The following is a 144,179-nucleotide window of genomic DNA, read 5'->3' as shown; positions in this document are numbered from 1 at the left end:
AGAGTAAGTTGTTGTTTTCGTTTGTGTACCACTGGTGACTACTAGGCTCTAACAGATAGTCACACTTCTGGTGTGGGTTAAACTAAATGTGTAACAAAACCAAGCCAAAAGTCATGAATTGGGTAAGGAGACTGCAGAGAGGGGGCTGATATGAATGGGAAGAAGATAGTGAGGGTTTTGGAGATAGTCATCAGAACACATTGTATACACATATCATTATACTAAAGAACAAAAATAGTCATTTTAAAAAGTTAAAAACATTTTAAAAAAGTGAAGAGTGTCTAAGCAGAACACCTTAAGTCAACCTCTGGCCTTCATATGCATGTACACTTATGAACGCATGTACACACACACACACACACACACACACACACACACACACACAATGAAAGGCAAAGCTGGGCATAGCAATATATGCCTGTAATCCTAGTACTTAGTTCAAAGCCAGCCTGGGCTACATAGTGAGTTGTAAGTGATTTTTTCAAACCAATACGACCACCTTTATTGTGGACTCATGAAAGATTCAATCATGTTGTCACACAATGACATTTGGACTGTCTATAGAACAGTGGTTCCATAGTTATTTTATTGCCTACTGACAATCATAGCCATCCTTGTTTATGTGAAGGCACTCTACAGTGTTCACACAATGGCAAAATTATTTGCTGATGCACTTCTCAGGGCATATAGCTGTTAAGAGACATGTGGCTGCATTAATGATCTATTGTGCTATCAGTCCAGAAAGAGTCTTTTTATGTACCAGCTTGACTGGTCTATGGGATATCCATATATCAGATTTAACACTTATTCTGGGTGTTTCTAAGAGTGTTTTCAGAAGAAGTTAGAACCTGAACCCATTGACTAAAGAAAGCAGATGGCCTTCTGCAATGTTCTTCTAATCTGCCGAAGACTGGGGAGGAGTGCTGTTTTCTACCCTCTCTCTGCCTGTCTGCTTAAGCTGCGGGTGGGTCTCCTGCCTTCACTTGTTCCTGCATATCTGACCTTCAGACTCAGTCTGGTGTCTACACCACCAGCTCACCAGCCCTGAGCTGCATTGTGAGTGTCCAGCTTACAGGCCATAGATATTGGACTTTTAAAATGTGTACCAATAAATCATACACAGACACTCCCAATTCTTTATTTTTTTTTCTCTGAGAAATCTGACTAATGTAGAACCTGGACTTTCCAGGCAGTCTTCAGGGAAGCCATTGGCAGGGGTTATTTAGAGACTGTACATGGGATGAAAGCACTACTCCATGGTTGACTCAAAATGAATCTTATTTTACAATGAAAGAAACTGTGCAGAGAAATTATGAGATGATTGAAATATGGTTCTCTATTCAGTGTGGATCACAGCACCTTACTTCCTGTCTTAAAATGACCTAGACCAACAGCTCCTGGACTGTAAATTATGATTTTTTCCACCATAATTGGTAACCTAATTTTCCTTATACCTTTTAACTGCTTCTCAAGCTATACAGATGCATGGAGTCTGCCATCCTGCTAATGTGACTTATAACACCACATAGACTAAAAGCTGCTCAGTAGCTTTTAGGCTCATCTGTTAGCTCATATAAAGCAGAATTTACATTAAATGAGATTTAAAAAACATCATCATGGACCAAATTGAACATCATTTGGTGAAGGAAAAAGCATATGTTGGCAATTTTGCTTTTGATTCTTGGCTTGAGGCCATTTGAGTTCTGGAGGAGAGACTGTATTATATGGCTGCAATAGTGATACTCCTAACATCTCCAGCTTTTGAAAGCAGCTCCATCAGAGGGTTGAGTTGCTGAGACTCTGCTTCCCTTAGACTAGACATTTCAACTTCCCACTCAAAACTATTGTTTTAAAAAGAGCACCTCTACAGCATCAGCCACAGTTCAGCTGGTACAATATCAATTTTTGCTTTATTTTCTTTTTTTAAAGCTTCTGCAGCTTGGGAAATAATTGGCAACATTCTCTAGGTAAGGGCTCAAAGAACAGGAATGAACATTCAAAATCTGGAAAAGCACAAGAAAACAGAGCCAAGATCAGCATTTAGTGTGTGGTTGCTTCTAAGGAAAATGGTCCTTTAGATACTAGGGGTGTGGATGGGGGTTTGAAGTAGAGAGAGCTACAATCTACAATCACAGGCCTGTGTGGTGTGTAATACTCCACAGATATCTCACATGACCCTCTAAATCACCAAGGATGAGGAAACTTGTTTTACTAAGTCAGGTAGAAAAAGGCAGGTTAAAAAATCTTCCACCGTTGATGTCTAATTAAGGAAAATATTCCATGAGTTATCCATGATAACCGATGATGCTTTTTTTCTTCTTGATGGGAGCTCTTCCCAGGAGAAATCCTGTAAATAAATTATATAGTTCCATGCACCAAAGGAAAAATTGTGGGAAGATTCTCACATAATACAAGATATAGGAACACACAAAGTGAACTGGAAAGGGATATCTTAAATGGTATCATTTCCACCAAACTCCTGCTAGTCAGAATTTTGTCAACTTTCCATGCATTAAATACATTTTGACTGTATTATGTAGAATGATTTAGATGACTGTCATAATTAGCTTTAGTTGTCAGTTTGGCACACGTGGGAAGAGGGAATCTCAGTTGAGGAATTACCTCTATCTTATGGACCTATGGGCAAGTCTGTGGGGGCATTTTCTTAAGGCTAATTGATGAAAGAGAGTACAATGTAATAAGGATACCATCTCTGGACTTGGTTTGCATAAGGAAGGTAGCTGAGGAAGCCAGAAGAAGCAAGCTGGTGAGCAGTGTTCCTCTTTTGCTTTGTGCTTCAAGCTCCTGACCAGACTTCCTTCAGCAATGAACTGTTTACCTGGAAGAGTAAGATGAAATAAGCCTGTATGCCCTACACAAGTTGCTTTTGGTTAAAGGCTGTATCATAGCAACAGAGAAGCAAACTAGGATAGTGACCATACTCAGTGCACCACCACATTTAAGATCACACACACCACACCATTTTTAATGCTCTTTACTTGGGGTGGGATGGAGGTAGATATCATTTCCATTGGATAGATTTAGAAGCATATGTAAAAAGCTGCATAATTCCCATTCCTAGGAAACAAGTGTAACAGGCCCACAGACCCTAACACAACAAATACCTTGTTAGAATCACTATTCTGACCTTAAAACTCAGCATGTAGGCCCCATCATCTGCCCAAATGGGAACAAAGACCTAATCCATCAAAGACGTAGTCCATAGTTCCAGGAAAGTCCCTAAATGTACTGCTTTTTGGCTTCTGTAGTTCTGCTTCTTGCTAAATGAAGTGTGACAACTAGGATGTGGCTTTTGTGCACAAAAGACAAAGATCGGGGCTGCATGATTTGTTCAAGCTCCCCATGCAGCCATTGGCTGGCAATAAAGACTTCCTTTTTGGCTTAACAGTGTCTGTGTGGTAGTCCCTGGTGGGTTTACCTTAAAACAGAAGTGGGATACAGTCTCAGTGCTAATTCTCCAGCATGATTTCTGTGACATCCTCTGGTGTGGCACTCCTGAGTATCTCATTTTTGATTGTCTCCCTTTCTTCAGGGGAATGTTGTTATCAATGTAGTCTTTTCTTTGCTCCCTGCTGACTTTTGTTTTTGAATATCCATAGTCCTAATACTCCATTTTGGTTTGGATTTCAATCAATTGAAACATAATCCCCAATATTATTAGCTGAAAGAAAGAGCATCAAATATAATCCTTCTGAGAGAGTGTATTTTTGCAGGTGGCTCTGGAAGGGCAAAGGCTTTCATAGTCAGAAAAATTCTCTCTAATAATGGAAGCTAAGGCAGGCTGATAGGAAAGAGAGTTTTGGAAGAGGGGAGAGGCCAATTCAGAAATTCAGAAAAAGTGGAGCCAAAGTGGTTCATGAGCGAGTATAACTTGGAAGCACATTGGAAATGCAGAATCTCAGACCTATGGTCTGCTGGCAATTTGGCAATGTGCATCAATCTGTAGTTTGCAAGTGATGTGAGTTACACCAAATGCATCAAATGCACCTCAAATGGTTTCATCCATTCTCTGAGTTCATTTTGTTGAACTCATGCTGTCGCTGAGCTCAGTAATAGAACAGAGGGTCAAATCTCTGCAGTGACCAGGTGAGAGGCAAGACTGGGGTCCGAGTAACCAGATCCGGCCATATAACAGTTTGGCAGCTGTTGGGAAATAAGTGGACTGACTCAAACTGAGTAAATGAGCCAAGCTCAATGCAGAGTTGCTGAGTTAGCAAAAACTACCAGGCCAAATCAAATCCAAAGTGTTTTAGCTTTACACAAGCAGTATCTAAGCTCTTACCCATGAGGGCAAATATAAAGTAGCTGAATACTTATATTACCAGTGGGTATTTCCAAATCCAGGAGCCTGAGTGGTTCTTCCTCCCCTCATAGCTCAGTTCACGAATTAACTATTTCCTCTGTAGTTGAAATGGAAGAGTTTCCCTGAGCAGAAATAAGCAATCTTGTTCCCCTCTTGTTAGTTAGTTAGTTAGTTAGTTAGTTAGTTTTATTTTTTCTAAGTGCAGGTTAGCTTGAAGCTTGGTGATGCCCTGCTCAGCGGAGATCCTCCCAGCTGACATGCTCCTCTCAACAATGTCACCTTACAGATGAATTGGAGTCTGTGAATCAGGGGATAAAAGAGTCCTAGAGCTTGGCATTTTCTCATCTTATCATACTGAGTTTTTGGCAAGTCCCTCAAACTGCAAGTGTTTCCAATTTTCCCTAATAGAATTTACCTCGTCGTCATGTCCTCCAGGGGTGGTGAGTGAAGGTTAATGAGACAGTGCACCTGCTTTGGTGTCCTGGCGAGGATAAGAAGCATATAAATATATCAAGCACAATGGTGAAATAGAGATAGCATTTAAAGAGGGAAGGATCTGTCATGAACACAGTGATATATGTGCATTGACCATGCTGTTACTAGGTCCATCCTATTATAGGCCTGGCCTTAGGAGGCATTCTAATGAGTCTGCAACAAGAGGGAGATTGTTCTATCCACCTCACTCATAGCTATTTCCAGTATCCTGTTGCAGGCCTCATAATGCATTGCTCCATGAATGAATTATATGTCAAAATTTCAAGTTTTATATTGTGATCTCTGTTTCCTACTGCAAGTTCGCCTTATCGCCTCCTGTCTTTTCTCTGCTGTAAGGCTTTCTTTCTTTTGTTCTTAAGCTTTTCTTTTCTTTTTTCTATGAAGAATTTTTTTTTCATTTGTTTACACACTAATCAAAGATCCTATGGTCCTTAAGGTTTTCTAACATGCCAGGTTCTCTTCTTTCAGGGAACTTTCCTGTACTTTACTTATTATTCTTTTTACCTGTAATCCTCATCTCCCATTTCTCCAACATTATTACTTGACTAGTTCTCATGACCTGTCAGGTTTCTGTTGAAATAAGCCTTCCCTGAGAAACTTTGTGGCCTCTTAAGCTGTAGCAGGCAGGGCTCCATGTTGGTCCATTTCACCATGCACTGTTCCTTTCTGAGTGATTTCCCTGGATAAGTGGCTCTCAGTTTCAACTGCACACTAGTATCACCTGGTGCATGCATGTGCTTGAGCATGTGTGAGCACACACACACACCACACACACACACACACACACACACACACACACACGTTTAAAGAATAGCATATTTTTTTGTGGCACTCTCTAGGTGAATCCAGGGCACAGGTCAATTTCAGAACCATTGTACTTGGCCTTGAATTCCTAAGAGTGGGAACAGCCACACCCTTTATAAACAGAAAGCATGTGTGGTATTGACATGTAAACACTGGCATGCAATCCTTATACTCTTTAGGTAAATGCATGTGACCTTATAAATTTTCACATCCTCAAGTTTGGTTGTCTGTTCACTATTGGAGAATTAGGTCTTTAACTAATATAAGGTGAGTGCAGTACATACCAGCACCTTGGGAGGTGGAGCAAGAGGATCATATATTTGAGTTTCCCATAGAATTGCACTGGCAGACCCTGTCTTAAAGCAAAGCAAAACAAACCAAACCAAGTAAACAAGACTAATTAATATATTTTCAGGAAATTAAACCATGCTGACTAAATATTTTTTCTATTTTTCATTTCCTAGTTCTCACACACTGGCTCATTCTTATTCACTAAGGAAGCTTATTTATAAAGCCAAATTAAGATTAGATTAAAAAAAAAAAAAGGGAAATGACTTGAAGGCCTTTTGGGATGTTTTTTGCCTGGATATGATGACTGTTGAGTATAAACTTTCTATTGTATGAACCCTCAATAGGGCAATCCTGACATTTGACATAGTTTGTTGAAAGGATTAGAAATCATAGAACAGAATCTCACGGAGTACCACTTATTCCCCCAGAGAGTCCTGCCAGGCCTTTATGATTGCATTGGACAGTAGCAGTACAAGGCAAGGACAGTGAGTGTCTGTCTTGCAACTCAGGAAGGGGAGCTATGCATCTGCTTCCCTCAGACTCTGACATTGCAATGGTATGATGCATGCTGTTCATTTCCACCTCTCCAAGACCTGACCCAAGTTCTGGCACACGGTCATTGCATCAGTGATTAATTGATGCAGTAATTAAATTATAGGATATTGGTAAGTTATTCTCCAACTTCATTGTAGTAGAAAATGGCTTGAGCCTGTTGAAGCAAAACAAAGTTTACCAGAGGAATTAACGTAGTTCATAGAAGAAAAATCAACACAGGAAAATGAAGCCAATTTACCAACCCAGCCCAAGAGCAGAACCCTGGGGAGGTTGTTACTATGGCTCTTTGAGAACCCCCAATGCTCTTCAGCACACTTGGTCTCACCTACCTTTGCTTCTCTTGTTTGTGTTGTGTTCATTCTCTCTTTCATAGGTGAGCTGGAGACGTGAAGTGGGCACAGGGGTGGCTGGTGCACTGTACCTGTGACTTTCAACTCTTACCTCTAGAGAAGACAGGCCTGCATCTTCCAAGCCTAAGCTATACAACTCCAAAGGAAGAAGTCTGATTGTCCCAGGATGAAAAGGTTGTCAACTCATAATCAGCTACAGAGGCTGACTACAAGGCTTGTCCTTTCTGCAGTGGTACCACTGGGTACTATGCCATTGTTCCCGGAGACCTCCTGACTCCATCAGGGAAGATGGGAAAATAGACTATTGGGGAAATACAATGAGATCTAAATGTCCAGTAAATAGATGAAATTACAATAATGAAGGAGAACACTTGGTTTTGGTAAATCATAGACTAAAGACTAACATTTAGAAATCCATACCTGCTTTTAATTCTACCAATGTTATGATGACATTCATTCCAGCATGTCCAAACCTGGTAATGTAAGTTTCTGATAGTAAAGTTTGGCCCTAATGAAGCAGTCAGAAGGTGGAGGTAGCTGTTTAACCCTGGGATCAGTTGTACTGATCGCTCATATAGCTTTGGTGGTTTTGCCCACACACACTGGTCTGTGCAATTCAGGGATCAGATGGCCCTGTGGCTGATGACCCTGCTTTAGCCAGGGTGAGTGTGCAGTTGTTTGAGTACTTCTTGAAGCTTCATGTAATGGGGTATGGGGAATTTAGACTTTTGGATAAATTTCTTTCTCTTATTATCATGAAGCTTTCATTATATTGCAAATGGAAGGCTCTAAGGCAATCTTGCTCAGAATGAGAGGCCTTGGGGTGGTTTTAGACCGTTATTGTTTTGGTAGCTTTCTCTGGTAATCCAAATTTCCAAAAGCAGGGCAGAGAGATAGGAGGCATTGGCCTTCTCCGGGGTAGAATGTTGAAATTATCCTAACTGCAAGAAGCACCCTGTGATAGCTGTGTGGAGGGAAAAATGTCATGGGCAGGAGCAAGTGGCAGAAATGATACAAGTGACAAACCCTGCTCATATCATAGAGAGCACTGGGAACAATGCATAGAAAGCAGAAGTTCCTGGAAGAAGGAGCCCCAAGGGGTCCTGGATCCTGGCAGAGAAAAGAGCAAAGTAGTGTTTTTCAGGGGCTTAAGATCCAGGTCCAAAAATGCTGAATAGAGCTGTCAGCTGGAGGACTGAGGGAAGAATGCCAATGAGGCTGGGTAGATAACAGGGTCTGGGAAGTGGGGTGGAGGTAGACTTCTTTGCATCTTCTCAATTGTCCGTTTTCAGGCCAGACACCCAGGGAAATGCAGCAAGAGTAGCATTCTTCTAACTTGTTTTCAGTAGGACTGCTTTCCTGTGGCAGGCTTGGCAGACAGTTTCCATACAAATTGCCCCTGTGTGCCTGTCACATTTTAAATAGGGCTCTTTTGGTGAAGCTGCAGTTTGGAGTAGCAAGAATTTTAAAAATTGCTTTAAAACAAGCACGTCAACTGTGCTTCTGCCCTCTGCCAGCATAATTGCTCTCAAGGGGCAAATGAATTTTCACTTAACCAAATGAATTAATAGATATGTAGCAGCTATTGGGACAGCCTCCCCTAACATACGCACAGATCCGTGATTTAGAGGCAGAGGGCAGACTGCAGAGAGAACTGGATGGCTCTGCATAAGGAACTGAGTTGAATTCAGAATGCATGGGGCAGGGGGAAGGAGAGGAGAGGGAGCCAACTGAGCCGAGCAGTGGGTCAGAGGCTGGGTCTTGAGAAGAAATGACCAGTGAAAGACAAACAAGGGGCCTGGATCTTCTCCTGCGGGGGCCAGCAGGGACTTCTAAAAGCCACAGTGCCACTGCCTTCCCGTTCTTTTCTCTGAACTAAGTGCTGAACTATGCCATTCCTTTAAAAACCACAAGGGCAAACTGAGTTTTAGTAACTTTAGATTTCAAAACACACGAATGTGTTAAATCTAGAATTTCTAGATTTAACCATTGTTAGAATAAAAATATTTTGGAAAAAAATGTGTTTATATGGACTATTTACAATGCAAATTTTTCTCTTGGCATTATTGCCTACACAGATTAGTATAGCAGCTATTTATGGAACACTTATGTTGTATTTAGTTTTATAAGTGAGAGATTATTTAAAGGACATGGGAAGGTATGTGTAGGTTACATGTAAATACTACACCATTTTATCTACAAATCTTGGACATCCATGGAACCTTGGTATCCACAGGGGCCTGGACAAAGCTCCTGCAGACAACTGAGGGATGACTGCATTCAGTTTTCATTTCTCCTTTAGAGATATGCAAGAGAAAGCTACTCCAAACCTTTGCTGAGGGACGGTAGTCAACTTCCCCGAGGTTGAGTGTTTGTGTGAATGGAGGAAGAAGCCACTCTATTCCATGTTTGGGTTAATGCTGGGTGGAGGGAAGGTGGCATGGGCAAACACACCAGGCGAAGATGCAGACGCGGAGGCTCTGTGCACTGCTGAGGACTGCAAACAAGAGCACAGGCAGCAGCAGACAGGAGGAACAGGTGCAACAAGCCCCGCCATCTTTAGGAAAGGGACTGCATTTGCTCTTTTCTGCCTCTTTATTTTACAGTTTTTAAATTCCAAGTTTAACAACATCACTTGCAATTTTAATTGACATAATAATTGCATGTATTTATGCAATTATTTTTGTAAGAGAAAAGTTCAAGCATCCTGAAATACTGAGAGAATAGAACTCTATGCCCAATGTGTAGTCAAGAATTATTAATATTGTGTGATATTTGTTTCATTTCTCTCTCTCAGTATATGTTTTTAAATTTTTATTACTCACTGTATTTTTATTGTTTTATGGAAACACTTGAAAATGAGTTGCAGAATATTGTGCTGCTTGAGTACTGTAGACATAGACATTTATTTCATAAGTGCGAGCCACAATCACTTAAAGGGTCAGTAACAAAGGTTGAGGCACTCAGTGGCTGATGCCATACTTACAGGGAGGAAAGGAAAAGGCCTCCCAGCTCTTCAGATGCACAGTGTAGGTGAAGTACAGCCCATGTGCATGCTGCTTCCATCAGCATTACTCCAGAATGAGAAAATGGCCTTCTAGATCTAGCTAGAGTTTTCCTGCCTTGCCCCAGTCAGGACAAATCTCTGTCACCCGCCAGTCCCACAGCTGCTCAGACCCAACCAAGTAAACACAGAGACTTATATTGCTTACAAACTGTATGGCCGTGGCAGGCTTCTTGCTAACTGTTCTTATAGCTTAAATTAATCCATTTCCATAAATCTATACCTTACCACGTGGCTCGTGGCTTACCAGTGTCTTCACATGCTGCGTGTCATGGCTGTGGCTGGCAGTGACTCCTCCCACCTTCCTGTTTTGTCTTTTCTCCTCTCTGTTAGTCCTGCTATACTTCTGCTGGCCACTGGCCAATCAGTGTTTTTATTTATTGACCAATCAGAGCATTTGACATACAGACCAGACATCCACAGCACCTAGAGATAGCCATTCTGAAAACAGCGTCATCATCCTTGCATTTTTTAATCCCCATTCCTTTCCCCAGATATTTCTCCCACTTTATTTTTTCTGGAATCTGGCTGTTACTCTTACTGTGAGAAGCACCTCCTCATTGCTCTCATGCCATGTTGGGTCCCTCTAAGAGGGGAGAGAAGGAGAAAGGGGGATATAGTAGCAGAGTAAGCAAGTGATAGTCTGAAGAAGAAATGCTCTTAGATACCATTTAGCCCAGTGGAGCCCCAGTTCAGGCATGGATAGAGGCAGTTTCCTGCCAGCTCTATGTCTTTCTGCCAATCTGCTCTGCCAGGTGGTGCACAATCTTCTGTGTATAGTTTTGTTTCTCTCTAGAAACTTCAGGCTCCATATAACTCATTTTTGTCTTTCTTTCTGGTCCTCCATGTCTTTCTAGCCTACTTTCTTTCTTTGCTAGTTTTCATCCATCATGTTCAAATGATGTGGGACTTTAAGAAGCTTTTTAGGCAGGAATAGAACCCAGTACTCAGTATCTACTCTTTTGTTGTGGTCTATTGTGTTCAGAGAAGCAATTTGGGGCATTTTAAAGAATGGCAGTACATGGCTCTGAAGAATAATGTTGGCAATAAGGATAACGAAAAGGACATAAATCTCCTAGTAATTTGTTTATTTTCAGATGGGTATAGTACATGTAGAATAAATAAGATACTTTATATACCAAATCCTTCTTTCACTTCCATATGGACTTCTTGGGAGGATGGAATCATCTCTGTACCAATGAAGGCATCAGGAAGAGGCTTCTGTATATATAGAGTTCTGCTAAACACATTTATCACCCTGAAGTCTGTGTGAAGAAGACCTTGGCTGAGAAACTGGAAACCCCATATGTGTCCCCCAGTTTCTATAATGTGCCCATCAAGCTCACAACTCACCTCAGGTACAGAATCTGACTAGAACACAGACACCACAGATGAGTGCTGGGGGATGAAGTGAGGTCATGGGCATTTCCTGATGTGTATCATTTTACCTCCTAGATAGGCATAGGCACCAGCATTACAGGAGCAACTTGGAAGACCATGCTGGCTCTGTAGCCTTAAGTCATTCTGATGGGACTTTTCTGTTTGTTAGGAGAAACTTTTCAAGGCCAGTCTAAGTTGTGGCTCACAGGCTGCATGCAACCAAGGGTAGATACGAATGCTGTAAAATAAATCAAAAGGTTAAATGCTTTATACATTGTTGGCTGGGACTGTAGCTTAGTGGTACAGCTTGCCTGGAATGTACAAGGCATTAAAGTTCATACCCAGGACTTCAAAAAGAAAAAAAAAACCAAAATCTTTCTAATGTATTTTCTTAATTCCACTGTAATTTTCAACAGTCAACTTTATAGATAACAATGTCTTGTTACAATGCCAGTAAGCTGGAATGCCTCTGAGAGGGAGCACTTGGTATTGCAAATTCTTTTTAAAACTCTGTGCTAAGGATTGAACCCATGGCCTCATTCATGCCAAGGAATAAAAAATCTACCACTGAGCCACGCACCGTAGAGGGAGTACTTTGTCAAGGCAAGTTACTTAGGTCTACTGTAGATAATGCCAAAGCCATATCGTCTTTAAATTCTTGGTGATTGGAGTCTGTTAGCAGCTGACTATGTCCCCTCACTATCTAGGTTTATATGGGACACAAGAATGGCATATGCTGAGATAGGCATGGAAACAAAGGCATGCAGGTGGAGTGAGAACAATTGGGAGCTGCAAGATATACTAGTGCATTGGTGGCACAAAGCTTATGGTAGTAACCAACAATATCTAATTCGACTTAAGGCCTACTCCATGAGATGGAGCCCATACCTGACACAGCTTGGGTGACCAAGAACATGAGACATCTAGTCCAGAGACCTAGGGGAAAACCAAATATTACTGCTCTTAAACACAACAGCAGCAACAAGAGAGCAAAAGTGACTGCTAATAGTATTCTGCTGGATTCATAGATCAGAGACTTGCTCAGCCATCATCAGAGATACTTCTTCTTGCAGCAGATGGAAACAAATCCGGAAAGCCACAGCCAGACAACATGCAGAGTGTGAGAGACCTTGGAACACTCTGTCCTAAATGAGATGTCTCCCTCAAATCCCTCCCTCAGGGCTCAGGAGGAAGAGGAGATGGACAGTGTATAAGAGCTGGAGAGGATAAAGGACACCACGGAAACAAGGCCCTCTAAATCAACAAGGTTGACACACAGACTGAAGTAGCAATCACAGGCCCTGCACCAGTCTGTACCAGGTAGGCTCCTAGACCTGAAAGAAGTAGACCCATGCCCCATCCCTAACCAGAAGCAATCTCCAATTGATATCTACTTACAAATGAAAATTTAGTTTTCTCCAAGGGAGTCTTACTGGGAAACAAACTACTCTTCAGGGTAGACTGCATGCCCAGCAGTAGATGCCAAAAAAATGAAGTCAATGGCGTCTTTGGAGGTTCCTTGTCTCATAATGTTGTGTCAGGGATTTAAAAATATCTTATTTAGACAGGCAGTGGTGGTACATGCCTTTAATCCCAGCACTTGGGAGGCAGAGGGAGGTGGATCTCCGTGAGTTCAAGACCAGCCTGGTCTACAAAACGAGTACCAGGACAGACTCCAAAGCTACACAGAGAAACCTTGTTTCAAAACAACAACAACAAAATCTTGTTTAAAAAATTATATACATATATGTATGTACATATATAATATATATATTCTTTTTTTTTACCCTATAGGTTCTTTGTGTATATATTGTGGCTTCCAGGTTAGTGTTTTTAGGGGATTCCCCAGTGTATGAGAGAGTGGGCCTCTTCGTCTATATGTGTTTCTTGTGCCTTTTCTTGGGCTCTTTTCCTTTTGTTTGTTCATTTTACCCTGTTTTGATGTGTTAGATTTTGTTTAATCTTATTATATTATATTATGTTATGTTATATTATTATCCCTTAGAAGCCTGCTTGTTTTCTAATGAGAGACAGAAGGGGGTGGTATAGTGCACCTGGATGGGAGGAGATGTGGGGAGGAACTGGGGAGGGAGGGAAAACCATAATCAGAATATATTATGTGAGATAAAAAAAATTTATTTTAAATAAAAAGAAAAAATAAGTGAACTAAATATAAACAAGTTGTAGGAAGGAAAATGGAAAGAAAAAATAAATCTTATCTGTCATATGGTTTGTTTATATGTGTTTCATGTTTATATGTATATATTTCAGTTATGGATCTTGTGTATAATGTATGATGTTCAAAGCGTATCAAAAACATGAAAAAAGAATCAGAAGAAGTAAAAAAAAAAGAAGAATATGACAAAGAGAAAGTTTGAGATTGGACTGGCTATCCAGCAGGACTTTGTCTTTAAAAAATTGTGACCGTGTGGTTAGAGACAGGCTCAGTTTTGAAACTGTCCATACAGAAGGAAATCAACAGCCCTGTGGATCACACTGCTCACTTTCTTTCCCTCTCCCATTATTCTCCCTTTTTCTTTCTTCACCTCTTCCCCACAATGTCTAGGACATAGGAATCTTAGCCTCAGCACGATAAAAGGCACGTTCCAATGAAATGGCTGGCTGTTGAAGCCGAATCACTTCCCCAGCTTCTGCATCTGTCCATGCTGGGCACCAACGCAGATTATCAGACTCAGCACTTGGCTGGTTCCCTGCTAAGAACCTATTAATAGGAAAGCATTGGAGGATGATTCAGACATTACTGAAGAGTCCTAGTGGGCAGAGTGAGATGTTTATACCATATACACCAAAGAAAATAACTTTAAGCCTTCCCGTTAGACAGTTCTGTTCTTTAAAGTCACTGGACACCAGCTCCGCTTCCCCCTACATAATATCCACGTGCTCTCAGCTTCCCCTCATTGCTTCCTTCCATTAGGAGAGTTTCCTCTCAACTTTACCACAGCCCCTAGCTGTGATTTGTGTACCTGGGCACTGTACTAGGTGACTCCAGGTCTAGTAGTAGCTTTTGTCATCTGAATATGCAGTGGCAGCTATGAAATAATTCCTTCATGGGGAGGTAACCTCCAGAACTTTATGAAAGTAATTAGATTTGTAGAGCTTGAGTCTGGCATCTTATACCACTCCGGCATCTCGACACTCTCAGGTTTGTAAATAAACAACCAACCTTACCCAAGGGCAAGAACTAAGCACAGATTGATTATTCTATCCAATCAGCTCCAAAGATCACGTAAGAGGTTTTTCTTTTAAATTTTATTTAAGAAGTTTTCTTATTCATTTTACATACCAATCACAGACTCCCCTCTCATCCCTCTCTCCCACTCTTCCCAAGCTCCCCCCACCCCACACCCTGCCCTCCCCCATGGGGAGTCATCAAAGCCTGGTTCATTCAGTTGAGGCAAGACCAAGTCCCTCCCCCATGCATCAAGGCTGAGCAAGGTGTCTGTCCCACCTTAGGTAATGGGCTCCAAAAAAGGCCAGCTCATGCACCAGGGATAGATTCCTAATCCCACTGCCAGGGGCCCCTCAAACAGACCAAGCTACACAACTGTCTCATCCATGAAGATGGCCCAGTTCAGTCCCATGCAGGCTCCACAGCTGCCCGCTCAAGGTTCATGAGTTCCCACTAGCTTGATTCAGTTATCTCTGTAGGTTTTCTATCATGGTCTTGATGCCCCCCCTGCTCATAGAATCCTTCTTCTCTCTCTTCGACTGGACTTCTGGAGCCCGGCTTGGTGCTTGGCCATGGCTCTCTGCATCTGTTTCCATCAATTACTGGATGAAGGCTTTATCCAGTAGGATAAAGCTAGGGCATCCACCAATCTGATCACCGGAGTAGGCCAGTTCAGGTACCCCATCCACAACTGCTAGAGAACTACTAGATTCTTGAACTTTCCATTCATAGCTAGCTATTGTTGGATTGCAGCCCGTAAGTCATTCCAATAAATTCCCATATACATATACACAGTTCTGACTAATAATACTCCCCAGGGGTTAATATCTATCTTGAGGCTGTACATTTATTAAAAATGCCTTTAAAAAAAAACTTATTCTAGCCGGGCGGTGGTGGCGCACGCCTTTAATCCCAGCACTTGGGAGGCAGAGCCAGGCGGATCTCTGTGAGTTCGAGGCCAGCCTGGGCTACCAAGTGAGCTTCAGGAAAGGCGCAAAGCTATGCAGAGAAACCCTGTCTCGAAAAACCAAAAAAACCAAACAAACAAAAAAAAACCAAACAACTTATTCTATTTCTTCTCTTACTTAAAACTTTTCCAAGATGACCCTGAGAACCTTGCTTTATCTGTCATTACCGAACGTTTCTGATAAAATGTGTACATTTTACATAAAAGGGTGTGTGTGTGTGTGTGTGTGTGTGTGTGTGTGTGTGTGTGTGTGAGCGCGCGCGCGCTCGCGTACAAAATGAAGTTGTGAGTCATAATAAACTGTGGCAGAGTTGTAGAGGAATACCTGCTCATTGCTGCTGAATTCCCAGACCTGTCCACGCCGCCTCACCTCTGTCCCTTTCCTCTCCTGATCTGAACTTGCCAACACTCTGGACCACAAGCTCCACATGAAGCACTGGCAGGGGAGGCAGCTGCTTCAGCAGGGATGCGGCATTTCATGTGTGCAGTTATGCTTCGTCTCAGTGCCAACAGCAGAAAGCAGAAGGCTTCCCGATTGCCTAGAGAACTGGATGTTTAAGGGCAGGCTGGGTTAGGTCTAGCATGTTTTTCATCTCAAGCATTAGCAGTGAAAATACCCGGATGTGTGTGGAGACATGGTAGAAGTCTCTCAGAGCGTCCAGATGCAATCTTAGGATTTGCTTCATTTAAGAAATGTATGATTTTTCCCTGTATGTGTGCACATAAGCGCACGTGTGCATGTGTCACCAAACACATGTGGAGTAAGAGGATAGATTTGTGGAGCCAGTTCCCCCTTCTCTCTTTATGTGGGGTCTGGGGGTCAAATTAGGCTTGCACACAGTGCCTCTACTCATTCAACCATCTTGCTCATCTAGTTTTAGGATTTGAAGGAGTCTGAGTAGAGCTAGTAGTGAGGTGTAGAGGAAGACCTGTTAACTCTGTTTCATCCTTAGGCCTCAGCTATTTCTCCTAGCCTGGAGAAGGTGATATGACTGTGTTCTTCCTGGACACTCAGCTCAGTTTGCAACGGTATACCCATTAATATAAAGTCATCAGATTTCGCCCACATCACCAGCCTAGTTAGATTGAGGACTATGTCTAGAACAGTGCTTGGTACTCAGAGACTTTTCATTGCAGAAGAAAAAGAAGAAATATGTGCTTACTAGTGTGTATTTAATAAGTTAGTGCCAACTGAATGCTAATAGAAGACAAATGAACCATTATCAGATGTCACTGAGGCTAAATATTACTAACAACTGTGTAGCATGCATTCATAAATTTCACAGTAAATACGAATTAACTTTTCTCATCTAATTTGTATTCTAAATAAAATCTGCTCATTTGGAGTTTGAGTTGTCACGGTGCCCCAGCAAGTGCCTGATGTGCAGCTGTAATTTGCATGTACAACTAGAAAATGGGCCGTGGAATGCACCATTGTTCAAAAACACAAAGTACAAGCCGACCCTTTAAAAAACAAGATAGTTAATTATTCTTTAGTATGTCTATCTTCTCAATGGTAGCACAGCTAAAGGCTTATTTTTGTAGGAGATGAAATAAATGAAACGTGGTGGCAGCATGAATGAACCACAAATCACTTGGCATTTGAAGAATATTCAAGGTAGGGAACAAAAGATGATTAGGGAAAGAAAAATCCTTCGGTTTTCCATTGATTCCCCACTGAATGAGAAAGCGAGTACTGGAGTCCTGACATAAATGACGTCTTGGTGACAAAGCCCAGGAGCTGCTGTGGTGGATGGAAAGGCAGGGTATGGAATCGAATACAATTCCCTTGTGCTGAAAAACAACCTTCAGTGGCAATATTTCATGGCATGGTTAATAGAAAATAAATCATTATTCGAACAGAGAAGAAAGCGTCCCTTATTAGAACACATCAATAATGCATTTTCTTGGAGCTCATCACAGCACATTCTCTAAAGGCCAAGCAACAGAGAGAAATCATTCTCTACATATATCTCTGTCTCCTTGCCGAGAGTTCAGCTGATTATTCCGTTTTTAGTTCAACTTTAAAAAACCCTCAAGGGTTTTAATGCAGATGAATCCAATCACTATATGTAGCCATCTGAAGCATTCAGAATATAAACGGAAAGATAAATAAACTATTCCTATTTCTTCTTTTTTTTTTAATTTTTGTCAATTATTTGACTATTTCATTCTTTCTAAAAACTGTAGATTTTTACTTGGTTTAGAACAACAAATCTGTTTTAGGAAACGCAAGTTCTTATTGAGATGAGAGTACAGACAAGGAATGCCTAAACACTAGAGGCATATGAAGTAATATAGGTAGTTTTGTGCCACCATTTTAGAATAGCTTTTATGGTTAAGATGGGACTATCGGCTGGGGCTTCAATGCTTCATGAAGAGCTACAAGCAACTGAGTAATCTGGGAGTGGGGGGGTGGCCTCTCCGGGAAGAGCTCACCAACTGGTTGTCAGGTGCCCAACAGTTAGCCCTGAAAACATACATTAAAATAAAACTACCCCTAATTTTTATTTCCACACCCATCCTCCTAGCAAGGTACCTTTGGTTTAATGACTCATATATCTAAGTCAAATCTTAACATAGTTTTCTCTTAAGAGAAATGGCCATTAAGCATGTACCACTTATATCAACAATGGTCTCAACAGATTTAGTAGTGCTTTCACGGTGCTTGACACTTAACTTGTACATTTGTATAGTGTGTGTGCGTGTGCGTGTGTGTGTGTGTGTGTGTGTGTGTGTGTGTGTTACTGAGGATTGAATACAGGGCTTCATGTATGCTTGACAAGTGCTCTGCTACTGGCTGCATTCCAGTCCAATGTCCATGCTTCTTTTCTGTAAACAATCTCATTATGTGTTGAGAGCAATCCAAATTTCTAAACTTTTTGCATCTTGATCTTTTTATAGAGACATGGAGAGTAATAATTGGTTAAGAGTCAATGGGATAAAGTTAAGAGTGATGTTCTAGGCATATGAGAGATGGGTTACATTCATTGTCTTCTTGATTATCTTGGTTAGGAATGATCTTCTTTATCATTATTGGATACCACACTATGGGAACATAGAGTTTAGGAACAGAGAATGATAAGCACAGAGAAAATAGAACAGGTTTTGATTAAAGTCACAATGTCTGTCCTGTGTTCAGAGTACCTGGCCCACTGAGCTGTCTGGTGAAAGATGAGACATTTTCAATAAAAGGAGAAGGGTCTGGAAGGGGTATGTGAGCTACAGAAACTCCTAAGAAGACAGTGAACATTGCTATTTTTTAAGCAACTGGACTATAGCAGAGGAAGCAACAAGAGGGTTGTGATGTGAACAAGATCCAGATAGTTATAAATTTTCTAATAAAGCTTGGATTCTATTGTATGAGCAGTAAATAGTATCTCAGTGTGGTCTTTAAGGTAGTGCTTTGTGCTTAGATTACAGAAGTTTTACCTTCTCAGCGTAGACACAGAAAACATGACAGGAAGTGAGATTTATTCATGCTCATTTCATCTAGAGGTAACTGCTGTTATTGGTGTAATTCCATTCATGATTGAAATAATTCATTATCATGGCCTTTGTAATTGCAAGCATAGCATATTCATTGTATAAAACCGGAAAGTGCAGATTACTGAAACCAAAATAAAACACCAAAATTTTAGACAATAACCCTATACAGCTGTAACATCAGGTAAGAAAACTGTGATCCTTTACCTAAAAAGGGAGAAGATGGAGCATTTGCTCTTATTCATAAGTTGGGAAAGTCTAAGCCTAACACCAGAAAGAATTTTTTTCTAAGGGTGGAAGAAAATAGAATGGAAAAGATAATATTGGAAGACAGACATTTTAGTATATCTCTTATTTAGTAGACTTAACTTTGGATTTATATATAATATTTACACAATTATAAGAAAATTAATATAAAAAAGAGGCAAAATAACATGAATATGCCTGACTCCAGAGAGAGTTGGAGACAAAAATGACTCAAGTGTTCTTAAAACAATGACTTACTAGAATATTCCTCTAGAAAGATAGATCCCAAGGACATCAATCACACTAAGGGCTTTAAAACTGTGCTTAGTAATCATAGTGTTAATAACATTGTCAGATTGAAATGATAATTTGATATGTATATATGTATTTGTGCTGTTCATACATGTATATATGCACATGCTTGTAGACATGTATGTGTTGGAGTAAAGGAAACTATGTTAGTCATGCTAATGTTAGGATCTAAATCAATGTTTTTAGTGTAAGAGAAGAGATTAAAATATGAAGTCAAAGAAATTTCCTGGCTGTGTGTGCTACTGAATTTGACTTTTAAATGCCACTGTGGACTCTATAAACACCCAGTGCATTTTTTAAAAGCTATACATTTCTCAGTTTTGTTTCTGAAAAAGTATAGGAACAGCTTGAAGAAAACGATTAACTCAAGTCCATAGTCCCTAAACCCTGATTCTCATAAAGGGAATCAAAACTCTTAAGAAATAACCATTGCATGTTTGTGGTGGCAGTTATGCAAAAATGAGCCTGGAACTTCAGTCTGGCTGGTTAGGAAGTCATTGGAAACCACCTAGGTCACATCTAAAGGACTTGAGAACCTACTTTCCTTAATAAAGGGATACCTGGGCTATTGATATGTATATTAATTTGATATGGATATTATTAATGATAACAACTCAAAACATATCAAATATATTTAAATCCATGAGTCCATAATGGTACTGTGAACTACAATAACTTAAACCTAATGAACACTACTGGGAGATGGGGAGGAATCACCCTAACATATGATAAACAAAAGGAAAACATTTATTCTGGCATTTGTATGCTAACTGTGAATTAGGGTACCAAATATATACCTGTACATACATACAAAAAATAACTCAGATTGACAATGACCCTTTCAAGGTGAATCTGATGACTGATGTTAATACAGAAAAAAAATCAAGAGATATCACGTATCTCTTAATGTGCCATGAAGTACGAGCTATGAAATGTTCTTTCCAGATGTCAACCCCAAATCTGTTCCAGCCTGCAAGTGCTCAGGGAATACCAGGGGCAGGAAAACAAGTGAAGCTGTGAGCTGTGCCACATCCAGGAAGCCTATTGTGTTCAAGGCTAGAGAACAAATGATCCACTTGCATCACAGGATGAATCACAAATAAAAATGCTGAGGAGTGTGTGTGTGGGGGGGAGAGTACGGGGAGGGGGGGGCTGCAGATAGAAGTATACCTTAATGCTGGGCTGTATCACCCAGGATAAAATGTGCACCTTGCTTGAATTTTGATTCAAACAAGTCAGCTGTAAAGGGGAACACAATGAAAAGCAACCACCAACCAAAACCTCTATGGAATATTTTGGAAAAGCTGAGTTCTAACGGGATATTTCAAGATGCTAAGAATACTAAAAGGTACTGTTCTTTTTTGAAAACAAAATGAAGAAGTGGATCTAGGGGAGAGGAGAGGTGGGAGGGGGTGCCTAGGAAGGTTGGAGGGAGGGAAAATTATGGTTGAGATGTATTGTATTAGAGAAGAATCTATTTTCAACAGAAAAATTTAAAAAGATACTAGGAAACTATGATTTTAGGTGTGAAAATAATATATTATGATAAAAAAGAATTCTTACATTTATGACAGACACATTTATGAATAAAGTGATATAATATATGTGATTTTCTTCAAAAATGTAATTCTAGAAGGAGAAATGATCGAGAGATAAATGAAACAAGATATGTCTCATATTTAAAATTATTGAAGCTTAAACAATGAATGCTTATAGTTCCTTATACTATTCTTCATATTCTTATACTTACTTATAATTTTCCATTGTGAACTCTCTTCCACTCTCTTAGGCTTTCATATGCTGAAGCCAGAGATCCCCTGGAGAGTGTTTGCTTTTAGAGGCCTCCCTGTAACAAGTTCTTGACCCATTGAAGACCAGAAAGTTTACTTTTGCATAGTGAGCTAACATGTTTCAGTAATTAACACGGGTTCCTGAATGTGTGTATTTCTGTCTGTGTGTGTGAGTGTGTTCATGAGTGCATTATGTGTTCAAGCCATGGTGCATATGTGGAGGCCATTGGACAATTTTTGGTGCTGTACATCACCTGCTACCTTGTTTTAAACAGGGGCTCTTATTGCTCACTGTCATATTAATGCCAAGATAGCTGGCCCGGATACATCAGAGATTTTGTCTCTACTCCCTTCTTACTGTAGAAGCGGTAGTAGTGCAGATTTGTGCTACCACACAGGACTTTCATGACTTCTAGGGATGCAAACTTGGGTCCTCATGCTTGCTTGGCAAGCATTTTCATTCACTGAGCCGTCTCTCCAGCCCCCAAACACCTTTGATTTCATCACGTTCCTGTTATTCCAGCTTTCAGCATTTGACTCTAGCCACTATTTTCTTTCTGAATCACATAAATATGAAAACGCATCCTTATAAATCTACAGTTGCCCATATGCCATGCATGCAGTAATTTGACAAGTGTTAATAAGTGGTCACAGAACTGCTTGCTGTGTGTTCTAGACTGGCAGATGCTTTAGGGGCTATGGATAAGTAGATACAGGAGCTTTTCTTTTCTGAAAGTGGAACATATAAAATGCTCAGAACATTAGAGCTGCTATAGAGACCAACATGCTTTCCTTGATGTGTACTTGTTCTTTAAAAGAGAAGGCTGTAGTCATTGTACAAAGAGAACCATTTATATTTTCCTAGGGGTTGAATGAATGTTAGCACCAGGCATAGTATGCAAAATGGGCTTTAAAGACATGGATTGATCAGGATTGAATCTAACAACCTAGACTTTTCCTAAGACCCTGGCTATCTTAGGTACTGATACAATGAAGACCCATTGTACTGGCACATACTCAGCATTATCCTAGGTAGTTGAGGTTAGGAGTATTTATTTAAATGATTTGTTTTGCTGAGTCATTAATGAAATTGTACTATTCAGCAAATGTGTGCGTGTGTGTGTGTGTGTGTGTGTGTGTGTGTGTGTGTGTGTGATGTATACCAGGCATGACATTCAAAGAAAGTGTCATACTGGAGAAATCAACATACTGTTTGAGCAGCCTAAATGATGGGCTGTGGAAAAGGTAGTTATTTGTGAAATGAGGACACATATATACACACAATTGCAACCTACAACACATGCTTTAAAATAACAGCACATTTCCTTGGGTGGGGTGGTGGTGGTGCTGTATGACAAGGAACCCAGTGATCCCGAGCAGCCTTACTAGGGTAGAGCTGTGCATTGGCCGAGAGCCGCCTGAGATATTTGACTGCAAAGGGTGCTCACTAGGATTTCCAGGTGCCTGTGTACCAGAAAAGAAAGAGGGCAGGGACACATGGCTAGGTGGTAGAAACAGGAAGCAGGGCCCTTATCCTGCCTGTGTTTTTCTGTACATGCATTGCTAGATGTCAGCTTTGGTGAAGGACTTTCCAGTCTGGTGTCTGCCTACCGACTTCTTCCCAAGCTGACTTCGTCTTTATTAGCACCCTTCTCCCCTATCCTGTAGGCATTGCTGGATTGGGTCTACAGGGCTGCAGCCGTTGTTCAAAAGCTGTGGAGGTGAGAAAGCAGCAGTGTAACCTTGGAGGCAGAGGAGGATTAGACTTGGTTCAGAGACACAGCTTCACACACCATAAGAGCAAAGAACAGGCTGATCTTTCAGGGAAGGAATCTGACTCAGACCTAGGGCAACAATGCAGAGTTGACGTTTAAACATCCTCAGAACAAGGCAATGCTGCGGGCTGGGCTGGTCAGGAAATATGGCTGCAGGAGACAATGGAGCAGCCAGACAGTGGGCACAGTCAGGGCAGCGCGGTTGGCCCTCCCTCGTTTGTGCGTGGGTGGGTGTCTGAGGCTCACAGGGTGGGCTGACCTCAGAAGCGCTTACCTTCTTCAGAGGAAGGGTACGGAGCTGATACAGGCGTTACCTGGCAATTCAAGTAGCAGACAACAGATGATTTCTTTAACCAACAGAGATGTGCTTTCAATGCAAAATAGCAAAAGGGATTCGGAGCTATTGGAGAGAAAAATCAAGTTGAGATAAGAAAGGAGAGAGCAGGGCAGAAAACCTTACACAGCTACCATTTATTAGACACCTGAATGAATGAATGCAAAAATAATGTGCTAAGTGTTTTATATAAACAGGGAATATATACTGTACAAATGTTATATTTTATGTATATACATACACATACTATTACATTAGTATACTATATGTGGCTTCTTTTGAGCATTTCACATATTAGTAATATATTTATGTAATTTCTCTCCTTCTCTCCTCTCCAACTTTTCCCATGTCCATCTGATCCTCAAATTCACGGTTTCTTATTTTATAGTTGTTGTTACATATATGATATGAGTCCATATATATTCGTACATACATCTTACGAATTCATTTAGTGTTATGCATATGTGTGTATGTTTAAGGTTGACCACTTGAGATTGGCTAACCTCTTGTTGGGCTTATCGTTGGAGAAGACCGATTCTTCCTCTTTTAGGAGCCCTTAGTTGTTTGTAGTTAATCATCTGGGGGTGGGGCCTTGTGAGATTTTTTTCCCCCATCCACGTTGGCATGCCAATTGATATCCTCATTATTCAGGTTTTGTTTAGGCAACCACATTGCTGAAACTTCTTGGTTGCGGCTTCCCTGTCGTGCATAGAAGACATTCTGATTCTCTGGCTCTTGCAATTTTTCCCTCCTCCTTTTCCAAGATGTCCCTGAGCCTCAGGTGTGGGGGTTGTGTTGTGAACACATTAACTGATGCCAGACACTCCGTGGCCAGGTTGGTCCCTGCATTTTGAGCAGTTGTGGGTTTCTGTAATAGTCTCTACATGCTGCCAGAAGAAGCTTCTTGATGAGGGGGGAGAGCTACACTTGCCTGTGGGAATAAGCTTAAGTATTTAGAATAAAGTTAGGAATTATACTGGTCTAGGGAAGTGGCAGTAGCAGGCTCTCCTCTAGGACCCCCAGCCTCACCAGCCGTGGTAGTGGGCTAGGTTTACACTGTCAAGCATAAATTTTCTCATGCTGAGCAAGCCTCAACTCGGAAGAGACGGCTGTTGCGTACCCTCTAGGATATAAAGCCTCTATTGAACCTTTCAGGGTATTTTGCCGTTCTGGCCAGTGCCGTTGTTTGCAGGCATTACAGATGGGTAGGACTATCGATTGCTTTTCTCCCATGGCAGCTGGCTTAGCTCCATCCAGTAGTATGAGAGCTAGTTCTCAGGGAGAAGGCTTCCACGTCAGTTCCAGCTCTATTCCCCCCAATCCCGTGTCTGAAGTGTGTGACGTCTTCTTCCCTGCAGTTTCAGGGAGGCAACCAGAGGCAATGGCTGTAGCCTATATTGTTTGGGGGACTTTTGGGTTCCTCTAAGCAACAATTTGAATGGAGGTTTCCCAAGCCTGGCATTGGAGTTTTTGTTAGATAGTCTCTGGCTTTGGGGGGGATCATTGTCATCCCAAATGGTGTAACTTCATTTAAATTGTCTGAATATATATGCACAGATATATAATAAGTATATTGTGTGTATATATTCATTCGTTATATATGTAATTGTAAGTGAACATAAAATTATATGATTCCCTATGGCTTTTACAAATATTAGTGTTATTTAACCTTCCTCCTCTCCCAGTTAAGTCTCCCTGCCCTGTGTGTTTTTTCCATTTCTCCTTTCCACCCCCTTCCAAGACAGGGTTTCTCTGTGTAGCTTTGAAGCCTTTCCTGGAACTCACTTTGTAGACTAGGCTGGCCTTGAACTCAGAGATCCACCTGCCTCTGCCTCCAAGTGCTGGGATTAAAGGCGTGCGCCTCTGCTGCCCGGCCCATTTCTCCCTTCTTATCACCTATGTTCTACTCGTCCCTTCTGTAGAGATGTGTATATTTTTAAAATTTTTAATTAATTAATTAATTTTTAATTTTTTTTATTCATGTTACATACCAACCATCTTCCCGATTCCCCCACCTTCCCCCTCCCCAGCCCACCCTTCATCCTCTCCTCTAAAAGGGTAAGTTCTCCCATTGAGGGGACAGCTAAGCCTGGTACATTCAGTTGAGGCAGGACCAAGCCCCTCCCCACTGCATGAAGGATGAGCAAGGTGTCCGACCATAGGTAATGGGATCCAGAAAGCCAGCTCATGCACCGGGGATAGATCCTGATCACACTGCCAGGGGGAGATGTATATATTTTTAAAATCACTTTGTCCCACTGTGAAAAGCACCACATATAATTCATGAGGAAGAAAGACTCACTTTGGCTCATGCCCTTCATTCTGCTGTCACTGAGCCCTGTTGCTTTGGCCCTCTGCTGGCACAGTGTGCCGTGGTGGAAATTCATGGGAGACGAAACCTGTTCACTTAGTGACAGCAAACAGCAGAGAGAAAGAGCCACTCAATATCCTCTCAAGGGCGCACCCCAATAGCATAACTTCCGGAGGTTAGGCACCACCTCTTAAATGTCCCACCACCGCCTAATAGCACCACAGAATGAACAAACCTTTAGCTTTTGGGCAGTTTGGAAAACATCCAAGTTCCAAGCTATAGTAGTGTGTGTGTGTGTGTGTGTGTGTGTGTGTGTGTGTGTACTATATTTGTATGTATCAAGTGCACACACATATTTTCTTCAAATCTGTCAGTAAGACTTGTAAGTTCCTTGTAGTCACTATTATTAATTTTTACCTTCACTTTATTAATCATTAAATATAAGTCATTCTAATGACCTGGGTCAATGTTTGTGCCATTTTACTAAGCCATACAGTAATAAGGATTATATGAATGTCCTTAGCTGTCCCACCTGCCTTGTCCATTTTGGTTGGTAGAGCTCAGTTCAGGGGATTGGTCCTGCCCTCTCCACTGTGAGCGCCCTTTTAACCCCTTCACAGTTACGAGCACCAGTGTTCTTCTTTGCCCAGGCTGGGTGAGCAGCCAGCCTTTGTCTTAATATCTTCATGCTATCTGTTGTGTGTGCAGAGTTTTGGATCAGGGAACTAGAATTTATCCAGATCCCACTTGTCAACCTCTCTTACGCCCCCCCTTGACTCTCACAGGTGTGTGCAGCACACACTGCATTTGAGTCCTTCATGGTGCATTTTTGTGAGGTTTTCATATCGTTGAAGAGTCCTCTAAGTTATAAACTGGAAAAAAAAGCTGACCTGTTTTTATAAGTAGCATAATATCCCTCAAAGTTATCTTTCATTAAAATTTTGGTTTTTTAACAAACGTAAACAAACAATCAAATATACAAAATCTTGAGAGGGAAAAGCTCCCACTACTGACACCATTGCAGACTTTTGCAGGAAGAAGCCACGTTCCCACCAAGTGGTCATCTCCTTGGTGGCCACTAGGAGACCAGCTGTGGATAAGGTCATACAAGATCAGCGGGCAGTGAAATAACAAGGCCTGATTCCAGCCTCTCACGGTCAGAAGCACTCCAGAGAAATAAGGTGACTCAGAGCCTGAAGCCATGATTTTGGCTTTACCATTGACTGTGTGAGAAGACTGCACAAGTCAACAAATTCTTGCAATTCATTTGCCTCTACTAGAAAATGTACATGTGTGTGCTGTGTATGGGACAGGCAGGGGTTGGGAACTGGCGTCTTTGATGTCTCTCCTCCACCTATGTGCTGAGGCTAAGCCTTCTTTTTTTATTTTTATTTTTGTTGTTGTTTTTGCTTTGTTTGTTTGTTTGTTTTTCGAGACAGGGTTTTGCTGTGGGATGGTCTGTATGTCAAATTGCTCTGTTTTGTCAATAAATAAAACACTGATTGGTCAGTGGCCAGGCAGGAAGTAGGTGGGAACTTGGTTGGGTCTGAGCGGCTGTGGGACTGGTGGGTGACAAAGATTTGTCCTGACTGTGGGCAAGGCAGGAAAATTCTAGCTACAAATGGTGCCCAACGTGTTGGCAAGAGTTTCTACCTAAAACCTGAGAAAAGATTCTAAAACGGAACTAAAAACAGCTTCCTAATTGTCTCTTTCAAATGAGCAGCAGCCTGCCAGTTTGAGCTACTGGCGGGTTCCTATCGTGTGAGCTCAGTCTGCAGTATGGTGGGAATGAGGCCTCTGCAAGTGGCACATTAAGCTGCATGGTGGATTTAGCCTTTGCTAGTACAAAACAAAAAGAGGTTTCTGGGCTACACACTGCTTGGATAAAAGCAAAGACCCAGGATGGCTCCCAGAGCTGGTGGAAAAGATACCACCGCCATGTTGGGAAGCTGAAGTGGGCAGAGCCAGCAGCCGCAGTGCCGTTTCAGTCTTAGAATGCTACAGTTTAAAGCAATAGGCTCAAGGTAGTATAAAAAAGAAGCCACGTAAAGATGGCTGCCACACAGAGAATCCAGATTATGTTCTCTTTGATATTTGTAACTGAAGAAAAACATTTGACTGCAAAAGCTGTTGAGTTATGCCAAAATGTGTATTTTAAAGGTACCTTGACTTCAAAATTTGGCTATAAGGATATGTTGCTTTGGAAAAGAGGCTCTGCTTTTGTTTCTACAGAAAGCCAGAGGCTATGGATTTGTTCCAGATTAAGATACATCAGGTTTGACCAGCCAAGACCACCTGAAAGGTCTGTGATGACACCATGGCCCAGATGATTCAACATCCAGAATTGTTTAAAGGCAACTGGCTCAGACGATACAGCCTCACGGACTACTCCATGATCCTTAAATTTTCTTTGTGTCCCCATAAGATACAGTGAACCCCCTCCAGCAGGAAGTAGTAACAGAAGCTACGCCCAAATCCCCAAATATACCAAACTGGCTTTGGAGATGTGTAAAAGTTAAAACCTTCCTTTTGAAAAAAAGAAAAGGGGAAGTGCTGTGGAATGGTCTGTATGTCAAATTGCTCTGTTTGGTCAATAAATAAAACACTGATTGGCCAGTGGCCAGGCAGGAAGTAGGTGGGACAAGGAGAGAGGAGAATTCTGGGAAGCGGAAGGCTGAGGCAGAGAGACACCGACAGCCGCCACCATGACCAGCAGCATGTGAAGACGCCGGTAAGCCACCAGCCACGTGGCAAGGTATATATGTATGGAAATGGATTAATTTAAGCTATAAGAACAGTTAGCAAGAAGCCTGCCACAGCCATACAGTTTGTATGCAATATAAGTCTCTGTGTTTACTTGGTTGGGTCTGAGCGGCTGTGGGACTGGTGGGTGACAAAGATTTGTCCTGACTGTGGGCAAGGCAGGAAAAGTCTAGCTACAGGGTTTCTCTGTGTAGTTTTGGTGCCTGTCCTGGATCTCGCTTTGTAGACTAGCCTGGCCTCAAACTCACAGAGATCTGCCTGGCTCTGCCTGCTGAGTGCTGAGATTAAAGGCATGAGCCACCACCGCCAGGCTGAGACTAAACCTTTTACTTGTGTCCAGAACTCACCAATTTGGCTAGTCTTCCCAGCTGTTCTGGGGCCCCTTGTCTTACCATGTAGTGGTGGGATTGTGGAGAAGCTGCCATGCCAATTCCGTGTTTTACGTGCCAAGAATCTGAACTCCTTCTTCACAATGTGTAGTAAGCATTCTTGAAGTTGTTTTTGTTTGTTTTAGAAGACCCTTCTCAGCCTTCCACTCCATCAGAGGCCAGGCCAGCTTCCTGAAATCCAGGTAAACCACCATTTCACCTCACTCCTGCCCTGCCTGCACCTCTCCAAGTGCCCCTCTTCTCCTTGTCAGCTTATCCTGGCCCACGCCTCTGGCAGAAGCCCCCTACTCCATCAGAGGTCAGGCCAGCATCCTGAAGCCCGGGTAAGACTGTCCCCCACCCTGTCCTCGCCTGCACAGTGTAACTTCAACTCCCTCTCCTCTCCTAATCACCACATCCTGATCCACACCTCTAGCAGAAGCCCTCTACCCCATCAAAGGCCAGACCAGCTCTCCGAGAACCAGGTAAGCCTCTCCTCTCCTCACCCTGCCTGTGCCCACCCAGCAAAACCCCAAGGGCCTCTCCTCTCTTCATCACCTTTTCCCCGGCCCACACCTCTGGTAGAAGCCTCCTACTACACCAGAGGCCAGGCCAGGATCCTGAACCCCAGAGGACCCCTGGTTAGATCAGAGGCCATGCACATAGCCAGGACTCCAACCCCAAACTTGGGCAGCAACCTGTTGCCAGACCAGAGGCCATCCAGGTTCCTCATATTCCATCCTATTCCTCATATTGGGTCACCTTGCCCAGCCTTAATACAAGGGGACGTTCTTAGTCTTATTGCCACTTGATATGCCATGTTTTGTTGATATCCACGGAGGCCTGCCCTTTTCTGAACAGAACTGGCAGGAGTGCATTGAGGGAGGGCCAGAGAGGAGGTTGGGGGAGGGACTGGGAGGAGAAGAGGGAGGACAAACTGCCACGGGGATGTAAAGTAGATAAACAAATTAAAAAAGGAAAAAGAAAACCCTGCTCTTCCTTTCCTATGCATTGATTACTAGAATTCTTAAATGTAAAGATCATTCTCTGAACATCAAATTTATAAGATCACTAAGAACCCCAAAAATTTTACCCTCATTAAACTTAAATATGTGAGCTTTCTGAGCCTCTTACATAAACTAATACTTAACTCATATGAGATTGTGTATTTGAAGCACAATATGAAATCCAAAAGTAAATACATCTACATCTTGTAAAGATTTCCTTTGTAATTGTTAACATAAGATAAATGTACTTTGTATAATTTAATAGCCACTGAGTATCCTCATCTTTCATTTTAGAGAAATAAGCCATTTTTATAATGAAGCATGATGTAATACTTTTTTAAAAGCCTACAATTTAGAGACAGATAAGCCTTGGTTAAAATTTCTACCCTGCTCACATAGGACTTTGGTATAGTAATAAACTTTGCTTTTTGGGTATTTTAAAAATGAGGACATAGTTTTGCTATGAGGAGTAAATTATGCAAAGTTCCAGATTGAGTATTTGATGCAGATGCAATATATAGTCAAGAAATGGTGGCTTCTGTCTCCTTGAACACCTGCCCATTATGTGTCTATCCCAAAGTGTAGTACACCATGCTTTGTGCTTCTTTGAGACTAAATAACTGGAAATATTGACCCTCTGCTTCTAAGGACATAACTCCTTTCCCAAGAAGGATATTAAAATGAGAATCTGCAGCAAAAAATGGCCCCATCCTGCCTGAAATGCTACTAGAGCAGGACAGAGGTCATGTGTTTGTATTGCCCTGGGGAGGAACCTATGGTAACGTCAGCAAGTAATTGTGAACATTTTCTCTCAGTTTCTTTACATTCTCTCAACTCTCTGCTGCCTCTCTGGGAGATTTATATTTCAGTACCAGTTTGGCCTAGAGTATTTGGGCATTATTATCTAACAGATACAAGCACAGAAGGGAAAACGAAGTTTTCCATGTCCTAGATTTGATAACAATTTATAGATTTGGGACCAAGAACTCTGATAAACACAAACTAACTGCTGACATTCTCTTCTCTAACCTATTTGATTGTAAAGGAAAAAATATGTAGAGTGATTTAATTTAAAGTGCTATTATCCAAGTGGGTAGGAGATCTCACTTCAGTCAGTAAAGCAAGTCTGAATATATCTGGAGTCTACTGAAATGTGTGATGTATATATGTATACACACACACACACATGCACACACACACACACACACACACACACACACACACACACTGCAGTCAGGTACATCAGATCTGATGCTGTTTCATTTTTTTTTTTTTAAATTTTCATTGAGTATATCTTGTAAGAACCTAATCTTTGCCTTTTAAAAAACTCTATTGTCAAATTTTCTTTTCTTTTTTTCTTATCTATAATTTGTTTAGCCCTCTTTCTGGTATTTTTTTTACAAGCTACATTAAGATTGTTTGTTGCAGCAAAAGCTCTATGGCTTGAGGATACCTGCTTTTTAGACCCTGGAAGTTCTAGATACACTGTGTAGAGCTTATTACATTAAAAACTCTTGCATTCTGTTACTGCTAAAGCACAAGGTTTTGAAAAAAGATTTATTTATTTATTTTATGTATATGAGTGTTCTATCTGCATGTATGCCTGCACGCCAGAAGAGGGCATGAGATACAACTATAGATGACTGTGAGCCACCATGTAGTTGCTGGGAATTGAACTCAGGACCTCTGGCGGAGCAGTCAGTTCCCTTAACCTCTCAGCCATTTCTCCAGCCCAAGCACAAGTATTAAAGAGAAAAAGACATTAGTTTTGATGTTCGTGTCGAGTTACAGGTATGAAACAGAACAAAGTGCTAGCTAGTATACTGCAGGGGAAGACCAGCTTTGACTGCAATGAATGTAAAGGACAGGGATGGGCACAACCAACGAAGATTTTTAAGAATCCTTATCAAATCAACTTTCAAGTCCCAGATTTTCCTTTACAAATACTATTTTCACCACCAGCTTAGCAAAACATTTTGTCTTTAGGCTATCTCATTCTGAACAGTCAGATGTTAAAATGATGTCCCATCAAATGAGTTCCAAATGAGATAATCTCAGGTACAGAAATCAGGTTCAGTAGATTATGTAAAGAAAATAATGATGAGAAAGTCATAAATTAAAACGATGAGTTTTACTGATGGAACTGAAGCTGACCTGCTTGCTTATAGATAAGCAATGTCAGTATATTTTTTCTTCTTTGCCATCTACATGGAAAATGTTAACCAAATAATTATTTGAAATACAGGCCTCCATTTATTAAATCCTTTAACATCATCTGTGAAATACAAGGTATTCTATTTGTTAGGAGGCATCATGAACACCCACATTGGTTTTCCTATCCTAAGTCCCTGACAAGGACTCTATTTAGGAGGGAGGTTTTGGAAGGTACAGCAAGACTTCTTGCCTCACAATAAAAACAATTAAATGAGATTTTCTGAACAGTTGCCAAGAGCAATCAAGAAAGATGTAGCTTTTTATGCAAAACATTCACTGAATACTTCAGCCTCTTAGTCAAAGCAGCCACTCTCATTATTTATTTAGATTTATCTGGCAGTTATTCTCTGAAGAGCTAATTAGAGTAAATTATTCCAATACCATGTTCATTTACAGACTGCTGGTATTTATCCCCATGCTTGTTTCCATATTTTGCAGGTTTTTCCACACTATGAATCTCTTGAATCTAGTCACATCTGTCTACTTACAACCCTTTCTGTCCCACCCAGGCACTCAGCATCCCTTTTCTTGGCTGAAGAAGCTGAGTGCGACCTGATCTCCTTCTCCATTCTTGTCTGCTGTACCTGTCCTCTGGACCACAGTTTCCCCGATGTTCCTCGCTTGTGAGTTTTGTTGAGATGTGATGTTTATACTAAACCACCCAGTAGCTTTCCTGTATAGTTCCAGTCACACAGCTATCACAATTGAATTACAGGACACTTTCATTATCCCTCAAATACATTTTTACATTTTAGTGCATTTGATGTTATGGTTAGGAAATATTGCCCTAAACCAAGATTCAACATCATTAAAAGGTTAAAATTCGCAAGCAACATGAAATGAATTCAGCAGGCTGTATTGATATATTTTTTCACCAAAGGGTGAAATGGAAACAGCCTACCTGTCTATCAACTGATGAGTAGATAAAGAAAACTTGATATATTTACATAATGAAATATCATTGGTCTGTTAATAAAAATGAAAATGCCCATGCCTTTTATCCCAGCACTTGGGAGGCAGAGGCAGGTAGATCTCTGTGAGTTCGAGGCCAGCCTGATCTACAAAATGTGTTCCAGGACAGCCAGGGTTGTTACACAGAGAACAACTTTTTTTTACTCAAAAAAAAAAAAAAAAAAAGAAAGAAAGAAAGAAAGAAAGAAAGAAAAGAAAAGAAATTATGAAGTTTGCAGGTAAATGGATTGAACTGGAAATAATTATTCTGAGTGAAGTAACTCAGACCTAGAAAGATAAATAAATGTTTTCTCTCATTTGGGGATGGTAGCTTCGAATCTTTAGATACATGTGTTCTGTTTGGGTTAACCATAAAGTTCAGGATGTTAGTCTGAGACCATGGGTGCGGGTTCAAGGGATGGGAGAGAATGCAGCTGTGTGAAGATTAAAGAGGAATAATGGTGCAGGAAGAGTTTAGTAGGTATGGGAGGACGGGGTCATTGAAGGAATACAGGAAGAGATAACTAATACTAAAGACATTTTTAAAAAATACGGAAACCTACTCCTGTAGAAGCTTTTGATGCTTGGCCCAGTTTTATAGTTTCAATTCTTATATTTTTTTATATTAATGTTTTGTGTATGGTAGGGGGATGAGGATCCATGTTTTCCCTGTTGTACAATGGTATCCATTACTCCATTAATTTATTCTATCATTTTCTTTTCCCACTGAGTGATCTTTACACTTTTGCAAATATCAATTGAGTGTAAATATAAGAGTTTAATTTTGGATTATTAATTCTGTTTTCTTGATCTTTTATCTCTTATCCTTATCTCATTACCATAGTAAGTTTTAAAATGGAGAAATTTCCCTTGTTACGATTTTGAGTATGAAATGGGAATTTTTCATTTTCATATAAATTTCAGGATGGCTTTCGATTTATAAAGAAGACAGTGAGTTTTTGTAAGCAAGATTTTATCAGTTTCATCATTGTAGTACTCATTTCTTGTGTGAAAACACATTAAATTTTGTAGGTTCATCTTAAGTCATTTATTTGGGATTTCTTAGAAGACCCTTCTGTATAAAGAGGACCATCTGTTGAAACCAAGGCTGTCTTTTCTTTTTTGAGACAGGGTGTCATCGGGTAGCCCCCAAACTCACTGTATAGACCAGGCTAGCCTTGAAATCACTGAGTGTTATGATTAAAGGAGTGTGCTACCACACCCAGTTCATACAATGATTTTATAGCTCTCTAGCTGTGTGTCTAGATAATAGAACATGAGATCAAGATTATGAAGAAAACTATAAAAATCATTGTGATTTCAAGGCTAGCCTCTATGGTTAATTTTGGTCAGCTAGTGGCTAGCTCTGCCATTTGACTCAAAGCAAGCTTTATTTTCAGAATGAAATAGAAATATCCCACCCCAGGTGAGTTCAACAGATCATATTTCATTTTACAGCATTTAGGGTCTGAGTTTGATCCTTGAGAGAACAGCATTGTTTCCCTGACTCCCCTTCCCAAGCATCATCACAAAGGGTTATAGCCAACTAAAATCATGTTTGTCCTTCTCAGACTACTGCATTAGGATTTAGGCTAATCTCACACGTAGCTCTTAGCCTCCACTGATACATAGCTGCTCATTATTTTGATAATAGCTTAGGCTGCCAATTGTTCACAGTCTGATTCAGTTAGAGTGAGGCCACATTGCAGGGGCTGTGTTTTACCCCTGAAGGGCCTTCTTTGTGAGTTTGCTCCTGGTTCTCAGTTAAACTTCTAGATGATTTGCCGTTCTTTTATTGCTGTCTGAGAGCCTTGATAACTCTGCTGCTTTTGTCCTGCCTGTCCTGCTTGAAAGTCCCCTGGATCCACTGTCAGCAAAGAGTTCTCTGTTTAAAATGTTATCACTTGTTGCTCTCCCCATTGGCTTCACTAATTTTTCTCTCTAGTATAAGCACTAATCTCACAATGAACAGCTATACCTCCAAAAAGAACAGAATTCACAGCTAGGATTCTGTTTTCACACACATCTGACCGTTTTAGAAAGCTTTCTAAGTCTGTAGGCTGGACTAATATAATGTCCTAAACAGAGAAGAAATAAATGGTAATTATGATGACAATAAACATAACAAAATGAAATAAATAAGTGATTCCTTGGGGAAGCTACAGTTGTGATTGTTTCCATAGCCCTGTGGGTTCCAAAATAAATGGGTGTTCAAGGCCGGCATATGAAATATCATAGTATTTGCATTTGACCTATACACATCCTACTACAAAGTTTAAATCGCATCTAAATTACTTGTATTGCCAAGTACCATGTCAATGACATGAAAATAGCATTATACTGTATTATTTAGAGAACAACAGGAAAAGTTAATACATGCCATTTTAAAAGGGCATTTTCAATCTGCATTTGATAGAATCCACAGCTGCCACAGAAACCATCACTACAGAGGGCCAGTTGTATTATTCAGTAGAACTTTTGGTGAATACAGAGATGTAAGCAGATAAACTTAGGTCAGAAACAAAACTAGCAAATGGCAACACTGGATTTCTAGAAGGACAATTAGACTTCAGAGCTACTTCATCAAGAAAGCTGTGGTATCCCTAAACATACTTCATATTAGAAATGCAAAAGATGGCCCAACTAAAGGAAATAAAGCCATAGTCAGAAGACTCCCATAGCTGGAGGTAAAAGTAAAATCATGATATTAGTTCTTAGATTATTTTTGGCTCTTTCCTTTAATTCTTAAAACATGGTTTCAGTCTGCTACGAAGTCTATTTTCTCCAGAAAATTATGAAGGAACCCTGTGAGGCATCTCATCCGTGCTCACAGTGTTAACAACTGCAGGCTAGAGCTGTAGGCACCGTGCGCAAAGATTCACTGGGTTCCCACCATCTCTTGCTGAGCTTCCAGGTTTCCATGGATATACGTCACTGCTATGTTGCACTAAATTATAGGGCTGGAGTCAGATTGTTAATATATTCTGAACAGAGATAGGAATATTGCCATGGTATATAGATAGATATGGTATTCTAGGCTAAACTTTATTTAATATGTGGGAATCTAAGCCACTCTGCTCCTATCCAAGTTGAGTTAAGAGTGTTTCTTGCAAAATGTTTTTCACTCTAATTTTGTTATTGTTGTTGTGTTTACTCTTATTGTGTGTGTGGTGTATGTGCATGGCTATGAGGATACTTGCCATGGAATGTGTGGAGGTCAGAGAATAACCTTCATAACCTTCACGAGTCGGTTTTTTCACTCCATTGTGGATGCAGGTATTGAACTTGCTCATCAGGCTTGTGTGACCATGTCATTCAACAGCTGGATTTTGTCTTACTCTTGGATGAAAGTTCAGACTAGGCTCAGTATTGGCAGACATTTAAATTCCATCAGCCCTGTTATGTCTTTATATAGACTTATAGACCTGCACATACATCTCTTTTGAATACAAGCAAAACTATGGTGCTAGCTGATTTACGGAAGCACATATGCTAATCATGATCAGATACCGGCCAATCCCAGTCCTGGAGCAGCTTCAGCTGTTGAGATGCTGCTGCTCCTGACACTGCGTCATCGTATTTTCACATCTAGTGACTCTGTCAAATGTATGTGTTGTTTGTAGGATGCAAGAAAGCAGTTAGAGAAAGGAGCGAAGCTGAGACTTGCAGTTTGCTCTGCTAAGTGTTCTAGACTCTAGGGCACTTGGCCAAGGAGGGAAGTTTCAATCAGTTATAGGATGCAGAGGTTATTACCTAGGGCTATCTCAGGCCAGATGGCAAGACTGTATAAGAATAGTTTCCTTAAATTGCACCCAGAGACAGTCACCCACCTGTGACAAAGAGGAATAAAATATTATCGCCAAACAATTGAGGTTCAATCTAGTTGCAACAAATCATTAAAAATACATAAAAGCCAACATGTATTTCCCTAATTAGTTGATAAGGTAGAGCACATATTTCCCTAATGAGTTGAAATTAAATAAAAAATTCTTGAAGCCTCAATAGAAATTCTTTGGAATTTTTAAGTATTTTCAAGATCTTAAAGTATCATTTTAAAGTTTAGAAAGCATAAAACATATACATAATAGTATGTTTATAATATGCATGGACACATATAGTTTTATCTCTGTGGGAGAGAGCACACTGGCAATAAAGCAAATCCATGTATCTCATCCAAGCGTTGTCTTCTGTTGACAAGAATAAGTGAACTCTTGGAATACCTCTTCTAGATGGAGGACACAGCACTTACATCTATTTCTTCTCCTGTCCCCAATTTCATCGGCAGAACTGGAAATTGGGTTTTAAAAGAAATCAATCCCAACAGTGATGGAAAAACAAAGGATGTTGCAGTCACGGGAGGAGAAATCACACTCATTGCAACCCTGAAGGAACCAGAAGTGAAAACAAAACAAAAAAACACAGTGCTAATGCATGCTGGAGGAAAAGAACGTCACACGGGAACCTTCCTTCCCTAAACAGCTCCAAGAGAAGTTTGAAAGCCAGTGAGCAAATACAGACAACCATGGTACAGCCGGCGGAAGGCCTTCCTCGAAAGTGCTGGTCCAGGCAGGCCCTCCGCTCGCCTACTTCCCCTGCCGCCCTAGGTAGTTATGTAGACAGTGCAGGCTGTACTGAGAGGTCAGACACGGCAGCACCTTGAGGGAAGCTGCAAATTAGAACTGGAAGGGAGCAAGAGATGCCAGCTGCCCTCCCGGAGATGAAAGCCAAGGTGAGAAACTGACAATACGAAAACAGGAAGTATTTTGTCAGCATGAAGAATGGAGAATGCTTCTCTCTTCACATATCCAGCTGTACCTCCGCCATGTCTCATCGGTAGACTTTCCTCTCAACAAACGGCATCTGCCTAAATCAACACTTCCACTACTTTTCCCACAGGGGAAATGGATGCGTCATCTGAGTCAAGAAAATTGGTTTGTGATGGACGGTACTTTCATCTAAACTCAATTGAAAAAGGAGCATAGATTTCTACAACTTCAAAATTGGAAACTACAATGTGAAACAGATGTGTGTGTGTGTGTGTGTGTGTGTGTGTGTGTGTGTGTGTGTGTGTGTAAACAGGATTGTGTTCCTCGATGGAACAACAGAAAACATTAACAAAAGGATCCCTAACTTGTGAAAACGAGTTATTAGAAATTAAAAAAGAACAGCAGATGTTTTAAATAGTGGAGCTGACATAACTAATAATGGATCAGTAGTTCTAAAAGATAAAAGGAACACTGCTGCCTGCCTTTGGGACCCTTTCCTCCTACCGATTGCCTCACCTAGCCTCAATAGGAGAGGAAGTGCCTAGGCAACTCGCTGTAACCATGGCTGGTTGATATCCATGGGAGGCCTGCCCTTTTCTAAAGAGAAGTGGAGGAGAAGGAGGAGTAAATGGGGCGGGTGGTGGTGAGGGGAGAAAGGAGGGAGACTGCAGTAAATCCAAAACAAACAAAAGATAAAAGGAACATAGTCAGCAGAATTTACTGCAGAAGGAAAACTAGATACAAGTTGGGAGACTGTCTCCCCCAACCATGTCTGTCAGCTTCAGGAACAGTAACAGAATACCAGAGGTGATAAATTTATAGACAAGAAAAGCTTACTTTGGGCTCAGAGTTCCATGGATTTCAAGCCCTGGTTACATCACTTCTGGACCTGTTAGGCACAGCATCACCGTGGGAGTTTGGGGCCGGGGAAGCTGCTCACCCCTTGGAAGCCAGGGAACCAAAGTGAGAAGAAGAGGCAAGGTTGGATTTCTAGTGTGCTTTTTTTTTTTTTTTTTTTTTTTTTTTGGTTTTTCGAGAGAGGGTTTCTCTGTGTAGCTTTGCGCCTTCCTGGAACTCACTTGGTAGCCAGGCTGGCCTAGAACTCACAGAGATCCACCTGGCTCTGCCTCCCGAGTGCTGGGATTAAAGGCGTGCGCCACTACCGCCCGGCTCTAGTGTGCTTTTCAAGTTGATACCACTAGTAATCTACTTTCCTAAAGGTTCTGACACATCCTAATAGTGCCTTAGGCTGGGGACTCAACTTTTAACATTGGGTCTCTGGGAGAAAATTACCCAACAGGTGTTAATCCCAAATCACATGAAAAAGAAAATTGTTGTCTGGGTCACTCATACCATCAACAAAGCTATTGTGTTCTGTATATTCAGACAGCTGTGTACCAGTAAACAATGGAAACTCCAGTTGACGTGGGCACTGTGTAACTGAGTGTTGGCATAGCATGCATTTTGTAGGAATTAATCTTCTTTTCATGTTACATTTTTCTGTGCTAAAGTTTTGCTGCTGACCAAGCAAATGAAAGTATAGGTGTGTTTTCCAGTGCAGATGTCTCATTAGCCTCCACTAGCTGCTGCTCACTGTTTTTCCCCAACATTGGCTGGGCGATTTGTGAGATGGATGTCACAGGACCGCTGTGGCTGGTTATGTCTAAATGTCTTCTGGGATGCTTTATAATTCATATAAGTCACGACTCAGAGTAGCTTTCTCATACCTAGTACCAAATGGGGAGAAGACAGGCTCAAAATACCGGCCCTGCTGTGGTCAATGTAGGAGATCAAATGCAGATGTTGTGTCTTATGAGGAAAGCAGCTGACTTTGATAACAACTCTAGACTATTTACAAGATGAAAAATTCATCCAGGCGTTTGAAACAACCTCCTACTCCAGTCTGATGCTTGGCAGACGTTGTGGGAGTGTCCTGCCAGATCATCAAGGTGGATCTGGGTAGGACAGTGTGTCCCCAGGAGCCACCTGTCTGAAGCAGCTGTGCCACAGGCTTCCTTGGGCCTGTCTACAGGACGGGCATGACAAATAGGTACTTTCTCTTACATTTGAAAAGGTGAAGAGAGGAGATTGTTTCTTTGACAATGTTATCTAAAATGGCTATCGCATAGGCATTTTGAAAGGAAATAACTGTTTTAGGACAGCCACTGGCAGCCAAAAAGGGGGGGGGGTCACTTTCTTTTGACACAATTTGAGGAGAGGGATAGGAAATTGATCTGGAAATGTGTTTCAAAGTCTTTATGAATTTCCCAAAGACTGTGTAATGAGATCACTTTGCAGTGACCTGGTGGGTATCGCTGCACAGTTCAGCAGGGCTCTAACCAGATGGAGAAGTTTATCCACTGGCATGTTATAGCTGACTACAGACACTTGCCTGCACAGGCAACTGCGATGGTCGGTCCCAAGGTGTTCCTCAGGGAGATTTTTTGTCCCTCTGGCTGGAGAGCTATGGTGACTGCTGGCCAAGTCATGAATGTCTGCTGAATAGATGGGCAACTTTAAGTTAAATGAGAAATTTGGAAAGTGTTCAGGTAACATTTAGATGGCATGTTCTCTCTGGCCAAGTTTTAGCATGGAGCTATGTGCAGCTTATAGGCTTAGTGAGTACAAAAAGCAACACTAATGAATCAAAGGAAGACTGTCCACTGTCCCAAGATGCTAAGAACGCCAGTGTGGTGGTGAAAATGTCTGGGATGCCTACATAGTTTACAGATAATGTTCAACAACTTGAAACTTTTTAGCAGTCTCGAGGTGGTAATCCTGATTTTATTACTACAGAGCCCATATAGCTCAAAAAGACAAAACCAGCTATTATATGGCTAGTTACAGAAACAATTTTCTGACCCTTGCCTGGAATATCCAGACTGCACTCCCTGAAGATGCAGAGGCAGAAGAAGGGCAGATAACAAGCCTATGCAGAATGTGAATGGGTCCATTGGTGCAGATGAAAATCAGGTTAATTTCAAATTAGTGGAGCCTTGCTGTGATCCCACCTGGGAAGAGCCTACAGCTTAGGTCATAAATACTAGCACAATAAATTCTATGAACTGTACTCTGGTCCTTCTGAGGAATGTGTCTGTGGCAACTGAGCTTGTTGGTAGCATGGCTATTGGGGTCAGTCCTGCACATATTGACAGTGCAGGTTCTTTATGGTTATGGGTAGCCTGCCCTGGATGGAGACCGTCCTGTGTCACTATTGAGGTGTCAGGGCCCTGGCAGAGCCTCCCATTTCACGAGCCTCACCATGGCTGCTAAGTAGACTCCTTTTCAGAATCACCATCATCATGATTCAGGCTGATCAGCACTTGGATGTATTATTAAGACTTGTACATTAAAAACTGTAAAACTGACCCATTTCACAGAAGGAAGATGGCGGGTTTTTAAAGGAAACACCTGAGATCACTAGCAAGGCAGTGAAAATGATCCTGGAGAGATCTGAAGGTGCACATGAAGAAGCCACAGTCATCAAAGAAACAGGAAAGAGGGGGTGGGGGTGGCACAGGCCTTGGAGTTCTCATGAAGATCAGAGTGTTTCTGCCTCAGAAGAACAAAAATTCCAAAGTGGATGAACTAGTCTTTCCAGACTTCACCGAGAAAAGAAAGTGGAAGAGAGGAGACCCTTACAGGAACAGTTTCTAAATGTTTGTCTTAGTTCACTCGAGCAGATAAAAAAAAAGAAAACAAACAAACAAACAAACCAGTGTAAGCTGAGCTCTTTTGATGCCTCCTAAGCTGCTTCTTATCAGGCATTTGGTCACAGCTAGGAGAAAAATAAAAAAGACTTCACTGTATGAATTGGTATGTGCATAGGCACCATCCAGTCTACAGTCACGAATTTCATTTTTGTGATACAGTGAACGAAAAAATAGAACTTCATGAAAATGGCTTGTATATTGAAGTCCTGAAAAATTAAGTTGGATTTTGACCTTTTTGAAAATGCAACTCACACACTCATATTGGAAGAAGTTTGAATTTTATGTTTCCAGAAAATGTATAACTTCATTCTGAGAAGTGCTCTGTTCCCAAGCACAGGAAAATGTGTAGAAGAGCAGTGAGTTGCCTTAGTGGGCAAAGGCACTCGCCACTAAGCCTGATGACCAGATTTTGGAAATCCTTATTGTGGAGGGAGGAGAACAAGGTCATCTTCTGACCATGATGTGGCATGTGTGCTGAGTTATGCACCGCTCCCTCAAAAATGTGAAAGAAAAAAATGAAAGCGGTGATGAAGTTGTGTGCCTGGTCTACATGTATTTCCCTGCCATTCATTGTAGTGACTGAATCCTGGGGCCCTCATCTCAGTTGTACCAAAATCAGCCACAAACACACTCACCCATTTGGCCAGATGCTACATGGCAGAAATAGTTCCAGTCTGCTGATGACTCCTGGAATCCGACCTTTGCCTTGGGACTTTGGATTGACAGGACATCTATGATGGAAGTCAAAGAGGTTTGGAAAATGCCTTCCCTCTGTATTTACCCTCTCTGCACTGTGTGAAGAAGCCAGGCCTGACCTCCAAAAGTGTGACAGACCACAAGAAGAAACACAGTCACCTCTGCAGACTTGGTTACTCTCAAGCAGGGCTCCTGTGCCTTAGCCTGGTGAACACTAGCAACTGTTTAAGGCCATGCAGGACTCCTTGTCCCAGCTGAGTGAACCATCAGGTGAACACAGTAAGGGACCAAGTTCAGCCAGTCCAGCGGCCAAGCTGTGACAAGTGAGGTTTGTTGTTTGAAGTCATTAAACTTTCGAGTCTTTGTTATGCACAAAATAGCACCTACGAACTTCTCATTTGGCTCCTGGAAGTGAGTGTTTCAACCCTTTCTATTGTCTGTGTGCTGGTTTCTCTCATTAAAAATTAAGATTAATACATGTTCATTATACAAAGTGGTGGTCAGTGATGTTCTTATTCAAGTGTATCATACTTCGACCAGATGTGTCTATATGGATCTCTCCTCTCCCTTAATCTTTCTCTTGTTAGTTCCACTTATCTTCTCAAACAGCCCTCCTATTTCCTGTACATGTGTATGTGAGTGTGTGTGCATAATCTAGTCTCCACATATACGTGAATTCCTGGGTCTAGCTGATTTGTTTACTATCAAGTTTCAATCAAATGGTATATTTTATTATTCTTCCTATGGCTGAAGAAGACTACTGTGTCTTGTTTATATATCATATTTTTGATTATCGTCTGCTGATGGCTACCTCTGCTAGATATTTTCAAGAGAATGATTGGCTGCCCTCTAGCTACTGCATAAGCCACCGCCCACATCATATAATAAGTGATTTTTTTTCTTCTGAAACCCAAGTGAAACAAACGCTAATGCTGAACCACAACAGCATCACACTCTACCATTGATACATCCTTTATGTTTCTCTGTAAGGATTCAGTGAATCTTACTGGAGTTCTGTTCAGCCAAGTCTCTGTCCCCAATAGGAAGGCACATTGATGTTCAATTTACCTCATGGGAGTCAAATATGTAAAATAGGAGTCTAAAACTGAGCCACATGAGCCTGTGCTGTGTTCTATGTCATTTCTGGGAATACTATCAGAGTTTTCCTAACTTTAATCACTCTTATCTTGAGTACAAGTCTTCAGATGGAGAACCAGGATGCTCCCTAGAACATAGGCCACAGGACTGCACCAAAGCAGCAGGTTTCATTGTTTATTCTGAAGGGTAAGCCAAGACTACATTTTATGACTGTTCACTGAACTGTACTGTGTCATCTCCAGAATATATTCTCCTGCATCAAATGAGCAGGAGAGACAGAGATGGAGTTCTTGGGGATTTTGCTGTGTGACAATGATTGTTTAGAGTGTTTTGGAGACTAGTTATGTTGCCTGGAAACCAAATAGGTTCTTTCATGAGTTGTGTTCCATTGCCATGAGATTGAAATTCACAAGCAATACCTAAACCATTTTTTCAGTGTACGCCTTCATGGATAACAACAGTGAGGGGTTTGGTTATCCATGACAAGAGCAATTAAAAAATTGTTACAAGTGTTAAGATAGAATTACTAACTACTGTTTCTAACTCTGGAAATAATGTTCTCATTTATCCTCCAAATGAGTATTAATGGTGCATATCCTGTTTATGTGAATAAAATTTTATTGGAACACAACAGTACTCATTTATTTATATATTGTCTATGAGTACTTTCATCCTTCAATGGCCAAGTTTGCTAGTTTCAATAGAGATCGTTGGCTCTGCAATGCTTAAAATATCTATTATCTGGTACTTAAGAGGAAAAGTCTGTAACTCTTTGTACTCATCTTGATCCAACCAGACTACTTTGCTTATTGACTATATTAGTTCATTTGTCATTACAAACACAATGTAGCAAAATGCCTGAGGCTGGCTGTTTTATAAGAGAACATCTTTATAAGAAACATCTTTATTAGACTGGGTTTGAAAGCCAGAAGTCTAAACAGCATGGAATAGGCTGTGGTCAGAGCCCTGCTTGGCTACATTACATCATGACAGAACATGTATATTTCTTGTGTGGTCTCTTTCTTTTTAATAAATCCAGCACAAGGCAGTCATAGGAAGCCCATTATAATCTTACCTAATTTAATCTAATCATTTTCCAAAGGTCACAACTGGATAAGCTTTCACCCTCTCAGTGCAATTTAGGAATGGCTGTGAGGATTCAATTCTTTTTCAGTTCTTGGGTGGGAGAACTAACTTCCTTCAAGTCATAGCTTACCCTAAATCTAACCCTGTGTCTACTGCCACCATCCTGGGACTTGTACTCCCTCTCTGTTTCTCTCTGTTTCTCCCCTGTATTAGTCAGTTGTTTGCATATTTTTCTTCTTTAAATCAGAGCTCTGTATTCCAGTGAGCCCTGTTTTTTCCTACAGTACTGAACTTGTATGGGGACAGCTTCACTATCCCTGCATCATGTGCTGGGCAAGTGATGAAGACACTGCCTGGTCGCTTACATTCTGCTTACTCAGTTGAGTGTTTTTCTGAAGATACAAGCTGGGAAGTATACTGCTGTTAAGATTCTTCAAAGTAAGCACCTCTGAAGATATAATTAAGGTAAAGATACTGAAGAGAGGTCATCTAGATGGTAGCCTTGGAGAGAAAAAGGAGAAGATTACATAATGAAGGCTCCTGAAGTGGCAGAAGATAGATGTTTCAGAAGTCGGGACCTGGTACCCAAGGGCTGAACTGATAAGGGGAGATTTTCCATAACTCTGCTGCTGCCGCAAGTTCAAGCTCCAGACTATAAAAATTTTAGAACACACTATATTCTTTCAACCATCCAGTTTGTGGCAACTGTGTCAGAAGTAATTTTGAAGCTTGTGGCAAGGGTTCAGAAGAAAAATGTTTGGATCATAGTGTCTGTGAGATCATGGTAATCCATAGTATTTTATTTTATTTTCTTTTTAAAATTTCTGCTTTTTAGTTTAAATTCTCCTTAGAATTATGTGCACATAACACACTTAACAAAAAAATAAAAAGGAAAGGAAAGAAAGTCATAGCAAATAGTCATGATTCCACAGTGAGTAAAGTCAAACTAAAAATTTTCTAAATCGGCTCATGGAATTAATAGGCTGGCTTCACTGATTATTTTCTTTATTTGGCCCTATGGTAGGACTCTGCACAACTTACTCTATCCCACTTACTCTATCTATTTTAAAATGAGCAGTGACTTTGTTCTCATTGTGAAACATTTTCTCTGTCTAACAAAATGGAGATGACAAGGTTAGTGATTTTCTTTTCTTTTCTTTTTAAAAATCATGTCAGATTTGCAGGACCAAGCATGTGTTTCTTCCTTAAATCTAATAAGAAAGTGCTTGTTCTCCCCACAGCATTTGTGCGGTAATTACACCCATGGACTTACTGCCACGACAGTCATTGTTGTAGTTCACAGATTCATAGCTGGGAAAAACTGTGGATGACTTTGTCTCCTAGTACTCTGCACAGCACATGCCAGTACTATGAAAGTTAGCTAGCAGGCAGTGAGCTCCATGTCTATGACAAGTGTATGGCGTTTTCAGCAACCAGGTCTTACCATGAAGTTCTGGTGTAAGTGCAACAAGTGCACGGCAATAGCCTGTATTGTTTTGGGGTGTCTCTAGGACATCTCTGACCAACAACGCAAGAGGGAGGTTCTCACACCTGGCACTGGTCTTGGAGAGCTCACAGGCCAGTAGGGAAACTATGACTATTATTTTGCTAATGAGGTAAGTCTTAGAACTGCTCTGTAAATTCATATCCCTTTGCTATAGATTAGTGTAGCTTTCAGACCTCATGAGAGAAGTTTCTATGTTCAGTGGATGGTCAGTGTTGTACAAAGACGGTTGCCTTGGGCTCCCAAACAAAGCAATAAGAGGAAATGCTTAACAGCCTTCAAATCATGTCTGCTGGAGATGACTCATTGCCTGCTTTCCCCACGTGCTTTGCCTCAGTTGTCATAGAGTTTTATCACAACAACAGCCTGCTTTTTTTTTTTTCTTTTTTCTTTTCTAAATACCTTTAACTTGCGTGCCTTTTTGGGGAAGTAAGCTAGCTGAATTCTTTAACTACCAATATACCAAGATGAGTGCTGCTTTCAGGTTTGCCTCATTTTTCTGAGCCTGACTAGAATGTTAGCCTGCTGGGCTAAGGCCTCTGGGATCAGTCTTTGTAATGTTCCTCCATTAGTGAATCAGCTGCAGGATGACCCTGTTTCATTGCTACTAGAAATGGAATCCTTTACTACCGATTAAGTGAATTAATGTATGTAGGCAAGCAATTTGTGCTTCTGTATAGAATTTAAGAGGCAAGGCTAGCTTAAAAACTTCTGGATTAGGTAAGTGATTAAAATTAAAATTATCTTTCTAACAACCATAGTGGTTTAGGCTGGCATTGACACCTAGCAGAGGAGCCAGAAAACAGGAAGTGGTCAAGTCCCATAGCTGTCCTCGCTAAGGGGCCCCGCTGGAAAGATTTAATTGTTAGAAAAATTTACAGCCTAGTGGAATGAGAAACCTGGCAGTCTTCTCCTGTGGGTTCTCGTACATCTGTTGGGGATTCAAAACAAATCCTCCACAGAGTGTAATCCTCGGGATCTTTGGGATTTTCTGGCTTAGAGGCTTGGGCATCTGGGAAAATGGCAAGGCTCTTGTTTATGGCTTAGGTGTGTCACAGAGATCACTGAAGAATTTTTTTTGCCAATTTCTTTAGATGTCAGACTTAGTAGATCTCAGTATCATGTTGAGTCCCACTGTGTATGAGGCTCCTTGTTAGCACAGCTCCCTATACAGGGATTACTGCTCTGCTGTGGTCTGCTTCTGTAGCGCAGCGAAATGGAAGAAGCTTTTACACATACTATTGGGTGCAACATGGAAGCCTCACGGCAAATTTTACCTTCCACAGCCACAAATGAGATTTCTGAAAATCTACAGAACTTGTTTTTGTCTGTTGTACAAGTATTTCACGGCCTTATATACAGAAGTAACTTCTCCCTATGTTTTGAAAGTTGATAGACAATAGTCTTTGAATCTACCAAAAGACCCCAAGGTTGGCTGTAGAAGTAAGAATAAGCCTTTCAGAGAGACCACCTTAACCTTGAAGTTCTCAAAATACTGTTTTGAAGGTTTGTTTGCTGCACACTCTGTTTCACTCTAGAAAAGGGCCGCTGTGTGACAACTAATTCAGATAATACTGTGTATGAGTTATATGCATAAAATACTGAATCCTACATTGTGGGTGTGTGACAACAGTTCTGAAGATAGTGCTCCGCCCACTTACCCACAGCTCTTACTGTTGTTGATGCTAACATTAACAACTTGGCACACGCTCATGTTCTGCACCACATTAGCAAAATTAGCTAGACATGCCGAAGTATTGATCTCACCATCTGCAGCCGTAGGGACAGGATTGTTTAAGTGTCCTCAGTAATGCAGCCATCCAAAATCTTCCCATGAAACTCATAAATCAGTCTTCATATAATCATTTCCATGGGTTTTTGGAATGATGGTGTCCTGGGTAAGTTTACAAAGCCAAGTTTAGTATTTACTGTAATTTAAAATTTGGACACCTCTACCATGACTTGGTGTTCTTGAAGCCTGTTTCTGTCATTTTAACTGCATTCCTGCTTCCCAGGATCAATTCAGCACCCTCCGGTTCCTCCAGTGAGTGTTTGTTGGGAGGCTGTGTAGAGTGCACCCTTGGAGAGGTGAATTCCTTCTGCCCAGTGACTCTTTCCTTTCATTGCAGCCACAGGGTGGGCAGGTGTTGAAGGTGGTGAGCAAGCAGCAGGTAGTGTAGTTTCCTCTACAGCTGTATCGGTGGTGAGCAGTGATGGTGGAGGCTGACTCCACTCTGCTGAAGGACTTGACATAGCCTCTCGGGTCTCTACTAACATTGGATTTATATAGCTACTCTATCTTGAATTTAAACCTCCAATCTTGAGTGTGCGAGACAGAGTTGTAATACTTATTCTGTATTTTTTATTTTACGCTACAGTGCTCGGATGGAACCCAGGACTTAGCATGCTAAGTTAAAAGTTCTACCACTGAGCTATTCCCCCTTCAGTATCTTTAAAACTATATAAATTCCCAGTGTTCTCACAAGTGGATCCTGGAATAACTTCTTTTGGTTTTGTTTGGCTTTTTCTTCTTCTTCATGCTGCTTAGATAACAATATAAAATATTGATGTGTGATATCAAGTGTAGAATGTGGTGAACATCAGCGACACGCAGATCTTTGGAGTTGCCGTTTCTGATAGTGGTACCCGTTCCGATGCTGCATTTTCACTGTAGCTTTTCTGTATTTATGCGGCAGACCACTGTGGCCAGGACCCCTGGGCTTAGTTATGTGGCTATACAGCAATGTGTTGTGTTTTCTTATGGTAAATTGAGTCACAAGTATCAGTTCTCATTTCTACATAGTTCAAACCCACACTTGAAAAAGAAAACAATGCCAATGAAATAACACAGTAAATATAATGAGCACACTCTTGCTCACATGCCTGGCAATAAGTCTGCATCCCTATGTCTCATGAAGGTGTCTCACACATGCCAAGAGAGAGGTATAAAACAGATGTACTTCAAGCAAGTTGAAGTGTGCAAGGGTATTGTTATTAACTTTTTAGAATTCTGCTACACTATTGATATTTATTTAGCTTTGCTAATGTAAAATGATAATTTACATTTAAAATGTACATGAAAAAAATGTGAAAATTCTCTTTACCTCTCACATCTTATTTTTAACTTCTTCTCATGCTGTGATCTATACAAGTATTTTTTTTTTTTCAAGACGGTGTTTCTCTATGTAGCTTGTGCTGCCTGGATCGCGCTCTGTAGACCAGCAGGCCTCAAACTCACGAGATTGAGTGCTGAGATTAAAGTTGTGCACCATCACCACCTGGCCTCATCTATACAAATAATTTTACATAAGCAATTCACACACTCAGAAATTTTAACTTTTCACATGGCTATTAAGTACCACTAATCACTATGTGATTTATTCTTTTTCTTTTCAATAAAATATTTTTATTATCTTTAAAAAAATTGCTTCTTTCCAGAAATAGAGTTCTTATTCATTTTTTATACTTTCTTTAACTTTACAACTGATGACTCAATTAGGATATAATATAGGTTAGAAGAGATGAACTTGAATCAAGTTATAAACCTGACTGAACTTGGGCATAGGACTTTCTCTTTATGCTTCAGTGTCTTCACATACCTGTATCAGGACTGCAAAGAAAAGGGCTGATACAGGTGTTTTTACCAGTCATTTAAAAATTTGCCATTGAGAATATCAAACCTTGATACTGAATTTCACTGACTCTGTAAGCTGACACCAGAGCTACCTCTGTGTGAGCTGGGAAAGAAACAGAACAGGAAAGCATAGTGTGTATGCTGAAGAAATGAAACAAAGAAGAGCTTTGGAAATCTGAAATAATGAGAGGACCACTACAAAGGGCCAAGGAGAGAAAGTAGCTAAACACAGCCTCAGGAGCACAGCCTCGTGGACAACTCTCCCTCAAGCATTCGATAATCCCTCAAGACTCCGAATCCTGTGGACCTTGAATAACAATGGTTCTTTTTGCAGAATGTCAGCAGTGACAGAAAGATTCATTTGTGAGGGCATCTGAAGAGAATGCATTGCTGATAAACTGCCTCGCGAGAGCTGGCATCAGGGAACACAGCAGGTGAGGGACCTCAAGCTTTGCCTGCACTGCGCTGATGAGAGGAAACCAGAGAGAGAGCTGTGCAGAGAAGCATGGTACTGCTGACATGCGAAAGGGCTGCAGGGCAGTGTCTGGGCACAAGCTGGAATGTCAATAGGGAGAGAAAGGCTGCCTTTGATATGAGTACAGAGACTATCAGCGGGGCAAAACCCTTGGAGTGTTGACTGCCTCATCCTGAGGTAACAGTGAATTCAACAAACTATCTTCACTGACGTAGAACCAAAATCGAAGTTCCAGGGTATATGATTCACCGTCACAATTTCAAGTGCACTGCGAGACATCCCCAGGAAAACAGTCATCAAGAATAACAATCTGGGGACTCATCAGGGTGAGAAACCTAATAGCAACAGAAGCCAAAAGTGAGGCCTGCTAAAAAGAAAATATCACATGGAATCTTTCTTGCAGAGTAGCCACTTGCTCAATACAGAACTCAAAACATTAAACCACAGCACAAGAGTCCACAACTTAACCCATCTCTTCTCATTTCAGCCAGATAATTAGTGTCTCCAATACTTAAGACTAGACAGATGCTCAATGTTTCATATTTTATCTCAACCATATGAATTTCCCTTAAAAAAAAATCTCCTAAGTTTATTTTTAAAACGATACTAAAACAAGCTGCAATTAGCTCTTTACAATATATGGTCAATAGACTCATATCAAAATTCACTAGAAAGATAAGAGTCACTGCATATTAACAAATGGAACAATTCATTAAAAAGATATAACAATTGTAAACTCCAAATATGCATAAACAAACACAATAATATTAAAAGGACAGATAAATATATGTGATTTCATGTCCCATTCTCATTCAAGATGTCATTCTAAACTAAATTTAACTAAGAAACTGTGACATAAGGACACTCTAGATCAAAGGATCATACAACACACATACACACACCACACAACACACACACACAAATATACACACACACATTTTATGTATATAACCATTCAAACACCGAACATCTAAGTTATGGACCCTCTCTTCCCAATGTAAGGTCATAAATAAGTCTATTAAATATAGCAAGCGAACAACACAGTCTTTGTTTTATGAGCCTAGTGCAATAAGAACTAGAAAGTGAATGTGGGACTCTTGTCACTCCGTGGTTTGTGCTGCTGAATTTTGTTGTCATTGAGCATTGCTGACATTAGTCTCTCGGTTATGAACTTACAGCATGATGAAGGCTTTCTGCACCTCATTTACATGGCTTCTTAAGGATTTAAGGCTGAAAGAGAGATAAGATCTCTAAGCAGCACAAAGCAGGGCAGCAGGTTATGAGATGGATCTGGACAGATACAGAAGAAGGTCAAAGTGTAGCAGGGCAACGCATGCAGCAAGCCAAGAGGTAGAATCGGCTGCAAGCTGAGGTTGAGTATGGCAGTGGGGTCAGGGATGAAGAATTTGAGGATGGGTTCTTAGAGAGAGTGAGGGATAGGATGATAAGTCTGGGGAGGTGCTATGAGATAAATGGAATCAAGAGAGAGAGCTTGGTAAGACATGAGGAATTTGCAAGGAGAGCAGCTGCAATCTGACAGCAGAGGCCAAGCGACCAACGTAGAGCGGGACGAAGGCATTGTCAAGCTTAGAAAGAGGCATGGTGAGTGAGACATATTCGATGTAGCCAAGGTGCATCAAATCGTGATAATGAGCTTGATCAAGACTGGGATGCGCTGCATCTCCTCGCAGTTCTTACGCCTGAAATCACAGAGCTTCTTTAGCTTAGTCTTAGCTTCTTTGTTTAAAGTTGTCGTCAATGTGTATTCTCATGTTCAGGATCGAAATAGTGACTAGTGTGCGAAAACAGCATATAAAAAAGTGGTGTTACAAGTTAAACTGAAATAAGACCGCCCCTAAGATAGGTTAGTAGAGTAGTGCCGTTCTGAGAGATCTAAGGGCACGGCGACGACAGATTAAGTACAAGTATACGTCAAGAGCGAGATCTAGAATAAAGACCAATAATATCCAAGGTGAGTTCTGAAATATCTTTAATACGAGAGCTTAATGATAGTAGATATATGATGTTGCAGTGATTTATTTAAATAAAGGCCTTTCACATAGGTTGTACTAATTGCCGCTCAATATTAAAGATTGTCAGTAATCAGACCTTACTCGTTTTCTTATAAAACCGAAAGCTCGGCGCATAGACTCAACTACAACCACAAGGAAAGATTGTGATGCTAATAAACAGGTAAGCTGAAGCATGATACGTGGCTTGTCTTCGTACCCAGGTCACAATCAGATATCCAATGCGACTTCTAGTAGTTCTGAATTTTCAACCGCCAATTCTATGCTCCCACATGTAGCCATTAAAACTAGTACTCCCTGCAGCAATAATTTCGCAGGTAACGGTCTTATAGTTGTCTCTCCGGACTACGTAAGTGCCTCATGCGCTGATTTCAAGTTCGAAAGCATCCATGACAGATCAGTCAAGGCGTCAATAACAACCAAAAGCTCTTAGACGTGACGACAAGATGTCAGATTATGTTACTAGCTCGATGGTATCTGACGAGGACTGGAGCTTCTGAAGCACTAGTGAGTAACGAATAGAAATGTCTGCAAGATGACCATAAGTTCACACACTCTGCCCTAGCTGCTGCCAGAGAATACTCAGACTGTACGACTAAAAAGGCCAATTCTTTTTAACGTCTGGAGAGGAGCATAAACACAATCGGCCTACATTGTGACACCAGCTACTGAATTCACTGAATCTCTGCTATGTATCTTTCTATGATACAATTTAGCTCTGAATCTCATTCTTCATGTATGAAGAACCCTATTTGCCACTTTTAAACAGCAATGAGTGGGTTTTAACACTGATTTTGGACAACAAAATCACAGTTCATGGCACTGCCAATGGCATGAGTCTTACATCTAAAGGAATAAATCATCAGCGCTTGAAGCTCATATCTGATCCTTACTAATGGTTTCTGGAGATTTGGCAGTTGTGGGAACGAACTTTAGTATCCACAGACTCTCTTTCCAATCATGAGGAACTAGAGCAACTGAGAGATACGAAAAGAGATTCATTTTGGTAGACTGTTTCCAGGAAAACAGAAGCTTTTTCTGTATGTTACTTCTCAGTTTGTCAGGGAGGACAATGTGAACTGAAAATAAAAACTATCAATCTCCATTCATCACTGTCATACTCATAGTGTAGTTTAAGAAGCTAACAAAAGAATACAAGAAAGCCACTCCTCCGGTTAGCTGAGACTACGTAAGACCACTGATTCAATACATACTGATAATTGAGAATAAATGTCATAGTACCCCGCATATAATACTAAGTTATAAATTGTTTGTTAACAAATGTCTGGATAGACTAACATAATGTCCTATGTTGGTTTCTCATCTATAACGTAAGACTAATGAATTCATCCCACAAAAAACTGTTGAGTGACAATATAAAAAAAAATCTATGCAATTCTACTTTTTTACATTCAGTCAGTATTATCTAATACTCTATTCATAGGCACATGATATTTTAATATATGCAATGTTTTCTATTACTCATTCAGTTGTACATAAATCATGAATCATATAACTCAAAGAAGCCCAAAAAAAGCTATTCTGAAAAAAAAGCGGCGGGCGGGTGGGTGCATCACTTTAATCCCACACTCGGGAAGGAGAGCGCGGATTCTCTGTGACAAGTCAGCAGCCTGGCTACCAAGTGATCCCAGGAAGGCCGCAAAGCTACACAGAGAAACTGTCTCGAAAAACCACACACACAAAAAAAAAGCAAATGCTGTATGCATAATGAATTAAACAGATTTAAAAGTTTTCTGTGGGGTTGGAATGGACTCAGGTTATTGCAATGCTATTCAGTTGTTTGACCACTGAGATAATTTCAGACTACAAAGGATTTTTTTTTTCTGTATAATAAATTTAAGGTTGTTGTGTAGTCTGGGAAGGTAAAGAATGAGAGAGTGTGGGAGAGGAGAGACTGATGTAAATAGTGAGGGAATTCAAAGACAAAGAGATTTGTCTAGCAAAGTGCTGACCTGCTCAATGAGGCTGATGATGATTACAGTACACAGCAAATGGCATTTCTCAGCCAAACGGAGTTGAACTCACAGGCAGAACTGAAGTCATGATAGTGCAGTGATAGAAAGAAGCAGTTTTTGAACAATTAATAAGTTCATCCTAGATGAAATGTACTCTGAAATACAACCAAAATAAGAAAAAAAGTTATAGAACAAAATTTTGTTTGTTTAATGAGAACAAGACATTTGGGGAAAGACAATGCAAAAGCCTCTATAACTGTTATATTTCCTGGAAAAGAGATAACGATTCTCAGAGTAAGTCTGGGGCCTCTCATTGAAATGTGTTAGATTTAAGGGAATTGCACTGAAAGTGAACCACGATAGGGTCCAATGAGGAGGCTGAAAATCTCTTTACCAATAAATAAAATATGACGTTTTAGTGTTAGTTAGCAAAAGGCTAAAAAAGGCAGATGGATAATATCTACTGAAATTGGTTATGGGGTTTGGGGCCAGATTTGCAAGATGCTGCTGCCATGTTGATTCGGTAGAAATTCAGTTTGGTGATGTTTGAATAGCTTCAGGAACAGAAGATCTAAAATGGACTGCACTCAACTGGAAGCTCAGGGGGCTGGTGGAAAACTGACGCTGAGGTCTACTGTATTGTTTATGTAAGCACAATGTCAAGAGGCAAGATTCAAAAACCCAAGAAGACTGGAGCAAGACAAGTTTCATAACGATCAGTGTCTTCTCAGGGATTCAAAACCACAGGTTGGTAGAGACATGCTTATCGATAAGTCTTAAAAAGTACTGTCTAATAAAAGAACACTTCATTCATGATCAGCGATCAATTGAAATATTTTGGTACAGCTCTGAGAAGCCTTGAAAGGAAGAAGTTAGAAGAAGAGAGGGGACAGGAGTGTGAGGAATCATTCAAAATCTCACCACTTCTTCTGTTTAGGATCACAGTCACATGGAAAAGAGATCAGTCAGACAAAGACCAATCTACGAGACATATAAGGAATATAGTGTTATAAAGAGACAAGGGGAAACTGTAAGAGAGATTACGTGTGGAGGTGGGAGAGCAGAAAAAGAAGGAAAATAGGCAGGACAATAACACAAAGCTATTGAAGAAGCATATAAACTGCCGCTGTAGAAGCTCCTAAAATATATACATATTAAATGAATTAAAAATGAAGTCACCATATAATGGAAAGATAATACACCAATTGATATTGTGCTATCAAGTAAACACTCAGTGCCAAGAATGGATAAATTTTGATAAGAGGAAAAGGTGCTCTGATCCCTAACATACAACATTGCCAAGCTATGTTCCTCTCCACAGCTTGATAGCAAGGCCCCGTTGCGAAGATATACTCCTCATGCCATCAAAACAGGAAAATCAACGGATCCAAAAGAACTCACCCAGTTGTTAGATGGTCTCATTCATGGCTACAAAGAGAGAAATAATCATCAATATCACTGCTGCTACACAATGGGGCTACACAAGTGACCTGCCTGCAAGACATACTAGTGCAATATTGGTAGAAACATTATGGTGTAACCAACCACTTAAATTGATAGGCATTCATGAGATGAACCCATGCTAAAGCCAAGAACACGGAGACAAAATGGCTAGGGAAACTACATTATTCCTAAAGGAATATAGCTAATAAACGATAACTCAATGACATATTGCTATGCTCATAATCAGTACAGCAATTAACCTCATAGAGAACTCTTTTGCTACACTGTTGCTAATTAACATAGACCCAACAACTGCCTAGTGGTGTAAGATGAACAGTTTGGAAGACAGCCCAATGCATGTATTTATCAATCCTCAAGCAAAGGGTAGGCATCTATTCGAAGAGGAATAAGATCAGAATGGAGAAACCAGAGTGGTGGTGACTCAAGAAAACTGTTTTTCGCCTTGGTTTTTAAACTTTAAATGTTCCTAAAATTCCAAGACGAAGCGTGCGCTAAGATCTATCACAGATTCCACTAAGATAAATTCAGCACAGAGAAAGAAGTGTATCTAAATTCTACCCCTAACCAAGAAGCATGTTTGCAATTGTGCCTCTTTGGAAAGAAAACTAGTTTGTCTCCCAAAGAGATCACGAATATATGACTCACGACTCTCAGGAAGCACCAGGAGCAGTTGGCCAAGACAAAACAACTTCAATGCTGTTTTGTGGACATTTAATTGATTAGTATCTTTTTTTTGTATATGGACTTTTTTGTTGGTTTGATTCTTCAATCTCCTTCCTCCTCCTCCTCCCCCTCCTCCTCCCTCCTTCCTTCCTCCTTAGAGAGAAAAAACAAAAGGAAAGAAAAAAGTTTGATTGAGTAGGGAGGTGAGGTATCTGGAGAGTGGAGAAGGAAAGAATATGATTAAAATATATTACATAAAACTATATTAAAATGGAAAGAACAAGAATAAAAAATTACAGCTGCACACTGGAAAAAGCCAGGTCTTCACACAATGCACTGGACTTAGACTGTATGAGACTAACTTTCTCTGTGGTACAAGTTAGAATAGAGATCCTTGTAGAAGCTGCATCTTCACGTGGCAATTGCCCAGTTATGCTAAGATCAAGACAGACATGCGTATAGTGCCCACGTAAAAAGGATAGTCCACACAGGAGCACTGAGATTTTGTACTTCAACAGATCATTCCTGCTCTCAACACTCAATTAAGCTCACCTGTATCACTCGCATGCCCCGTGTCTGGAACAGCCTAGCCGACTCGACAGGTTTGAAGATCTGCAGCAAGATTTAGCCGTCTGTTTTGCATGCTGAGTTAGGGGTGAGGAGTTGGAATCACAGATACCTATAAGCAATTAATCTCCAAATTGCTCAAAATATGGATTGAAGATAATGTTTTTGCACTACTTATGGAAAAATCATTCAGCACCATATTTAAAAATGAGAAGTGATGTTCGCACCATGCCCCGGAAAATACCTGGCAGTCAAAAATCAAAGAAAGACAGTTGATTCAAACCTTAGAGATGAAAGAGATTCTGCCAACCACTAAGGGAATAAAGGGGACTGTGAAAGATAACCACTTATGAAATGCGAACTTTATGTGCCCATTAAAAATCTTCATATTTAAAGTAGAATTATTAATAGAAAAGTGACAAATCACAGGGACAAGTAAGCAACCACCAATTCAACAACAGAGTCCCTTTTTTTTATTCTTCACTACTCTCTATTGCCAGGCATCCAGGCTTGCAATACGTAATCAATTTGCTGTAATATTAAACTTAATAGAAATGGCCCGACACAAGTTCTTTGTGTCTGGTTCATTCTAACTCATATCAATTCCCAAGTGTTGCTCATAAATCCTCACTTCCTCTCATTTGCTTACATTGAACAGTCTAACTCATTCTATTGCATACATGCACTCCAGATTTCCTTGTGTATTACATGACATTCCTTAGGATTAAATTAAATTAGACTCACCGCCCATAAGCGTAATGTTACTTTGAGAACATTTATTTCAATTTTCTCTCCGGCCTTTTTCCGTAGAACTAGGGTTTGAATACTCCACTTTGAAAACTGATAGCAATGTTTCAATTTACATCTTCAATATTTAAGAGTTTAGTCTGTGTTACTTCTAATGCTTCACCCACAGTCCGGCTCCAGTCTAGAATCCCCTCTTATCCCAACGCTTGTTTTTCTATACATTGTTTTTTATTTCCCCTATTGTCCTTCAGTAGATAACGCTTATTATCATATTTTCCGGATTCATTCGACTATTTAAGTTCGTGAGAAAATATTCCAGGGATTAGAGTCTAGCTTGGCCAAGTATTATTCTCAATCCATATATTAGTGATATAATTTCAGTTCTCAATTTTCACTTGCCATTCCTATTGTTAAAGGTCAAACAATAAAGCAGACGCAGACTTAGGAAGAACACCGTCAATATTGTTCATGGATGGCGAGTCATTTGCAAATTTGGAAGTGGTTGAGGGTGTAATTGGGAGCAGACAAGTCACGGGTCAGTAAGTAGAGGATATTTAAGCATAAGAAGCTATAGAAGCGGATGGAGTATAGAGGTTGAGAAATTGTCGCACCACGCATAGGCCACCAGAGATGGTGTAAGTAGGCAGTGAGTAGTATTAAGGCGTCGGAGAGTAATGATGAGTCTACACTAGTGTAAGGAAGCGCGAAAGGGTGAATTAAGGATGGATGTCGATGCATGAGTCGCGAGACAGGTCAGTAGGGTACGGCAGGGAGGTATACAGTTCAGATGAGAGCATAGTTGTGATTCTATGCTGGGCCCTGTGAGAGAGGGTCGAGACATCATAGACATGAGTGCAGAAGGGCAGAGGAAAGAAGCCCGACGACGGTTCGATGGAGAAAGGTCGGAAGCGTAACCGTCTGCAAGGAGAATCTAGAGAGAAGAACTAGAGCGAGGAAAGAGATGCAACATGAGAGAACAAGGCTGAGCGACTAGAGACTAGCAAGGAGAGTGGTAACGAGAAGAGAAGTGTAACTCGAACGAGCAACACTGACACAGCAGACACACGAGACACACGCACGCACGACGGCGGACAGAGCACAACACACCAACACGCACGGAACGGAAGCAGGACACAGATCGCTATGACAACACCCACGCCACCAAACGCAAACACACACACAGGGAGTAGACACTAGATACAGCCCCGCCACATACACAAACAGGTAAATAAGCAGTGGAGGCACACAAGACGTATACAGCAATACAACCGCGACCTATACACAACACACAGTCATACACGCCGGAAGAGCCCGGACACCAAAGCATAGCCGAGCACGCGCACACAACCAACTACACTCGTTACCGTACTACTTTGTAAAGAACTAGGTTTTATTCCGAGCTGTTCTAGGAAGGAAATACAGCAAGTGCTTGCACCTAGCAAGATTTAATGTTTAAGATGTGAAAAGAAAGATTATATTGCGTCCATAAACTCGAATTGTGCAGATGTGTTTGGTTGTTTTCTACTCCACTTGTCGGGCTTGGAAGTAGATCGTCAAAACGTAGCACGGGAGTCTGGCAGCGGTGGCGACACTTATGTAAGGAATGGAAAGCACAGTTCAGCTGTGATTGATAGGTTTAACTTATGTCTCTTACTAATACATAATACTCCTAGACGCACGAGGTAAATTACCCATTCAGTCGCGTATATATCAGAAAGTCTTTGACAGCCCGAACGCATCCATTGCTATGAACGCCAAGTTCTGTCTCTGCCAATTGTATACGGGGACAATGCAACTGACCCGTTCTTTTCGTCCTTGATGGATCATTTTGTTTTACATATAACTACAAAGCAGTTCGCACTTGAGAACAATGGAGCAAATTGAGCAATCTCATAACTCTAAAATAGCTGTCACATGACGGCTGATTTAAACCGAATAATCTAAGTCTTTCTACCTAGCTTGCCCGATTAAATTGAGTGAGGTAGTTAGTAGTTCGCGATTTAAGAGCTATATTTAGTTGTCTCAACAGAGGTCTCATTCATTAGAACTCAATATGAATCAGAGATATGAGACTGACGGACCTAAGCCAATAGGGTATAATAGTCAACTAAGTGATTAGAGCGTTATTTGTAAGGCGACATCAATGCACAAGAGCTTATAGGGCATGTGGTGTTTCTTATGTCTAGTATTCGGGCTATTAGAAACAACAAATTGGGTGGACTCAACAACATGATGGTAGATTGAGGGCGGGTATCAGATGTAAATATACAAAGAGAGTACAGAGTTAGTAGAAAGAGGAAGTAGGAGTCGGTGGGTAAGCTCAGTGAGGAGAGCCTAGCGTGAGACTCTCAGAGATCATCGCACAACAGCGTCGACAGCGAGCAACCAGCATGCTACACAACATAGCACATATGGAGGGATGTGGAAGTGTAAGCAGCTATATATCACGACAAAGATGGCAGGATTTCTAACAACTATAAATTCAACACATACAGGAGACATATGACATACTAGTCTATGTATCGAAGTAAGAAGAGAGGCGAGCGAGAGAGCAGCCTCCTAAAGCATAGCTTCGATGTATAACAAGGAGAGAGAGAAAAGATATTATGTTGCTGAGAGAAGCATGATGGAGAATTGAATTATTACGGGATGAGATACTGTACATTTTAGCATTATTGTGACGAGGACTCTGCCACGCCTAGGGTGAAGGTTCAAGATCATGCGTTGGTCATACATTTAGCATTTGTAAAAAAGCATATTAAGAGACGAGATAATGTCTCGCAGCGATAAAGCGAACATAGAAATAGATGTTCAGGAACAAATGTCAAGTTGCAAGATGTACTTTTCTATTGGCGATATCTATCTAGCGTTGTGATGTAATATTTACGCATATAATGGGTCTTGAGGTCATTCATAGGTCTGAAGACAAATAGAACAACCAAAGCCAATAGAAACCAAAGCAAGGAGAGTCGTGGGAAGGGTGTAGCAATCACACAGGGCGAGTCTCGCCAATGCACGTGCGCTCCCAATCTCCTGTCATCACCATCTCTTGTAATTACAGAGACTGAGAATTGACTAATCTGGATATGTCATCATTACAGAGCAGCAATTTTGTCATGATAGGAGCGATTGAGCTGTAGTTGATTAGTACATGCAAGTCCTAATCTTTCCAATCGATTATTATTTAAACTCGATCAGTAACTTTGAAATTAGAATTTACAAATAGGGGTAATTAACCATTCTAGTTCATGTCTCTCTGAGTGTAGCACTTCAGAATTTCACCATGGTAAGGGGCTAACTCCTCTGAATCTTGTATTGGTCCCTAAGCTGGTGTCCTTTCTGCCTAGTGTTCTCGCTCCCTTTTTGCTCTTCTGGTCCTAATGCTAAGCTTGGAGTCAGCCTCCTGAGGGGAGAAGCATGTTTGGGCATGAGGTACTGTTTTTGCCCATCCTGAAGGTTTACTCCTTAAATCTTAGTGCCTAGATATTGCTCAACCCACCCTCATAGCTCCCTCCCTTAATCTACTGACTCTGATGCTAAAAACATGGAAAGTCCTCTACATGATATGTTTTAATTTTACTATTAGCGGGCTATGTGAAGAGATTACGTGGTTATGTATGTGTCGCAAAAGAACAAGACTTTGCTGATGTATAAGTGCCTCCTTCAAATTACAAAATCAGAATATTTGTATATGTGTAACACAGAAAACATATCACCCTATCCTGAAAGCTTGGCTCAAGGAATCATTAACACTGGGGAGAGTGTGGATGGAGTAGTGATACCAGCCTTAGCAGAGGTAAAGGCACAGAGAAGAAACTCCAAAATGATCCATGACTCTAAGAAAGGAAAGTAACACGCGAATACATCCATAAACTTGATGCCTACATAATTATTCCTTGTAAAATTACAGGATAGCAGTAATAAAATACAGCATATAAATATCAGGGTTTGTTTAATTTGATATAGAAACAAACTTATATCACGTCAGGTTGATCGAGACTATTTATGTGATGTTACACAAGTGATGATAGATGTTATAAATTTGACTTGAAAGACGGATTCTGGTGACAAGGACAGAATGCCATAATCTGATAGACATGCTCTCGGAGAAAACGCACGAAAACGTGATACAGGACGATATGGAGGAAAAGACAATAGTTACTAGCTGATCTGAGGTAGATACAATAGTGGTGAAATGCAAAGGATCCCGTTCAGTATGAGATGTAGATGCGGCTGGAAGTCTAATACAAGATGAGATGACCATCAGAGACTTCGCTCCATGGTAACAATAGTGAGGGGGAACAAATATAATAAGAGCGCATACGTGTGTGCGGAGAGTCTCTAGCTCAAGTATAGTTAGAGTCGCCTATGAGAGAACGACACTCACCTCCAAATGGATCCTCTCATAATTACTACCGCTTATCAGAGAACTCAATGCGTAAGCAACAGAACAGAGGTTAAGAATTATAAATTATATTATAAGGGATACCTCGGCAGGAGAGATATGGAGAGCCAAGAAAACAAAGGCTCCTGCTAAGTGTATCAGAGCAGAACAAAAATCATAGAAGCACGAAGTCGACTGAGAGACACAAGGTAGGACACTGTACAGGTTAATGTATCAAGGTCTCCTCGACACTATACTATTTAGAGGCACTCAGTTAATGTTGTGTGCAGGGAATGCTTGAGATGTGAAAAAGATTAAGGAGAGGTTTGCTGATGTATTCTATTGCAACATCTCTTAGAGGCTTGCTTTCACTTTCATGTACTACTTGTCTTAACCTTTGATGGTGAATATGTATTGGGCTTTTATCTGATCATTCTAGTATTTATTTGTAGACTAAAAAATGAATGGATGAATGAAACTAGCCACTAGGGTAAAGATGTAAAGATTAAACTATGACTTACGCCTCTGGAAGACAGAAAAACAGTCTTCTCCAATAAGAGGACATGGGACATTTCAACCACTTCCAGAACAGGCCTCGGTTCAGGAGTATTTGACACAAGTGTTGTACTCCAGTTTCCTTCTTTTCCTTTTCTTTTTTTTTGTTATTTTGTGCTTTGATTTGGTTATAATTTGGTGGGTTTTTTGTTTTATTTATTTATTTTTTGGTTGGGAAGTTTTATCGTTAATTTGGGTTTTTGTTTGTTTTTGAGAAAGAACTTAAGTTGAGTGGGTAGGGCGGGGGAGAGGATCTGGATGGACTTGAAGTAGGAAGAATATGATCAAAATATATTTAAATTAAAATTATTTTATGTAATAAAATCTAATAAAAATTATATATATTAAATAAAAATAATTCAAACTTAAAAATAGTAATCCATAATAATGACATGAAGTATATACATTAGCATGATTCAAAGAACTTACTTTTCTTTCAGAACCTATATCTTTGTGACTATGTGTATAGATTATTTTTTGAGATTTTGTTGAATGTAGAGTGAATCTGGGACAGAGGTGGCTCAGTGTTTATGTTACAGGCCTGTGACATGGTTTCAGTCCTTGAACCCAAGTGGAAGAAGATAATCGCTCCCAAAGTTGTCCTCTGACTTCCACACACACACACCCAGCACACCCACTCCATTCTTTCTCTTTCCCCTTCCTCTTTCTCTGTGTCTCAAATGAACACAACAATAAATTGATGGATATAAAAGTGACTTTGTGCACACATGTACTCTTCATCCATTGCTAGAATGTAGTTAGATTTTAAACAGTCTCTCTGTCAATTCTATGACATGATTATAGTATCTTATTTTGGTCACTGCTGTATATTAAAAAAGATATCAAGGCAAGAGTTAATCACCAAAGTTAGAAAGAGAGCCCTAGTTTATCTGTGTAGGAAATACTAAAAACACACACACACACACACACACACACACACACACAACACACCACACAAAAGAGAGAGACTCACATAGACACACACAGACAGACACGCAGACACACACACACACAATCACTTCACCCTAAATACAAGGCACAGTTTATCTCCTGTTTCTATTTCTGACAGTATCATCTGTAGCTCTTATTTTCTACAAAGCTGAGTGAGAATATTTTAAGTCAGAGTAATCAATAAGTCTTAATAAATATTTCCTGATAGTTTGCCTTTCTGTTTTTGTGTGTTTAGACCGTTCATCCTTAAGATTTTTTTTCTTTTTCTTTTTCTTTTTTTTTTGTGCTAGTGTACTTGAATGACTTTGAGGTTTGAGGTCTGTTGAAACCCTGAGGAACTCAGAACCCTTTTGCTTCCTTTTGCTCGGTGAGCAGTTCAGGGCCTTTGTGCACAAAAGAGTGGACGTGTGAGAAGAGCCGTGCTGCTAGAGAAGAACCCTCTGTGGAGCTCAGACCTGTGCCTGGACTCTACACCCAGACTGAAGATCTGGCTTTTCAAGGTGAGGCAAAGCCTTGGGGTAGGGGTTCTTGAAATGGCAGTGGTAGAAAGAGGCTCCTGATGCTGTCTGGATCTAATTTGGAATCTTCAGAAGCAGATGCTATGAAAAGAAAGCTCTCTTTTGAGCACAACCCTCCATTATAAAAAGGATTGCCTTCTCCTTCCTTTGTGAGGCACTTTGCTTCTGAAGATGAACTATTAGATTTTAAATATTATTTAATTACTTCAGAATTTTCCTCAAAGAGAAACAGAAATGAATTCTGGTTCAGCAACATAGAAGACTTGGTGTTAGATTTATATCCACTTTTCAGACACTTATCTTTAAAATGATGTGGTTTTTTTAAATGTCAAAACCCTTTACTACTATTATTAGCAATATCATCATATATATCATTGAAACCATTCTGGTAACCCTAATCAGTACAAAGAAATTATGATAGCAGCCACATACTGGGGAATTTATAAAGATGTCTGTTCAAAATAATCTGTGAGATAAGAGTGGATTGCAAGTCTTCTATTGTTCTTTTACTTTTGCATTTCTTGAGTCAAACGTAGAGCTTGCTGAGGCCAGGCAAGTACTTAGTCATTGAACTGAACGCTCAGCGCATGTGCAATCATTGTAATTCCAATTTTAAGTCAAATGACAGAGTTTTTGAATATTTAAAATCATAAATAAAACTCAAGAACACTTGTTCAATTAATTTTATTGAGAAAGTCCTTTTATGCTATTATCGCCTATCTACAACTAATGGTATGTTCCTAATATGTGGAAAAAATAAGATACAATTTAAAAGTAAGTCAGCCTGGCCTCTTTTGTAAATGTTTATGTAAAGTCACTAACTCCACTGCACTTGAGTTTCCTCACAACTGCAGAATGTAACTGAGAAATTACTTCTTCAGTTTTACAACTCCTCATTCTGTTTTCTAAATCAGATCCTAAGTCGGTACTTTAATCAATAGAAGGAATGGGAAGATCAGGGTTATCAATCAGGTGATGGCAATTCTGCTTGTTAAATACTGTTCAGTTAGAGAAATATTATCTAAGCATTCTAGGCTAGAAGTTTGACAAACTCTTCGGAAAGGCTGGATAGTAACTATTTTAGGCTCTGAAAGCTGTGAGGTAAAGTTGAAGTCAACATGTATTATACAACCATTTAAAATGCACCATCAAAAACACAACAATTGACAACCACTGTGGAAATCAGTATGGCGTTTCTCAGAAAATTAGGAATCGAACTACCTCAAGACCCAGCCATCCACTCTTGGGCATATACCCAGGAATGCTGATTCATACCATAAAGATACATGCTCAGCTATGTTCATAGCAGCACTATTTGTAATAGCCAGAACTGGAAACAACCTAGATGCCCATCAACGGAAGAATGGATGGAAAAAATGTGTACATATACACAGTGGAGTACTACACAGCAGAGAAAAACAATGAAGCATGAAATTTGCAGGCAAATGGATGGAACTAGAAAAATCATCCTGAGTGAGGTAACCCAAACCAGAAAAGATAGTCATGGTATTACTCACTCATAAGTGGATTCTAGATATAAAATAAAGAACAATCAGACCACAAAAAAACCCACAAAAAAACCCACAACAATTGTTCTTAGTTCACAGCATATGAAAAAGTGAAAAGTGAGGTGCATCTGGTTTAGGGGACATTGTTTGCTCCCATGTCCCCCATTCTAGGCTGTCATTTTTCACAGTAATAAAGTAAGAGGTTACTAGAGTTGTTCATTTAGCATCTGATTGTCTTTAGGGTGATCTACCTAAAATGTGTTAATTCAGGAGATTGGTGTACAATTACAAATTGCAAACTACGAAAGTTTGAGTATATGCAAAACTGTATTTTAATGGAAAGAAAGATATACAGATCTCATTGATTTCCACAGTAGCTGAAATTCCAGCTCAGGAAGAAATTCATGAAAGTGCACTCCAATGTAAAAGTCAGTGGGCTTCCGCAATGTCTTTTGGTATCTACTGTGTGTGAGCCATTGTGTTGGCACAATAAGAAACACTGCATGTTGTCACTGAAAGAACAGGTCCAAATATATTAAAGAACATTATAATCTGTTCAAATTAATGAGATCCTTCAAGGAGGCTTGAGAAAAAATACAAAATTGCTCAATACTTATTTTTTATTGTAAATGTATTTTTTTTTAATCAATAGTCAAAATTTACTTTTTTTTCCAAATGGGATCTTAGAAAAATTCATTCTCTTTGATGTATTCTTACACAGCTTTGGAATCTTGAAACCTGACTAAAGAAACAGGAGTAACTTTGTAACTGAGACTAGAGGTGTCACCCTGCTGGAATGATACACATGTCTTATACTTCACCAAATACACCTTTAGAGTTCCTTTGACTGTGAACTTTAGGAACAATGGAAGAATAGACACCAAAATGTATTGCTGACAGCTTCTGTGCTGCTTTATTTAAATGCAACAGTATGCAACATTGCTGCAAAACACTAGACAATATTTGAAATCATAAGTACATCCACATTTTCTTCCACATAGTGTTTGGGATCCTGCTTGCTAACATTGCTTATTACCAGTCATCGGGGTGTCATGTTTTCTTCTACAGCCTTATTGTAATTCTTGGTTAATTCTAACATCTCTTTTGGCACTGACTTACTTTGTTTACAATGTTCACTGCAATTTTGAGGTGTCAATCATTCCACCAACTCTCTTAGGCAAATTTAATATCTTCTGTTTCGGCTCATTTTTACTGAAAATGAACAGTAATAGAGTAATGGTTTCTGTTTATGAATTAATTGAATTATTAGTGCCTGGATAGATAGTTTTTTCATTGACCCACATTTAAAGTTGTCTTGGTTCATGTTTAAGGCCATTGTCATGTTAGAATCGGTCATCTCTGAAGGCATTGATAACAACTTTGCCTTTTAACTCTGGGATCCACAACCTGCCACAGCTCTTTCTAGAAGTGTCAGAGCTCTGCTGAGTGTTGAAACCCACACCAAGTGCCAACAACCAAAGCTAGGGTGACTGTATACCAACTAGCAAGCATCTCTGAATCCCTCTTTGTTTTAGCATATCTGATATTTTGGTTTGGAACACTGGATCAATAGCTTCGCCACTGACACTGTTCCTGACTGTGGCAGAGCCAACACATCAGTCACTCTGATGGTGTAATCATAAACAAATTCTTGAAGAGTTAGACCCCATAACTTCCATCGGAACCCTAGCATGGCCATGTTGTAATGTCTTTAGCAATGTCAAGAAGATATACAAACTTGTTCTGCTGTGACCATGGCAGGGGACTCTGTGGATGACCCTGGCCCAATGTGGGTATTGATCAGCTATCCTTGGCAGGAGGCTCTGGCTCAGTGCAGGCATACTTCCTCCACATCTAAGGAGTCTCTCCACATATTTACCTGCAACTATAACCCTTATATTGTTGAGCTTCAATTTGTTGAATTTAAATTTTTAAAAAAATAACTTAGACTCCTGATAAATTATGGCAGGTATAATTTTTCCTTAGTATTTTTTTTCTTTATCTCCTGGCTTTCCAACAACACATCTTTCAGGGCAGCAGCTCACATTCAACGAGGATCTGCTTAGAGAATATACCACGAGTCAGCCTGAGTCTACCCAAAAGAGTCACCCATCTGCACATATTCCGAAAATACTACGTTTTAAAGTATCTGAAAAGTTAGTTCATAAGTTATGCTAAATTACCTTCATAATTTTCTTCCTGTCTTATTAATTTTGGATGCCAATGTTACTATTTGTGACAACCACATCAAGCTTTTATGGCCAGTCTCTTTCATAGAACATATCGTTTAGCAGTAGAGACTTACTTCTCCATCTTTGTGTTCTTGAACAGTATCTGGTGCTCAATAAGCAAGGAACACCCTTAAAATAGCTAAGTGAGTGAGCGAGAAGATAAAGACATCATGGCTGAGAACGTGTTACACAAACACTAATGGCCCAGAACTCCAGCTCAAAAAGAAGTGGCTGCAGAGTTCAAAAGCTGCTTCTCTTTTCAGATTTGGATGTAACTGTGATTTTGAAATATGTGGTTGCCTGAAGATCACATTTCCTGCAGTTTATGGTCACTTTTTAAAAAGAGTGACATTTGTTGCAGTTGGCTCACACAGGAGAGGTGCGGAGGTTCTTGCAAAGTTGCTGGCACTGTAATTTCTGGGCTGGGTTGGGGAATGAAGTTTTGTTAATTGATTTCTGCCCTATCCTATCAGGGAATGGCTAGGAAGCCGCACCTGTGAAACATTGTACAGAAGCAGCAGGGTTTTGCACAGCCAAGAAAGTCAGATGGGAAAGACCTGGGGTGCCACTCTGCTTCTTGACAAAGATGCTCAGGCTGAGTTCTGTCATCTGCCCATCTGATGGTGCCTGCTGGTCAGGGCTTTCCCACAGCTGGATAGAGCAGGGGAGGGACTAGGGGCATATGATCTTTTTTGCTTCAAGAATAATCTCATTAAAAAAAAAGACAATCAATACATAGTAGCTAGTTTGTTATTTACTTGCCTCCCAGAGGAAATTAAAATTTTATTTATATATTTATTAAAAATACTTCACTTAATGTATAGAGATACAGTTTACATATTAAATAGCAGTATAATAAATAATTTGAGATAGCTTTAAACAAGAAAAAATGGGAAATTTTTCAGGTTAGAAACTCCTTTAAATTTAAATGAAAAAATTTTAGGAGACATAGTGAGACTGTCTCATATCTTTTTTTCAGGAAGTAATAACAAAAGGCAGCAATGTCCTGTGCTTCTGGTACCATTTCTGATGCCTTCCTTCTCATGTGAAATGATACATCTCATCTATCTCCTGCTGCTGCTTCTCCACTCCAGGGGGGAAATCAGAGGTGGCTATTTACTTAGTGATAGATTTGTGCTGTCAGTGTGAACACTACCCTTGGTAAACACCATCCGTTGCTCTGCTGTCAGCAAGTGTACCAAAGACACATTTCTGAATCTTCTTAAAGAGATTCACTCTGCTGCACCCCTGAATGTTGCCTCCTCCGTGATTCCACTGCCTTCACTCTTCCTCGTTGGAATACCTCCTCTGCTTTCACTTCCACAAACTGGAGCTCTCCTGTGACCTCTGAGTTATGTGGCACAGAACAGAAGATGTAAAAAGACCATCTCTGCCAAGAAGAGCCATCGACAGGAATGTGGCCTCTCTAGGTCTGAGTCAGCTCCAATCGTGCAAGTGGCTGCTACTTTCATACACCACTGATGTGTGAGCAGGACCATCCTTTCCTCACTGAGGAGAGGTTCTGTGCAGGGCAAATCTCTTTTCTTTTGGGTTTGAAATTATAGTTATGGCAATGTACACAAAATTTACTACTCTACACATTTTAGTATAGTTCAGTTCCTTATTATATTCATTTTATTGGGTCAACACCATAATGACATTTCCATTTCCAGAAGATTTTTTTTATCTTCCCCAAGTAAAACTGTACATATTGAAGTTTCCCTGATTCCATTTTCCTCCAAGTCTTCTATTATCTGTATTCTATATTTGATTTCTATGAACTTGATAGAACTAGGCCATTTGTATGAATGTCTATGTAATATTTGTTTTATATATGAAAACTTTCTCGCTTCCAAGAGTCACATAAAAAATAAATGAGCTATGTATCCTTTGGCTTCCTTCACCTATGGTTAGGATGTGTAGGACTGTAGTCTGGGGGACTGCACCATGAAATCTCATATATCACCTATGTCTATTTTCTAGCCTGCTTCCCGAAGGTACTGAACTTTCTCTCTTCCAGAATGTTCCAATCAAGAGAAATGGAAAGTTTAGTGTCAAATTTTATTCGTGGGCAGAGATCAGAAACAGGCCCATTAAAATCTTGACCCTTGGCAGAGACATTTATAGAGAAAACGAAGTGGTTATACAATCCTTGCCAGACTAATATTGTTAATAATATTGGTTAGAATAAATATGAAGAGTATGGAAAAAAAACTTCATTAGCCAAATGACTGGGTGAGTGCCTAGCTTGTAGCTGATTTTCTAGAGTAGGTTTTATTTTTCTTTCTGATTTTTAGTTATTTGACACTTTCACTCTCTCTTACCCAAATTTTCCTCAATCCACAATCCTTCCCTTACTACCAATGCCCTTCCTCCATGCAGGTCAATTTGTGTTGCTTAAATAACTTCCACTGGAGCATGGTCAATTTTATCAGTTTTCTTAGTATTTTATTCCTCTCTCAGGTAATATTGTTAATACCTCCTTGGCTTTTGGTGGAATCATGCCAACTCCTCTCTTCATGCTGGGATTTGTCTGGCTTAGGCTTGCTCAGGTCTTGTGGATGCTGCTACTACAGCAGTGAATTCCTGGGTGCAGCTACAATGTTTATCAGAAGATAATCCTTCCTTGGAATCATGTTCTTGGTCTGATGATTGTAGTAGATATGGGTTTACCTTGTGGAATGTGACTTAAATAAATAAGATAGTGGTTGGTTATTCCCATAATGCTTGTGCCACTATTGTAGTGGGCAGTACGTGTATAGATATATTTTAGGAAGCTTCTACAGTAGTAGTTTCCATATGACTTTTTTTGAAAAGCCTTAAGTGGTATTTCTCTCTCATTTTCCCTCTTCTACCTGACCTCCTTTTCTCACCCCATTTTATCCCTTCTTGTTCCATAATTACTTTTTAACCCTTTATACCCAGTGCATTCTATTTTCTCTCTTTGAAAGCCCTTCCCCTGCAGGGTCTATCTGACATTCACTGGCAGCAGAAAGATGGACCGTGGGAGGCAAGAAAGCGGTTTGGTGCATGACTCAGCAGCCAGTGTTGTTTCAAACTTTGGGAGTCTGACCGATTCGCTTATTTTATGCTTATTTAAATACAGCACAGTCTAGTGAAAACTGTTCTTGTGATGATTAATTCAATCACACATGTGTAATAGTGTGCCTAAATCTACTTGAGGAACAAAGTTATATGATGTGATATACTGAACTCTTTGTAAAGTACATGTGACACCTTTCATTAAAAACAGGTTGCATAGACTGAGAAAAACAAGTCTGCAGAATGGGTCTGGAGAAGGATCTCCAGCCACACAGATTGTACAAAGGTCACCAGACTAGAAAATACATCTGCTTCGGCTTTTAGATGAAAAGCAGGTTTTGTATTCTTCCCTGGAGGAACAGTCTAGGTTCCCTAGTACAGTTGTTCTCAGCCTGTGTGTGGGTTGTGACTCCTTCAGGGGCTGAATGACCCTTTCACAGGGGTCACCTAAGACTATTAGAAAACAGATTTTTACATTATGACTCATAATAGTAGTAAATTACAGTTATGAAGTAGCAATAAAAATAATTTTATGGTTGGGGTCACCATAACATGAAGAAATGTATTAAAGGTCACAACATTAGGAAGGGTGAGAACCAGTGCCCTAGTGCATGTCTTTGTCCACAAAGACCTCTGCACCCCTACACTCTCCATGGGCTCTTAGTAATTTACTGACCTCTATAAATTTTCCAAATGAAACACACATATCTGAAAGTTCAAAGCTAACATCTATAAAGGAGAGGAACATGTGATATTGTCTTTCTGGGTCTGCTTTTACCTCACTCTGGATGACTGTTTTTGTCTCACCCATTTGCCTACAAATTTTATAATTTTATTTTTCTTATAGCTGAGTAATATTCCATTGTGTTAATGTACCATATTTCATTATATGTTCATCAGTTTATACACATCTAGGCTGTTTCCATTTCCTGGCTATTGTGAACAGAGTAGCAATGACCATGGATCAGCAAGTATCTATAGTAGATTACAGAGTCATTTAGGCATATTCTCAGTAGTATAGATGAATCATGTAAATCCATTTTCAGTAGGAAACTTTGTACCATAGTTTTGCCTTATCTCTGTCTCTGGTCTGAACATGCTTGGAATTTAAATGGACAGAGCTTTTGGGATTCACAGTGGCAGTCACTGGGCACATGTGATGTCAACTAGATGACATAGTAACAACAATCTCCTGGTCATTATATATGTACACACTGCAATCTTAGGATGGACACCCATTCCTGCATGTTCTACTGTACAGACTCCAGCGTCTCACTAGTATATTATCTGTAAGTTGAGAGTTCAGGGAGGTGATAATCTGCTGTAACATCGACATGGGGCTAAAGGAGAGGGTGCACACGTCCCGGGGGAAGGTGGGTGCTCATGTTTGATAATCAAATGTTTGTTTCCTTCTTACATTTTCTGGAAGCTTTCATGAAACCTCCCCGACCTATCTGGGAAAGTCAGTTTTCCTCTTCAAAGACCTTACCTTTTCCAAGGCAGTAGTTTTCACTGGTGGTTTAAGGCTTCTTCTGGATGAATGAGAATATGTACACACCAATCTCCCGATTTCTTTGGTTCTTATTTGTTAAGTTATAGATTTTAATTATTTTCTTCTTGATTTTTAGTAATAATTTCCAGAAAGCTGGTTTAGATTTATTCATGTATATACTGTTTAACATTTTGGCTTTATAGCTTAGATTTTCTTTTTTATATAATTTTCCTTCTTTCTTAAATATGTCCTCCATGTTTTTCTTTAGTGAAGGTACAAGATTATTCTCTTTAAATTGTTGTTTGCATAAAAAGACATTATTTTGCTTACATTCCCCAATGACAATCCTACTAGGTATACCTTGTAGCTGGTTGTCATGTTCCCTTGCTACTAGAAAAATAGCCTGCCCATCACCAGGCTTTCATCATTGTGTCAAGAAGTCTCTTGCCTTTGAAAGGTTTTCATTTTATCAATTTGTCTTCTCTAACAGGCTGTCTTTGTGGTCAGCATCTCCTTTTCTTTCCCGTTCTGGGGTTCACTATTCTGTGTCTGGATATTATTTCTTTTTCGAAATTGTACCGAAGAAATTTTAACCTTTACAAATTGGATAAATGATGTTTTTCTTCAATTCTGGAGAATTTTCAGCCCTCATTTCTCTCAAAAAGCTATCGGCTCTACTCTCACTATTGCTTATTCTGGGACAAATTTAACCTCCATGGGACTCTTCCTTAGTGATTTCCATTTTCTTGACAGGAACACAGGGCAGTTGCTAGGAAACAGAACTGAAGCCCAGTCCTTTGGGCTGGAATCATGGCTGTATCTCTTTCTTAGCAGCTGTGGGAATTTGGGTGAGTTCCTTGGCCTTTCTGTGCCTTAATGTCTTTAGTTCTAAAACTGCAGATGCTTCAGTGACTTTTATGGCCATCCTCATGACTCAAAAGAGGCTAAAACATGCTACAGTATGTGCTGTGTGTTTGTTCCAATGTTCCTGTGCTGCATTCTGAAGAACTTTTTTATCTTTATTGCATATAATCACTAGTGGTTTTTACTCTCTGTGTTTAATATTTCCCTCTTGATTCTTGGTTTATCACTATATTTTTTTTTTTTTTCAAAAGTAAACTTTAAAACATAACTTTTTGGTTGTTTTTTTTTTTTTAAAGAATCCTAAGCAAATGATTTTTACAAGATCAAGCTTCTAAATTTGCTTTAAATTTAAACTTCTTTTTTGCTTCAAATATTCCATTAGGCTTGGAATTTATCTCTCAAGTGCCTTCAGTCAGACACTCAGGCTTCCTCAGCCAGCCCCAACTAAGCTTTCATCATGGTTTTTTTTTTTAGAGCATCTTGATAATGCATTCTTTCCTCTCAATTGTGAGCTTTCAGGTGGAATTGTTTAAAGAGAATTTATTTCTCCTCCCCGAAAATAAGAACAGAGGCAAGCAGTACTGTGTCTCCCACCAGAGAGGGATGTTCTCCAGGCTTCTTCCTTTCCTAAGTCAGCTTGGACCCTGATTTTGTTTGCTGTGTTCTGTGTACACTGACCTGTTAGCCTTATCAGCCTACATTTCTGGAGTTTTTTCCCTATCACATGGAGGAGTTCTGTTTCTTTTGTGTTCATCTGAGTTTTGAAGAAATTTTTAAAGAGCATTGTGTAGTGTAGCTGGAAGTTTCTCTCTGGTCCCACCCGGCCCGCAGTCCCACACAGACTTATTTCTGACTAGCTCTTACACTTAAATTAAACCCATAATTCTTATCTATGTTTATGGCCATGTGGCTTGGTACCTTTTCTCAATTGTGCCTTGTCATCTTGCCTCCTCTGTGTCTGGCTGGTGACTCCTGACTCTGCCCTTTCTCTTCCAGCATTCTTTAGTCTGCTCACCCTGCCTATACTTCCTGCTTGGTACTTGCCAATGAGTGTTTTATTAAACCAATGTACAGGGCATTATCCCACATCACACATAGTGTGAGAGTGCTTCCCTAATATGTACATGCTATTGGGTTCAATTCCAGCAAGGTACTTTCAAAACAGAGGGGAATGTTTTTTAAAGATAGTTAGTGGGGCTGGAGAGATGGTTCAGCAGTTAAGAGCACTGACTACTCTTCCAGAGGTCCTGAGTTCAATTCTAGTAACCACATGGTGGCTCACAACCATCTATAATGGAATCCAATGCCTCCTCTGGCATGCAGAGACCATGCAGATAGAAACTTAGATACATAAATAAAAATAAATCTTTAAAAAAATGATAGTTGGTGGCTTAAGACATTTTGTACTGTCAGTAAAGGGTCATCTCTACTGTTCTGTAAGGTCCATGCCTGGGTCATCATTATGTTATCACTGACAAGCTTGCTGTCAATGCAGATACTTTTTACACAAAAAAAAATATGTATATGGTCGAACATAACCTTGCTGTTACTTAAGTACTTCTCCAAAAAGACCAAGAACTTTCATTTTCATACCTTACACACAAACAATGTAGAAATGTTAAAGTTGGAGCATGGTGTCAAGACTCTGAATAGAATGAGTGATTGCTTACTACTGTCACTCTGAGGCTCTCCCAGGCACAGAGAAACACAGCAGAGCTTAGGGACAGGATAACCCTCAAAGTACTTTCTCATGGACACAGCTAGCCATGCAATCTACAGGTTCTACAGGCCTCAGCTCAACCAGCCAGTGCACACTGAAAGTATTCAGAAACACCCCTCTGTTCTGAACATGCGTTTACAGTTCCTTGTCATTGTTCCCTACAATGTTGCGACTATTTCCAAAGCACTTGTAGAAAGTCATGAGAAAATTATGTGGCATGTTACAGAGTTTGTGGCCCCTGGGAAAGGACCATAGATTCACTCAAATTATAATTAGAAGATTTATTGGTTAGCTGCTAACAGGACGACAGTCTTAAAGCCAAATCTCAGGCATGTCATGAAGGAGGGGCTGCGGAAGGGTTTTTTTAAAGGTCAAAAACACAAGAAGACTTTCAATATCTACACAAGCAAACAAAAAACTGGTCTGTTCTGCCAAGTGGTTACGGTAACTCAAACAGTCTTTGGGTATCTGCGTGAGGAAGTGATAGAAGCAGAAAAAAGCAATTGGTCATGTCACAACCAGTAGGTAGTCATGGCTGTACATTTCTGGTGGAGGTCACTGAGTCAGAGTTACTGGGAACTTATCTTCAGGGACTGGAGTCAGAGACAAAGGGCTAATGGGTACCAAAATGGATGCCTACCTTGAAGGAGAGTTTCCTTAGCAATCACAGGTAAATGTGAGTCAAATAAGTAGGTCATATACAAACAGTTTGTATTTTATACAGAAACAACAGCTTCAGATTTTTTATGTACTCACAGAGTCTGGTTTCAATCTCCTGAAAATACTAGTGGAAGATTGTGTTCAAAAGTTTGCTTTGACTGTCAGATAAACCTGTAAAGCTCACATCACTCACAAGATAATTGAGTTGCAGCATGAGCACACCTACAGAATGCATTCTCCATTTATGGTATTTCTATTATCTCAGTAGAAAGTTTCTGGTGAGTTTAATATACCAGGTCGATTTCTGACTATCCCTAAATTTAGAGCTCTTACATAGGCAATTGCTTGTTCTGACTTCTCCTCAATGTATTAGGAACATATATTGAGTATAAAGGAATGGATTATTTGATTTATAAAACACTTGCGGTGACTGTGTGAAAGAAGAGTTTGACAGAGAAGAGACCCACATGGAAGTTAAAAATTCTTAGATGAACCAAATACTCCGAGAAAACTGGACATGCTCATGGTGTTACATATTGGGAGGGGCCAGCACGGGAGTTCAGAGGCTGCAGCAGCACAGGGAGGGGCCGTGGGAGGAGAGGCCAGGGAAGCTGATGCCCTGCTCCAGAAATCAGGCAAAGTAGGAACCTCAGGACCTGGCACCTCAGAGTACAGTCACTCATGCTCTGGCCCCAGGGGTTTGGAGGAAGACTAGGGAAAGAAGCAAAGGCCTCATTTCTCCTGAAGTCATTGGGTCTGCATGCTGGTGACACAGTAAAAGGAGCCCCATGCCAGTTCCACCCTCAGAAAGGTCAGTGCCACCTGTCATCATTGCTAGCACCTGACATCAAATGCCAATGTGTAACCAGGGACTCTTGGGGGGATTCATGGAAGGAGAATGGCACATGGTTCCCTATAGATTGAAAAACACTGCTTTGAGGAAGGTGAATGTCCACAACCCAGAGCACCTATGGACCCAGGCCATCATTAAACTTGTAACTCTGAAATGGGTACAAAACATTTACACAGAATCAAGAACAAGGCGTGAAGTTAAATCGCCCAATAGAGAGAATGATGGTCTACTCTCCAGATTTCCAGGAGTTTTAGGCAAAAGTGGGTTCCCTTTCCTCCAACAGTTCCTTTAATCTCCCTAGTAATGTGCAAACTTTTTCATGTCAGTGGCAAATAAGAAACCTGAAGATTTTGGTCCAAAGATTACAGGCCACACTTGCCAGAGGTTCTGACAAATGGTACTCAAGTGGAGAGGTGAAAATGTGATCTTAATCAAAGGGAAAATGTGTCTGATGACAAGTTTCCATTTGTATACTGTAGCCCTTATAAGGAACAAGTGGATCTTATGGTGTGTGTATTTTTTCACATAGATCATAATGACTGAGTATAGACTATGAGGCTGTACATGGACAAAGGAATACAAGACACAGATTCCTAAGTGAGTGACTGTCCAACTGCTCCTTGCTTTCAAAAACACCCACCCACCACCTACCCACTTCCTACTCCTTTTTCACTCACCCTCCTCTTTTCTTTCTCTCCCATGTCCCCCTAATTCATTTCTCCTTCTTCCCTCTACTCCCTCCAGTTAAGGAGTCTCTTGGTGGATACAGGTGGACTGTGCTCAGCCCTGACTGGCAGCTCTCAGGAAAGAATAACCTCTGACAGGAGCCTATGGGAAAAACACTGCTTCAAGCTGCCAGCTGCACCCAAACCTCCCAGACATCTTGTATCAGAATAGTAAATGTTTATTGCTTGCCAAGATAATTCAAACATTTGTAAATTTGATGCTGAGTTCTAGGACTTGCATATATTTACTACATTACAAGGTAGGTACTTTCATCTGATTTATAGATGAAGAAACTATAGGCTTGGTGAGGTCAAATAGAAATCCAGATCAACTGGTAAGCATTCCACTGTATTCTGGTTTTCTTAAGTATACTTTTCTATGTGTCTAGTTTTGACATTATAGTTATGAAGATTATTGACAAGCTAAGTTATCCAAATAGTCTAGACACATGAGAAGGTGGTATAAAACCTTCCTTTTCATTCCTCTAGGAATAAACATTTATCAAATGTCTGATCCCAAGTATGTTTTAGGTAGATTCCTACATGTATTTATAAAACACATCATGGAACATTTTTAAGATGGAAAAAGCATTATGATCACCTCAACATAATAATGCAGAGTATGCTATATCTAGACACTCATGTCAGTTTCTCTAGATAGTTCAGCTATTAAATAAAAGCAGCAAAATTTCAGAGCCAAAGTCTATAGTAATCACACACCATGTTAAAAAACTTAAGTTCCTCAGTAATGAAGGATGGCAGAGTTCAAAGGAAACAGAGGTTCGGAGCAAAGTGAGAAGAGAGAACTCAGTTGATAAGAAAATAGTGTTTGAAAAGGAAAAACATACTTTAATTAGAGAAAGCTCCTGAGACCAGATCTGTAACCAAGTGAGCTTGCTGCACAGAAATCAATTCTTTTTGTTAACAATGCCACAGAGACTGCCCCTGAAAACAAAGTGAACTTTCTGGCCTGGAAGCTTCTAGTAACTAGAGAAATCTTCCAAACTGAAGAGAATGTTGGAGTATGCATGACCTCTAAGCTAATAGGTGGCTTCTACAGTGCTTTGACTGCAGATATTAGTGCATTGGACTACCATGGCAGCCAGCAGATTTAGAAGTCTAATTTATAAGAGCTTGAACTAAAGTATAATGAGGACAGACGTGGAAATCAGGTGAAAAACTAATTTAGTTGCAAGGAGAGTCCCAAATCTAGTCTCTAGTGCTACAGGCATTGAAAACAAAACAAAAGAACTCAAGAAACTAGATATCAAAATAACGAACAATCCAATTAAAAAATGGGCTATAGGGCTAAACAGAGAATTCTCAAAGGAAAAATTTCAAATGGTCAAAAACATTTAAGGAATTGCTCAGCATCCTTAGTCATCAGGGGATGCAAATCAAAATGACTCTGAGATACATCTATATACCTGTCAGAATGGATAATATCAAAAGCACTGCAGAGCTTATGTTGGACAGGATGTGAACAAGGGGAACACTCCTCCACTGTTGGTGGGAGTGCAAACTTGTATAGCCACTTTGGAAATCAGTGTGGTGGTTTCTCAGAAATTGGAAATCATTCTTCCTCAAGACCCAGCTATACCTCTCTTGGGCATATACCACAAGGAATTCTCAATCATACCACAGGGACACATGCTCAACTATGTTCATAATGAGATTATTTGTAATAGCCAGAACATGGAATAAATCTAGATTCCCTTCACTGAGAGAATGGATTAAGAAATGTGGTACATATACACAACAGAATATTACTCAGCAGAGGAAAAAAAATGACATCATGAAATTTTGCAAGCAAATGGATGGAACTAGAGAATATCATCCTGAGGTAACCCAGAGTCAGAAGGACAAACATGGTATGTACCCACTCATAAGTGGATACTAGAAGTAAAGCAAAGGATAACCAGACAACAACCTCAACTCCAGAGAAGCTAGCCAAGAAGAAGACCCAACGAAGGATGCATGGATCACCCTGGGAAGGGAAATAGATGAGATCTCCATGAGTAAACTGGGGATGAGGGGTGGGCAATGGAGGGTAGGGGATGGGGATAAGAACATGAGGGAATGGAATGGTCCAGCTGGAACAGGGATGGAGTGGGAAAGCAATGAGAGAGATAGCATGATAAAGGGAGATATCATGTGGATAGAGAGAAACCTGGTGCTAGGGAAGTTGCCAGAAATCCCAAGGATGACCCCCAGCTTGGACTAGTAGAAATAGTGGAGAGGGTGCCTGAACTGAACTGGCTTGCCCCAGTGATCAGATCAGTGAATACCTAACTGTCATCACAGAGCTTTTCTCCAGTGACTGATGGAAGCAGATGCAGAGATCTACAGCAAACACCAGGCAGAGCTCAGGAGTCCAGAGAGAGAGAGAGAGAAGAGAGAGAGGAGAGAGAGAGAGAGAGAGAGAGAGAGAGGGAGGGATTCTTTGAGCAAGTGCATCAGGATCATGATGGGAAACCCACAGGGACCACCAAACCAAACTAGTGGGAACTCATGAAAGTTGGATCAATGGCTGTGAAGTCTGCATGGGACTGGACTAGCCCTCTGCATGGTGAGATAATTGTGTAGCTTGATTTACTCAGGGGGCACCCTGGCGGCAGTATCAGAATTTATCCCTGGTGCATGAGGGGGCTTTTCGGAGCCCACTACCTATGATGAGACACCTCATGCAGCCTTGAGGCAGGGAAGGGCTTGGACCAGCCTCTACTAAATGTACCTCCTCATGGGAGGCCTTGCCTTCTTGTGGAGGGAGTGTGTGGGTGGGTTAGGGGAGACTGCTGTGGAGGCAGGAGGAAGGAAGAGGAGGATCTTTGATTGGTGTGTAAAATGAATGAAAAACTTTTCTTAATAATAAAAAAAAGAAAACAAAACAAAAGAAACAAGCAAAAAACCAAAAACGTTCTCCCTGAAAAAGTTTTTGGAGAAAAAACTGGCCCAGAGAAGCCTCTGTTTTAATTAAGGTAGAGAGCCATTTTTTAACTTAATTTTACACTTGGAATAGGCATCTCTTCCCCATACTTTTGCTAGCACTAGCAAGGAGGCAGCAGAATGAGGTGCCATCTTCAAAGGAGCAACCAAGCCCAAACGATCCTGTAACACTGGAGAAATGAGCATTATGCTGTGGTTAGACTTATGCTCTCCAGCTGCAAGCAGAAACATCCTGGGTTACTCCTGGAAAAGGCAGATTGATTCAGATTACCATGTGTCGGGAGGGAGCAGGGGCACCTGTAGGGGCACTAACGCCATATACACTGCATCTATCCCTTGATTAAGCATTGAAAATGACACAGAATGGTAATGCAACAAGAAGACGTAAAAGCCCAAAGGTCTTGCTTGAGGAACTTGCTCAAATGTGTCACAACATTAACTCTTATTTTTCTTTTCTTCTATTGGTTAATTTTGTATTGAAATTTCACACTTGTATATATATATCCTGATGACTCTTCCACCATGTCCTTTTATCCTGCTCCTACCTCTATCATTCTCTCCTCATCCCTGCCACTCCCTTTCCTGGAACTGAAGTCTTTTTGTTTTATGACCCATTTGATTTAACCAGAGCCTTCTGGTAACATTTAGGTTGGAACTATCCATTGGATTCTGATGAAGTCATTAGAGGAAATACAGCTGAAGACAATGAATGATTCTCACCATTTGAATCTATTAGTAGCAAACAGTTCAGCAGTGAGGAGTGGAGCTCCTGAGGCCCCTGGTATCATGCCTTACTGGTGATGGGTCATTCACATGTACAGACCCAGTGCAGGCATCTACAACTGCTATGAGCTTGTGACTGTAATAGCCATGTCTTCCCAGAAGATGACATTTCATTATCTTCTGGCTCTGAAATTCTTTCTCCCCTTGTTCTGCATAAGCTTTAGAATGGAGAGTACAAATATCTGTGTTTGGGGCTGAACACTCATCCATAACTGTTCTCAGCATTTTAACAGCTATGAGTCTTACCATGCACAGCCTTCTGTTTGAGAGATTTTTTGATTAAGTGAGAAAGTAGTATTTGTGTATGGATATTAGCATAAATATTTGGAAGGCAGCTTGGCACTGTGCCCGTTTAGCTGAGAGCAACAGTATTTAGTTTCTTGCTGGGGCCTAGGATATCTTCCACCATGGAGTGTTGATGATGTGTATAGTAGCACCTATGGGTTCCCTTCTGTAGAGATGATCTCAAATCCAATCAAGAGTTGGTTACCTCAACAGCAATAGTGCTGCTGATGCGTAAATGGGTGGAATCTGCCTGGAAGGTTGGTCTCAAAGATTGTAGACATGGATGAAGTAAGACCATTTGATGTCTTTTCTCCTCTAGTAGCCTGCATAACACATTCAAAGACTATGAAAGCTTGCTGGCAGGGAGGAAGCCTCCAGCTCAGTTCTAACTTGATTTCTCTCAACCATGCACACAGGGGATGTGGTTCCTTCAGCATATAGGGTCTTAGCATCTAATCTATCTTTGACATCTCCTTAAGATGGAGAATTTATTAAATTATGCTTAAGCAAATCCAAGAAAAACTATATATAGATACAAATTCCATACTATACCCAAGAATGTTGTTGTGTTAATAGCATCAATTATTGCCATTAATGAAAAATTCAGGGCAAGTGTGTGGTTGAGAACTTTTTCATTAGGAGCCTGAAAACACTTGTCTTCCTTGTTTCTCAAGGGTATCTTAAGGGTATCTTAAATTCTACTTGTATTTGTAGCATCATTTAAAGGAAACAGTAGCCCATATAGGTGAAAGAAGATTTCCATGGTATTTGCATGTGTTCTTGGATATAGTATACATATTTCCCCCCTGTGTACTGGTTTTGCTTTCATTACTTCTGGGGTACTCTATTCAAATGATCCAAATGAGCATTCATGCACTTGATATTTGTCACCCAGTGGATTTCTAGAAACATAGTACAAATTTCAGTTCTGTCAGGTTTATATTTTCATTATTGCCAACACTGAAGATTACCACAATATCTTAATTCACTGATGCTCAGGTGAGAGACAGCACTTTTATTTTCACTCATTTGAAAATCACTGATGACAAGGTGAATTAATCTTGTCAGTAACAATTCATCAAAACATAAAGAGCCGTCTGGACTAGATAATCTGAGTGCAAAGATCATACAACTCCATGTCTTTCTAAATGTGCCAAACTAAGTACTTAATAGTGAGGTGTGTCCTAGCATTGAATGCAAGGGCATGAAGTCAAGGGGCCTTAAATATGTCTGTTGCTTGTGAGTTTCCTTCTCTCCTCCACTTAGCGTAATTTTTTTTTTTCTTTTTTGAGACAGGGTTTCTCTGTGTAGTTTTCGTGCCTGTCCTGGATCTCACTCTATAGACCAGGCCGGCCTCGAACTCACAGAGATCCACCTGGCTCTGCCTCCCGAGTGCTGGAATTAAAGGTGTGCACCACCGCTGCCGGGCCACTTAGAGTATTTTTAATTGAGGGAGCAGTCAGTAAATGGCTACTGGGTGCCCCTGTGCAGGCACTAAGCATCCTCTCACATTTGTTTCATGGCATGGGGCCTCTGTCCCCCAAGCTTGCTTTGCAGATGGGAACACAAGAAGGATCCAAGCAGAGAAACTAACATGAATGGTGGCCGAGTGGCAGCCCCATGTAATAATTCTCTTGTGGCATTCACTGAAGTCACATTTTACTCTTCATGATTCAGAAAGAAAATAGAAGCGTACCTATTTGTCTTTATTATTTCATTAGTTTGAACTTCCGTATTTTGTCTTGACATGTTTTCTGCCCTTATTTTCTGTGTTCAGAACACTAATCGGAAAAGCGCTGTTGTGAGGTGCTTCTGTCATGCTGTACTAATTGTTCCTCTGCGGCGGTGTGCAAAATAAACTGGTTTTCTTTCTAAAAAGATATGATTACAGGAAATTTGAAACCATGGACTAGGAATACTATTAACTATTATCGGCTATACTCACTGAATGATGAAATTTCAAAGACACTCAGGTTGATTCACCCTGTCTCTCTCAGCTCTCACAAACACATCATTGTAAAGAAAACCAGGAAGACAGACATTATCATTTTACATATATATATATTGATGTATATTATATATACACACATATATAGGTATATAAATTTCATCATATTTATGATGAAATTTCAAACTAGACTATATGCATAAATATAATTGTTTTAAAAATTAAGTAGCATCTGCTCAGAATTTTTCAATCATCTCATTGCACTTCCCACACATTTGTTTCCTAAATGAGGATCCATATAAGATCTATGTATTGTAGTAGTTGATTTATTGTTGCATAGAATATTTTTAAGGTATATTCTAACTCTGTTTTCCCCAGCAGGCCATTGGGTGTATGTATATGTGTGTGAATAGTGTATGTGAGTTTGCATGTGTATTTGTCTGTGTGTGGGTGCAGGTACACATGTGCATGTAAAAGCCTGAGTTTATACTGTGTACCTTCATCTATCATTCTCCACTTCATCTATTGAGATCAGGTCTCTCACTGAGATGGGAACTCTCATATTCTACTAGTCTGGTTAAACAGCTTAATCTCCGTGCTTAGGATAGCAGGGTGGACTGACGTGCTTACCTGGCCTTACATGTTTCTGGGGGTCTGAATACCTATTCTCACTCTTGGCGAAGGTTTTCCTCTCTTAGCCATTTCCACAGCTTGCTTTAAGGTAGCTATTATTTCTTCCACTGTGACATGCTATTAAAATACGTCATCCCATCTTGGTGCCAAGGACACTTATTGTTACTGAGATGAATGTTATTGCTGGACAGAACTAGAAAGTGAGCAATAGGAGATGTTTTCATTTCACTTTACCATTTTAATTGCGATTTTTACATAATGGCATAATGTGTTTCTCGCTCTGGATGGATATTAGAACTCCATATGTCTTAGTCCAATACTCAGTGCCCATTATTGTAATTAATATTGTATTCTAGAGTTTTTAGGGAGATGTAGAGGTGGCTCACTACTTGGTCTGGCTCCATAAGTCTTCCTTAATTCCTGAGACACCATGAATTTAGGGAAAGATCTGCAAGCAAAAAGATTATATTATTTAGTGCAAATTTACAAAAAAAAATGGCTGTTGGGATCACCAAGTTTACCACTTTACTTTGTAGGCAGATATACCCAGCAAAGATGTGAGTGGCTCCAGGTGACCTAAGTCAGTGTTTCTCAGATTTTCATATGCCCAGCACTCTTCTGAAGGACTTGTTACTGTGTTCAGGTGATGTTATGTAGTAGTAGTCTGCGTGTTACCTAATGAATAGCACAGCAAGCATCCTCTACTCTTTCTGAAGTACTGCTGGACCCTTTGAGTGACCTGGAACAGAAGCTGAAGCCAAGATTTGTGGTTTGATTCAGGGCTTACCTACCTAAAACAATGTAAGGGAGGACTCAAATGCCTTTAGGAATCTTTTTTTTTTTTTTTTAATCACAGATTCAGTTCTTTTGGGAGGTAACTCCTCTTAGAAAGTCCATTCAAAAGGATGAAGTTCTACTTGTCTAATGCCAATTTTAAACTTTGATCTTGACTTTAGTCAGCTTTCATGACTCTCCTGGCTTTAGCCAATCTCTCTGTGAAATGCCATGTGTCTCCCTCTCTGTTCCTACTGCCATGAATATATATCCTACTGGACATTCTCAAACAAGAAGTGGTCTGACAAACCAGAGCTCTCAGGACCACACATTATTCACTGCATAGAAAAGATGACACTGATTTCCTGGAATAGTGGCCCTGAAGTTTGATTAGGAGAAGGCAGAGGTGCCAGAGGACTGAGATGACCAGTCCTTTTTGTATTGTAGAAATATATCAGAAGCAGTTGAGAAATTTCAGTCTAGAGAACACATGTAGGCTTTGAATTTTCTACAAAGCTTTGTAACATTCCCCGGAAGAGCATCTTCTGCATAGCTCCCTGTCATCTGTTTAAAGAGACAAAATCTGCCCTAGAGAAGTCCCAAGGGAAAAAACATATGGAGCGATGACTCGGGGACTGAGACATGACTGGACTTTTAGACAAAGTAAATAAGGAGGGACTGTTTTCTTGCAATGATCCCATATCTCTATATCTCCTGGGCTTGCCCTCATAGGTTGAATATGCTTTTGCAAAAAACGAAAGACTCACGATTAAGGGCCAGTGGTTAAGGGACTCTGGAAGGTGTGTACCTGGGAAAGCACAGAGAAAACCATGATGACCACCTGTGTGTATTAGATTGCTTTTGTTTTAATATTGTCCACTGAAACTAGGGAAATTTTACTGCCCCATTTTCACCTGTGTCCATGTCTAAGAGTATTATCAGTGTACGAGGTTACAACCCAGTGTTTTAAAGTAAACCTTATGTTTGAAAGATGGCAAATGTTTCCCCGTCCTTTTTTATTTTGGTTGTGAGCCTAGCCTTTTAACAGCAGAGCCGTCTCTAAGCCTTCTCTTCCTTTTATACAAGCAGATGAAGACAATAAATTAGAAAACTGTTAATAACATTGTATTGCATTAGGTACTGACAGACAATGCTACATCCTATGCCATTAGAAGACTCAGCTCATCGTAAAAGCTACGATTTTTCTTCAGATACGCATGCATTGGCTGAGTTTCGCCACTAGGTCTGACACTATGGGGTGGTTCTGCAGACCTCAGTGGAGCCTGCCCCATGACTGGTGCTTGCTGATTGTGTACTGTCTTAGAAGGATTAGATCTATTGCATTTTGTCTTTCTTCTTCTTGTGACCAAGACTTAGGGAAGCATGTTTTTCTTCTGGTAATGATGGAGACATGGGAGAAAGTTCATAAACATCCACTTCTGAGGCAAATTTGGAATGGACATACTTTCTTCTAAATTCATTTATTCAGCAAGGCAAGTCATTCAGCCAAATACAAAAGTAAAAGTCAAAATCCATCCATTCCTGCAGTGGGAGGAGCCATGGGTCACACTGTGATGGTGGTGGGGTTGTATATACAAGGCAGGGGTAAAGAATTGGGCAAATAGTGTTCTTAACAACAATTATACAAATATGCATGGTAGTTATCAATTAAGTCATGTTGTTACATATAAGAAAATTCAGATACCATTGGGTTAATTTGTAAAGCTTTTGCATGGATAATTAAGAAATTACTTTTAGTCAATGTGTTCATATTTATTTGTTTGTTCAGATTTCTTTTCTTCTTTTGTAATCAAGATTTTTCTCATTCTCTGTTTCTCTCGGCTCCATCGATGTACTTGTCTGCATTAAACTTTTTAGCTAAGTAAACATATCAGACTTTGTATCAGTAACTGTGTAATCACTTGAAATGCATGCTGTCTTCCACATGGCTTCTAAAGAGCCTCCATTTCACTCTTCAAAATGGTGATCAGTTATTTTAGCTAGTAGTTATTAAGAAACTTTCTATGCAAAAGCTTTAAACAGAATTCCTACATCTCTGTATTGTCTATTGTACGATTCACAGCAATCTTGTATATTGGTAGCATAATTTTTGTATTAAATTGTACTGGGAGAGGAACTGATAGCATCAGATTTAAATTGAGTGGGGCGCTCTTTTTGCAAAGTCTACACACCACCCACACATATACTTTGCTTTTAGATTTTCTGAGATACTGAGTAGAGTGATTTTATGCTGATAGTTTGGTGGCAAATGTAAGTGAAATCCTGTGCTTTACTGTCTTAGGAAATCATGGGCATGGCAAGGCTTATTTCATTATTCTCCAGAAAGCTGAAAGGCCTGAGAGTTTGAAGTAAAGAGACTTAAAAGGTCATTAGGTAGCAAGGTTGGGGCATAGGCCTCATTGTATTTTCCTACTGTATCACTTAAATTGTTGTATTTCATCGTGGTAATTGGTGCAGCGGTGGTACAATATTAGAGTACTAATCACTTTTTTATATTGGATTTGAGACCCATCATTTGAGATAGTCCCCAAACCTGATACTGTTAATGAGGCCAAGAACCTGAGACTATATAACTCATGGACCCTAAGGGAAAACCTACTGCAATTATTCTGCTAAATTAAACATAGCAATACATTAATCCTAACTGCATATTTCTATACCTATAGAGCAGTGCATTTGCTTAGCCCTCAGCAGAGAAGCTGCTTCTTGTAGTAGATGGTAATTAGCACCGAGACACAACTGAACAATGTAATCATGGTAATTGGTAGTGTGATGCTCCACAATTTTACTGATGGGAACTAGTCAATTAACTTGGACTCCAAAGGACTGCATTTCCTCTAAGGCTTCAAAATTTGTAAATAACAAGGGTGGGTATTTTTCACAGTCTGACAACATAAAAATAAACCAGTAGAGGAGAATTCCTATGTACCCCATAGTACATGTCCTAGGTTCCAGAGTGTTAGATTACTTAGAATAGGAATTTTAAGTTACTTGGTTTTCTCAGTAACTAGTTGCCACTAGACAAGAGTTTTTGTTTTTTCCACACTTGTTTCATGCACGTGGAAGCCAAAGGTTGATATTGGGAATCATCCACAGTTCACCTTATTCACTGAGGCAGGGTCCTCATTCAAAGCCAGAACTTGTTGATAAGCTAGCCAGCTTGTTCTGGGGGTTTCTGTTTCTGTCTTCTCAGATTGGAATATAGGTGGGCTACTATATCTGCCTGCCATTTGTTCAGGTTTCTGAGGATTTGAACTCAGCACCTCAAGCTTGTATGACAAACACTGTAATTACTGAGCCATCTCCCACACCCTACACAAAATTAAAAAAATTGGATAATAATCCTACCAGCATTCAATTTAACTTATGTTTATTAAAGTAACCTTGAAGAAAAGAGTTTATATTAGGCTAATTTGTCAAGGACCACTTTTCATTTTAAAGACATGGCCCAAGAAATCAAACTTCTTTTGCTGTATGCTGTTTTGATCTCCCCCTTGTGTAGCAAGTCCCATTACACCATGCTGTGTTGCTTTGGGGTGCAAAAACAGGATGTAAGCTCTTACATTTTTTTTGCAATGGCTTCCCAGTAATCTGTATAAGTGTTAGGCATTTCGAGTACCCAGGGAGTCCTCATTTGTGTTCATTAAAGCTGGAAGGATATTATTCTGAATTAAGAAATGCATTGCTAGAAGATTTTCTTTTAAAGACAAAGGCCTCTAGATGTGGAAAAAGAAAGGACCAGTGTTGGTTTGAGGAGTTACTGCCCAGCTGAGCTGGTTCTTTGATGCCATATACCTCATTACAGATGGAGACATCTCAGCAATTTCACGGATGTAATCCAGGCAGAAGTCTGGTTTAACTTTCTTCTGTGTTGTAATCAGAGTTTGACAGGTTCAAATCTTAGTAGGGATTTTCCATTCTGTTTTATTTCACATTAAAAAGCAGTTGTTATAGTAGATACCAGGAGACATTAGCATCCCGAGGTGAGGGCTAGCCTCAGTATTGAACTTTGCTGAGGCAGTAGTATGACTGCAGCATCACTTGACCTTGAACAAACATTCCACTATTTAAAACAGGAGAGCTTGCCATTGTCCAGAATTCCGAGAAGGAACCGTGAAATTCTTTCTGATTTCTCATTTAGGTTGTATGTCCATGATGAGCTGATGATTAAGAATGAGGTGGGAGTGAACACACTGTTGAGCTTAGCTTAGAACATGTTCATAACCCACCCAGCGAGCTGAGACACGGAGTCATGTTCTTCAAATGGCATGCATCTTGAAATGGAAGCAGGATTTGAGGAGCCAGAAATGAAGTCCAGAGATAGATATAAGATGACTGTTCACCCCTGTCATTCCTCCAGTGAAACAAGTAGACAGCAGACTCACTAAGAACTGTGATGGCAACAGAATAGAATTACATTCCCTGCCCTGGGTATCTATATTGTGGAGAGAGATGGTAGTTAGTAACTCTAGTCAAAACTTGAAATGTGTGGTAGTATAAATGTGGTGATGTTGTTAGCTAGGATAGTTACTGACTGGAAGGAATAATGGAGCATTCCTGGATGAGATCCAAAGACACTGAGCATGGAGAGCTAGTTAGGAATGTTTTCAGCCCTGGGTGATAAATTGTTTAGACATACAGACACAGAAAAGAATAAACCTTGTTAGACACAAGAGAAATAGAGAGATTAGATGACTAAGTAACCCAGGACTTTGGTAGAAGAATAGGCCTCTGAAGGCAAAAATCATTCCCATTTCTCCATTTCATTCAGGTTCATTTCTCCCTACAGAGATGCTAAAAAAATGTGTGAACAAGAGTATCATTTATTATTGACTGAAAGTGGTAACTTCTTTATTCTTTGGTGTTCCCTGTTTGCTCAGGGAACCAGTGCATTGCAAAGTATCTTTAGTTTATGTTGTTCCTTCTCAGAAATTTCTATTTCAAAGTAAAGTTTTGATGTATATGCATATTTCTGTTTTGTTCTAATAGAAGACAGAGCATGGCTGCATGTTCAACTAAGTTTTCAATTCAAATGTTTTGTCTTTACTTCCTGAGCAGAGGATTTTCATTTGCACTAATGGTTCTCAATCTTTCTAATGCTGCGACCCTTTAATACAGTTCCTCATGTTTGTGGTATCCTCAACCATAAAATTATATTTGATGCTGCTTCATAACTGTAATGAATTGTAATGTTATAAATTGTAATGTAAATATCTGTGTTTTCCAATGGTCTCTGGGGGTCATGATCCACAGGTTGAGAACAACTGATTTATATCCTGCTGTGGGGACCCAAGGGCACTGTGAGCACTGAGTAGGGATCAGCTCTATATAAGGTTCCCCATAAGATACACAAGAGGCTTCCTAGTCAGGGAGTTTCAATTTTCCAACACAGTTATTACTTTTTAAAAAAAGGCTATTTCCAAACCTAATGTCAGATAGCCTTGTTCTTTATGAGTATTTGAATTAAGGTTCAAATGCACCTAATTTCTGATATGTGTAATAGAAGGGTTAAAGACTAGAAGACATAGATGAGGCATTGAGAGAAGAAGGAGAAGCTGGTGTCAAATGCACTGAAGAGAAATCTCTTTTCTTTTATTCCAAAGCACATAGCCCAAAACTGAACTAAAAAGAGAACTGAATATACTTCTTACTGGCAGTTAGGGCCGTTGAGGACATCTCTGAAAAACTAGAGCTAGCTGTCAGAGTCTACAGAGATTGTGAATTTGCTGCCTGATGCTTTCAGGTGATAACAGAGAAGAACACCTGGCCATTAGCAACAATTTCAGGGCTGGCCTTTGTCCTTTGTGGCTAATTCTGTTCCGTGACCTGACACTTCTTCCCTCCACCGTCTTCTTCTCACCCCTCTATCTGCCCCTTGGTTCTATTTAAGCCCAGTCTCTGTTGTATTGCTCTCCCCCCATTCGGCTTTTTTTTCCCACCTATGCCTTAATGGCCGTCTTCTTCTACCCCCACTCCCCCCATGTCATCTGTCTACTTCATTGAACTGCTTGAGGAATTTGGCTGCATTTTACCTCAAGTCCTTATTACCATGCAATTAATTATTTTAACTGGGACTGGGACAAACTACCTGACAGAGGTAAGAAGGGAAGAAGACAAAAAAGGAGATGCTTTCTTCTTCTAATTTCATGTGGAACCCCAAACCATGGCATGGTGCCATCCAAAGTCAAGGTGGGTCTCCCCATCTCAATTGTCCTCATCTAGACAGTCTCCCCAGACACATCCAGAGGACTTGTCTCCTAGGTGACTCTAGATCTTGTCAGGTTGACAATACTAACCAGCACAGTAATCTTTATACATCTCTTAAGTAAACAGGTACATTTTAAAATTAAATACAAGTTTCATATTGTTCAGAAAGAGAATTTATAACAAATAGAGTAGGAAATGGATATTCTGGTCTCAACATCTGGCAAAACATTTCTCCTTCTCTGGGCTGAAGTAAATAAGTTATATGGAAAGTTTCCATTATTCAGAAGCATAGAAGTAGTGAAGGAGAACACAAAAGACACCTTACATGAAGCAAATTTGCCCACAAACTATGTAACATTTTCTCGGTACCCAGCTTCATGTTAGCTAAATGGTCATGGTGGCTGCAATCATGGAGATTCTAATCTAGTAAGAAAAATAGTCCATCAATATTTGAAACAAAAACATTTACAGTTAAACATAGTGATATGAAAGAAGGTGAACAGCAATTCAAGATAAGACAGTTTTAAAGAAAAATGTTTTAAAAGTTTCATTGGCTGATGATAACACTGGTTACTAAGCAGCCTATTTAAAACAAATTCAGGGACCAACTCTCTGCAGTTTGTTGGGAGGGGATGTTCAGAGTACAAAGAATAGATTTCTTGTTATGTACAGATCTTGATTTTCTTCTGTAATCTGAAAAGACTGTGATACAAAGTATAGTTAGTTTGTTTTTCTGAAATTCCACAGAGATCTGGGTAGTTCAGGTGTCCCAGAATCAGAAGTAGGACAGGGGTTATTGGTTGCTTGGCAACTGGTGCAATCACAGAATAGTTGTATTGAGTTTAAGGAGGCAACCAGTGTGGACTAAGAAATGGAACAAAACAGAAGTGTAAAACCTAGGTCTCTGTCAACATGTAACTCAGGACTAGTCATCTTGTTAGCCGCTAATCCAGCAATGCATTTACTTTATTGTTTAATTTTTATTTATTTTTTTCTCATACAATATATCCTGACCACAGTCTCCCCTTTCTCCACGCTTCCCAGCACCCGCTGCTCACCGCTCTTCTCCAAGGCTGAGTAGGTAACCCAGTAGGAGGAAAAGGATACCAGAGAAGCTTTTCAGTTTCATGAGTTTATTAATTCCATTTTTAACTGTTGGTCTTAGTGCCTGTGCTTTGGTGTTCTGTTCAGGAAGTTGTCCCCTGTGCCAATGCATTCAGGCTATTCCCTACTTTCACTTCTGTCATATTCAGTCTGTCTGGTTTTATATTGAGGTCTTTGATCCACTTGCACTTGAGTTTTGTGTAGGGTGATAGATATGGATCGATTTGCATTCTTCTACATACTGAGAGCCAGTTGGACCAGCACCATTTGTTGAAGGTGCTTCTTTTTTCATTGCGCAATTCTGGCTTCTTTATTTAAAAAAAAAATAGGTGTCCATAGGTCTTTGGATTTATGTTAGGGTTTTCACTTCAATTCCATTGATCAACATGTTTGTTTTTATGCCAATACCATGTGATTTTTATTACTATAGCTCTGTAGTACAGCTTGAAATCAGGGATGGTGATACCTTTGGATGTTCTATTATTGTTCAGGATTGTTTTAGCTGTCATAAGTTGTTTGCTTTTCTATATGAAGTTGAAAATTGTCTTTTCAATATCTGAAAAGAATTGTGTTGGAATTCTGATGCAGATTGCCTTGAATTATAGCTGTAAGTTTCTCTGGTCCCACCCAGCCCTGATAAAATAGCACTTATAAAATAATCACTCAGAGGCTTAATATTAGCTGCAAATTATATGGCCTATGGCTCAGGCTTCTTGCTAGCTAGCTCTTATAACTTAACTCAGCCCATAACTATTAATCTGTGTATCGCCATATGTTCTGTGGCTTTACCTGCATCCCATTACATGTTGCTCCTTGGATGGAGGTTTAGTGTCTCCCCCACCCCACTCTCCTTTCTTCTCTCACTATTTCTCTTGGATTCTCTCACCTGGCTCCACCTGCCCTACCATAGGCCAATGCAGCTTTATTTATTAGCCAATGGGAGCAACACATATTCACAGCATACAAAAAGACATTCCACAGCATTAGATCTTTAGATTGGTTTTGGTATGATGGCCAGTTTTACTACATTAATCCTAGTAACCCGTGAGTGTGGGAGATCTTTTCATCTTCTGATATCTTCTTCAATTTCTATCTTCAAATCATTGACATTTTTTTTTTGTCATACAAGTCTTTCACTTAGCAATGCATTTCTATACACAAATTTTCCAAGGAAAATCTCAGTTGAGCTTTGGATGGCTGTGTCTTGTCTTTCTTCTCAGTGCACTGATAGTCAGTACTTTTCTTCTAACCATTCTCACTTCTCTAACAGATATCTCACCCTGTTTCACAATAGCAAAATAGGTTTCAGCTTCTTGTAGAGATGGCCAAAAAACTTCCAGAAGCTAGGTTTCCTTCTTCAAACTATCAACCAATCATCCTTTGCTGCAGCATCTGTGAATCATGAGTCAGTGTTCAAAGAAGGACTAAATGTCAAATCTTAGAGAATTCAGAGGTCATCTCAGCTTGTGTTGAGAGTATGTAGCACAGGGTAGTTGGAAGCAAACCCGATAAAGACCTGAAGATTAGATGGGACATGGAGCTTGTTTGCCACCCTGTGATGGTTCGAAAGAGAATGGCCCCCAACTGGAGTGCCACTATTAGGAGTGTGGCTTTGTTGGAGTAGGTGGGGCCCCTGTTGAGAAGTAGTGACTGTGGGGTAGGCTTTGAAGTCTCCTTTGCTCTAGCTATGCTCAGTGTGGTAAACAACTTTCTGTTGCCTGTGGCTCAAGATATAGAACCTTTAGCTCCTTCTCCCAGCACCATGTCAGCCTGCGCACACCACCATGCTTCCTGCCATGACGATAATGGACTGAACCTCTGAACTGTAAGCCACTCCAATTAAATGTTTTCCTTTATCAGAGTTGCTGCGGTCATGTGTCTCTTCACAGCAATAAGAAACAGAAACTAAGACACCACCCAACTTCCCTTTTTCAGAAGACATTTGTGGGAAGTTTTTCTGTCACATGTGAGTGAATAAGGAATAAAATTTTAGAAAGAAGAGGCTTGGGAATAAGAAGTGAAAGTGGAGTTCAAATTTTGTGGAAGCTGGTTTAGGTCTAAGTCAAAGATGAGGGAAGGATGGAATGCAGCAAGAGCACAGAAGTCACACCTCTAAAGAGCGGCAGAGCCAGGCTAGATTAAGTATCTTAGTTAGGGCAGGCTGCTCCTGCGGGGGTCATTGTTCAGTGAGGTATGTCCAACTACTGCTAGAGCTGTGTGGCATGAGAAGGGAGTGTGGAGTGAAGGGAGTTGGGTGGGCTTCAGGGAGGCTTGGGTGGCAGAAGGAGGTGGGAGATGAACCTGGATCTAGGTAGAAAGTAGTCAGAGGAAGGTATGGTATGACTCAAGTCTGACACTTTCATAAGACAGATACAGCTGTCCATGCTTCTGGGGATTGCTGGACACCAGACAGAAAGCACTTACAGATGCCAACCCAGGGGCTCCTTGATGGCTAGAAATATGCTGTCTTGGGCACAGTCATCTGGGGAAGAAAATGTGAACAGGCCCCTCCCTAAGAAATTCTTAGCATGATTTTCCATTTCAAAGGTATAAGAAAGACATGGGGTTCAAAAGAATTAAAAGAAATTTTAGAAGAGCTCAGGATTCTTTCAGGGACAAATTGATTTTGGTAATTAAGTTTTGAATGCATGTGTTTCTTTGGCATTGCAACCTGATGAATTTTTTCCCAGCATTTATTGGTCCTAGAGAACATTGAGTGAGCCCATTGAAATGATTTCTCTAGGTCTTCTGCTAGTATGCAAATGAATTGCCCTCCTAATAACTGGTCACAGAGATGTAAGCAGTGCTGTGGAAGCCAGGGACTGGTTCTCTAGAGTTTTCAGCTCAGGAGAGCATGGTGGTGCAGTGGATGCCTGTGATGCTGTCCCCGTGATGGTGCTGAGACCCAATCAGGTGTGCTAGTTAGCTAAGGGAGTGAGGGAGACCTGTTAGTTTCCATGACCTTGTATCTCTTCTTCCAACATTTGGGTGACAAATTCTAGTATATGAGTGACCTAGAATCTTTGGGAGTATTATAAGTAATGTATATAAAATCTTTATCTAGTGCCAGGATTGGGGAGGACTCATAGCCTAGAACCCTACATATCAGCAATCATAGCAAACATGCTCAGTATTGGTGAGAAAGAAGGACCCAGAAATACCTGGGACTGAAGGTAGAATGTGGGTGTGTGTTCACAGACATGACAGATATTTTGTGGGTCACTGATTTGAGGAAGGCCCTGGTCTTGTGGCTTAGCCGGCAGATCAAGTTCACTTTGGAATTATGGCACTTTCCAACCATAGATGTTAATTCATTCTCCAAATGAAATGCCATTGTTCCCTTAATAAACAGCCTCTGGATGTCTTGTTTTATTTTGAAACACAAGCTTTATTGGCAGAACATAGAATGAATACTGTAAAGCAAAAGCTAAAATGCCATCTTAATCCGTTTGAGCCATCCAGGAAAACCGACATGTTCACATATTCCAAGAAGGGCTATATCTCTGCTGTCTCTTGCTACCGTTGACACTCTCTGGCTTTGAGGCTGGGGTGGCAGCTGAACTACTTGGCAGATTATATTTTTATCAAGATGAAATCAGTGACTTTTCCAGGGCTCTGCTTGGGTGGGAAGGGGAGAGAAAGGGCCTTGCACCACTTCTGGGAGCTCTCTCCTACAGGGGGATTAGCTCACAGAGTACAGAAGGTTTGTGTATGGCTCATAGGGTGATAACATTTCTCTCACAGCTTCATTTTGTGTATTTCAGAAATATGCCCATAAGCAGCAAGTAAAGATTGTTAGTTTACTGAAGATATCTGGATATAAAGTAACTTAAAGTTGACTCACCAGGAAAGGCTTACATTAGAAAAGTAAGAATAAACTTTTGACCTTAAGTAATATTTGGCATGTTTCAAAGTGAATCAGTTTGGTACTAAAATCCATATTCATAAATATTTCCCCATTATATAGCTAATTCCCTTCCTATACATCACCTAGAAATGATGTAAAATGTGAACAAAACTTAATGCACAAAACATTTGTCATCATTATTTATGATGACTGTTAGAAATGTGACACCCTTGAGCACTTGGCTCAACAACTCTGGAGCAGCTACCCTGTGAGATGCTGTGCCATCATTTGAAAGTGGACACTTCAAGGCTCAGCACCTTTGATACATTGCTGTTGAAAATCATGGCTTGAAAATGGAAGTATAGTAGGTCATAACTAACAGAGTGCATAAAAGATACTGAGAAATGTGCTGAAACCTTTAAGACTCCGGCTGAATGAAGTTATCCTGTTTCTTTTAGTTGCTTTTCTCACAATAAGATAAAAAGGCAGAAACATTGAGAAAAGAAAAAGAAATGAAGTTCTGTCAGTGAAGTAAAACTGACATCGAGCAGACAAGCAGGTAGATAGTAACACACATTGCGCAGTGGTGGAGAATGGAAGGAAGTCTACTGTGATGCTGTAGGGGAACTGGGTTTAGAACAAGGCACATGCAATGAGCACAGGGAAGCAGCCTTCTTTACTGGTTTCTGCTTCTTGCTTTATGATGTCTTGGTGCTTCAAGTTACCGGCGTTGCTGACTGCACCAGCCCATCTCATCCTTGAAGACCCCACTGCATGGCTGAATCTGCAGGCAGTGCCAGATGCTCTGGCTTCACAACTCTTCCTTCTAAGCCTGGCATTTATCATGCTCTGGGCTATAACTTCTGCATTTGGAATATGGGAGCAAAATTAGCATACTTCTTCCTTATTCACAGTTTTAGACGCAAAATGTTTTCTCACCAGTGATTTTTTTTCTTTTTAGCAACTTTCTACAATATCTTTCCTATCTTTAGGTCAATAATTGTCATCTTTTTAATCAAGGGAACACATTACATCTTCTCTTTGGCTTATGTGGTTGTCAGCTAGAGTTTTGTGGCTGTTACTAAGTTAAAATAAAGGCTATGAGAACAAAAACAGCAAGACACTGCAACAGTGGATCTGATTACTAGTGACCTCTCAGTGAGCAAGGGGAGAGTAGTGTCATGGCATGGACACTGAATAAAGGGATGAATCATGTCTGAGGAGGGAAGGAGACGATAACAAGAGATTGCACCACACAGAATGGCACGCGATTAAAGTCATGGTTGTTTTTTTTTTCTTTTTAATTTCCATTTATTATTATTATTATTATTATTATTATTATTATTATTATTATTATTATTATTTACTTTAATAGACTGAGATTGAAACCTTGGGAAATAAAGGCATAGAGAAAAGGAGGATGACTGGGTCAAGTCATGTAGGTCTGCCTCATCTCCCTTAACTGTTTACATAGGCATGTTTGTCTCACATTTTGTTACTCTGTATGTAGGGTTCAAAGACTCAGCCAAGAAGGCGAGGCAGCTCTGTCCACTCAGGGATTCTGGGCACAGCACTTCACAGGCTGATTTTTTGAAAGGGAATCACAATAGGAGATTTCTTTGAAGCAAAAGGGAGCACCTGTGAGGATCAGAATTCACAAGGCATCCCAATAATGAGACCTGAATCTCTGTGCAGAGCTCTCCCAGGGAATGGAAGAACCCGACTCTTGTTCCTTATTGTGGAGAAGCAGGCAAGACCAGTGTGGCTCCTGCCCTGTGCAGCACAAAGCCTGTGGCTTTCAAACTCGGGAGCTTTGCCTCACTTTCAGTTCCTCTGGGTAGCCAGAAGGTGTCTTCACGCTGGTTTTAAAAAAAACAAAACAAAAAAAAGGGTAGCACCTTTAACCCCTCAAGAGACAGAGGTAATAGTTTGAACCAGAATTGCTTTCTCTAGCTGAAATGGAATTTTTTTAAATTAATTCATTGTTTGATAATTTCATATATGTATGTCATCAGTTCTGGTTACCTTCATCTCCCTACCATCATTTACACTCCTCTTCCACCCAGTGCATCCTTTCCAGCCTCCACCAAGTCCATTCCCTTTTCACATCTTTCTGCTGTTTTTGTTGTTGTTGTGTGTGTTTGTTTGTGTGCACTGGATTTTTTTTTTTTTTTTTTTTTTTTTTTTTTTTTTGGTTATGGAGGCTCCAGGTTTCATTTCACTGGAAGCTGTTCAAGAGGAGATTTCTTTTTTATAGCCATTGATTTTGAAGAGCCAGGTGATTATCTTCAGGATGCAGCGTAAATGACCACCAGGGAATGAAAATATAAAAACAGTGTGTGGAAATGGGGCTTTTATAGATGCTACTCCTGTGTGTGATTTTCCTCAAATGGATTTTTTTTTTCTAGCTTGATCTCTTGTTGCTGTGGTTCATCTGCTCCTGGTATTTTTAGATAGCGTTGGGGTTTTTGTTTGTTTTTTAGGTAGGTTAAGGTGCTCTGTATGTGCTATCTGTCATTCCAGAGTTTCCCTGATACACTTTCGATACATAGCCGCTGATTTTTCAAGAGAGATTAAAGTGACCAGTCTCATTTCTTTCCAACAAATATTGGAATCTGGATGTGATTCTTGGGCTGGACAAAAGGGCAGGACTCCTTCTCAGAATCCCTTTCTGTGTCTTCTGTCTGGGCTCCAGAACCACCCTTGCTTGTCACTCCTGTCATAGAGGTTGAGTGGGCGTAAGGCCGGCCACTCCCCACCATGGGATTCTGCCTCTGGAACAGAAATCTGAGATTAGCCCATGAGTGGCCAGCTCTCTTCTGCGAGTCCTTTGTGGGTCTCAGAGCAGTTTAATAGGTTCTTTCAACACAAGCATCTCCAGTTTTGCCAAACACCGTGGCTCTGTGCTTTGTCTTTGGTCTGTAGTACCTGTGTTCCTCATGCCCCAGAGCTGCAGTAGGGCAAGGCTGAGCGGAGAAAGACAGGGGAGAAGAGAAGATGGAATGAGAAGCACTACACAGAAAACAGCTGCTCGGGGCTGGCTGAATCCTTGGAGTTGAAAGGTCAAGACGCCAATGCAAAGACACAACAGGAGAGGAGAACCAGTGAGGAACCAGGAGCAAAGAGAGTAAGAGATAAGACCCAAAAGGACTGGGATAAGTAATCAGGGCTTTCTGATACTGACTTCACAGCCACTGAAAGCTTCAGTGGGAGCAGCTATGAGTCATCCCTGGTCTGCCTCACCAGCAGTCACCAACCAGCTCCACTGCATCTCTGTGTGAGTCTGCTTTGGGGACTCCATGCGGAGGTGGACCCCAGGCCTTTCTATGTTAAGCATGCTCAAGTTAGGCACAATCTCCCTTGATTTTTTAAAAATTCTTCTCCCACACAATATATCCAGACCGCAGCTTCCTTTCCCTCCACTCCTCTCAGTTCCACTCCTCCAGATCTACTTCTCCTTATTTCCTTCAGAAAACAGCAGGCCTCTAAGTGGTATAGACAGAACACAGCATAATATTTACAGTAAGACAAACCCTCCTATCAGGACTGTGAGAGGCAATCCAGTAGAAGGAAAAGGGTCCCAAGAGCAGGCAACAGGGTCAGAGACAACCCCATTCCCACTGCTGGGAGTCCCACAAGAACACCAAGCTCACAACCAGAGGACCTAATCAGACTTACACAGGCTCTGTGATTGCCATGTCAGTCTCTAGAAACCCCTATGAGCCCTCCTTAGTTGATTGTTGATTGTGTGGGCTGTGTTCTCCTGGTGTTCTGGACCTCTATTTTTTTTTTTTTTGTAGTGGCTTTATGAGAAGATTCACCAAGTATACAATTTACTCATTTAAAGTTCAGGTTTTTTTCTACACTACACAATTCTAGGAATACTTTCTCTGAAAAACAAAAAACAAACAACAAATTACATATCACTTATACCTATTAGGATATTCAGCTTGTTAATTTTTTGGTTGTGTTTTGAAATAGAATCTCATGATGTAGCCAGGATGATTCCAAACAGCTACAGGGTCAGTTTCTCAAGTGCTGGGATTATGGGCATGTCCCATACTTAGCTACCTTTTTTTTTTAAATGATTTTTTTTTTGCTGATTTTCTGTTTGCTTTAGTCCTTTCTGCTTGATTGATTATTTTTCCTACTCATGGTTTGTAAGCCACATACGAAGCATCTTTTATTGATTACGTGGTGGTTTTTGTGCATCCCTAGAATGTATAGGATGCCCAGTTTTATTCATTAAGCATTTATTTATCAAGAAGATAATATTCACAAAGCCCCCATGTAAACTCTAGAGGTTAAAAATGGGAACAAAGCTTTTTTTTTTTTTTTTTTGTCTTCAAGTGCTTTAGCTTCTGGGCAGTGAGCAATAGGGCAAATAGGCAAACAAGCAAATTACCAACCTACACACAAAGAGAAAGCTGTAGGATGACCGGGCAAATAAGTATGTTAAGTACTAACACATGCCCTGGAGACTAATAGTGAGAAGGAGAGAGTGTGGATGGCATCACCGTTTCAAACAGGAAAGTAGGAAAGAAATCTCTGAGTAAGGACCTGAGCATGAAAGAATCAAGCAGGCTCAGCAGCTATTGGGAATCAGTCCCGAAAAAAGGCCCCTGAGGCAGGGGCATGTCAGCAGTCATGTTCAGTTGGCATATATTAATGAGGGAAGAAAGTGTAAGTAAGATTAAAGGCATAGCTAGTTGGAAGGGACTCCCCCCAGGGCTATGTGGAACACGTCTTAGTTGTATGATTCTGAGTAAGGGAGAGGCTGCTGGAGAACTGGAGAAGTGATCTGACTTCCCCCTTGTGTATTACCCTGGTTGCTGAGCTGAGACACACCACAGGAGAGGCAGCAGAGAAGAAAGAATTCATGAGTTTGTTGGCAAGACCCAGGCAAAAGGTGATGTGGCTTGTCAGTCATAACAGTGTAAATGGTGAGAAATGTGCCTACCCCACAGTGATTTTGCTTAATTAAAAAATTATAAGTAATTCTTTACTGACCATTTACAGAAATCTTATGAAAATGAAGTAAAGAACTCCAATATTTGCTTTGCTTCTATTGTATTTTACTACATCAGTTTTCCACATTTTATAAATATACGTATGCTACAATTTTTGGATTAATTTGAAGATGAATTGGAGAGATTTATTATTTATTATTAGCATATTTATAATTATTAGCATAATTGTAAAATGATGGATTTCATTATAACATGTTCTTACCTGATTTTATGTACTTGCTAATATACTTCCCACTTAACCCTCTCATCCCCTCCTGCTTCCTGATGGTCCTTTCCTTTGCCCTAAGAGTATGCATTCACTTTCACATTAGTATGTATGTGTGTACATGTGTGTATGTATGGTATTTGGATGCATGTATATGCAGGTGTGTGCTTAAAGCTAGATTTTGCAAAGGAAAGAAAGTTTTTGTCTTCCAAGTCTGGTTTACTTTGATTAACTTTTCATTCATTTTCTTGAAAATGAAATAAATTCATTCTTTGTGGTTGAAGAATAGCATTCTTTAAGTATTCTTTTTTTTTTTTTTTTTTTTTTTTTTGGTTTTTCGAGACAGGGTTTCTCTGTGTAGCTTTGCGCCTTTCCTGGAACTCATTCTGTAGCCCAGGCTGGCCTCCATTAATATACAAATTAATGGAGCAGACAATTATCAAAATAAGAAGTAAAATAGTTAACAAATATATGAATAAAATTTTGCATCTTTAGCCATCAGGGAAATTAAATTAAAGAACATTGAATTATAGGCAACTGAGAATGCTGAATGGGGAAATGATCTTCCCTGGGGAAGAGACACCCCATGGTCATCCAATACCAGGTGGCCAACCCTGAAGTCATATACTTTCTTACACTCACACACATAGAATAAAAATAAATATTTAAGACATTATTTTTTGTGTATGGGTGTTAGGCCGACATGTGTGCCAGTGTGTACCACTTGAGTTGCCGGTGTCTGCAGAAGCCAGAAGAGAGTATAAGGTGCTTTGGAACTGGAGTTATAGATGGTTTTGAGCTGCTGTGTGGTTGCTGGGAATGAACCTAGGATCTCTGGAAGAGCATCCAGGCTGCTAACCACTGAGCCATCTCTCCTGCCCCTTGGAGTCTTTTTTTCACTCTCTTTCTTCTCTCTCCCAGGACTTTTAAAATTGCCTTTCCCTGTTAGGAAACTACGTAACAGTTTCGTTTGTTTGTTTCAGGACTTTGCTGTCTTTTTAATGCAGCATTTACGGTTCCAAAGTCTTCAAGAATTAGGTCTTGTTTTTCATGTTTGTATTTGGCACGGCATCGTCGCTGTCTGCGATGGACGTACTCAAAGCGCACACCTTCCTCTCCATCCCACTCTCAGCCTTTGTTCAGTACGGGCAAATCCTCCCAGGTGGTGCTGACCTCTCCAAACCTTACATTATTTAAACTTGACCAAAAGAATATTCATTCAGTGATAGGACCTTGTAGCCTGGCTTTTGTCTAATTTTCATTCTGTTACCAAAAAAAAAAAAAAAAAAAAAAATAGCTTTAAAGGTGAAAGCATGGAAATGTCATTTGTGATTCCAAAATTCTCTGCATCTCTCATAATTTCAGGCTAAATCAGGAAATAATCACACAGATATGCACTGAGCATTTGGTAAGACTCCTTAGCTAGCACTGTGCTCTCTTCACATTTCTGATGTCCCAGGCAAGCGACTGGTAATCCCCCACAGGGGCATCCAAGCCTTTGCTCAGAGCCTCATCATTACCTGGAGGGTTTATTTTCCACCTCTGCACAATCAGAACTTCAAAGTTTCCTTCAAAATCCAGCACCCATTACAGATCTGTGTTAAGCATTTGTATTCATTAATATAATATATGGATTATAATTACATAATTTTGCCCCTCCCTTTTTGTTCAAGTCCCTATCTACCTCTCCTGCTCTCCTTTGATTCATGCCCCCAACCAATTGTTATGCATGTATATATATATATATATATATATATGTATATTCATATATACTCCTAAATATAACCTGCTCAATGCATACACCTCTCTCATTTCCATCTTTTCTCAGTTGCCTATTTTTTGTGTAAGGTTGAGGCCTTTCCCTGTCCACTGGCATGTTCACTGGTGTCATCCTTATTCAGCTCATTTTTGGGCAGTCATGTTGATGAGACTTTATGGGTGTAGCTTCTGAAGTTACTAGGACAAAAACTCTTTGATCCTCTAGTTCTTACAATCTTTCTATGCCCTCTTCCACTTGATACAATCACCATTTATTTCAACTTACGAATCTTCTTTGTAAATTACTATAACGTATTTTCATATACATAGGCATTCTGCTAAGTCATCTAGCTTTCCTTTCTTCTCCTACCACAAAAAAGAAAATTTGTATGTAGAGATGTGCTTTATTACAGAATCTGTATTGCCTAATACACAATAAACACTTGAAATGACATTCTTTAACAAGTAAGGTAAGAAATATCAATGTAGATCAATAGTTCCTAATCCATCCGTATATGGAAATGTCCTGGAAAAAAAGGCTATACTCTCCAGGAGGATGGGGGATCGAATCACGTTGCTTTGTTAGATTCTACAACATTTCTAGAGCTCCTATTCTGTGGGTTACTCACTATGATGTATTCTTGAAAAGACAGTCATAGAATCCACTTCCAGATCTCACTTCTTCTTTTGAGGTAGTCTGGTGAAATGGGCAATGACCACACAGTCCAAGTGAAGTTGTGGCAAAGCATGGGGAGGGAACTGGCAAGATACAGGGAAGTTGCCAGCCGCTGAGCTTCAGGCAAACCTACAAAGATGGAAGTTCAGGAAGTCATGTAAGCAGTCCAGGAGAATTTCCATGCTCTGCTTGGATTGGGGAGTTGGGGGGCTGGTTGTAAGCCAGTGGGTTCTGGTCTAGTATATCATGCTAATAAGTATATTATGTCCTTCATACCTAACAGGAAGCTGGAGAAAGCTTGTAAGAGGAGAATTGGAATAATTTATGATGCAGTTTGGACTTCAGTCTGGTTGACAAGCTGTGCATTTGGAGTGCATAGGTAGAAGAAACAACCTGGAGGAATGAAAGAGAATATTCTTGGATTGGTAAGCCTGGGAGTAGATGAAGGTGAAAGAAGTGATATAATATGAATGTTAAAAGGTCTTATTAATAAAAAAAAACCAGAGCCTGATTGTGGAGATATATTGTGTACCCCAGTAAAGCTTACCTGGGAATCAGAGAACTGATTTGGGTGAATGCTGAAAGATCAGTGAGACAAAGGAACAAGCCATGTCTTACCTCTAGGACTCCTCAGCCTGAAAAAGCCTTTAGTTCCTGTCTCCTTGTGCCTTATATACCTTTCTCTGCCCCGCCATTAAAGGCATATGTGCTTCCCAGGTACTGTGATTAAAAGTGTATGCCACTACTGTCTGGCTCTGTTTCTCTCCAAGACTGAGTCAGTCTCATGTAGTAACCATGTAGTCATGGGCTTTGAACTCAACAGAGATCCAGATGGATGTCTGCCTCCCGAGTGCTAGGATTAAAGGCGTGTGCCATCACTGCCTGACATCTATGTTTAATCTGGTGGCTTGTTCTGTTCTCTGATCTTCAGGCAAATTTTATTAGGGTACACAATATATCATCACAAAGTAGGCCATGGGAATTGACATGATTGAAACTAAGTTGAAACTGGATTGCGCAGGACATAAATGACAGAACAGGGGGGCACTCTGACTTCATTTTGTCCACTAAAAGAGATCAAAGAAGAGTTTTCAAGTAGGAAAGCAAGAGAGAGCAGGGGACTGTTTGACACAAGGCTTCATGCTGGTCCTTCAGGGTCAATCAGAGACAGAGAAGGGGTCCCTTGTCAGGACACATAGTCACTGCCCAGACAGAGAGGAGACTGTATTCCTTGGAACAGCTTTCTCAGGGCCACAGATTGCTTCTGTTATCCTAAATCAGTTACTGGTCTATAGTAAATCATGAGTTCATTAAAGAAAGGTTCAATAAGATCACCAAATTCTTCAGCATTATTTTACCCATTTGGTGAACAACTTATGTCCATTGTTAGAACATTAAGCCAATGTTTAAAGTAATCAACGTTAAAAACAAGGACACAAATAACCAAAATGTAGAGTTAAATTGAGAATTAATGAAACAAGGAAGGAATGACTATCAGACATATGTAAATCATTCGGAAAGCATCTGAGAACATGTACCATTACAAGCAAGGGCTTTCAAAGAAATGACCCTAAGGATGCACCAGAACATTTCAGTGGGGTAGAGTTCTAGGCAAGAGGAAGCCTGATGGAAAGACATGGGTGAAATAGAAGGACTCCAATGACTGTTGTTCATGTTGTTGGACAGTTTCCACAGCTGCTTTTATTTTACTGACCTATCTCCAGGGAAGTAGAAATGACATCCCTTACCTTCCTGTAGATCAGCAGGGATCAGCTCCCATGTTGGCAAATAGCTTCTGTGAGGTGTTGTTTTTAACTAACATTAACTACTATATTCCAAACATTCTATCCTGGGTGCCTGCTAGTGTTTTGTTTGTTTGTTTTTGTTTTTTTTTCCCTGTTCAAAGTATTTGTGGCCTAAATCTCATCCCCCATTCTTCATGGGTCCACATGTCTAACATGCAAATAGAGTAGAAGAGTTAAGTGTTTAGTAAGTCTAGATTCAAACAGATGCATTCACTGTGACGGAGCTGCTGCTGCTGCTGCTGCTGCTATTATCTCTATTCAAGAGAAACCACAGTGTAAAGTAATGAGGCCCGCAAGGTGGTTTTTCCCACTGCTACCATCAAACTCCAGATGACAACTGTCACAGATTTCAATGTTTCTGCTTCAATCTGGAATGTACAATTCTTGAATGTGATATTTGATAAAAAGTTGTTTGGTCCAACATGCCATCATTTCTCATAGATCAGGAAACGGTCTGTTGTGAATATATAACAATGACATTTCCCCTACATAGATGACTCTGTCCCTCTTGGACTCTGCCGATATGGCACTGGACACGCACAGCCATGGCTGTAAGGTACTCCTCCACATGGGATAATGAATCATCTTTCTGAGAAAAAAGAAAAAAATAGAAAACTTTCAGGTCATTTAATTTAAAAGCCACAGCATGCATTCCTACAGTTACAGTTACTCATACTCTGTGTATAGGAAGACTACACACACACACACACACACACACACACACACACACACACACACACGGGCTCTCTTTTATTTCCACTCTGAAGAAAATGGGCTCTAACTTCTATCTGATCTCCCTTAATACCCGTGCTCTCAAAAGCCTTTATCAATTCATCATCTCTCCCGAGGCCCTGCTCTGATAATTGCTTGGCTTTCAAGGGCTGGTAGCCAATTTGGAGGTAGGAGCTCATTATATTTGGATGGAGTCATCTTTAAGAGAACAGTAAAAGAATACATGCTTCAAAGAAAGAGGAAGAAAGTTTTCTTTTCTTTCTTTCTTTCTTTTTTTTTTTTTTTAATCCACACGTTAGACAGAAAGCGGTTTTAGCTTCTGTTTTCCCATAGCCTTACAGAGGTTCATCAAAGACCAGGGGTGGCATGATGGAATGAGAGGAGCAGGGGGCACAACTGAGACACAACAGGAGTAGCTTAGAGCAAGGGTCAGTTTAGCTGAGAGCCCCGTGGCAGAATGGAGGAGCTGAAGCTTGAGCGAGACCATCTGGGAGTCTGCCACAATATCCTGTTTACCCATGAGCGAAGCACAGTAGCAACAGAATCATAAACCGGCCAAAAGCTGGATTGAGATGGAAGTGCCAGCTGGAAAAGAGTTTGGGGCATACACAAGGACGGTGTAGCCAGGACACAGAGGGCAACTGAAGAACATTAAGGAGTATATTTGCTTATGCAGGCATTCGATAACGCATTTCCAAATTTACAATGCATGACACCATCCATAATTTACAATTCATAATGGAATTATTCAATTCATAGTAGAACTTTTACAAAGTCAGGAAAGTAAATCTCTGCATGTTTAAAAGGAAGGCACTTTTCTCTTGAGTAGAACTCACCAATTCTGAAACAGTCTTTAACTGTGCTACCAAAACAGCCCAAACTGCATTGGCATCTGAATCATCATGGAATAGAATGGCTGTCAGATGATCAGAGGTGTCACCAAGAGTGATCTAAAAAGCCGAATAAAATAAAACACAGGACTAGCAATACAGCCCAAGGATGAATACTTACCTAGCATGCACTAGGCCTTGGTTGGTCCCAGCACCAAACTTAGGAAGTTAAATAAAATGCAGAATTTATTTGCCTGAATGTGCATCCAAAACAACGAGTAAAGTAGGTGGGCCTCCTAAAGAGAGAACTAGGAGAAGGAAACTAAGAAACTTCTGTTCTATACTGACATTTTCTAACTCAGGGCTACTAATTAAAATTCTTCTGTAATGGGACAGATCCTGGGGTGAGAGACCACAGTCCTAAAAAAGAAAATTTCTATAAAGTATGGCAGAGATATAAATGGCTTTAAGAAAAGGCTTTAGTGAGTCTAGAGCAGTGGTTCTCAACCTTCCTAATGCTGTGACCCTTTAATACAGTTCCTCATGTTGTGGTGACCCCCAACCTTAAAGTATTTCATTTACTACTTCATAACTGTAATTTTGCTACTGTTACGAATCATAATGTTGATAACTGACATGTGATGTCCCAAAGGGTCAAGACCTACAGGTTAAGAACCATTGGTCTAGATCATCAGCTAATGATACCCAGGATAATACTTTTGACTCTTGTTGAAAATGAATGAGGAGTAAAGTGGTAGATTAAGCCTTTCAAAGACTGACTAAACTGTTGTGTGATTTTCCCTAGAGAGATAGGAAGAGACTTTTACTCACCCTAGATAGGGAACCAATGACAGATCAAATATGTGATTCTAGCCACATCTAGGTTAGTAAACGAATGAGTTTAAGGAAGCTACTTGCAGAACTATGGGGGAAGGGTTATGGATGATGGGTGACTGTCTCAAATGCAGTGGTGTCACTGAAAATCTACAGCATGGGTAATAACTCACAAAAGCTCCTGTGCTAGAGCTCTCTGTAGGACTTTCAGGCAACTCAAGAGAGTCTCATCTCCTCTTTATTGTCTATATAACCTTGGAGGGAAGCCTTGTGAATTTTGTAAGTTTCAGGATCTTCCTTAGATTTGCAGATGTTTACTACTTCCTCTCGGTTGCAATGTTTCAATTTGGAGGAAATTGATATATAGTGCAAGCCATAACTCAAAATAATCTGTTTCAGAGTTAAAGGTAATTCCTACTTGTAAGAAAAGAGCATCATCTGGAAATTTTACATAGGAAAAAATAAATTTCAGATGTTAATATTAAATTACTAGATCTGAGAAATGCTATGATCACATAATAGAAAAACATGAGAAAATTACATATAAATAAATCATAAGTGGCAGTACCAAGGCTTGTAAAATAAAATGATTAAAATATTTAAAAATTAGAAAATATAAAGACAAAATAATTTATGAAAAAGTATCATAAGCAAAGTAAAATTTATAAATCAAAATAATCACAGTCTACAACTGAAAGTATTTCACTATGAACTCAGTTATTTTAATTGATGACACAGCTAATTCTAAGAAAAGTGAACAAGACAACTGAGAATACCCAGGTGGAGAAGAGATGGAGAAAGTAGAGATAAGAGAAAAAATGAAAATGTCTAGCATAAGTATAATTGAACTCTGAGGGGGAAAGAATGAATTGGAACAAAACAGTATCTCTGGGTTAGTGGTAAGAATTTCCCGAAGGTAACCAAGGATATCAACCAGAACAATTAAAAAGCAAAGAGAAATCTCAAGCAGGATAATCAGAGAAAAAACCCAGACACAAGACTATGCCCAACACAAAGAAAATCATCTACTTTGTATAAAGCTTAAGAAAAAAGATTTACAATATTAGCAGATGCAAGAGCCTCATCGATGGTCAAAATACCAATGGTGAAAGCTAGAATATGATGATACAACATCTTTAAAACACTAGAAGAAAGCATTATTTTATGCTGTTATGTCATGAAAATATATCTTTAAATGAAGATGAAATGAAGACATTTTCAGATGCACCCACACACAAAAACCAAGAATTCAGAGTCTTTTACTAAAAACAATACTAAATAGAGTTTTCCCAGTGGAAGGAAACTTACCTTAGATGAAAACCAGGAGAAGCATGAAGATATAACAAGCAATGGATAAAGAAACTGAGCCGATAATATAAAGCTGTGGAGGAAACATTTACAGTAATATTGTATGAGGCATAGTATGTGTGGAGAATTGGTTCTTTTATGAGATGAATGGAGCCAGAGCCAGTGCTGAGGCCAAACTGACGTGAGAGCTGCCCTGCCCAGAAGACCATAAGGAAACCCTGTTCCTGGCATTAGAGTGATACAGTTTTTGAGAAGTTTGGATGATTCTCAGTCCAGGTTTGCGTGACCCAGGCCCTTATGGTGCCGGAAACTCAATAGTCACCCAATTTCAAACTTCAGCAGTGGCTTCTTGTCTCATTCCAACAAAGCTGAAAGAATTCAGCTCCTATGGGAGTAAGTAAGCAAAGGGAGATGGCCTTTATTGAGGGAAGCTGAAGACAAGTGAGAAAGTAAGGAAAATGAAGAGACACTCCTGAGAGAGGAGGGCCTCCCAAGAGAGGAAGAGCAGTTGAGCTGGTTTGTCTCTGGCTCTCTAGAGGCTTCCTGGTAGAAACGGGACAAAGGCAGATGTGTCTTCTGTTGAGACTGTTTCGTGTTCTGAGCTATCACGGGCTGAGCCAGAAATGACACATACACTCTATGCATGTAGCCTTGGCACACGTGGCTCATGATCATGCTCTATTCACCCAACTAGGGGTGGGTGATGCCCCCTTCATCAATTTCTAAGCCTCTGTTTGTTAACTGGTAACCTTGGCGGCCTATGAGTTTGTTCCCCACAAGTCATCAAACTTGTAGCTGTTTTGCTGGCTGTAAACTGTCCTATGCTGTGTTTGTCACATTGTGATCAACCTACAGCTTCACCATGGGAGCGACTCCTATCAAAGCTAAAGAGGGAACGGGAGTTGTTCTTCATTACCTAACGTTTAACTCGTAGTCTGTGGAGTAGTTTGGGAAGCTCTTTTCCTAAAACAGGTGGAGATTGTTTAGAACCCATCTTTACAGCTGAGTCTGTTTCGCTTAGCTACAACAGAAGCAAGGGTCTGTAGAAGGCAGGGGGCCCTTAACAAGTGCTCTCCAAGGAAGGAGAGCTCTGAGGAGCCAGCCAGCATGCTGACACTGGTCCAGAGTCTCCAGACCCACATCCCTCCTCTATTCTGCTCATATCCATTGTTTCATCCTCAGCTTCAAGCTCTTTCATCTCTCATCTCGACTGTTCTTGACTTCACTGTTTTAACTGTAACCTTCCCTACAAGCCCAATACCTGTTTTCATGTAATGATTGTCAGCAATGAATAATTTTGGCTGTGGGCCTTTCCCTCACTACCTTTGGAGAGCTAGCTCCTGACACAAAACCAAATCCAAAGAGAGTGAGGCTTGTTATTGTCATGTGGTTGTTGATAGTTCCCAGAATTCTCTCTTTGAAAGAGGAATTTTTAAACTTGAGCTATTTCTTCTAGAAAAGATCATCATAGAACCTGAAGCCTATGTCATGACCAAATTTATCATCCTATTACATACCAGTTAGGAAGACCATGCTTGGGTATTTGAAAGCTGGGCATCCTCCATTACTGCAGATCTGCAGGCTGTGCTATCCATAAATGCTATGCCAATTGCTTTTAACCTACATGATTCATGAGCAGACAACACAGTAGGGAAGTGAAAGACCAAGGTCTCCCAAAACACGGAACTCCGTGGATAGGCTCTAGCCAGAGGTGCTGTTTAAAACCGATCACATCATTAAACATACATCACTTCTGTTCTGTCAGGATTTCCTATTTTATTGTTTTGCACTTAATGGACACAATCTTAGAAACATAGCAGAATAAAATCCTGACATCCTTAGTCTTTGGTGACTAAATGCATTTTGGCAGATCTCTGTTTTGTCTTGACTGTTTGGAATGCATGAACATAAGCTAGAAGTATTTCTCATGATTATTGCAAAATGTTAGAAGCGCTGGCTTTCTTGTTTACCCATCCTCTAACCATGATTTAACTCCAAAGCTCTGTAAATGAAGGTAGTTATTAGCCATGGTATGGATATTTTTACTTATTAATTTTTGTTTTGATGGTTAGAATTATTAATAGTTTAAATAATGTTTTAAAATATAAATTTTAAGTGTATGAAATCTTATATTGGTTTTGATTTTTTTTTGCAGTTATTGGCTTTTAAAATTTGTTTTTCTTTTTTTTTAAGACAGGGTTTCTCTGTAGCTTTGCGCCTTTCCTGGAGCTCACTGTGTAGCCCAGGCTGGCCTCAAACTCACAGAGATCCACCTGCCTCTGCTCTCAAGTGCTGGATTAAAGGTGTGTGCCACCACTGCTCAGCTAAAAATTGTTTTTCATATAATATATTTTCATCATGTTCTCTTCACTCCTAAACACTTTTTACCTCCTTATCTACCTAACTTTATTTTATTTCTCACTCTATCTCTCTCTCTTTAAAAAAATCCAAATCAAAAGAAACAAGAACACCAAAAAGGTAAAAACTACCCAAACAAAACAAAAACAACACATACAAAAAACATGGAGTTCATTTTGTGCTGGTCAACTACTCTTGAGCATCTTTCCTACCCTGGAGTGTGGTTGTTACACCAAGTGTCACTCCCCTCGAGAAAACGATTTCCCCCTTCTAGCAGGTTTCAATGACAAATAGTTTCTTGGTTAGGGGTGGGACTTTGTGCACATTTCCCCTTCTCTGTGCTGGGATTTTGGTGGTGTTTGAATTTGTGCAGATCTTATGCATGCTATCACTATCTCTATAAGTTCACGTATGTACCGGCCCTGCTATGTCTGGAAAGTTCTGTTCCTTGCATCATCCACCCACACCTATGGCTCTTATAGTCTTTCTGCCTCCTCTTCTTCATAGATCCCTGACCCTTGAGGGAAGGGATTTGATGAAACATCCCATTTAGGACTGAGTGTTCCAAAGTCTCTTACTCTCTGCACATTTGGTTGTGGTCTCTGTGTTAATTCATCTACTGCAAAGACATTCTATGGTAAGAGTTGAGTGATACACACTGATCTATGGGTATAGCAATATGCCACTAGAAATCATTTTATTGCTATGTTCCTTCAACAATAACAGTAGCAGGTTTTCCCTTAGGGCCCATACCTATCTAGTCTCAGGTTTTTGGACACTAGCAGTGCTTTGTGGGTTCCCTATCACGAAGTGGGTCCTGAATCCCATTTTAAAAAGTGGTTGGATACTCCCATAACTTTTCTGACACTATTGCACTAGTAGATCTTTGCAGGCAGGTTAATGCTGTAGCTCACAGCTTTGAAAGCTGGGCAATGCTAATGATTACTTTTCCCTTCAGTGTGTGCCAAGTACCTTCTAGCACTGTGAACACTAGTCAGTGGGGGTGAATCATTTAGTAGGGAACCAGTTTGATTTTTCTTGTCAATGACATAAGTAAGTGTCTTCAGCAATAGGGTGTAGCTAGGTTTTCCTGCCTTGCCCACAGTCAGGACAAATCTTTGTTTACCCGCCAGTCCCACAGCCGCTCAGACCCAACCAAGTAAACACAGAGACTTATATTGCTTACAAACTGTTATGCCGTGGCAGGCTTCTTGCTAACTATTCTTATAGCTTAAATTAATCCATTTCCATAAATCTATACCTTGCCACGTGGCTGGTGGCTTACCGGTGTCTTCAATGCTGCTGTCATGGCGGCAGCTGGCAGTGTCTCTGCTCAGCCTTCTGCTTCCCAGAATTCTCCTCTCTCCTTGTCCCACCTACTTCCTGCCTGGCCATTGGCCAATCAGTGTTTATTTATGACCAATCAGAGCAATGTTGACATACAGACCGTCCCACAGCACTTCCCTTTCTTTTTTTAAAAGGAAGGTTTAACTTTTACATATCTCCAAAGTCAGCTTGGTATATTTGGGAATTTGGCGTAGCTTCTCTTACTACTTCTGCTGAGGGAGGGCGCTGTATCTTATGGGACACAAAGAAAATTTAGGATCATGGAGTAGTCCGTGAGACCGTATAGTCTGAGCCAGTTGCCTTGGAAGGATTCTGGATGTTGGATCATCTGGGCCATGGTGTCATCGGAGACCTTTCAGGTGGTCTTGGCTGGTCAAACCTGATGTTTCTTAATCTAGAACAAATCCATAGCCTCTGGCTTTCTGTAGAAACAAAAACAGAGCCTCCTTTCCAAAGCAACATATCCTTACATCAAATTTTGAAGTCAAGGTACTTTAAAATATACATTTTGGCATAACTCAACAGCTTTTGTAATCAAATTTTTTCTTCAGTTACAAATATCAAGAGAAACATTCCAGATTCTCTGTGTGGTAGCCATCTTTATGTGGCTTATTTTTTATATTACCTTGAGCCTATTGCTTTAAACTGCAGCCTTCTAAGACCGAAAAGGCACTGTGGCTGCTGGCTCACCCACTTCAGCTTCTCAACATGGCGGTAGTACGTTTTCCGCCAGCTTTGGAGCCATCAATTCTCAGAAATAGTGGGTCTATGCTTCTTATCAAAGCAGCGTGTAGCCCAGAAACCTCTTTTTGTTTGTACTAGCAACGGCTAAATCCACCATGCAGCTTAATGTGCCACTTGCAAGGCTCATTCCCGCCATACTGCAGGTCAAGCGCACACGCCAGGAACCCGCAGTAATCAAACCGGCAGCTGCTGCTCATTTGAGAGAGACAATTAGGACGCTGTTTTTAGCTCCGTTTTAGAATCTTTTCTCAGGTTGAGGTGGAAACTCTTGCCCTCTCGTTGGACGCCATTTGTAGCTAGAGTTTCCTGCCTTGCCCACAGTCAGGACAAATCTTTGTCACCCGCAGTCCACAGCTGCTCAGACCCAACCAAGTAAACCACAGAGACTTATATTGCTTACAAACTGTATGGCCATGGCAGGCTTTGCTAACTATTCTTATAGCTTAAATTAATCCATTTCCATAAAATCTATACCTTGCCACGTGGCTGGTGCTTACCGTGTCTTCACATGCTGCTGGTCATGCGGCAGCTGGCAGTGTCTCTGCCTCAGCCTTCTGCTTCCCAGAATTCTCCTCTCTCCTTGTCCCACCTACTTCCTGCCTGGCCACTGGCCAATCAGTGTTTTATTTATTGACCAATCAGAGCAATTTGACATACAGACCGTCCCACAGCAATAGGTCTTACCCTCAGGTTGTGGAGAGTAATCAATAGTCCTGTGATGTTTGGAAGTGGGTGAGTCTATGGGATCCTTTTGACCAATAACTCAACAAGATATAATCCATTCCTGTCACCAGAAGTTTTATTTGGTGGTATAAAATGTCTAATTGGAGTAATTGTCTCCCCCATTGTATGGTGACTCATTTAAAATTTTTTCATATATAAATATATATTGATAAGCTTCTCTAGTAGTAGGTTTCCATATGGCTTTTCTGTTTGCACAAACTGCTAAATAGTCTTTTAATAAAAAAAAACTGGAACCAAATATGGGGTAAATGTTGAAAGACAAAAGAGACAAAGGAACAAGCCACAGCTATGTCTCACCTCACCAACTCCACAAATTCTCTGTTTGAAAGCCTCTGAGTCCTCAGCTGAAAAAGCTCTCTAGCTGAAAGTCCTCTAGCTCTAAGAGCTTCAGCCCAAAAGCTCTAGTTCCTGTCTCTCATACCTCAAATGCCTTTCTCCGCCTAAGCCATCACTTCCTTCCTAGTGCTGGGATTAATGGTGTGTGTGCTTCTCAAATACTGGGATTAAAGGCATGTGACTCCCAAGTATTGAGATTAAAGGTGTGTGCCCACCACTGCCTAGTATCTATGTTTAATCTAGTGGCTTGTTCTGTCCTCTGATCTTCAGGCAAATTTTATTAGGGTACACAATTATCACCAAATTTCCTTTTTTTTCTAAAATAATAAAAGAAGGTTATAACTAATATAAGAAAAACTATATGCAATAAGTATAATAGTATGTACAATACATACAGTCAAGAATTACATTAACAATGTCCAGTCCATAAACATTTGACAAATTCAGAGAAAATACTCCATTATTTATCCTTTTGGTGAGTCAAAAGGGTACCTAATTCACTTTCTATCCTAACTTGTATTACCAACCAAAACTATATTTGATGTCTTTTAAACTTATACACTTTAACCTCCTTAGCAAGTTCTTTTCTGAATTTGTTAACAAGGAAAACTATAACTATCAAGTCTTCAACTCCCTCAGAGGCTGAGAAGGAAACAATATTTACTGGTAAACAGGAAGTGCAAAACAAGTGACTTCAAAAAATGTGAGAAGCAGAAATAACTGACTTTCTGGACAGTCACAAGTTTCCTCTGTAACATTGGGCATCCATCTTCGCCTACAGGCCTAGCATATCTGACAGACTTATCTGTGAAGCAGGGTTTTCTGAAAGGCTGCCCTACTTTGTCTTGCAAAGTTTGGCCATCCTTTATTTTGTGCCCTGCTTGTCCCATTTGGATAGCACACTGTCAGCAGTAGAAGTAAGAGTACTTTCTTGCTTAGTGGCCAACTTGCCACAAAGAAGTAAAACTCCATATGGAGTTTCTTCTATGCCCATCATTTTCTGTGAAGTAGACTGGTGCTACCAGGAGCAGACATGTCTCATTGTCATTAAAAAAAGAATCTATATTATTTAAACATCTTAAATGCATATTCTGTAGATCTCTGAAGTGTTTGAAGATGACCTGTTTATCTAAAATCTGTTGATCTTGAAAACATACCTAATACGACTTATAAGTGTGATTTGTAATGACTAACTACTAACTTGTGTTTCTTTATATCCTAATTAGTTGTAATAATAACTTTCAAGACTAGCATTTGCATTACAGTTAAATGGACTATATAGGTACAATACCTGAACAAGAATAGAAATATATATATAGTATGTTTAACAAAATTAATTTCAACTTTGTATATCAATATACAAAGTTTGTATACAATACACAAAAATCTAATCCAATGTAAAATATTTAAAACTAGTAGTTGCTTTTTAAAAGTAGATTCAATAATCTACCTTTTTATCTTATCATATCCATATTTTCCTTTTCTGAGTAGATTCAGTATCTACCCTTTTTATCCTAATTTTCTATATTCCTTTTCTCTAAGAGTAGATTTAATAATCTACCCTTTTGTCCTATATCTATATCCTCTTTTTTTCTTTTCAAAGTAGATTTAATAACCTACCTTTTTAATCCTATCATTTCTATATAATACATTTCTATATCATATCCTCCTTTCTTCTTTTAGAAAAGAGATTGACTATGACCAATAACAATTTTTAACCAACCACTAAACAAAGAAAAACATCCATATCCATTTTTGGGAATGTAGGCATAGTGTTTACACTACTTCCTGCTGATTGGAGGCACTGGTAGTCTGATGCGGACACAAAGAAAATTTAGGATTATGGTCAAGTCCTGACTGGAGTAGTCTGTAGGGCTGTATCATCTCAGCTAGCCATCTCAATATTGTCTGAGAAGTTTGCAGTCCAAAGCCGATCTTTTTAGTCAGCTTGGTGGTGTTATCATTGCCTAACGAATCATCGTTGTGGGGCCCATCATCTTTTTGGAGACTTCAGAGTTGCTGTTAAGCATGGTCATGGTTCACTGCAGAAAATCTTTTTCACGGGACATTTTTTTCTGGATGATTTGTCCTTTTCTTCAGATGTCTTATTTGTCTAGGATTCTTCAGATTGCTTACCTAGATGCCTTCATTCTCCTAAAAGACAAAAACAAAACTCTTCTCCAGCTCTAACTTTGGGGAGTTTCCAAATCCAATCTTTATCAGTTTTATTTTTCTCCCAAATTTTTTGTTCTCTCTTGATAGCTGTTCTATCATCCAGAGCAGAGTTTTCACAATAGGCATTAGGTTTTTTTATTGCTCTGGGAAGGAGGAGTTTCCTCCATGTTTACAGGAAAAGACTGAATGAAATTTGATGTGGGGGCCTGCAAGAGCACCTCAGGCATTTCCTGAAAGCAAAGGCTAGGGATTACCTTGTCTAATCCTTGTTGATCTACATTCATTAGTTCTAATGTCTGCCTTTACCACACCTTCTGCATAATCCAGAAGGGAGGACATTCTGTTGGATTATTCCTTGAAAAACATTATTTCTAGAAATACCCTGTTTACAGTCCTTTCTTAGGTGACTTTGTTTTGCTGAAATTGAAACATTTGACAGTACTATTTTTCCTTAAACCTCTGGAAATCACCCTCTCCTATTCAAGCATCATCATGATCATGAGATTCAATATTTTTGTATCTTGGATCCATTCCTCCAAGGGTGCTGATCTTGCCTTTAATGGCATGAGCATGCCACTGCCATGTTACCAGATGAACTAATGCTTTTGCACACCGATAGTCATCATTGGCCAACTCTTGCCAGCAGCAGTCACATTCAGGAACTACAGCTTCAGAATGGCTATAACAGTGAAGGAGCAAGAAAGAGTGATTGTGGTCCAGAGTAAAGAACTCTATAGGCTCTTGGTTTATGCCCCTCCCTCCTGCTTATGGAGAGACAGAGAGGGCCTAAAGGCTGTTTTATCACCTTAAATTCCATGTAACAACATATTATGCAGCTGTGAGCTCCTGTGAGAGTAAATAACTCCTTGTAATGTAGTCCTGGCACACAGGGATTGTTTAACACATGCTTCTGACATTTGAAAGGCAGAGATCATAGAAGTGTGTAAAGAGATTGATTCAAGTGACACACCATTGACTTTACTCTTTCTTTCAGGACCAGTCTTAGTAGGCTAATAGCAGAAGGAAATGGTGAACAGAAGTGTTCGTGGTGCGTCTACGTTTGACTCAGATGAAAACAAAATCATTTCTACTCTGTAGAACCACCCCTTTTACAGAGAAAAAGTGAAGGCAAGTCCTGAGATCACATAATATAAACAGTAAACTTTTCAGAGCTTCCGGGGAAATATGGTTAAGTGGGCCACAGCTCTCTGAAGGTATTTTCTGTGCTCACAAAACAGAGGGTCTCTGTGGTTAGAATGTCATTATGTTTTAATGGGGGTGAAGGAAATACACAAGCATTCGTCATTTGCGGTGTATAGTTCAGTGATTCATCCATCACCCAGCATTCTACATACCTCTTTAAAGCCACCTCTTCCCTTATAAGAAGCTACATGTATCGATTTTCTCTCACATTAGTTTTGAATTTGAGAAAAAGAAATCATACAATACACAGCTTTTATGGCATCTTGTATTGCTATGGTTTCTCAACTCTTTATAAATTATTTTTTAGAGGTTTTTTTTTTTCTAATTTTTTACCTGTTCTCTCTGAAAATTTAGTTTATCTGTGTGTCTGGTTACTCACTGTACACATATTTGATACATAGAATGATATTTTTGCACTTCATTAACCTTTTCCTGTACTTTAGAAGCACTGTAACCTTACTGAGAATGTACATGATTTTACAAAGCTTTTGAGATTCATCAACATTGTGTATATCATCTGGTTTAATAATTGGTTTATAATTTGGATAAGAATACATTCTTTGAAGAGGTGTTCAAAAAAGCATTAAGAATAATTGCAAATGTGTTATAAATGTCAGGTTCCCAGTGAATGATTTCATTACTGTTCCTGCTCAGTTCTAGTTTTCCTAATGTCAGTAAACAAATACCTTAGATGTCATCATTATTATGCAACTGTCCAAGTCAGAATGCATTCTCAAAGAGTTAAGTATGATATCCTTGGGTCATTTACTGATTACTTGGAAGGACTTAGAGAATGGAACCATGCTAAAAATATTTTGCATTGCTTCACTAGCCACTCAGCATTCAATTGTGTCTCTAGGGTAGAATCCTCATGACGAAATCCTGATGACTTTGTGACAAGAGGAAAGAGATTAGAAAAGACACATTCACAGTCCCTGGGTTCTGTTACCTCCTTACAACTCTGCCAGAAAGAAGGACATCATCAAATGTGGTCCCTAACTTGAGCTGTCAGAACTGTGTGCCAAAATGAAGCTCTTTTCTAAACTCAGTCTGTGGTATTGTGTTATAATAATTATCAAACAGACTAATGAAATGGCTTGGAGTTTTAGGTGTTTTAGTTTTAGAGACTACAACTATGCAGACAGTATTATCTTCATTCTTAAAGCGTATAAAGTGTAATGTTATAAGACAGATAAACTACAGAGCCACCTTCTCAGTTTCCTGGAGGAGTTGTGAATAAAGGTCTGGAATTTTGTCCAGATACATTAGTGGTTTTTTTTCTTTTGCAGGCAATGTTTGAAGAATGGACAAATTGAATACCTCTAAGAATTCCTCTTGTGATCCTATACTGGCGCACATTTAACCTCACTTTACTTCATAGTGCTCATTGGAGGGTTGGCAGGGCTCATCTCCATCCTGTTTTTACTGGTGAAAATGAACTCACGTTCAGTGACCACCATGGCAGTCATTAACCTGGTGGTGGTCCATGGGTTTTCCTGCTGACTGTGCCTTTCCGCTTGGCATACCTCATCAAGGGGACTTGGACTTTTGGATTACCCTTCTGCAAATTTGTGAGTGCCATGCTGCATATACACATGTACCTCACCTTTCTCTTCTATGTGGTGATACTGGTCATCAGGTACCTCATCTTCTTCAAGCGCAGAGACAAAGTAGAATTCTATAGAAAACTGCATGCAGTTGCTGCCAGTACTGCTATGTGGATTTTGGTGATTGTCATTGTGGTGCCCCTGGTGGTTTCTCAGTATGGAAATAATGAGAACAATGACCAACACTGCTTTAGATTCCATAAAGAACTTGCCCGTGATTATGTACGAGTTGTCAACTATATGATAGTCATTATTGTCATAACCATTGCAATGATTCTCTTGGGTTTCCAAGTTTTCATCACATTGTCCATGGTTCGGAAGCTCCGCACTCCTTACTATCCCACCAGGAGTTCTGGGCTCAGCTGAAAAATCTGTTCTTTATAGGCATAATCCTTATTTGTTTTCTTCCCTACCAGTTCTTCAGGATTTATTATTGTACATAGTGGCACACTCCAAGAACTGTAAAAACAAAGTTGCATTTTACAATGAAATCTTCTTAAGCACAACAGCCATCAGCTGCTATGATTTGCTGCTCTTTGTCCTTGGAGGAAGCATTGGGTTAAGCAAAAGATTATTGACTATGGAATTGCCTTTTTATGCTATTAGCCAAGACTACTACAGCATTCATTTCTTCCTGTTGGGAATGAGAATAAGCAAGGGAGGAAAGAATGGCTTTGCATTGCTTGATCAACCTTGCCTTGGCCCAGACAAAGAAAAGGACTAAAAAGTGTCCAAGTGCTCCCTGTAAAAGATGTCCATGCAAAGACGAGTTGTGGTGAACCTACATGGAATTGCAAATGCATTATTTTCGAACCTAGTGGTTGCTTGCCCCCGGAAAAGACGGGTGTGCTGGATGCTGAAGTTCGGGTATCAGGGTAACCTGGGGTTTGAGACATGGTTTCGTGCCAGGCTTTGGGACTGGCAGTTTGGGCTGCAGTTAGGGAAGAGTTATTTTCAGTCTACTTCTCCTTCCAAAGCTAATAATCCTGGTTATCAAACAGCTCCAAAGAGATCAAGTCCACTTGTGTGTACCAGACAAATTGGCACAACCAACATAAGCAGCCGGGCAAAACAGCCAGGCAAGTGGAGGAGTAAGAATTTTTCTGTATCATCCTAATTTTGGAGGGAGCACCAGGACTTCTGCTTTAACAGCTTTCTAGCCTTGCCCTTCTGAAGGTTGTGTTTAAGGACATGAGTAATGAACTCTCATCAATCACACTCTCTGAAAATTCTTTGTAACTTATTAAGATGCCGAAGTAATGGTGAAAGCCTAACTTATAGAACACTCCTGGACAGTGTCCTGCTCACAGTGAAATGAATGGCAATATAGGATAATTAACCTTTTTTCCTTTCCTGTTTTTGAAAGAATTTTTATGTCTTGGTCCACAGTTAATGCATTTTACACATTTGAAGATAAGAAGTTATACTGTAGTCTTTAAGTTGTACTCCATTCTTAAAATCATATGTTTTTAAAACAAAACCTGTATTTTTTTGAGCAAAAAGAACTTCTGGGGAAAATATGGGATAGTCCTAATTTAGAATACGTGAGATTAGGTTGCATTAAGAGAGTCTTAGAAAAATTTTGAAAATGAATGAGTAAATATGCTGGAAGGTAATACCATTCCATCCTTTAAAATATTAAACCATATGGATATCTTTGCCAAATTCTTAGTAACATTTTGCAATTTGGTTCATAACTTGTGACACATGGCATTAAACTTTTATTTCAAGAATTCTTGATTGAGTTCACATACGGGTTTATGGTTTGTACTTAATTGGCTTTATTTTCTTTTTGCCGTTTCTCTCTTTCTGTCTCCCCCAGTTTCATGATCTTGACAGTTTTCAGGGAACTGAGCCATATCCATATTTAAGCCTCCAGACAACCTGAAGTCATTAGTCCTGTGAATAGAAGGAGAGGTGAGTCACCAGGGCTCTTCTTCCTGGAAGGGACCTCCTTACATCTGAAAGGCTTTTGTTAGTTGCTGCTGTTCCAAGGATCCAAGTTCCCCTGTGAGACTCCAGTTTCAGTGGAATTACCAAGGCATAGGAACTAATCCTGGAGAAAAACATGTAGCAACACACTGCAAATTTGACTCTTTCTAACTTTTCCTCTTTAAAATTTCAGCTCTGCATTCCCATCTCTTTTTTAGAAAACAACAACCAACAACTTTTTTTCATTTACTACTTGTTTTCTGTTCCCATTTATTTTCTAAATTTTTTCCTCACTTTGACTCATAAAGTTTGTATGACCATTGCTAAGATTCACAAAACATTTTAAGAAAATTTGTAACACCCCCAAAATATAAGTATACCCACTAAGTATAGGAAAATAAAATAGATGAAATATTTAAAATAAGCTTTACTTGAGAAAGTTTCAGGAGGGCTTTCTTCTTATGGCTACTATAAGTGTAGACTCTGCATCATACTTTTATAGACTGGATTATATCTTCCAGACTTTAGATATACTGATGCAAAGCAGTTATGCATTTTTCAATATTATAATAAGTGGTCCATATATTTCTATGGGTCTATATATAGAAGTGTTATCTAGAATATAGAAATGCAGCATTCTATAATTTATAATACCTTATTGATCAGGTTTCACAGAATAAATGAAAAGTTTTCAAGTTGCCACTCTTTTGATTTAGTTGGTATAAAAATAGATGCACAAGCAAATGGGAACTGACATTAGTCTCAAAGGCCACTTTGGATGTCACCATTATAAGAAATACTAGTAGGATCTGGTGATGAGTTCAGGAACTAGATTTGGCCTTGCATTAAAAAGAGTCATATTGTCTTGCTGTGTATTTGAATAACCTCCCAGACATGTAGGAAGTGGAATATAGATGAGTAATTATTGGAGCCAATGGGTTTTATTCAGTTTTCATGGCATATAATATTTTGACCCATTTTTTTTGAAAACACAATTATCATGGACATTAAGGAAAGATTTTATTCTGGTTACCTCAGAACCTTACTAGGAGTTGTTTATTATTTTTTAAAAAGTCACATGATTAACAAGCAAGACCATTTATAATGTTAAATACAACACAATATTGCCATAAATGATAATTTTAGCAGTTGTATTAAGGTGGGAATAATATAGAGATGTCAATATCATATTGCCTCATTTTTTCTCTCTTGTTACTACACAACTAAAAATGTAGTTTTTCTTATATTTATATTATATATAGTACAGGAAGTTATGAAATTCATTATCTTCAAACTCCATTTGAGAATGGGAAAGTGTTATTTAATATTGTGATACAAAGCAAGGTGGTTCTCTAAGAATCCATGTGATCTATGATGCACAGGATCAGTTGTAAAGGTGGTTCTGTCTTTGTGAACATTAGGATCATGGAAAAATATGCTGATGTCTTCGGAATAATCTCCTGAGTTGATAAATCCTTGATCCTTTCTTCTGTCCGTTTAAATGTGATTTTTAGGAAACTGACAAGGACATGTTGTGTTTCCTTTGTTGCTAAGTAAAGGCATTTCTCTATCATCACTGTCAGATTGGCCTAGTACCAATGTCCAATAGATCCTAGACCCAAAGATAAGACAGTGGTTGAGATGCAGGTAGACATAGAAAGATTGTTTCTGGCATCCTAGTCAACAGTTGTTCTTTACTTAATTTTCTTGAGAAAGGGTCACTGAATTAGAGAGAAAGCCACTCCCTCCCTCCTCCCTCTCTCCCTCTCTCCATTCCTCCCTCCCTCCCTCCCTCCTTCTTTCCCTCACTAGCTCTTCCTCTCTTTTAATCTGAACCATAGCTTTTATAGAAGGCATGGTATTGGTACAAAGATGTGACCATTGCCCATTTGACCAGTCATTTTAGAGAAGAATAATCTCATCCCTGGATGAAGAAAAAGAGTTGCTTAAATTCTAGAGGAGTCAAGATCGTCTCTTTTATTCTGAGGAGAACATTGTTTCAAATGTCAAAAATAAACACCAAAGTCTACACCTGCCTCCTAGAAGCGCCATCTTTTGCAGGCCTACAGGGTCTCAAGTTCAGGAAAGTCCAGAAATCCTTGAATGATGTCCAGTTCTGTACATAAAACACATGTTTCATGACAATCTGATTGTCTACCATATCCTCTGACACGTCCATCTCTTTCCCAAATCACAAAGAGCATTCTTCTTGGCAATGGCCTTCCACTGAACACAGGTGCAAGTCAATTAGAAGTTATATGGTTTTCAGGCTTAAATTGTTAATAATTAGGAATTTTTATATACATGACAGGAACTTCACATTCGAGAACTGAGCACATGGAGACAGTTAGAGCATAGACACGACAAAGGAATATCCAGAGTACATCTGTCCAAAGTCTACAGTCTTTCTACTAAGGGTTCTTTGAGCATAAGGCAAGTGAACAGTGGCAAACCAAACCAGTGTGAACTCAGGAACTGTGGACCAGTAGCTGTGGAACAGTGGCAATCTTACATCTGAACATGTTTTAAATTTTAAAGACAGAAAAAAAAATACCATTAAACCCATGAAAGTGAAACATTCATCATTAAAAGTAAAAAGAATTACAAAGAATTAACTTGTTCTTTCATAGTGTATGGGCCAGAAAATGAAGGGTTGGAGTGGAAGGTGGGGAAATGAATACCTGTCAGATTTTGATAAAAAATACAGTTATAGCTCTGCAAACAGGTAAATTGTTGTGTATGTTCATATGCTAGTGAAGATATTTTTGGGACACTTTTTCTCGACCTCAGCAGAAATCACCTCAGAAACATTGCTTCTTCACACCAGGGTCTTCTCCAGCATAAGGCCAACTCTACTTCCTCAGCAGTCATCTTTGCAGGAGCAAAGTGCTAACAAACCCACATTCTTTTTAAAGTACGACACACTAAGCATCAAGTCTGGGGCGACTTTCTTTCACAATTCCTGTAGCAGGAAGGCCATATCCTTAGTGTTCCACCTTTCATGCTTGTCTTCTGCACCCTCCCACTCCTAACCATGCTGATGTTTCCTTGTCTATATCAGTAGATTGAGAAAAGAGTCAGATACATCTTCTGAATTATCTTCCCCTCCATGTTGGAACCATCACCAAATCTTAGCTTTCAGGAATTTTTATTAAATGTTTAGTTTCATAGCATTGCCCTCTCTCACCATTTCAAGTTTTATCATAAACTACTGACATAATTTTGACTTTAACCTCCTATTCTACAGACACACGTATTTGGAATTTTATGAGTAGTTCAAAACTAACCGATCTTGTCCACACTATTTCCTTCTGTCACAGAGAACTCTTTTCACAGTGCTTTCCTTTACCAATCGAGTAGTTCCCATGATTCAATACCAACTGCTTTCTGTCCCCATTGGCATGCTTCGCCATGGTTCTTAGCAAATTCTTATCAAGGCAGGAAGCTGAACTGACAATCATCGGTGTCAGCAGCCAGGACTGTAGAAAAGTCTTCCAGGCCTGTGGCCTCTTGTTTGTTTGTTTGTTTGTTGTTTGTTTGTGTTTTTTTTTTTTTTTTTTTTTTTTAGCCTACAGCACCCGGTATTCCCAGGCGGTCTCCCATCCAAGTACTAACCAGGTCCAACCCTGCTTAGCTTCCGAGATCAGACGAGATCGGCGCGTTCAGGGTGGTATGGCCGTAGACAGGCCTCTTGTTTAAGGTTTATTAATAGTGTTGTGTTCAGTGGACAGCTCTGTGCATCTAGATGACTCTGGGGTGGGAAGCTGTTTGGTCCTTGTATACACACCTCCCCTACCATGACAATGAACTTCTAAGTAGCATATGGATCTGCAGATGAGAGGTGCTTGTCCATAGTGAGAGTTTCATTTATCTATTGAGGAAACTGAGAAATAGAATAACCATGAATTGACTCTTTCTTAAGGTGAAATACATTGAATGTCATTTTGTATATATATGTTTGTATAATCCACTGTATTCTATCACAGCATTGTAGAAATATAATAAATAATAATTATGAGATTATATTTACATGACCTGTGAGATAGTGGTTGTGGAAAAGAACCACAGACAGATAATTGTGTTGACAACATCAGTCAGTCAGTTAGAAAAGAAGTCTTTGGCCTGATACCCTTTACCCAATCTTAGGATTCAGTGGAGATAAAAAGAGCCTGTGTCTGCTGTTGCTGTTGGCAACATTATCCCAGCTGTCATATTGCTTCAGATAACCTGCCAATGGTATTTGAGATTGAATATCATTGTAAACATTAAAAAATAGAGCATATGCTGAACTGTTTTGGAATAATCGACTTGTGATGTATTTCATTTTTAAAATAAAGCCTGCCTCTTGTCAATATTAAAAGATTAAAAATATGGTGCCTGTCAAAGTGTGGCTTGTTCCAGCTGGCATGCAATGTTTGAATGTTCTTTAAAGGCCTGACAGGGTGAAAATGTGCTTGATGTGAACTGTGCTGTGGGTGGGGTCACAGAAGGACCTGGCCTGAATAACTTCCAGCTTGGCAAGGAGCAAGAAAGCTGGAAATGCAGCTCTCACACATTTGTTTCAGATTAATTAAGTTAAATGAAAATCATCAAACAGCTATGGTGTATGATGCAGTTGGATCGCTCTACTATGAGTCTTTTAAGGAATATAATCTTTTTGTATTCTTAAATGTAAGACACAGCTCCAAAAGATCAATGTAGATCATTCTTTTAAAGTAAAAATGCTTTAAAATATGAAACCACACAATTACGAATGTTATAGTAGCAGCTCCATTGTTTTTTTCATTCCCGGTGCATCGTCTCAGTTTCCTGGAGTAGTATTTTACCACCACCACCCCGCATTTTTTGAATTTCAACATGCATATAAAAGATGCTGGAGTAATTCGTGGCATGCAGCTGCTCCCTATGCTTTAGTGTTGGCTCACTGCTTTGCTTCCTCCATAAGCATTGTGTAACAAAAGTTTCAAAAATGCTGTGTGCCTCCTGTGTCCAGCTCCTCACCACCCATCAGTTCTTTAGTCCAGTCCCACAGTTGTTTGAACACCCTACTCCATGATAGGATTTGTCAATGTTTTTGATGACATCGGTTTACTAATTTGGTGGTTAACTAGGAGTCTTCATCTTCAAATAAAGCAATGATAAAATGAAGGTCTCTTTCACTCAACTACTTCCTTTAGTTCTTAGAAGCTCTTGTTCTTAAGTCCTTTTTTTCTCTTCCACCTGAGGTATTTAATTTCAATTTCTACCCTGTCTTTAAAGTTTAGAGTGACACGGGGCTCAGTTCTCAGTGATTTCCAGAAGAGACATCGCACAACTCATGGCTATAAATGTTAACCACATACTGATTTCTCCAAGTAACAGTTCTTGCCTTGTCCTCTATTCTGAATTCTAGCCACACAGAACAGCCAACTTGAAACCATCATTTATAATCATAGCAAGTTTCAGTCTAGTAGCCAGAGTAGAAAACTTGATTTCTCCCCTCCTCTGGCCTTGCTCATTGCAGAAATTGGCACTACATTTTACTGATTTGCTCAGACCAAAATATCAAGAAACTATTCTTAATGTTCTTTGTATTCATCAAGGTCCAATCAGAAATGGAGACCACATGTATTTCACTAGGGAAAACTTAATATAATGTCATTAGGAATCGTAGAAGACTAGAGTACTAAAGAACTTAGCTACTGAGAAGTAGAATACTAAAGAATACAGTAAATAGAAAATATGGCCATGTTTTCAAGTGTATGCCAGAGAATGTAAAAGGAAACCAATCTATCTAAGACTTGCCACCACCACCTCCACCACCACCACCTCACCACCATCACCACCCCACCACTGCAACAACAACACCATCACCACCATAGATTGAAATTCAGACCTTGATTGAAAGAATGTAGCAGAGGGTCTCTGCAACACCCACTGGATAAGGAAAGTGTTCTTCCTCAGTGCTGATGTGTTGGTGGAACTCCGTAGAAAGCCTAAGGAAAGGTGTCATGGCAGCATGTTCTAGGCATAAAGTAGGTCTGAGACCATGCTGGGAATCCACCCAAGGCTTTGAATATCCTAGGGGGCCATGCATTGAGGTGAAGGGAAGATGCCCACAGATGTGTGCTGTGGATATCACTGTATAAATAAAATGCTGATTGGCCAGTGGCCAGGCAGGAAGTATAGGCGGGACAGCAGAGAAGAGAATTCTGGGAAGTGGAAGGCTGAGGCAGAGAGACACTGCCAGCCATCACCATGATAAGCAGCATGTGAAGATGCTGGTAAGCCATGAGCCATGTGGCAAGGTATAGATTTATAGAAATGGATTAACTTAAGATAGAAGAACTAGATAGCTAGAAGCCTGAGCCATTAGGCCAAACAGTTTAAATAATATAAGAGTCTGTGTGCTTATTTTATAAGTGAGCTCCAGGACTGGTGGGGTTGGTGGGAGCTGGAGAGAAAAAACTCCAGCTACAGATGTGGTGTTTATGATTATAGACTTGTGAGTAGTGAGAGGCTGTTCCTCCCATGTCTCATCAGCATCTTACAGTGGAGATGCTAAGTTTAGTACCATGCCTATTGGCAGGGGAGAAATGTTCTAGCCTTACCACAAAGGAGAGATCTGCAACTAAGGCAATGACCCTTCTGTTTTACCCCTGCAGGTATTCTACTTGCCAACACTGATTCTGCCTTTGAAGCATTCTCCCCAAGTTCACTGCTACTGCCTATTTGGGCTAACAGGACAGCCTCCTTCTGCCTATTGACTGTTGTAATTCCTTTAAAGAATCATTTATTATTTAAAAGTATAAATCAAACCTTTTAAGTGTCCATTGAAATTTTACTAACTTTCTATCCGATTCTATCCCCACTGTCACGAATCCTAGTCTTTTATTTTGTTTGTTTAGCCCTGGAAGTGTTGCATTTGCTTTGCTCTGACGATGTGCATTTTCTCAGCTGGCTGGCTCCTTCACATGATCCACATCTGCTCCAGTGCCACATCCACAAAGACACTGATTTTTCTCTTGAAAGCTGCAGCTACCATCAACTACCCTTTTGGCTACTTTATGGTCTTTGATGTTTTATCGCCCATACTGTATAATTCTATTCCTTACTCTCTTATTCTCTTTCTATCTCCTTCACTGCAATTAAAATATCATAAAGGAAAGTTTTTTTTTTAATATTTTAAAGCTTCAGTTGCTATTATTATATAGATCTTAGTGCATTTAATAAACACATTGAAGGAATGACTGAGTGGATGAAAGAATGACTCTGATTTGTATCTATGTCAGCCATTTCTAGTGTGAATTTCCAGCCAGTTTATGATTCCTCCAAACTTTAAACTCTTCTTCACAACAGTAGCCTACAATATTCAACTTCCAGCATCACTATGGAAATTCACAAGTTGGAAATGCTAGTTTATCAAAGGAATCCAGTGCTTGATTGAGTCTGGGTAGTATCTGCAAGAGGGAAACTTTGGCTTAATGTTCAAAATATGCAAGCCTGGATGGCTTTAAAGAGGATCTGTGAATGTGGAGAATGGCTAGATTGGGCAGAAGTGCTAATTACCTGCATTTGCAGATACAGTAAGATGAGGCAATAGAAAACTTTGGATGGATGAGCGATTGGCACTAGCATATGAATATTCATATCCTTCAGCTAACAGCTTAGCATTTATTCAGATAAAACTATAGTGCTTAGGTTCATTAGGAAGCTCTTTTTTGATAATATTTTTTTCCTGTCTCAGGAAGATCTTAAGATTATTATTTCAAAGAGAACATTTCCTAGAGAATTCTATAATTTTTAAGAGATTGCAATCACTCCTTTTGACTTTTTGAGTTAGTTCAATAGAGCATTTATCTGAAACACCCCCTGGGTCTTAATAAACTATGTTCTTGCTTTAATAATTTTAACAAAAACGTTGAGGCATTTTAATTAGACAGTCTTCTCTCTCAGTGAATTTGATTAAAATTTAAAATTAATAACATATCTAGGTACACAAATCTAAATGTAAAGAATATAGAGGTCTACATATCCCTAGTCAGGTCTGCATAACAGGAAATGTGACACTTCTCACTCTGTTACAACACTTGTGATTCCATCAGCTACCCAGGATATCAAAAAACGTTCATCTTTGTCTCATGTAACCCAAATCATTGCTCAGTATGAGTTTTTCTATTCACAGGCAGGAACAAGATGATACCCAAGACAATTCAGAGTGACAAAAATATTGATAATAATTAATGTTGGTTCTGACAATAGTTGCACCTCAAAAAGTTCATCTTGAGCAGACTGGAAAGGCACTGTCTGCCTGGGTAGCTTTATTGAGGATTATAATGCTTCTCTAAGCTTGAGTGAGAAAGGCGGCTGTGGTATTGGCAATGGAGTATGAGTGGTAATTTGCATACAGGATTTATAAATGTTGTATGAAGTATATGCATATATAGATTTTAAGAGAAGTTTTCTCTTTTTATTTGTCCTTTTTACTATTCACCGATTCCAGGGGTTGCAAGTAAAAGCCAGAGCAGTTAAGTGGCTGGTCTGAGCATATAGCCAGAAGCTGACAGAGACATGATCAGGCTAAGTGTCTGCCGGAAGCTTGTGCTCAGACTCTGCACTGTTGTGGAGAAATCACCTGATACTAATGGAAGAAAATCTCGCAGACACAGGAAGCAGAACCACCTAGAAAAAGAGTACAGTCTTGGTGAGACCTGAAGTTTGCTGAGACTAGAGATCATGAACTAATACCAGCTGGTGTTCAGCTTCAACACCCACAGCCTCAAGATTCTGCTTTTCTTGGAAGAAGGAACTAAACCCCATTCCTCACTTTGTCTGCAGGATCTGGAGTAGTGCTCTACTATGTATCCTTGGATATTCAGATCACTGAAGACCAAGTTTTCAGAAGCTACACAGCAGAACTCAAACCCAGGGTTAGAGTTGATGTTCCTATTATATGTTTGAGAAAAAGACATCTCCTAGCATACTCAAGTTTCTATTCTGCAAAGCCATGTCTGAAATTAAAAACCATGGTTTAAAAAGGACATTGGTTATCACATGACATGTTTACTTTTCCTGTTTAGGTGGCAAGCCTTCCTTCCTTCCTTCCTTCCTTCCTTCCTTCCTTCCTTCCTTCCTTCCTCCTTCCTTCCTTCTGTCTATCTGTCCTTCTTTCCTTCCTTCCCTCCTCTCTTTCCTTCTCTTTCACTTCTTCCTTTCTTCTTCTCTTCTTTCTTTCTTTCTTTCTTTCTTCTTCTTTCTTTCTTTCTCTCTTTCTTTCTTCTCTCTCTCTCTCTCTCTATCCTCTCTTTCTTTATTTGTTCTTCTCTCATACAATACTTCTGACTGCAGTTTCCCATCCTTCCCCTCACTGCCAGTTGCCCTCTACCTTCTCTCTCCCACATATCCACTGCTCCTCTGTTTTCCTTCAGAAAAGAGCAGGACTTCCAGGGTATCAAGTGAACATGACAACAATTATTCAATTAGACAAGCAATAAACCCTCATGTCAAGGCTGGACAACACAACCCGATAAGAGGAAATGGTCCCAAGAGCATACAAAAAGAGTCAGAGATACTCCAAATCCACGGTTAGAAGTCAAACAAAAACTCAAGCTAACCACCACAGAATGTATACAGCAGACCTGGTGAAGACCCATGCAGGCCCTGTGATTGCTGATTCAGTCTCTGTGAGCCCCTGTGGGCCCTGCTTAGTTGATTCTATGGTCATGTTCTACTGGCATCATAGATCCCTCTGGCTTCTACATCCTTCCTCTCCCTCTTCTTTAGGTTCCCCGAGCTCCAGAGCTCCATCTAATATTTGGCTGTAGGTTTCTGTGTCTGCTCCATCAGTTGTTGGAAGAAGCCTCTCTGATAATGATTGAGATAGACATCCATCTATTATTATAGCAGATATCATTAAGAATCATTTCACTGACTCTGTGTTGTGTGTGTGTGTGGTGTGTGTGTGTGTGTGTGTGTGTGGTGTGTAGTCATGTTTGTTCCACCTAGATTCTGGGCCATCCAGCTTCGAGTTCCTGCTATCCAAGCAGTGTCAGGCATGGGCTCCCTCTCATGGTGTGGACCCAAGTTAGACCAGTCATTGGTTAGTCACTCCTACAAGTTCTGAGCCACCATTGCCCCAGCATATCTTGCAGGCAGGACAGGTTGTAGGCTGAAGTTTGTGGGTGGGCTGGTGTCCAGGACCACCACTGGAAACCTTGATGCCAAGGTCTTCTGAAGAGTAAAGGAAGATGTACATATGTACATAACCAGTAGAACACCACTGGAAACCAACAGCAAGTGTCACTCTCTGAGACAGTTCACTGTCTTCTTGCTTCCGAAGCCCTGTGTCTCCTGAAATTATTTGACAAGTTTTGTATATGCTACATGGGCATACATTTTTCAGCCTAGAGTCCATAGTTCTCACTAGATTTTATGAAGAAGCTCTGACATAGAGGATATGGGTCACATTATTTAACAGCCCACATAGAAATCAATGTTGTGACTTTTACCAATTTTTCTTTTGTGTAAAATCAACTACCTGACATATATATGTATATATGGGGAGAGAAATTATTGCTAGTCAAAAAATCAACATAACCAATCCCTCCTCTTCCTTTTTCTTCTTTTAAAAGGGTTGTTTATTTTTCCACACATGAGTGTTTACCTGAATGTCTCTGTGCACCACATGAGTGTCTAGTGCCCAGGAAGGCTGGAAGAGAGCATCAGATTCCCCCTGGACCTGAAGGTACAGGCAGTATGAGCTGCCATGTTGGTCCTGAAAACAGAACCCGAGTCCTCTGAAAGAGCAGTAAGCACTCCAAACTACCAAACCACCTCTCTAGCCTCATTCTTTCCTCTTCTTCCTGCTCTTCCTCTTCCTTCTTGGTCTTAAAAAACAAAGTGAACAAAGATCACAGGACAAGCAACCCTGAGTTCTGCCATCCTTGTGTGATCTTGAAGTCATCACCTCTGGTTATGTAGAATAAAAAGTTCTTATCCATAGAAATACAGTATTTGTGTTGTTATGTGAAGACATCTCTTAATTATAAACACTAATTGGGGCCATTATCTCTATGGTGCATTTCCACAACACAGATTTTTCCACAGTTGTTTCTATATCTTAAGTTTGTACCTTGTGCTATAATTCTCAGACCATAATCAGGCTGGATTGAAGGAGGACATGTGTGACACAAATACATCTTGCTAGCTTCCCAGTTATTGGTTTTTATCTGCCAAGCTCTGACTCTGCTTCTACTTTGCTCTAGAGTCTAGAATATCAGCTCCTGTTTTTAGGTGTCCATACAGGTCATTTAGGACCCTTTGTGTGGTACCTAATGCTTAGAAGAATGATGCCAATGAAGGCCAGGTCTTCTGACATCATAGTAACATGGTCTGATCAAAAGTGTTCTTCCTAGGTGGCAAGGAACTGCCATGCTGTCAGCCATGCAAGTGGCTAACTTGGGTCAAAGCTCTGAAGTTCTGCCTAACCCTCTGCCTATTCTTTTACTTCCTTGTGCACGAATGAACACATTTCAGAATCATTGCTTCTACCGCCTCCCTACATCCACCATCTTGTTTCACCTGCTTCCTTCCTCTTCCCAGATCCAGCCTTTCTGGGTCTGTCACTCTGTGAACCTGCTACCTTCTACCTAGCTCTCTTGAAGCATCTCCTTTGTGGGGCCATTTTCTGTCCCATTCTCTCTCTAGTGCCTACTTTTGGCCAAATTTAGCTATGCATCCCAAGGGCCATATGAGTCATATGTGTATTTCCTCATTCCTTAAAGGAAAACACACTAGCTGTGCACTTAAAGAAGGCTTAGAGAATGAGAGAGGCAATACCACATTATCATCCTAGGAAACCATGACACATTTGTTGTGCCTGTCAGATTCACATTTCTTGCTTTGGAAAAAACCTTAACTCAGGAAACAAGATTATGTACTAGCTATTTTTAAAATAAAAGGATTCAAGGATTCTGGTTTTGTGCGAAGTCCCACAGTACCTATCTGAACCCAATTCCAGTTGGCCCACTTGCCTCAGAGTCCAATTCCAGCAGCATGTCAAACTGTCCATTGCATAACACAGTGACACAATGGTCTGGTAGGAATTTGGAGCCATCTAGAAGGCAATGGTCTAAGAGTATCTGAGGCAGCACATTGCCTGGGGAAATTAACCCTGTCTCCCTGTGATGAGGCCAGCTTTCTTGAGTGGGCTTTCATGCTGCAGCAGTGGAAAAATGTGATCCATCCTGCTTATCACCAAGGACTGTAAGCTTTGCTCTGCGTTTTCATTTACTAATACAAGGACAAATGATGTGATTTTTATTTCCACGAAAGGAGGCTGGCCTGGGCACTTAATTACAACAGCTTTTAATGTTCTGAACAGGTGTCCAGTTTGGGCTGGCAAAATCCTATAGGGGTTGAGATTTCCTTGAAAAGATTTATTTTTAAAGGGACTTGTGAAATTTTGAGTTAAATGTGATTAGTGAAATTGTTCTTCATTCCAACTGAAAAGAACCTGGAGTTCTGGAGTCACTGGTATAATCAAAACACAGTAATTATTTTTTCTACTTAGATAGAAGGAACTGTGAGATTTCTCTGAAAGCTCAGGACCTGAAGGATTGGAGATGGATCCTTAATGGATAAGGGTATTTCTTTGAGTTCTTTGAACTATCAATGTAAAAGTAGGTCACACTGCAGGGCCCATCTGATTGGATAGCCCTCACTAATCTCCATGGCTTGTATAAGACAGGCATTGTTAGTTTTATCATAAATAAGCAAAAGCTTCCATCTTAAAACCCCTCCTGTAAGCCTATATTTTTCTAGCTTCGATGATTCTTTTGCTCTGAGCACATCTCATCATTAGTGGACAGTTTTTAAGGCAACTTATTTTGTTTCATCCCAGCAAATGCTCTGTGTTGACTACGGCCATCTTGAAATCTCTTATTCGCTGAATGCTTTGTCAGTCTCTTAAGATCTAGTTGCTACAAAGTTTGTGAGGGAAATAACCGAGACCAGGATTATTTAATAAATTGTACTTTGGGGGCTGAAAAGATGGTTCAGCAGTAAGAGCCCTGCTGCTCTTGAAGAAGATCTATGTTTGTTCCCAGCACCCACAAGGCTGCTCATCATCACCTGTAACTTTTGTTCCAATGGATCCAGTGCCGCCTTCTGGCTCCCATAGCACTGGCACAAACGTGGTACACATATGCAGACAAGATAGTCATACACATAAAATAAAAATAAATAAATCTTAAAAAATGTGCTTAGGGTGTTAATTTTTCTGTTGATTAGTGGCTACACCTGAGTCTACTGATATTTTAACTGCTGTCTGTGGCCTGAGGCCCTGCATCAGTGCCCTGCTGCTCAGACTAGGCCTGACAGGAGTTCTGAAAGCCAGCACGGGGTTCAGTTGCTGCCATCAAATGTAATTTTTTTAACTAAACCTCTATCATTCTATTTACTAATAAAGACTCGGGAGTCATGTTAGGGTGAAACCTGCTAGCTCAGAGAGACCAAGAAGCAACCAGCTGACCTTCCCTTTTGGCTGGAGATCCAGCAAGAGTGTGTCTCTCCAGCCACCCCAAACCAAAAATACCCTCACTCTCCCTCCTCCTTCCTGTGCATCTCTCTATCTGTATTCCTGGCTCTTTCATATTCTCTATGGCAAATTCCTGTCAACTAGTTGCTGCTCTGTCCACCCACTGATCCAAGGTTGATTTTATTAACACGGTCTTGGGGGTCCACAGACAAAACACTCACACATAGAAAAATAAATCTCTTTTAAAAATTGTGCTTTCTCTTTGAGAGAACACTTGAGATGTGGCTGCTGTGACTAAGGAAGTGAATTGTTATATTTTACTTGATTGTTTGAAATAGATATGTGTGCAAATGGACACTATACGCACGGTGAGGTGCACTCTTATTACACAAATTGTAGTACTCCAGGGAGCAGTGAGTATTTTACATGTCTCTTGAGGATGAGTTAGAGATATAGGATCCAGAACTGCTGGGTCAGAGTCTCCATCTTATTAAGATCCCAGATGATTCATAAGCACAATAAATGGTGAGAAATGTTGCTGTTGGAGGTTGATTTTTTTTCTAAAACATTACAGTGACACACACTTGTATTCTAGACACTTCTCAGTATTATTCTACCCTTAAAAAGGGTTTGTGACTTTTGCCTAAGTCTCCTTAATCAGATACATTGTGAATCATACCTCAACTGAACTCCCTCAAGATGGTAAATCTTAAGATCATTAGCCTCTCAGGAAACTGTTGGGTTTAATCTTTTGATCTGAGCTACATCTCATGTGTTAGCTAAACTGCCCATTTCTCTCCCATGTTCTGCTCTGAGGAAATAATAGCTTCCTTTTATAGTGAAGTAAAATAAAAGAGAAAGGGGCTAGGAACATCATACAGCCACTTTAAGAGGTGAGCTGCTTTTTATATACTGAAATCGAACTGGAGCCCTAAGACATGGAGGTGATTCTCACAGAACATTTAAGGATCTGAAATCGAAAAGAACCATAAGTGTCTCTGCTGAGCAAAATGCTTCCTCATTATTTACTGGAAATGTTCATGTTCAGGGTGCTTCCACAATGTTAAGAGATACAGTAGCCTCCAGAAAAAGAAAAGGTCTTTTAGAACATGGAGTAACCATCCGCTATTTGTGGCTTTGAGACTGTTATCTTGGGCAGCGGTGTGGGTCAGTTAAAAAGGATGAACTTGCAAGCCTCCAAGCCAGGCCCTCTGTATAGCCTTAACTCAGGCTATCCCCTCCTGACTCAGTTTCTTTCTGTAAAATGAGAAACTTAAGAACACAAAGCTGGGTGAGTAGCAATGTGGGTAGGGTTATAGAATAGTTCAGGGAGGGGAGAAACATGATCAAAATATATTATTTTTTCAATTAAAAGATAATAAAAAGAAAAAATGAGGAACTTTGATATGGTAGAACCTCTTGTGGTAGACCAATGCCAACTCTCACATTCAACTCTAGCCCAGAAAGGTTTTAAGAATGAAGTGGGAAATTATTAAATCATCACCAAAAGAGATTATCCCACAACCACTCTTAGAAGATTACATACAGTTATACATTGATTTAAATGATTGAATTAATGTCAGAACTCTATGCTAGATACTCATCTGAGCACTAGGAAACAATAAGCTGTATGTTTACGGTCCTGTGAAATGTATCTTAGAGAGTTGTAGATAAACCAGGCATTTCTAATTCTCAAAACTTTGACACTGACTCAGGCTTCAAAATGCCAGAGGCCAGACCCACGGTGAGACGGAGGGCAGAATATTTCAGGAGAAGAGAAGCTGGGCAATAGTTATGATGAATGGATCATAAAACTGCAGGTGGAAACCATACATAAAGAAATTGAACAGGGCAGTGTGGCAGAGACCCAAGCAGCCTCACAACACTGTAACACTCAGAGATGGGGTCCCCAAGGAAGTAATATCGCTGAGCAAAATGACAAAGAACAACCTGATATGCAGAATAGAGAAAAACACCACTCCAAGCAGAGATAGAGAGAGAGGCACAAAGGGCACAATGCATAAAGACCTGAGTGTACTCCAGGGGTGGCATGGCATCCTGTGAATTGAGGTCTGATCTCTTTCTTCAGCAGAGCTTTCCCACAGGTCTAATCTCAAATCTCTCTCTTGCTCTACTTAAATTTTATTCTTAGGCTGAGACAATGGCTCAGTGGGTAAAGTACTTGCCATACAAATGGGAGGAACTGAGTCTGAATTACCAGACCCCATGTCAACTGAGATGGGAGGTGGAGACATGAGGAGGCCCTGAAGCCTTTATGGCCAGTTGGCCTGTCACACACAGTCGCTAACAACAACAACAACATAAACCCTGTCTCAAAGAAGGTGGAAACTGAGGGCCAACAACAGAGGTTGCCCTTCTACTTCCATGGTATATGCACATCTATGCCCACAGATGCATATGCACTCATATAAGGTTGTCCTTCTACTTCCATGGTATATGCACATCTATGCTCACAGATGTATATGCACTCATATCAGGTTGCCCTTCAACTTCAATGGTATATTCACATCTATGCTCACTGATGTATATGCATTCATATCAGGTTGCCTTTCAACTTCCATAGTATATGCACATCTATGCTCACAGATACATATAAACATATATCAGGTTGTCCTTTGACTTCTATGGTATGTGCACATCTATGCCCACAGATGTATATGCACTCATATCACGCATATATTCACCACATATGCACACACACATATACACAGAAATAAAAATTTTAAAATGTACTTATTTTCTTGTCAGTTGTAAAGAACAATCTGCCAGGAAAAGATACCCAGCTAGCCTGCAGTATTAATGGAAAATTTGTTCTCAGTAGAATCCTTTGATGTCACAATCTATGGTTCTCTTGTCCATTATACAAAATAGGACAGTATTATCAAATTACCATCTCATTCCCACCTATTTGATACATATTACCATGTAAATGCTACCCAATAGTTATGGCTTTAGAGAATAATGTCACTAAAATGTTTACATGTTTAGTACAGGCAGTTTTTTCCCAAATAATTTCCACCTGGTCCTGAAATCTGATCATGTGATGCCACCAAGAGGGAGAGCAGACTGGGCATATGCTCATATTTAAAGATGAGTATCCATGACTTATAACACTAAAGACTTTGGTGTGCCAACTGTGGTTTTATTATTTGAAAACAATAAATATATATTATATAGTATATAAATATCTAGTGTATATTATTCTCTATATACTAGAAAATCAGCCAAAGAATATGCTTTTTCAAAATATACTTTGGTTGACTCCTGAGGATATTAAAAAGTTCTAGCCTAGGGCATCTTCCCTGGGAGGAGGTGTTAGAGGGACACTGGGCTTCTTCAAGCTTTCATCTGCAGAGAGAAGAAGAGTAACTTGTTTATTCTCCTCATTCCAAATCTCATATCTTTATAATAGAAAATTTGTTTCTGCCTCTGAGAGCATGAGGCAGAATGGATGTGCACACATACTTAGAGAGTAATAAATGACAGAAGCTGAGAACACCGAACCCAGCCAGCCACCGACTTCAAGAATACTTGAAGTCCCCTATACTACATCCAGGATCCAGGAAGACCTTGTCTCTGGGCATTTATGATCGCATAGGTCACCAATGCTGGCATTTCTCAAGACTATGTGACTTAGAGTGTAAATATGTTTGCGAGGGATTCGTTTCTGATTTTGTCACCAATTTCCCAAGGACATTTCCAAGCAGCAGTTTAGCAACAACAATGGCTAGTGATTTCTACCCTATTCTTTCAGGAGCAGAGACAATCCATCTAGGGACATCTCAAAAGACATCTTCCATAGAAGGGTACAGAGCAGCTCCTCTAGAGACATCTGCTTCCTGTATGTACCTGATGAGCATGTATTGACTTTGTCTTCTGAAAAACGACAGACTAACAATTAATGTCCAAGTAGACTTTAGACCATGAGGTGAGGACAGACTATACATAAGAATTTGGAGGGCTGGGGTGTGGCTCAATGGTTAAGAAGATTACTGTAGTTCCTGAGGACCTAACTTTTCGTTCCTAATAGCCATGTCAGGTTGCTTAAAACTGCCTGTGACTCCAGCTTCAGGGGATCCAACACTCTCTTCTGGCCTCCAAATATATTCATACCCATATGGGCATATACATGTAAACACATGAATAAAAATAAATAAGTCTTTAAAACATGAATTTTAAGTTTGTGGGATTTTAAAAGTATTTCTATTTGAACATTTAGTTCCATTGGAAAACCAAGGTTTCAGAGGTTATCTCAAACTTCCCACAGTCCTCAACAAGACCAACAGCAGTAATGCTGGCAGGGATGCTGAGGGAAAAAGAGCCTGTAGATACCGGTGCAGCCACTCTGGGAATCCATGTGGAGGTCCCTCAAAAAGCTCAAAGTAGACTACCTTGTGTTCCAGACATAGCACTCTGAGCATACACCAGAAGGGATCCAAGCCAACATGCTACAAAGACACTAGCACAACCTTATTACAGTGGCAGTGTTCACAACAGCCAGGAGGTTGAACCAGCCTACATGCTCAACAGCAGGGAAATGATGAAGAAAATGAGGAATATACACAATAGTGTTTTGATAATAAAGAATAAAATCATGTCAGTTTCAGGAAATGGATAGGATTCTAAATCATCATGGTGTGAGAAATATGCTGGAGTCAAAAAGGCAAGTATTGTCTCTTCTCTAATATATTAAACAGTGTGTGTGTGTGTGTGTGTGTGTGTGTGTGTGTGTACACGCATATAGTAACAGTAGGGACTATTTGAAAGGAAGAAGGAGACAATGAATGGGGGAAAAGGATACCAGAAAAGTTAATCAGCAAATTCAAAAAAAAAAAAAAACCAACATAATATACTTGTATTAAAATGTCTAAAAATATTCATTTTGGGTAGCAAAAGAAGGTCAATCCAAATATAAAAATAAACAGTAGAAAACAAATTAGCTGCTATGCATACAGAAACCCCCCTAATGTGAATCCTTGTGGAGTGGGGATGCTATTTTGGAACAAGAGCTATAGTTTCCCTCCTTGGCTGCCCCGAGCTAATTCTTCAGCCTGTGATAATGTCCTCAGCGCTGAAGTTTCAGAGGCTTTGTTTGTTAAATAAGATTGCATTACCCTGAAGTAAATTACTTCTAAGGATTAGGGATTTGCTGTTTCTCTTTAAAGAATCCTCATGTCTGCATGGAGAAAAGTCTGAGTCTGACTGTGGGTGGAGACAGTGTGGGGTTGCTGCGTTCTTCCTGCTGTGATAGCACATATGCACATTTTAGCAGAAATCTGTGCCAGCAGTGTGAACAATAGGTGCGCAGTGCATACATAGTTCTCGGTTGCAGTTGTTTTATTTTTATTCTCTGCTGTTGGTTGCATCGAACCTGTTTCCCAGTTTTCCTTCCTCATACAAGCAATCGCTAAACATAGCCCCGTTTCTATGGGAACCTACTTTAGCGTAGAGATTCCAGAAACAGATTTTATTTGAAAAATAAAGATTGTCAGATTAATACATCCAAATCTGGGCTGTGACCCAGATTTTGTATTTATGAATTAATTTGACTTAAAAAGAGATGCTTACAATTGGATGAAAATTGTTTCCATGTGATTTTTTTTTCCCCTAGCTGAGTTGAGCTGGTAAAAATTTTTGCTTTCTTAGTGAGAGTCAAATTTTTGTCCTTTGTTTAAAGTTTTATTTAACTAATTAGGCAGAAGGGTCTGTTACATGTAGATTCTGTAATTTTTGCATCTTCAAAGTAATAAGCACTGTTGGATGATTGAGTAGCAGATGGCACAGGTACAGGTGATGTTTATTTTTTCTAAAACAAGTTGAAAACAGTCTCCATTGATGCTCGAGTGTAGGCCTTAATGAGCTTGCATTACAGCCAATAATATCTCAGTTGTTTTTAGTTTCTGCAGAACATTGATTGGTGTGACTGGGGCAGGTCTGACTGCAACTGTTGAAGGTGTGTTGGTCCCTTTTATCTTTCTCTGGTATTAAATTCGCACTTGTTTTACATTATGTTTTGATGTCTTAGGACAGCTAAAGATAACTGTGAGGTTAGGCCAGAGGGTGAGACAGCTTGTGTGAGAAGATGGGACCACTGGGAGAAACAAACCCTCGGTAGACGTTAAAGCAGTCAAAGGCCAGTCTTCAAGAGAATCATATCTCCATAAAGCAGCCTGCCTGGGAGGAGGGAGCCTCTGAACAACGGAACATGAAGGGATACCACCAGCGAGAAAGCTGTACTGGGAGAATTTCCCCATACCTTTCTCATTCTGAGTACAGAACATTTGGGTGGTACACAAAAGCGGAATGAGAAACCATACTGGAAGATTCCTCTTAATTTTGCAAAGAAGTCATTGGGAGTGAAAACAAAAGTCTCTCCACTGAGGAGTGGTTTTGAATCCGTCCACTGTAGAGATAAATGTCCGTTTGAGCTCAGATGACTTATCACGACTCTGCATCTCGGCTGTTGGACTTCTTGAGCCTTCAGGGCAAGGCTTGAGCGAGTCCCTCCATTCATGACCCTGCTCGTGGGTCTGTTGACTGTTGTGTTAGGGCAGTCTTCCTTCCAGCAACTGCTTTTACTGCCTGATCACGTGTAGACCAACAGATGACCACAGTGCCTTGGGCTTTTCCACCAGAACCAATCACAACTGGAAAGGAGCAGGTAAGTGCTTTCAGCGGCTGTCTTTGGTTTTTGGTGGAAGGAAGTTTTGGTACTTGGTTTTAATGAGCAAAGAAATACCCAGAATTAATGATAGGCCTTTGAAGGATAGTGGTGTTGTAGTCACAATGTATGAAGTTTTGAGAGAAAATGTATGAAGTTTCTGAGAAATAATAAAAGGCAGGGCAAGTCTTGTGTGTCATGCGAAATGTCTTTGTGTACATTATAGAGGAAGAAATGTAAGATATCAGGAAATCGGTTAGGTTCTTTTGTTTTTAAGTTAGCACACACGGGAACATTTCGTTATATTTTTAATCATGTGCACCATTACATTGCAATGCTCTTACACGCCCTCCCCCACTGTCTTCCTCCATTACCTCTGCTCACCATTGTCTGTCTATGTCCCTTCCCCCAAACTGTCCACCTTTTTATTTTTTTATTTTTATTTTTTGCACTTAATATTCTGTTTCATCTTGAAGCACATTAATATGCTATATTTATTTAACACCATATCTTTATCCCCTGTCTTTTATGCTAATTTTCTTTAAAATAATGACTTAAACTACATAGATTAAGCATATAAATGGATACATAAATACACATATACATATTTACATACATGTACACACATATATGATACGGTAAGCTAAACTACATTGACTATTAAATTCCAATAATCACTAAAGCAATAAAGCAGAACATCATTGTTTCTATGTGAAACAGGCTTAGAAAGAGACTCAGTCATGCTGTCTCCAGCACCACAAAGATGCTTTTAGAGGACCAGGTTATGATAGCCTCTCTCATATCCAACAGGTAGCTTGTGAACCCAGTTGTCCTGATTTTCTCTATGACAGTCTGCAGAGGAGAGAAGGAACTCAGCAGCACATGCCACTCCTGACCATGTCCTCTGGAACAATCTCTGGGACATGGCCACATCTGACTGAAAGGAAGGCTGAGAAATACTACTCAGTTGTATGCCTAGGAAGGATGAAATGTAGTGGGGTTCCCAACCACCAATATTTTACTTAGTGTTGTATTCTTTTCCTATGTTTTCTTCTTAGCATGAGTAGTTATTACTTCCAAACATCCTTTACTTTGACATCTTTTGTATTTTTCTCTTCTGTGTCCTAGCTGTTTATTTTTGATGAAGAAAAGAGAGAAGAAATTCAACCTGGGAGACAATAGGAAGCCAGTCTTGAGGTAGTTCTTTGGTGTAATTGAATATTTATTTATTTATTTATTTATTTATAATTTTTTTTTTTTTGGTTTTTCGAGACAGGGTTTCTCTGTGTAGCTTTGCACCTTTCCTGGAACTCACTTGGTAGCCCAGGCTGGCCTCGAACTCATGGAGATCCGCCTGCCTCTGCCTCCTGAGTGCTGGGATTAAAGGCGTGCGCCACCAACGCCCGGCTATTTATAATTTTTTAACAGAGTTTATCTATTACACCAACCAACAAACAAACAAAAGCAAACAAATACACAATCAGAAAGTTAGTTGTCATCAAGCACAAACCTTCTTGTACTCTTGGCAGAGGAATACAAAATAATTTGCAGAGCAATTTAAATTTATGATGAAATTAAGAGTGACATGGTGTATGGATTAGCAATTCTCACTTTGAGTTATCTTGCCTATGAAAAATATTACACAGGGACCAGGTGAATAACTCAGTGCTCATTTAGCATTTGTGTCCACCTTTTTAAATGTAGTACTTTCTGTTCTTCTTCTCAAGATCTCTTTCTCTATTGTCATGCTCCCTGTTCTAATTTCATGACTAATTTCTAATTTTCATACACATCTATATACCAACACATAGATGTATGGATGCACAGAGATTATTTTATGTCTAGGTTCTACTTGCTGTACATGTCTTTTTGAGTCTTTTCCTACAAGTGTCCTGATTTCAGTTTTCTATATGAATGCAATCCAAATTAATTCTTGAAGGGAGGCATTATTCAATTTTTTTTAATAGCTAGAAGGAGTTTAAACACCTGTCTCATTGTAAAGCAATTGCTTACTGGTGAGGCTATTTGTCTTTTCCCAAATCCTTTCCTCTGCCTTAGGACATGCACACTTTAGCTGTGGGAATGCAAGATAATTCAGGCTTGGTTAGTTTCAAATTAATTTCAAAATTCAAATTCAAATAAATTTCAAAACTGCTTTAAGTTAGTTTCAAACTTAAATCATATACACTTAGATTTGAAAAAGACCAAAATTTAAACACTAAATTAGTGTTATATTTGTTGATTTTAATATCATATAAGATAAAGTTTCATATAAAAGTAGGCAAATATTACATATTTTTAATGTATGTACTTTATTAAAATGCTCATTTTGTCCATAAAAATTTATATTGTTATCTAAGTTGTAATGTTTTTAAGTTGACATAAAATCTTATTGAAGGCAATAACTATGATAGATTCAAACAAATTAAAAAATTATCTTATTCTCTCCAAAAAAATGTCATATTTGCAGAAAAATCTCCAAACTGTTTAGATTTAGCATGTGAATGACTTCTCACTCAGACACAAATAATTCTACTCCGCCTCTCACCAGGTGGGCAGGAGGCACATGAGGACGAGCTTCAGAGCCTCCACTGGAAGCTGGAGCTGCTAATGCCTGGGTCTCATAATATTAGAACAGAGGTCTCGAGAGACTATTGTCACTTTAAACAGTGAGATGTTTCTTAAACACATATTGATGCAGTGACAATTTTAAATATCCTAATTATCTATGGCGACAGAGTAAAAGTTAAGCGCTAAAACTATATCTTATAACTTAATATTAAAAATCATAATTTTTTTTTAATCATAAAGTTGCCTGAAGCAAACTAGCACACTGAATGTCCAAATAACCATTTCCTGCAGCCAGCACAGCCTTCCTCCTCCTACAGTGGAAGCTCCTGAATCTGCAGT

At 40.0% G+C, this 144,179-nt stretch overlaps 1 long non-coding RNA gene, 1 other non-coding gene and 1 pseudogene across 3 annotated transcripts; 2 read left to right on the top strand and 1 right to left on the bottom strand.

The window, feature by feature from the left end:
* The first annotated feature begins 63,691 nt into the window (after window positions 1–63,691).
* Window positions 63,692–117,424, top strand: LOC114685724. 2 transcript variants are annotated; one of them, XR_005090519.1, is made up of 4 exons: window positions 63,692–63,786; window positions 98,373–98,574; window positions 103,400–103,541; window positions 117,324–117,424. It is a non-coding gene; the product is annotated as an uncharacterized LOC114685724 (long non-coding RNA). The 2 variants fall into 2 exon arrangements; XR_005090518.1 differs by lacking the exon at window positions 63,692–63,786 and adding an exon at window positions 93,264–93,425.
* A 1,304-nt stretch (window positions 117,425–118,728) lies between these two features.
* Window positions 118,729–119,745, top strand: LOC119086103 (annotated as a pseudogene).
* Window positions 119,746–124,637: 4,892 nt separating this feature from the next.
* LOC114685911 lies at window positions 124,638–124,755 on the bottom strand. The gene has a single exon (XR_003733510.1). It is a non-coding gene; the product is annotated as a 5S ribosomal RNA (ribosomal RNA).
* Window positions 124,756–144,179: the final 19,424 nt, after the last annotated feature.

This window comes from Peromyscus leucopus, unplaced genomic scaffold (assembly GCF_004664715.2).
Source record: "Peromyscus leucopus breed LL Stock unplaced genomic scaffold, UCI_PerLeu_2.1 scaffold_113, whole genome shotgun sequence".
NCBI classification, from domain to species: Eukaryota; Metazoa; Chordata; class Mammalia; order Rodentia; family Cricetidae; genus Peromyscus; species Peromyscus leucopus.
The sequence above is the reverse complement of the archived record's forward strand: the minus strand, read 5'-3'. Positions and strand labels throughout refer to the sequence as shown.